We start from the raw sequence: 127,124 nt of genomic DNA on the forward strand, positions 1-127,124 counted from the left end.
GTTTTTGGTACCGGGAATTGAACTCAGGTGTTCTTGATCACTGAGACACATCCACAGCTATATATATATATTTAGAGAGAGAGAGAGAGAGAGAGAGAGAGAGAGAGAGAGAGAGAGAGAATTTTAATATTTACTTTTTAGTTTTCGGCAGACACAACACCACAGCTATATTTTTATATTTTATTTAGAGACAGGGTCTCACTGAGTTGCTTAGCACCTCACCATTGCTGAGGCTGGCTTTGAACTCATGAACCTCCTGTCTTGGTCTCCCAAGACACTGGGATTACAGGTGTTCACCACCGTGCCTGGCTATGTTTTTGTTTCTTAAAGGAAAAATCATTAGCTTTAAAGTTACATTTAATTTCCTGGTTATATATTTAAAAAAAGGCCAATTAAAACTTTGAAAATACAAAGAATTTTAAGTGAACTATATTATCTACATGCTTGCTGAATATGAAGGACATACTGGGTGGCAATATAACTATTTACCCAAATCTATGCTCTTCTAAGATGATAAATCATGTTTATAAATTTCTTAATAATTTTGGACATGAAATAAATCATTGTATAGATGTATATTTTGGGAAAAAGTGAGCTATTGTATCCTAGTTTGCACTGATGTAGTTAAAATAACTTTTCCTATATCAATATAGTATCCATAAATCCAAGTTTGTCCCCCAAAATTTGTGATGGAGAGCATAATAGCAAATGACAATGCATTTCATATTTATTTGAGGTCTATAATTAAAAAAATCATGTGTTACTATACAATATAAAGTTCTTTCAGAACTGTGTTAATTAGACACATGTGGGATTAGAGATGGCGTTTAATCCAATTCAGTGCTTTGTGTGCAAAAACACCACTCCTGTTCCTCCAAATTTTAGGGTCAAATTGCCAAATGATTCTGTGTGTTCTCTTTCTCTACATCCAATCTGGGTAAATCTTAGTATATAATCCACAACTCTTAGTAACGACTCTAGCCCTCAGAGGTTTCACTTCTTTAGCTATTTCTAGAGCCTTTGAAAAGTTCGCATGTTTATAGGAGAATTATACAATAAGGCTTGATTCATGTATCCAAAGGAAGATAAGGCTGTGATGATTGGTCAGATATGTTTTCCTCTGTTGTCCATGTTTGGTTCTCTCAGCCTCATTTCTGCATTCACAGGCTGGATCTTTCCTCCTTCCATAGCTAAGTAGGGATGTTTCCATGTCTTCTCATTTCCAGTCTGTTCAGACACAACCCTAAACTAAAACTGATATAGATTTAAATGAAGATTCTGAGAGAAGAGAGAGGGTGGTCCTTGTAACACACCATTAACCCTTTCCCACATTAAATATTTCTGTTTACTCCAAACTCTCACCTTATCATTCTTCCAGTGCTGTTCTTCCTCACCCTCCTTCTGTGCCCCTCATGCTGATTCTTTTGTGTTGTCATCCAGACTTTTCTCTCCGGAACCTCAAATCCTCTACCCTTTCTTACACAAACCAACTCCCTCAAGGCCTTCGGTGAGGCAGATAATTATTTTCAGCGTAAGTTGTTTATTATTTTGGTATAGGAACCTTCTCTGAAAAGAATTTTGTTTCATTTTTCTATTTTGTTACAGTTTATCCCATTCCATTACATAATTCTGCAGTTGTGGATAGTTCTAAATACTAATTCAAGAAACAGGACCTGGACCCCATTTCATCAAGCCCATTTATGTTATTATACTGGAACTAACGCTCAAGAATTTTAAGACATGTACTTGTGTGGGGCCACCAATGGCAGTAAAACATTGGGATATCGTATCTAGACTTACCTCATTATTTGGTAAACTAAGAATAAAGGCTAAAAATAAAGACTAGTGTAGAGTCTGCTGAACATAACTTCTAACATGATATCATTTTCACCACCACTATTCTCTTGAAAAAGGAGGAAGGAAATAATGAATTGGCAAGTTGTTTTTTTTTTTTTTTTGTCTGAGACTAATTGCCTTACAGAGGAAATTGACTTAAAACCTGGGGCATGATGTGTTAAAATGCAGGCAGCCTCAAAGATCATCAACTGTAAGAAACAGGAAGAGACTTTGAAGTAAGACAACTTCTCATGCTTTTAAACATATTCCCTTGTGGAATCTTAGTTTTTGTATTATGCTTTTCCAAGCTGTCCTCCAGATGTTACATACTAGACTTTTTCCTCAGGGAAATATGATAGCTTAGACATCTTGTATACAGACATCAAGATCAAAACACAGAGGCATCAGCTCAATTTCACAAAAATGTTTCATAGAATCTTGTTGCAGAAAGTTGGATTCATTCAAGCAGCTGCTTATATCTAGTTTCCACACTGTTGAATATCCTCCTTGAAATCTTATGTAACTTTCAGTCTAATGCCCATGTTAAGAGGAATAGACAAGTAGATAAACACTTTTTCAATCATGTTTCTGGATTTGGGGGCTATCAAGTATTAGTTAATGAAAGAATCAATAGCACAATTGTTTTTTCACAGTTGTCTGTATAATGAATTATACATAGAGAAAACTTTTTCAAAAATAAATAAGATATAGAGTTGTTTGGTACACAGTCTGTGGAAGAAGATTGTTAATAATACAGTGGAAAGTAGAGCCATACCTTGGGTTTCCGAGGATTTTCCATGGAACATGGGTTTCAAATCATTCAAGACAGAGACCTGAGCAAAGGCATGGAAAATTGGGAGGAAAATAAATAGACCAATTTGACTAAGGAAGATGTTATATTAGTAGATATTGTAATGTTAGTGAAAATACAAGGTTAGTGCATGTCACCCAGGAAGAAATGATGAAAAATTAATCTCCTTCCTCTCTTACTTGAATTTTATGGTTAAATAGTACATTCATCGTAATATAGAGGTAACATGTAACCAGCTTATATTAGATTAGTTACATTAATTAAATCTATCACAAAAAATCTGAAAAAAAAATTAAAAGGAGCCAAAACACTGACTTTCAACTTAAATCTTATGTAGTTAAAATATTTTAGCAGGAGAATTTGGAGATGAGAATGAGTTGTGTTTAAATGGAGAGGAAAGGAGGAAGAGACAGAGTCCATTCTTGGAGGACTGCTTGGTACCAGGCATTGTACCAGTTACCATTTCCACATTAATTCACTGTCTCATTCAGAAGCAGTATTAACAGAAATGAATAAGTACTTACTCCCAGTACTTTTGTCTTGCTACAGCATGACTGGCAAGGGTCCTGGGAAGCCTCTTAGAAGATAATGAGGACATCTGACACGCTATTTAAACAGGAAAAGTCTAGAATATAACTGTTGTTTAATAGTATGCGCTTTTAATCAGTGCCTTTTGGTATAGAGATGATGGTTCCAGAAGTATTTATGTGCTGATTCTGAGGAATTTTTAATTAATGCTCTATAAAATTTTCAGTTTCTCATTTGCATAGGCAGATGGGTAGACTTTTAGATGTACATTGGCTCTTAAAAGCTTTCTTTGTCTCTGAAAAAGGGTGAACAGGAAGAAGCTTTTGGTAGGGTGGAGTTTTTGTTCTGTCAGGAGCAACAAAGAAACATATGCATCTGTGAATGGATTGATTATTTTTTCGATGAAGTAAGAGCTCAGGACTACTTAATTAGTAGCTGATGAGAGACAGAGAGAGAGACATGAGAAGAGAGAATGAGAGAGAGTGGTGGGGGAATCTCTTGGTGAAATTTTTATAGTTAAATTAAAATAGGCCTGTTGTGGTTTAGCTATGAGGTGTTCCCTGAACATGTGTGAGACCATGCACAAAAGTGAAATGATTGGGATATGAGAATCTTAATTTAATCAGTGCATTAATTTCCTGAAGGGGATCAACTGGATGGTAACTGTAGGCACATAGAGTGTGGCTGGAGGAGGTGGGTCTTTGGGGACCTGCTTTTGGGGTATATATTTTGTCTGTGGTGAGGGGAGTCTCCCTGCTTCCTGGTGCCATGTCCTGAGCCACTGTCCTCCGCCACACTCTTCCGCCATGATGTTCTGCTCACCAATGGACTAAGACCTCTGAAACTGTGAGTGCCCCAATAAACTTATTCTCTCTAATTGTGCTGGTCATAGCAAGTGAAATAACTGACTAAAACAACACCTATGGGTGATGGGGCATAAAGAAAGTATATGCATGGTATTTACTTGGTTGAAAAAAAAAACACCTTTTAGAGAAAAAGCAATCTGATATCTCTGAAAACATTTCAATTAGTTGAGTTTAGGCTGATCATTATACCATGTACAAAATACGTCTTCACCCGTATGATTCTTATAATTTTAGCCATAATTGGGTAGGGATTCTGTATAAGAAACAAACAACTGTTTGTGGGCTCCAGGTTTCCCAGTATTGGTTCATTGGTTAATAAATTAATGAATGTTATTGAGCATCTCCTCATGCCGGGCACTGATGAAGGTAATGAGAGCAGTAGGACAGAATGAACAAGACACAGGAGGCCTTATGGAACTTATATTTTCCTGGAAGATATTTTCATTTTTGCTAAAAAAAAAAAAAAATCTCCCAAATATGTTAAAATAGTTTTAATCTGCATTTTGCATTTCTTTCCATAATTCTCTCTTTTGTCAATTTTAATACAATTTGTAAATATTTCAAAAAGAGAGGAAGAGGATTTTTTGAGTTAAGTACTAATATTTAGGACCTTTGGCTTTTTGTGCTGAAGAGGTCATTGTCTCTTTTCTAGGGAAGAAGCGCTGCATTCCTGTGGTCCTGGCTCACTCACTGCTGAAGCGCTCTCACACACTGAGCAGCACCCACTGTTGTTCATGCTCCTTCTTTGGTCTGCATCCCTTATCTCCCTGGACCATCCGGTGCTGCTGCATTTGCCTCCTTAAATAGGCTGCTGGCTGGAGGCTCTATTTCCAGCCTGGAATTCCCCCTTCCATTGCCGTCAAGTCATTCTAAATCTTTTTTCTTTCCCCCCAAACAATGGAGAAATTCCAAGATGGAGGGGAATGGATGTTGACTCAGATTGAATCAGCTGTTTTACAATTAAATGTATGAGTCTAATGTCTACCATTTTTGTTTATTGTATTCACACTGGTTTTCCATCATAGTTTATGTTTTTACCTTTGTAATGAGATAGTGCCACTCAAATCATGGGGAGGAAAATGATCAAAATAAGTTGAATGCTGCACAAGCCAGGGATGTGTTGTAAATTAGATGCAGTATAGTACAATGGTTAAGACCGTGCTCACGGCACCATATTGTCTCAGTTTAAATCCCAACAGATTTTTGGACATAGTTTGCTTATTTATCAGTGCTAATAATGACACCCAGTATTTCACAGGACTATTGTGAAGGTCAAGTTGGTTGTTGCATGTGAAGCACTAGGATCATTGCTTGACATATAGAAAACTCTTTTTATTAATAAGATTATTATTTTCATTATTAATAGTGGATATGATGATAGTCTCAGGGAAGAACATTTTATTCCTAAGTTAAAAAAAATAAGAAGTTTAAATCTTTAAATTCATTAAAGTTTGGAGTGGACTTATAGGATACCTGTACTTTGAAAAAAGATTTACTATAATACCAAATAGAAAACTAATTTAATAATGTAATCTCATGAAACCATATGGACCTTGAATGTCCAATTTAAACTAGGAATAACATAATTGACAACGTGTGTTTCCTCTTCTTAATTGTCTGCTCATATCCTTTGGCAGGTTTCTTTGTGTGTTATCTTTTTCTCATTGGTGTATTGGATTTCCCCCGCCTCCCAGCTTCCTTCCTTCCTGCCTGCCTGCCTGACTTAGAGGTTGAACCCAGTGGGGCTCTTAACCACTGAAACACATCCCCAGCACTTTTTATTTTTTATTTTGAGACAGTGTTTCACTAATTTGCTTTGGGACTCTCTAAATTGCTGAAGCTGGCCTTGAACTTCCAATCCTGCCACAGCCTCCTGAGTTCCTGGGATTACAGGTGTGCACCAACACACTGGGCCAGGAATTCTTTTGTAGTTAGTGTATTAGGGAAAGACTTCACTTCTTTGGTTTCATTTTTCCATGCAATGAATTATCCTCAGAGTTGACACTCCTAGTCTCTGCCACCCCTTATTACCTCATTTGAAAAAAATTATTTCATTGTTGAGATTAGCAGTATTTAATGTTGGTGCTACTCTTTCTGGACCACTCTTTACTTGGAAACAGGATAGTGTAAGACACATGCATGGCTCTATTCTGAGAACTAGGTCTTTCAAATAGAAAATATTTGTTAGGCATCTGTTAACATTTTCCTTTGAATTTTTCCAACGACTGCAAATAATGGGGTATAGACCAAAGAGTGGGATAGCTGGGTCAAATGGTGGTTCCATTCCTAGTTTTCCAAGGATTCTCCATAATGCTTTCCATATTGGCTTCAGCAATTTGCAGTCCCATGAGCAATGTATGAGTGTGCCTTTTCCCTCACATCCTTGCCAACACTCATCGTTGTTTATATTATTAATAACTGTCATCTGACTGGAATGAGATGAAATCTTAGTGTAGTTTTGATTTGCATTTCTCTAATTGCTAGAGATGTTGAACATTTTGGCATATGTTTGTTGATTGATTATATATCCTCTTCTGAGAAGTGTCTGTTCAGTTCCTTGGCTCATTTATTGATTGGGTTATTAGTTTTTTTTTTGGTGTTAAGGTTTTTGAGTGCTTTATATGTCCTAGAGATTAGTGCTCTATCTGATGTGCTTGTGGTAATGATTTGCTCTCATTCTGTAGGCTCTCTATTCACTTCACTGATAGTTTCTTTTGCTGAAAAGAAGCTTTTTAGTTTGAAGTGTACTATATTTTTGATATGTTTTTGAATTTGATTTGCCAGAATTTTATTGATAATTTTTGCATATATGTTCATTAGAGATATTGTCTGAAGTTTTCTTTTCTTTTTTTTTTTTTTTTTGATGTGTCTTTGTTTGGTTTTGGAATCAGAGTGACATTGGCCTCATAGAATGAGTTTGGAAGTGTTCACTCTTTTTCTATTTCCTGAAATAAATTGAAGAGTATTGGTATGAATTCTTCTTTAAAGGTCTTGTAGAACTCGGCTGTGTATCCATCCGGTCCTGGGCTTTTTTTTGTTGTTGTTGTTGGTAAGCTTCTGATGGTATCTTCTATTTCCTCACTTGAAAATGATCTGTTTAAATTGTGTATATCATCCTGATTCAATTTGGGCAAATTATATGACTCTAGAAATTGGTTGATGCCTTTGATATTTTCTATTTTTTTGGAGTACAAGTTTTCAAAATAATTTCTTTTTTTTTTTTTTTTTTGTATTTCTGTAGTTGCTAAGAGCCAAGTATATGATGCATGGCATTTTTGGTTGAAAGGTGACACCAGCTAGCCATTGAGATGATATGATTATGTTAAGATTTGCATTCATATGGATATTGGACTCCTGCTGTTCACCTCAGCCTGCTACAGGACTCCTGGAGAGTTCCCATTGGTTGGGGAAGTACAGTAGGAGGGAGTTCCGGGGAACTCTCTCTGGCGGTTCCGGAGGAGGCCGTGTGGGTGGATTGGAAATCTTCCCTGGCGCGTACTGGACATTGGCGGCAGTTTCAAAAAATAAAGTTTGTTCCTGCTTGAGTGACTCGTGATTTTGTGCCCAGCCAGACTGCGGCATGTAGTGTCTACTGTGATATTTCCTTTTTCATCACTTATGTTAGTAATTTGAGTTTTCTCTCTCCTCTTCATTAGCATGGCTAAGGGTTTGTCAATTGTATTTATTCTTTCAAAGAGCCAACTTTTTGTTTTGTCCATTTTTTGAATTGTTTCTTTTGTTTCAATTTCATTGATTTTAGCTCTGATTTTAATTATTTCCTGTCTTCTACTGCTTTTGTTGTTAATATGTTCTTCTTTTCTAGGGCTTTGAGATGTAATGTTAAGTCATTTACTTGTTGACTTTTTTTCTTTTATGGAATGAACTCCATGCAATGAATTTTCCTTTTAGTACTGCTTTCATAGTGTCCCAGAGATTTTGATATGTTGTATCTGTGTTCTCATTCACCTCTAAATTTTTTAAATCTCCTCCTTGATGTCTTCTGCAACCCATTATTCATTTAGTAGCATACTATTTAGTCTCTAGGTGTTGGAATAGCTTTTATTTCTTATTTTATCATTGATTTTTAATTTCATTCCATTATGATCTGATAGAAGGCAGGGTAGTATCTCTACTTTTTTAATATTTGCTAAGAGTTGCTTTGTGGCATAACATATGGTCTATTTTAGAGAAGGATCATGTGCTACTGAGAAGAAAGTGTATCCGCTTGATGCAGGTTGAATTATTCTATATATGTCAGTTAAGTCTAAGTTATTGATTGTATTATTGAGTTTTATAGTTTCTTTGTTCATCTTTTGTTTGGAAGATATATCCAGTGGTGAAAGAGGTGTGTTAAAGTCACCCAAATTTTTGCATTGTGGTCTATTTGACTCTTGAACTTGAGAAGAGCTTGTTTGATGAACATAGATGCTCCATTGTTTGGGGCAAATATATTTATAATTGTTAAGTCTTGTTGGTGTATGATTCCCTTGTGCAGTATGTAGTGTCCTTCTTTTTCCCTTTTGATTGACTTTAGATTTAAGTCTACTTTATTTGATATGAGGATGGAAACCCCTGCTTGCTTCCTCAGTCCATGTGAGTGGTATGATTTTTCCCAACCTTTCACTTTCAGTCTGTGGATATCTTTTCTTATGAGATGAGTCTATTGAAGGCAGCATATTGTTGGGTATTATTATTATTATTATTATTAAATTTTCTATGGTAAGTTTAGGCCATTAACATTCAGGGTTATTATTGAGACATGATTTGTATTCCCAGCCATTTTTGTTTATTGTTGGTATTGAACTTGACTTGGTTTTTTTCCTCTGATTAGTTTTTCCTTTAATGTAATACTTCCCTCGGCTTATTTTCATCATTATGTTTCATTTCCTCTTCATGGAATATTTTGCTGAGGATGTTCTGTAGTGCAGGCTTTCTAGTTGTAAATTCTTTAACTTTTGTTTATCATGGGAAGTTTTTATTTCATCATCAAATCTACGCTTATTTTGCTAGATATAAGATTCTTGGTTGGCATCCATTTTCTTTCAAAGCTTGGTATATGTTGTTCCATCATCTCCTGGCTTTGAGGATCTGGGTTGAAAAATCTGCTGAGATATGAATTGGTCTCCCTCTATGTGTGATCTGATGCCTCTCTCTTGCAGCTTTTAAGATTCTATCCTTATTCTGAAAATGCTAAGCATTTTCATTATAATGTGCCTTGTTGTACATCTGTTGTAATTTTGTACATTTGGTGTCCTGTAAGCCTCTTATATTTGGTTTTCTGATTCATTCTTCATGCTCGTGAAGTTTTCTGATATCTCATTGAAGAGATTGTGCATTACTTTGATTTGAAACTCTGTGCCTTCCTCTGTCCCAATAACTTAGATTTGGTCTTTTATGCTGTTTTGTAATTCTTGGATGTTCTGTTCATGGTTTCTAACCTTCTTCACTGTGTGGTCAACTTTATTTTCCAGATTATACACTTTGTCTTCATTATCTGACATTTCCTTCTTTCAAGTAGTCTGGTCTGTTGGTTATGCTTTCTATTAAGTTTTTTCATTTGGTTTATTGTTTCCTTCATTTTAAGGATTTCTAATTTTTTTTTTTTTACAGAGTCTCTATCTTTTTCTTGAAGTAATCTTTTGCTACCTTTATTTGCTCTCTTATCTCTTAGTTGGAGTGATCAGTTTTTGCCTGTATTTTCTCATTTAGGTCATTCTTTAATTTACAGATCATTTTAATTATGAACCTTCTGACCTCCTTTTCCGACATTTCATCCACTTCACTGTCCATGAGTTCTGTCACTATAGTATCTTGGTTGGTTTGGGGAACTTTCCTCCCTTGTTTTTTCATGTTGTCTATGTGTCTTCCTTTCTTGCAGCGTAGATCTGAGATATTACAGTTCTACCTTATATTCTTGTAGTACCCGTGCAGATTGTTTGTCCCTCACCCTAATGGGCTTCCAGACCTTGCTGGTGTCCCACAATGTATGCTACTGCAACTAAAGGTAGTGGCAGCAATAGCCAAGATAATTATCTCAAGATAATAGTGGAGGTGCCCCAAAATGGATGCAATGTCTTACAGAGATGGGGTTGAAAGGGTGGGCCTTCTGCTATCTTTGAGATGCCTGCTCTGAGATGCAGCTGCTTCTAGGCCCTGTTTGTTGTCAAAAGGTAGGGGCTACTGAATGGGGAAGCTATGGTGATGTCTTCAGCGTCCTTCAGGTTAGACAGGCTCTCAGGTGTGTAGGGGGCGTGGCAGACTCAGATCTACCCGGGGCTTGGGTCCCTTACAGGTCAGTGTAGGCAAATCTGGGCCGGGCCTGGGCTCTAGTGGGTGTCTGCCAGTGTCAGGATGGACCCGGGCCTATTCTGAGCCTGGGTCCCCACACAGTTCTGTGTGGGCGGTTCTGGACCAGGACTGAGCTCCCATCCTATCTTTTTCCTTATAAGTCATCCAGTGTAACTTTAAAATCTCAAAGTGGAAGCTCAGCTCTTATTTTCCTGCCTTTCTTCTTTAGTAACATAACAGTTTCCCCAGCCTTATTGAGATATAATTGGAAAATTAAAATTGTATACATTTAAGATGAACAATATGATGTTTTCATATATATATATATATATATATATATATATATATATACACATCATGAAATGATTACCATAATCAAGTTTACTACCATATTCACCACCTCGTTTACTTACTTTCGTTTTGTGTGTTGGAGAACATTTAATAGCTACTGTCAGCAAATCACAAGTAAATATTCACTACAATATTAACTATAGTCACCATGCTATACATAAGATCTCTGGAATTTATGAGGCACATAAGAAATTAAAATCATAGTTTTCACTCTAATTATCTTTAACTACTTGGCAAGTATTGAGAGTTAGTGTTATCTTTATCAGTTATATGTTCACTATGATTTTTTTTGACCCATATGTCATTTTGAAGGGTAATTTATTTATTTATTTATTTTGTAGTTTTAGGGCTCAGTCCCATTATCTCACACATGCTAGGCAAGTGTTCTACTACAGAGCTACACTCCCATCCCTGAAGTACAATTGTTCTACATTTCCAAATTTATAGTTTTGTTTTTCTTTTTCATTTAAATCTAATTGGTTTGCCTACATTTATTAAACTTCTAATTTTGAGATAATTATGGATTTTCATGCAGGTGTAAGAAAAATAGAGAAATCCCAGTTTCCCCCCCCCCCCCAGTGGTAGCATTTTTGTGCAAACTATACAGTACAATTTCAAAATAACTATGTTGACATTGGATTCAAGATACCAAATACTTTCCTCACCACAGGGATCTCTCACGTTGTCCTTTTATAACCACATCCAATTTTTTCCTATCCCTTTCTCCCTGTCTACTCTATCTTTAAATCCTGGCAATTACTAACCTATTCTCCAAATCTATAATTTTGACCATTTAAGAAGGAGTCATATAGTATGTAATGAACTGCAATTTTCTACTTAACTCAGCATAATTCTTTGGAGATTTATTCAGGTTGCTGCATGTATCAACAGTTTGTTCCTTTTTATTGCTGAGTAGTATTCCATTCTTTAGGTATACCAAATCTGTTTAAACATTTTTTATTGAAGTACATTAGATTATTTCCAGTTTGTTATTATCATGATCAAAGTTGCCATATGAACCATCTATAAATGGGTGTTGTGTGTGAGTATATGTTTTTATTTCTCTAGAATAAGGATAATTTTTGGATAATTGTTGCACACTAAATTTTTTTAAGCAACTGCAAGTGTTTTTCCAGAACTTCTGTACTATTCTATGTTCCACTATTAATGGATGAGTATCCCAATTTTTCCTTAACTTTTCTAGCCTTTGATGTTTCTGTGTTTTTAATTTTTTCCCATTCTGATAAAGGTGAAATGATATCTCATTGTAGTTTCAATTTGCTTTTCTTTAAAGTTTTCTTTCTATGTGTTAGGTATTTAATAATTTATTATTTAATTGACATGTTAATCATGTACAATATGTTTTGAAATATGTGCACACTGAAAGGCTCAATTGAGGTAAATTATTTGAGCTTTATCTCATATGTTTGTCCATTTTTGTGGTAAGAAAACATAAAACCTACTCAGTAACTTTCAAGAACACAACTAATTATTATAAACTATATTCATCATGTTGTACAATAGCTCTCTTGAAGTTACCCCTCCTATCTAACTAAAAGTTTGTATTCTTTGACTGATATCTCCCCAACCATCATCCCTCCATCAACCCTTGTCCCTGGTGACTGCCATTCTGCTCTCTGATCATCTTTTTGATCATCTTTTTATTTGCTTGTCATTTATATGTCTTCTTGGATAAAGTGTCTCTTCATGTCTTTTCTTTATTTTCTAATTGTATTGTTTTTCACTTTTAAAAAAACATGATAAGATTTTAAAAAAGCAATTTTAAAATATACATTCATATAGTGTGAGCACTCAAATAGATGTTATCGCCTCTCTGTATTAGGATTCCTTGATTCATTGTTGATTAGCATGTTACAGAATTGTATCTAAAGCCAGAAACACATTTTTAAAAAATCAGCATTGATGGAAAATTCTCACCTTTTAAATATGGATTATACTTTGGAATTGGTAAAATTTCAATAAATCCCTTAAGAGAAAGCTTGATTTGGGGGTTCTGAAAGTATTATATTTCAGGTATCAGTCCTTGTCAAATATGTGTTTGAAAATATTTTTTCTTGGCCTTCAGTTTTTATTTTCATCCTCTTAACAGACCCTTTCTCAGAGCAAAAGCTTACAGTTTTAATGAAGATCAATTTGTCATTTTTTTCCTTTTATGGTCTATGCTTTTGTTTTTGAGACTAATATCTTTTATCCTAGTCCTACATCCTGAATATTATTTTGTCCATTTAAGATTTTCCCTTTAAGCATTGTTGTTTCACAATTAATTCCAAATGAAGTTAATTTTGTATTAAGTATGAGACATGTGTTAGGAATTGAGCCTCCTCTTTTTGCCCATGATTGTCCAATTACTCCTGTATGATTTATCAATAAGGCTATCATTTATGTATTAAATTGCTTTTGAATATTTGTCAAAAATGTTACCTAAATTTTTGTGGCTCTATTTGGGGGTTCTCTATTTTGCTCCCTTAACCTAGGTGTCAATTACTTCAATATCACAGATTCCTGATTACTAATAGCTTCAAATTATATAAATTGATACATCCAGCTCAATTTATTTTCAAAATTATTTGGGTATTATAGTTTCTATCCCTTTTCATATAAGTTTTAGAATGATCTTGTAGACACACACACACACCCACACGACACTTAAAAGATTTTGTGGGACTGTGGGAATTTTGATAAAGAATTTTGAAAAGAATATGTTAACTCTGAGTATCAATTTGGTGAGAGTTGACTTGTTGTTTCAACCTATGAACATGATATGTCTTTCCAAGTATTTATATCTTCATTGACCTCTTTCATTCTTATTGTTGTTTTCTGTATACAAGTTCTGCTATTGTTTTAATAATTGCTTTTTGAAAGTCATGCTGAAATTTAATAGTCATTGTGATTCCATTAGGAGATGGGGCTTTAAGAAGTGATTAGACTGGGCTGGGATTGTGGCTCAGTGTTTGAGCACTCTCAGCACCACATATAAACAAACAATGAATGATAAATGAACGAGTAAATAAATAAATATTTTTTTTAAAGAAATGATTAGGTCCTGAGGGATCTACCCTTAAGAATGGAATAAAGCCATTTCTTTTTTTTTTGGGAGTAGGCTAGTTATCACCATTGTGGTTTTTTGTAAAGTAGAACTGGCCCTTTGTGATTTCCTTTTCTTCCCCACTCTTTGCTCTTTGTTTCTGCCATAGGATGCAAGATGGCCCTCCAGATGCCTACAGATGCAGCACCATATTCTTGGACTTCAGGAGTAGTAGGAAAAAAACCATTTTCTTTAAAAAAAAAAATCACTCAGTCTTGGGTATTTTATTATAGCAGCAGAGGCTAAGGCAAGTAATACATAGAGATATATATGGTTAGATCAACATCATATTGTTTTATTTTGTATCTGAATTGTCCGTTTTGGCTTTCTATAGTGTAAGGAGAAATTGTACCCCTACTTCATATCATGCAGACACAGCTATTGCATCCAAGAGATGAAAGACGTTTTTCCCCCTCATGATTTAAATATTGTAACTGACATGCATCTCCAAAACATCTGAAAAGTGTTTGAATAATGTATCGTTGCCTTATTATTTATCATAGTGTTCCCTTTTCTCTTGTTATCTCTTAGGAAAGAAAGCCAAATTTAATGTTGCTTTTCTCTGCTGTCTCTTCCATTAACTTGATTTAGCTTGGAACAGAATAGAATTGTTGAACTGATATTATTTTCTTCATTTTTAAATATGTAAACAAATTATGATTTAAGAAATTCCTCTATGAATCATGCATTTTTCTAGAAAATTTTGATAACTGAGTTGCAAAATATCACCCACATCTTTGAGAGACAGAATGACTAACGGCAGCCTTTCCTATCTAGATGAGAGTCTGTCTACTGAATAAATTTTAACGTTCACAGTTTCAAGCATTTTTCACTCGTTAGCTAAAGAACATTTGAAAACTGCATAAAACAAACTTCCCAAAGGAATTCATTCCATAGAGATTACTGTTGGTCTTTTAAGAACAAAAATGCTATTCATGGTTATTCACTTTTTTCTCTTACTCCTTGGGGATGAAATAGTCAGACAATGAACACAAAAATTTCTGTTCACTGTGAATCTCATTCTCTGTCTCAAAGTTCAAATTGTCTTCCACCTAAAGTCAGTTAATACAGACAAAATTTGCAGTAACACATGAGTTTTCAGAATCAAATATCCAAAATGAAAAAATGAAAACCTGCTCTTTTCTGGAGCTCTGACTAAAGTAATAATTATAATAACAAATAATTTATATATAAAACACCTCTGTTTTTTCTAAGTATGTTTATAGATGAGGTATAATATCAAGTTTTTTTCTCTTGATTTTTTAGTAAAAACATTTATTTTAATAAAGACCTTGAAAATTTCTTTTAAAATGTTTTAGATTCCTTCTGATTCCTTAAAATTTGACAAATCAAAAATATCTTTTATATTTGAAATGACAGACTGATTTTGTAAAAACCCCAATATACAATTAATTCTTAAAAAGATTTTTTTATTTAGTGCAAGGTTAGTGTATCTAAACTTGAAAATGTTGATGTTAATGTCAGTGACGTCAGCCAATCTTGTTACAAAAATTTCTAGAACAATGATATTGCAAAAATTGTATGACTTATTTTTCTCACTGTAAACAAATGAACACAATTTATACTTGAGATATGCCAAAACAACCGATTTTGTGAGATTAATAAAAGGGTGGGGTGTACCAAATACATTTTTATTTTAAGCATAGGGCTTATAGAGCAACAAATCAGACATTTCTGGTTCTGAACTTTGGCTCTGTCCATTCATTGACTATGACATGGCACACCTCACAACTTTCCTATGTATAAAGTCCACTAATACTCACCAAAAGACTATTGAGGAGATAGCAGCAAAGATGGCTATATACATCTTTGTGCCCTGCATGTGACTGCTACAGGGAAGAACCAGGGTAACAAGAGAAAAGCTGATTTCAAGGAAAGTTATTAAAGGAGAAGCCTGGAAATCAGCAAGGAAATTATGGGAGTCCTAAATAGCAGAGAGACAGAAAGCCAATATGCAGAAGAGAATGAAGCAAATTGCAACTGCAACTTCAACCCTGCATCCACTTGTGGCTACGGGGGTTGCAGGAGTGTGGGCACATTGCCAAGGCAAAGGTAAGTGGACAAGGAAGAGCTGACAAGCCCAATCATAGTAGAAGACTGGCTAGGAGAATTTCACAGTAATCACAAGCTTTACATCCAAGTTGGGGAGCTGCTGGTCTAAGAATGACTGCTCTGTTCCAAAGAAGGTACTCACTATGGGCCTCCATCATCCTTCAGAACTGAAGTTGTTACAGTAACAACTATGAGCTGCCATCAGGTAAGGGCAGGCTACTTAACTCTCATGCTGCCAGAAGCCTTGGGCTTGCATATGCCTCACCAGATAGAAGACTGCATCTTCAGCCTGCTTTAGCTTCAGGACCAGTAGCTTCCCTGAAGGAACTGGGAGGTGACCCTTTCCAGCTTATACCTTTGTGACTACAGCTACTGGTGCAAAATCTGTGTCTATCCTCTGAGAACTGGGAAAGGTCCTAGTCACATCCTACCTGCAGCACCAGGATCCCCAATCTCGGGCACCATGTGTGCTCAGCTGGTGGGAAAGAGCAAAGGTATGTTTACCAGTCCACATAGTTGTGACGGAAGAGGAAGGTGGAAAAGGCCCTGGCATCATCCAGGCCTGTCCCTGTGTTTTACAGGGAGGTCCCATGCATGTCTTACAGTTCGAGAACCATGGCCATCAATGCCATAAAAGTTTTCTATACTAGAGCTTGACCTACATGACCTGGGGACTTTCCATGTCCTTCAGTATTAGGACTGCAGATACCAAAGCCACAAACCCCAGCAACACCTGTACTACACCCTCAGGACAAAGGGAAGATCTCTTTTATGTTGTACACCTCTATAAATTTAGAAAAAGTGCCACAAGCCTAATGCTACCTTCAGGTACCCCAGGGGACCTAGGGAACGTGTCCATAGCCTACAGACTTAGAACCATGGCTGCTAGTTCCCAAACCATGATAGCACTTGAGCTTATTTATCCCTTGGGACCAGGAGAAATTATTATCTGGATTCCAGAGCTATATAAAAATGGCTTAAAGAGATACAAATACTAGCAGCAACCAGAATCACCCTACAGGATCTAGGAAAGGTCTTTTTTGTGTCCACAACTTGAAGTCTGTGTCACCTGTACTCATCACATAGGACCTGGGAAAGGTTCTATTCCATTCTATGACTCCAAAAATATGACTTCTGTGCCACAGGCCCAGGCATATCCTGTATTCATCCTAATAGTCCTGGAAAAAGTCACTTTTAGATCCTGTGAATCAGGGACTGTGAGTGCTGGTGCCACAACATTGGTATCATCTATCCTTGTCTCATTGTAACTGCAGAAAGTCCTCCCCACAACCCACACCACTAAGACTATGTCAACTGCCATCAAAAGCCCTAGTGTCTTCTGTGCTTCACTCTGTGGAGCAAGAGGACATGTGCATCTGTAAACCTATGTCCATTGCAAATTCTTATAATTATATTCATGAACTACTATGGTCTGGACTAAGTAGCCACTCCTATACACTGCTGATATCAATCAAAGATGAAGATATCACAAAGAAGACTATACTGTTGAACTTTCCTAAAATCAGAGTCAAAGCTCATATCCAACAGAAGTCCTATATCCTATCTAAATCATATAAAAAGTTATCTTACAAAACATAGTCCATAAAATTAGAGGAGGTGATCATTATACCAGACATAACATAGAGAAAAACAAGGAAGAAAACATGGCATTTCCAAAGGACAATGATAATTCTCAGCAGAAAGATTATAGGCCATAAAAGAATGGAATAATATATACCATGTACTGAAAGAAAATAAAAAGCAAAAATTGCTCACCAAGTATTCCATACTCTGCAAAATTATCCCTCAAAAACAAAAAAAAGTTTCCAGAAGTCTTAGTTAACTTTTTATCACTGTGACCAAAATACCTGTCAAGAAGATCTCAGAGGAGGAAAAGTATATTTTGGGTTTACGATTTCAGAGGTCTCAGTCCATGATCTGCCAACTCCATTGCTCTGGGTCTGAGTGAATCCCAACATTATGGAGGAAAAGTGTGATAGAGAAAAGCTGCTCAGCTCATGGCAACCAGGAACCACAGAAAGATGGAGGAAGGTGCTAGGGACAGATATAGTCCAAGGCCATGTCCCCAGTGACTACTTCCTCCAGCTATGCCTCACCTACCGTTGCCACCCAATAGTCATTCAGCTATGAACAGATTATCAATCCATGGATGAGGTGAGGGGCCTAATTAGTGCTTGAAACCTGACCTTTGAATCATTAGGGTTCATATTTCAAAATATGAGATTTCCAAGGGACATTCCAGATCCAAACCATAACACCAGATAAGCAAAACCCGCGGGAATTCATCAACACCAGACCCATCCTACTAGAAATAATGACAGGATGTCCCAAACTATAAAGGAAAGGATGATAAGCACATGAGTATACAAAACCACTAGAGGAACAGATACACAAAAGAGAAAAAGAAGAGACTCAAAATTCAGCATGATGAAACTACTAAGTCACAAAAATAGATAAGAAGGGCATAAAGGAACAAAAATAAATGAAACAGGCAGAAAATAATTTTTAAAACAACAGAAGGAAGTTTCATATATATCAACAATAAACTTGAATGGAAATGAGTTAAATTTACAATCAGAAGAAATAAACTGGTATTACAAATTGGAAATATGGTGTCCCACAAAAGCTTATGTGTGAGACAGTGAAAGAATCCTGAGAGGTGAAATGATCAAATCATGAGAGTTGTGACCTAATCAGTGAATCAATCTGCTTGAATGGATTAATGGGAGGTCACTCTAGGTAGGATGTGGCTATAAGAATTAGGTCACTGGGATAGTGCCACTGGAGTTTATATTTGTTTCTGCTCTCTCTCTCTCTCTCTCTCTCTCTCTCTCTCTCTCTCTCTCTCTCTCTCCCCCACCCTTTCCTCCCTCTTTCTTACTGTGCTTCCTGGTCGCCATGTTCTCAGTTGCTTTCCTCTGCCATGCCCTTCTGACATGATGTTCTGACTCACCTTAGGCCAGAGCTATGAAGTCAGCTGACCATGGACTGAACCTCTGTAACCATGAGCCAAAATAAACTTTTCCTTCTCTAAGTTTTTCTTGTTGGGTACATTGGTCACGGTGATATAGATCTAACTAAAGTAATGGGCTTAGTGGATAAAAAGAATAAGTCCTAACTACATGCTGCTTACTTTACTGGAAAATATATACATAAACTAAAAATAAAGGTTGGAAAAAATTATATCGTGGAAATGGAAAACAAAAGCAAGCAGGAGTGACTATACTCATATCAGGTAAAACAAACTTTAGGTCAAAGACTACAAAAAAGAAACAAAAGGATGAATTATATATTGATAAAAGATCAATTCAGCAAGAAGATATAACAATTGTAATGTATATGTACCTAACATGGGAACACCCACATATCTGAAGCAAATATTATTCGGTCTAAACAAATAGATGGACTCCAATAACTAATAGTTGGGGACTTCAAGATTCCTGTTTTCTCAGTGGATAAATTATCCAGACCAAAAAAATAAACATCTAAGTTGAACTATACTAGGGACCTGTCAGACATTTACAGAACATTTCATCCAACAGCAACAGAATATACTTATTCTTCTTATTACATATGGAACATTATCCAGGATACATCATATGTTAAACCATCGTCAAGTCTGAATGATTTAAAAAAAATAATTGAAATCATATCATGCATCTTTTCATACCACAACAGAATAAAACTACAAAATCAGCAAGACTAACAGAAAGTATAAAATACATGAAAATTTAATAATATGCTTCTAAATGACCAATGGGTAATTGAAGAAATCAAAAGGTAAATAAAAAATCTTTGAGTAGGACACATAATGTTTCACAAGTAAACAATATTAAAAGAAAAGTTTATAGAAATAAATGCATACATAATAAAGAAACTCAAAGAGAAAACCTAACATTGTACCTCAAAGACTTAGATTAAAAAGAACAAACCAAACTCATAGCTAGTAAAAAGAAGGAAATAATTAAAAGTAACTACCAAATTCTTTTATGACTTCTGCATTACCCTGATACCAAAGCCAAAGATATAATAATAAAAAAAGAAAGCTATACATCCATAAACCTAATGAACACAAAGAAAAGAATTGTCAATATTGGCAAACCAAACTATTAGCACATTGAAAAGACCATACATCATGATTCACTCAAGGAAGCAAGTATGCTTCAACATATGCAAATTAACAAACATCACCCAAAACGTCAACCAAATAAAAGTAAACAACCATGATTATTTTAATACATAATAGAAAAAATATTGAATAAGATTCAATATACTCAAGATAAAAGCACTCATTAAATTAGATATAGAAAGAAAATACCTCATAATATGAAAAATATTTGAAAAATCTATAACCAATACCATAAGGAATGGGGAAAAGTTGAGTTTCATCTAAGATAAGAAATAGGGCAAGGAAGTTCACTTTCTTTAATCCTATTTAATACAGTATAGGAAGTCTTAGAAGAACAATTAGGCAAGAGAAAGAAATAAAGCACATCCAGATTAGAAAATAAGAAGTTAAATTACTTATGTTTGCAGATAACATGATTTTATACATAGAAAAACATAACATCTTCATTAAAAAGCTGTATGGGGCTGGGAATATAGCTCAGTTGGTAGCGTGCTTGCCTTGCATACACAAGGCCCTAGGTTTGATTCCCAGCACCACAAAAAAGAAAAAAAAAGCCGTTAGAATTGACAAATTCAATAAAGTTGCAGGATAAAGGTCAACATGTAAAACAGTATCATTTTTGTACAGAAATAATAATGAACCCACTGAAAAATAAGTTAAGAAAGCAATCTCATCCCAATACCTACAAGAAGTTAGGAATAAATTTAACCAAAGAAGTGAAAAATCTTTACAATGAAATTTATAAGAATTGATGAAAAAAATTACAAAGGACACACAAAAAATGTACAAGTATCCCATGTTCATGTGTCAAAAGAATTTATATAATTAAAGTGAACACACTAAACAAAATGGCCTATAGATTAAACACAATTTCCATCAAAATGCCAATGACTTTCTCCACAGATAGGAAAATTAAAAAAATATATAAAAAGTTTATGAAATTCATTTGGAACCACAAAATACACAGAACAGCCAAATTGATCCTGAGGAAAACAGAAACAAAGTATCCCCCCCCCCCACCAAAAAAAAAAAAAAAAAAAAACCCAAACTGGAAACATAGTAGTACAAATACCTGACCTCAAAATACGCTACAAAGTTATAGCAACAAAAATAGCACAGTTCCATCCATAAAAAAAAGATATGTAGACCAATGGAACATAAGAGAAAACCCTGAAATTAATTCGTTACCCTATAGCCAACAGGTTTTTGACAAAGGTGCCAAATCATAAGTGGAGAAAAGAGTCTCTTCAATAAATGTTGTTAGAATAGTGGATGTGGATATGCAGTAGAATGCAAATTGATTCCTTCTTTTATTATACACAAATCAACTCAAAATGGAGAAAAGATCTAAATGTGAAACCTGAAACTTTTATGAACTTATTATAAGAAAACAGGAAAAACATTTCAAAAGATTGGTATAAAGAGTAATATTTTTACATAGGAAAAAAAAAAGGTCTAAGCAACTACAGTAAAAACAGATAGGTAAAATTACATTAAACTAAGAAACTTCTGCACAGTAGAAAAATAATGACCAAAATTCAGAGACAACCTATAGAATGAGAGAAAAATATTTGCAAACAATAATTTGAGAAAGGATTAATGTCCAGAATACATAAGAAACTAAAAAAAGCGGAATACCTAAAATATAATACAATTTAAAACTAGCTAAAGAACTAAATATACATGTCTCCAAAGAGGACACACAAGTGGTCAACAAGTATATGACAAAATGCTCAGTCTCACTAATCATCAGTGAAATGCAAATCAAAACCACAGTGAGATATCATTTCACTCCAGTTAGAATAACTATCATCAAAAGACAAAAAAAATTACAAATACAACCAAGGATGTAGAGAAATGGGGAATTATTATACACTGTTGTTGGGACTGTTTATTAGTATAACTGTTATGATTCTCCATAACAGTATGGAGAATCCTCAAAAAACTAAGAATAGAACTACCAGCAATTCCACTCCTGGGTATACATATCTAAAGGGGATGAAATCATTATACCAAAAGATACTTGCATTCCCATGTTTATGACAGCACCACTCACAACAGTAAAATGTGGGATTCATCTGGCTGTCCATCAGATTAATCAGGAAAATGTGATACACACAGATATGTATACACAGAATGGAATATTATTCAGCCATAAAAGGAATGAAATAGTGTCACCTGCAACAACCTTGGAGGAACTGGGAGTCATTATATGAAGCAAAATAAGTCACATATTCTCAAAAGTTGATTTTATAGAAAAACATAAGAGAATAGTGAACACTATTTATGTTAGCTTTTTGCCACTGCTATGGTTTAAATACGAGGTGTCCCCTAGAAGCTCATGTGTGAGACAATGCAAGAAAATTTAGAGGTTATGAAAGTCTTAGTCTAATCAGTTCATTAATCCACTTGAATGGACTGATTGGGTGGTAATGGTAGGAAGGTAGGGTGTGGCTGGGAAAAGTAGGTCACTGGGGGTGTGCCTTTGGGGTTTATGTTAAATTGATGTGCCTGTGGCATTTTCATTCTTTCCTCCTAATTCAATTTAAGCTAATTTTTAATTTCAATGTATTTTAGTAAATTCCACCAGAAAGTGAGATTTATATTTTTAATTAATTTTGTGATGAGCAAGTGGACCTGAGAAGGATTATCCAGATTTCAGGACATGAGTCCTTATGCTGCATCAGAAACATGAGTCCTTATGCTGCAACAGAAAATTTCTGGGGAGAAGTCTTGGAACTTGAAGAAAAAAAAATCTCTGATCACAGTAGATAAACTAGATTATGAATTTTTAGATAAATTCAGGATATGAGCCCCAGAGTGTTCTGTTTTTCACTCACTGGAAATAAAAGATAAGGAACAACTTCCTGCAACTGACATAAAATTTGGAGGAAGAAAGCAGTGGCTTAAGTAGGAATGGTGCTCCTGATACTCTTCCTTTTTGTTGAAATCTATGAACTTTTGATGACATTCCTCTGACTTGCCTGGAGGTATGTGCTACAAGTTCCTTTCTTGATTCTCAGTGTTCTGTCCTTCTTGGTTCAAATCAATATGGCTGCTGTATTCCTCCCAGTTCTGTTCCCTTCTGCTCCTTTTCTCAATTCTGTACTGAGGCTCTTACACTTATTCTATTATCCTCAGAATAATTAGGACGTCTCCAACCATGGAATAATTGCATTTCCAGAAAGTGCTGGTGGGAAGAGTCAGAAGGGTAAACTATCAGGCTCTTTATGCTCAGTATGGTATGCTGATCCTTTCTGAACTTTTGAGTGTTCAGTGATACCTGTGTAGCTCTCTGACATCTCCAAGTATTAGCTGTTGCTCATTTGCAATTTAAGAGATATAGAAGGAAGAGAAGATGTGGTCTTGTTCACCGTGTTATTAAAGACTTTGTGTGAATAGCTTACACTGACCAAAAAGTTGGGAAATTTCAAATTAAGACTGAATTTCAGTATATGAGTGCTGAATCTACAAACCAACGCAAGAGCAGCCTGCAATGAGGAAGTGAGAAGATATGCTCAGTGGCACACGATTATGAGAGCGTGTTCACCACACAGTTACAATTAATCTACATAAACTCAGGAACATAAATGATAGCAAGAGGTAGTAAGATAATTAGAAACTGATGAGTTTAAATTGTGTATTACCTTTGTTTTTAACATAAATTGTTGAACAATAAGTTTATATAATTATTTTTTTATTAATGTCATCTCTGAAAATCCAATTCGATGAATGACTTTCCTGATCTTCCAAAAGTCAGTTCCAGCATGCCTCTGTTTCCTGTTGATTTTCCTGTCTTTACTAATTGTACAATAATAACTGAGTATCTATCCTTTGTTTAATATGTTCAGAATGGATTATGTTAACAAAATTTTCATACTACATAACTTGAATGCTCATGTGAGAGAAATACTGGAGCCTGATTACATCAGGAATATAATATTTTTCAATAACAGGGGAAAAAATCTCTGTATAAATAAATTATAACAAATTAGTTATGATTGGATCCATAAAACAGAACATTCTTAATGCTTTAGGAACAACAAATGCAAACATTCTGTCATGTCAAACAGTTTTAAATAAATTTTGGCTAACATGTCTTTTTCATTCATTTATTAAAAAATATGTACAGTATCTCAAACACTCTGTTGGTCAAAAGCTTAGGATAATTTTTTTTTAGCTCAGCAATTTGTTTTTCACTATGTTTTTGGTTATTATTTCTGGTTCAAATGTTCTACTTTGCTGTAGGTTCTATTTTGAAATCTTTGTCTTATTTGTTATTAATTCTATGCAACTGCCCCAATTGGCCTGCTCGTTTGAAATGTTTACCAATTTATCTCTTCTTTGCCATGTATTTTCTTTTAAGTTGTACAAATTAGTTCAATTCAACCTGTTCACAATTGTTAAATGACTCTAGTTTAAAAGGATCCCTGGATATTTAAGAAAATGGATACTACACATCTAAAAAAAAATATTCTTAATGAAAATATCAGAACACTGTTGACTGACTTTTCACACAAACCCAATACCCTGGCAGCCTCCTTTCCTTTTTTTGGATGCAGACAAATTGTTAAACCAAGCACCTTTCTGTGGTGAGCCGTGTTTCTAGACCGTTGCCTCCATTAGAAGATGGCGCCGGTTTCCGTTGTGGATCTTGGTAAACAACTCCTTATTAGGAAGTATTGGCGCGCTGTCCCTCAATACCCTATGAGAAAACCCCACGTGGCAGCTTTGGATTGGACTTGAGTAAGCTTTATTAGGCTGTGTGTGGGTGCGCGGAACCGAGAGCGCTTGAGAGAAGACTAGAGTTAAGGCCTGAATAAACCGCTGAAAGAAGAATCCTGTGTCGTGTCTTCCTTGCTGGCGAGGGGGTCGCGGCAATTGGTGGCCCGTACGGGGAACCGAATACCTCTCAATCCCAGGATCCAGAACTTTTGGCGGTCAGGGTGGTGCACCGGTAAGTTCCCAGGTAAGTGGGAATCCGCGGAAAAATTAGCGGGTCGCTCCTCTGTAAGAAGAGAGAGCGGGGATTTTTTGGACTTTCGCTTTATTTCTTTGCTTTCGCTTTCTGCATTAACGCCATGGGCGCCTCTGCTTCTAGCCCTATTCTGTTAGCCCTGGATGGACTGCTACGATCTAAAGGTTTCAAAGTTAAACAGAGTACTTTGCAGATGTTCTTAAAACAAGTAGACCTAGCGGCCCCGTGGTTTGCTTACTCGGGCAGTCTCACGACCCCCAGCTGGGAAAAACTAGGTAAGGATTTAGATTTTGCACCCGAACAAGGGACCCTCGAAGGTGGGGTGATTCCCTTATGGAAGTTAGTAAGGGGTTGTTTATCTGACAGTAGATGTCAGGATGCCCTAACCAAAGGACAGGAGGTTCTTGAACAATTGCATGAGGAGAGGTCTGAGGGAGCTGAGAGTATTAAGAGTGGGGGGAGTGATAGAGATGATAAACGTTCAAGCCAGCCAAAGACTAGACTTTATCCAGATTTGACTGAATTGAAAGCCTTTGAGGAAGACAGTAGTTCAGACAATGAGGAAGTATTGGAATTGCTATCACGGCAGGCTAGAGAGAAAAAGGGAAAAGGTGAAACTAAAGGGCGAGGTGATCCCCGTAAGGTTGTCTACACAGAACATAAGTACTCAAAGACAGATGTGGGATATGAGGAAGAGAGGGAGGATGCTTTGGAGATTCCTCCTGACCCTCCACCCTATCCTAATCCAGGACTCAATAGGACGTTTCATGCACAAACATGGAGAAAGGTTCATTCGGACATGGGTCTAGCATTCCCTGTGTTTCAAGATGCCAATCGGGGGCGATATCATGAACCCCTTGACTTTAAAATTGTCAAGACATTGGCTGTATCAGTCCGAACCTATGGTGTGGATGCTGCATTTACACTTACCCAGGTGGAGGGCCTTTCTCGCTTTTGTATGACTCCGTCTGATTGGGCGAGCCTAGTGCGCACCTGTGTTTCTCCAGGAAAATATCTGAATTGGAGAGCATTTATGTTAGAGGGGGCAGTAGAGCAGGCGGCCCAAAACCATGCGGCGGGACGCCCTGCCTGGGATAAAGATATGCTTTTGGGGCAAGGCAGATTTGCCAATCAACAAACGGGATATCCTCCTGAAGTATATGAACAGATTAATAACATTTGTATCCGTGCATGGAAATCGCTCCCAAATAGAGGAGAAGTGTCTGGCAATCTGACTAAAATAATACAGGGCCCTACAGAACCTTTCTCAGACTTTGTTGCTAGGATGGTGGATGCTGCGGGGAAAATCTTTGGTGATCCCGATAGAGCTATGCCTTTGATCAAAGAACTTGTTTTTGAACAATGTACTAAGGAATGCAAAGCAGCTATAACCCCATATAAAAATAAAGGAATAGAGGCATGGATGAAAGTATGTAGGGAAATAGGTGGGCCCCTTACTAATGCAGGGTTGGCTGCTGCCGTTCTCCAGCTAACCCGAAAACCACCCCCTCATACAGGAAAGTGCTTTAAATGTGGCCAGGAGGGACATTTTAAGCGTGATTGTCCCCGAACATGTCAGTTACAGGACAAAAAAGGGTCATCCTCAATTGTTCGACAGCCAGGACTATGTCCTCGTTGCAGGAAGGGTAAACATTGGGCTAATGAATGCAGATCAGTCAAGGACATCCATGGACAGCCAATATCAGATAGACAGGTGCCAAAAAACGGCCGGAGGGGCCCTCGACCTCAGGGCCTGCAAATATATGGGGCAATGGAGAATGGGACCTTGGAGAGCGAAACATGGCCATCTCTACGACATCCCAAAGATCGCAGAGAACCACTACAGGTGCCGCGGGACTGGACATCTGTTCCACCTCCAGACTCGTATTAACACCCAAAATGGGAGTCCAATTGGTGGAAACTGATTTTAAAGGACCTTTGCCACCTGGTACTGTAGGGTTGTTAGTTGGGCGTGCTTCTTCCACTTTACAAGGCCTTTACATCTTCCCTGGAATTATTAATCCGGATACAATAGGAACAGTAAAGGTTATGGTAGAAGCTCCAAAAGGTATTGTGTCCATCTCCCCAGGAGACCGGATTGCTCAATTGTTAATTCTACCCAGTCTACATACCCGTTTTCCTGCTGGCTCCCATTTGAGATTAAACGATAAGATTGGAACAAAGGGGGGAAATTGTGTATTTTTGTCCTTAGAAATGGATGACCGTCCCACATTAAAATTAACTATAGAAGGCAAATCAATTTTAGGATTACTGGATACTGGAGCAGATCGTAGCATAATAGCAATGAAGGACTGGTCAAAGGGGTGGCCGGTGCAGCTCTCGGATCAATCGCTGAGGGGTTTAGGATATGCTCAAGCTCCGCAAGTCAGCTGTAGACATCTATCATGGAAAGATTCTGAAGGACATTCTGGCATTTTTCAACCATATATACTTGATCTTCCAATCTCCCTATGGGGACGTGATCTTATGAAGGACATGGGGTTTCAACTTAGTAATGAATACTCAACAGTTGCCCAAAAGATGATGCAAGACATGGGATATAGACCAGGTCTTGGATTAGGTAAAAATTTACAGGGACGTAGACGTCCCGTACAATCAATACCAAAACTTAACAGACATGGGTTGGGTTTTTCTTAGGGGCCGCTGAGGATCAGGTGCCCATTACCTGGAAGTCAGGGGAGCCAGTATGGGTGCCTCAGTGGCCACTCTCCTCTGAGAAACTGGCTGCAGCACATGTTTTAATTCAAGAACAGTTAAAGTTAGGACATATAAGGCCATCCACTTCTCCTTGGAATACACCCATATTTGTTATTAAAAAGAAGACTGGAAAATGGCGGTTGCTGCACGATCTACGGGCTATTAATGCTCAAATGCAACTCATGGGATCTATTCAGAGAGGGTTGCCTTTACTTTCTACTATCCCTAAAAATTGGCCAGTGATATGTATCGACATTAAAGATTGTTTCTTTTCCATCCCATTGCATCCTCTAGATTCAGAACGTTTTGCTTTCACCTTGCCTTCGTGTAATCATGAGGAGCCTGATCAAAGGTTTGAGTGGGTGGTTCTGCCGCAGGGCATGGCAAATAGTCCTACTATGTGTCAAATGTTTGTAGGTGCGACTATTGCTCCACTCAGACAAAAATATCCATCATTAAGGTGTGTACATTATATGGATGATATTTTGTTAGCAGCAAAGACCCAGGGTATGTTGGAGGCCGCTTATACTGATTTAGTACATTTGCTACAGTTGAAAGGCTTGCTTATTTCACCTGATAAGGTACAGATGGGGGACTCTATTAATTATCTTGGTGCTACTATCTCTTGTAAAGCTATCACACCCCAAAAGATAACTCTGAGGACTGATAAATTACAGACGCTAAATGATTTCCAAAAATTATTGGGTGATATAAATTGGATTAGAAGCTACCTACATATTCCCAATGTTGAATTAAAACCTTTGTATGAAATTCTTAAAGGTGATTCAGATCTTACTTCCCCTCGACATCTTACTGAGGAAGCCAGGTCAGTGTTGCTTAAAGTGGAAGAGGCTATACAACATGCTAGCCTTTGTAGATTTCAAGAGGATAAACCTCTCCAACTATGTGTGCTCGCCACTGTGCGACAACCTACTGGAGTTTTATGGCAAGATGGTCCTTTACTGTGGATACATCCACGTATGTCCCCTGGAAAATCCCTTGAGTATTATCCTGATGCAGTTGCTTCCTTAGCTATGTTCGGGATACGACAAAGTGTACAATTTTTTGGTTTCTCTCCAATGTCTGTGATTGTTGCTTATACATGTCAACAAATTCTGGTCTTATGTGCTAACTTGGATAATTGGGCTATATTAAGATGCTCTTTTCTAGGAGAGATAGATAATCACTATCCATCACATCCTCTTATTACATTTGTTAAGGAACATCCTATCATTTTCCCTAAGATCACTTCTTCTACGCCTATCCCAGGAGCTGCAAATATCTTTACAGATGGATCTAAGACTGGTATTGGAGCCTATGTGGTAAATGATCAGCCTCCTATCCAACATCAGTTTGCTCCTGGTAATCCACAATGGGTGGAGCTGCAAATTGTCATAAAAGTTTTTGAGCAATGTCCATTTCCTTTTAATTTAATCTCAGATTCTGTCTATGTAGTTCAAGCTTTAAAGGTGTTGGAAGCAGAGGGTCCCATACACACATCAGGAGTAATGTCTTCCCTTTTTCTTCATCTTCAAACATTGATTTGGAATCGTTCCGCCTGTTTTTACCCCTTGCATATTCGAGCCCACACAGGTTTACCGGGTGCTCTTTCTGCGGGTAATGCCCAGGCAGATCTTGCTACTCATCCTTCTTGGGTGTTCCCTATTTCCTCCTTAGATCAAGCTAAAAACTTTCATAGTAAGTTTCATATTAATGCACGAGCACTTCAGAAACGCTTTACCATCTCCCGTGCTGATGCTCGACAGATTGTGTTGGATTGCCCTAATTGTGTGATTTTACATCATCCTCCTTCTATAGGCGTAAATCCTCGTGGTTTAAGGCCTTTAACTATATGGCAAATGGATGTTACTCATGTTCCTGACTTTGGTAAACTTAAATATGTCCATGTATCTGTAGATACTTGTTCTGGCATTATCTATGCTTCCGCTTTGTCTGGGGAAAAAGCTGGAAATGTTATCACACATTGCTTGGAAGCTTGGGCAGCCTGGGGATTACCACAGTCCATTAAGACGGACAATGGTCCAGCATATACTGGGCGACAATTTTCTTCCTTTTGCAGCCAGATGGGTATCCAACTTGTCCATGGTTTACCTTACAATCCACAAGGCCAGGGTATTGTAGAGCGCGCTCATAAGACTCTAAAAGAAATGTTACTAAAACAAAAAGGGGGAATTGGCTTAGGCCACTCCCCGAAAGAGCGCCTCTCCCTGGCTCTATTTACTATCAATTTTTTAAATCTGGACATCCAAGGGCGCTCTGCTGCAGATAGGCATTGTTCGCCCTCTGCCCCGAATTTTGGGTATGTTAAGTGGAAAGATGTCCTTTCCGGACAATGGTATGGGCCTGATCCCGTGCTGGCATGGGCACGAGGTTCTGTCTGTGTTTTCCCACAGGACCGAGTGGAGCCGGTGTGGATCCCTGAACGACTAATGAGAAAAGTCTCGAAGACAACTGACCAACAACGGGGGACCCTACAAGAGTCCAACGATGAGACCCTTCATTCTGCTGAGTATCCTGGCCCTATCACAGACGATAATGGTCCAGATGTTACCGATGCAGTGGTGGGCAGTAGCTCGGATATGGCCGATGCCGATGCCAGTCCATAAAAATTCTAGTGTCCTCCCCACTCTTTTTTCTACTTCATGTGAGATGTCTGCCCCTTGTGTCTCCCCTAGAGGAGACGGGGAACAGGTTTTCAACCTTTCTCGTGTTAATATCACGGGAACTTTCTGCTTCAGTTTCTTGAGAACCCGTTGTATTCGCTTACAGCGTAACAATTTGACCAATTGGGAGGACCCCTTACAGAACAGTAGGGTCTCACTGGGAACCTTGGCTGCGGTGCTTAGCCAAGTGAGTAAGGGGGCACAGGAGGGCTCAGGAGAGACTACAAATTCGACCGAAATGAATATCACCACTTTGGCTATAACTTCCCAGGTGTCACTCCCGGTGGCTCTTTCTAACGCTAGTAATGCCACTTATTTTAAGGCCTCTCCTTATTGTACCCCGGACTATTCTTTCCCCCCGACATTCACGCCTTGTCAGGATCATTCTTGGGAGAGGCGCCAAGTTGCTGTGGGTTTCTCTCTTTCCCCTTCTCTTAAAAGATATTTGTATAATTCTTCCAAGGCTAATTCCACTACAGGTACAGGCTGGTCTTGGTTTCAATGGTTGATTTCCAATGAAAAGGGGGCCATAGCTGATGTCTCTGCTCTGGCCCAATTGAAAGGAGTCCAGAGCTGGCTGGTTAATGTGTCTGGCTCTGTACAGGACACTGTTAATGGTAGGAGGCTTAAAAACATTTCATACAATTCTCAGGTGTCCAATGCTACACTGCCCTCTGCAGCAGTCTGCCTTCATTCTCCGTTTCTGTTCCTTTTGACCAATGATACCAATACTACAGGATCAGAAGTGATTGACTGTTCTAATTGTACATGTGTCTTGTCTGAGTGTTGGAATGGATCCTGGAGCACGGCAGTTGTTATGAAGGTCCCGACCTTCGTCCCAATTCCGGTTACTGCGGATCTGGACTCCTTCCCCATTATTGAGGTGCTCAGGAGCCGTAGGGATTTTGGAATCATGGCAGCTATTGTGACAGTGGTTGCAGTGTCTGCTGCTGCAGCGGTCACTGCTGGAGTGGCCATGGCTAGTCAAGTGCAGACTGCGGCCACGGTTAATCAGGTCATCCAACAAACTTCCAGTATTTTAGAGTCTCAAAGTAAAATCAATCAACATATTTTATCAGGAATTTTGGCCGTTAATCAAAGGGTGGATCTCCTCCAAGCTCAGATTGAGGAATTGTCAGACCTAGTACATTTGGGTTGTGTTGATCATCGTGCACATCTATGTATAACATCTCTCAGATTTAATGATTCCAGGAATACCTCTCAAATTATTGGACAGTACCTGGCCAGAAACTGGTCCATGGAAGCAGAGAAGTTGATCCAGACCCAACTGACACAAATTGCCATGTTGAACAACACTCGTGTGGACTCTGTGACATTGGGCCAATTTACGAATTGGCTGTCTTCTGCTTTTTCTTTCTTTAAGGAATGGGTGGGAGTAGGCATTTTTGGAGCGATGTGTTGTTTTGGGGTTGTCCTTTGTCTGTGGCTTTTCTGTCGCCTAAGAGCTCGCCATAGCCAAGAAAAGGCTATGATCGTCCAGGCTTTTGCAGCCCTAGAAAATGGTATCTCTCCACAAGTTTGGCTTGCGCAACTTAAGCAATAATTTCCTGGGTTTTGGCCATTGCACCCCAAGTTATCTTTGACATTGCACTGGGATTGGCATGCCCTCCTCTTCCTGCTTTCCCAGTTATGGAAGGCCCATGCACTCTGCAGGCCTTGTTGCCATTGCACGCAGGTGGTCTTCCATGCTGGTGCTGCACTTTATGCTTTGGACCCTTCGTTTTCTCAGGGGCTGAGAGACGGTGTTGCCACTTCCAACCTCATAGTCACTGACCGGCTACTTGTAAAATCCCCCTTCCTTTTCGCCGTCAGCACGATGCAGGATGCGAGGCAAGGCACTGCACTTGAGTGATCCGGTCTCCGGACCTCAAGGGAAGCATGTCCTATTGCATACGGGTTTGACGTCCACGCCCCCGTCCCACGAAAAAAGGCGTCGGCTGATATGGTGTCAGATCTAGGGAAGGCGCCTCCTTGGGACTGAGCCATACTTTGCAGCCATGTTTGCACAGTGGGATAGGACCTCTACTTTCGCCTGCATTGTTTTTTAAGAAATAAGGGGGAACTGTGGTGAGCCGTGTTTCTAGACCGTTGCCGCCATTAGAAGATGGCGCCGGTTTCCGTTGTGGATCTTGGTAAACAACTCCTTATTAGGAAGTATTGGCGCGCTGTCCCTCAATACCCTATGAGAAAACCCCACGTGGCAGCTTTGGATTGGACTTGAGTAAGCTTTATTAGGCTGTGTGTGGGTGTGCGGAAGCAAGAGTGCTTGAGAGAAGACTAGAGTTAAGGCCTGAATAAACCGCTGAAAGAAGAATCCTGTGTCGTGTCTTCCATGCTGGCGAGGGGGTCGAGGCACCTTCCCCAATTAAAAGCACATAATGCCATTCATATAAGTCAGTTTACATAATGTACTGGAAAGTAGGTTTGGCTTTCTCACACTTGGTAAAATCTATCACGTAGAGATGTAGGAAAATACCTTGTAATTTGAAAATGCATTAGAAATGCAGTTTATTTGGATTCAGACTCAATTTTGAGACTGTGGTATGTCAATTTATTCCTAGCTCTTTTAAAAGGAACAGCATGAACTGGAATCCTGACCATTTAACAGTTGTTACAGTGAAGCATAAAATAATTTCATTTTGATCAAATATTGTGATTCAGTGGAAAGAAATTTTTGACCATAATCTTATATTTTAAAAAGTTGGCTAAGATAATTAAAATTCTTTTATTAAGTACATTTCAATCTTCCTTCATCATATCCAAGGCACATCTATTTCTTCACCTTTTATAGCTTCCTCCCTTCCCATTTTAGATTACTGGATGTTTTCCCCTGAAAGCATTACCAATTTTGACTGTCTCTGGAGTTAATGAGCATGGATCTTGTTGAGGAAGTACTATCCCACACATCTCTTCCAGGCTGAAGTCCTACGGCTGATCATTTCACCTTCACCCACTCTTCTCTCAGGATCCCTCTCCTGTAGTTGTTGACATGTGACCCAGGGATATGTGAACTGAGTAAAGGTGTAGGGTCAATCTACATTATAACTATTAGCAAATCTAATTTACTCTTGTTTCCTTTGAAAAAACAACAGATAGTACTACACATATCAGGGTGTCTCTTTCCAGTTTTGTGACTTTTACTTTGAAAAACAATTTTGAAATTTGAAAAATACTACAAAAATATTGCTAAGTCATTAGGCATTTTAAAAAATGCAAATATGCCTGCAAACACCACAAGACCCAGAGCAGATGGTTACTGAATCTTCAGTATCCCTCAAAAGAAATGTTCAGGGGCTTTACCATTAATGTATATTTTAAAGCACAGGTATTTCATGTATAAAATTATACTTCAATGTTTAATATTCTTTTTCAAATTCATTCACATTCCCCCTGTGATTCTGATTGCACTTAATTCAAGAATATTGCCAACATACTCCCTGCTTTGAGACTCTTTTTTTAGCATAGTGATTCTTAGTGGGACTTAATGTTTACCTTGAAGAGGATGTTGGGCAATGTCTGGGGAAAGAGATTGACATCTTCGAATAGACCAGGGATGCTGATAACATCTTACAGTGCACAGGACAGCTCCCATTTAGATAAAGAATTATCTAGCCCCCAAAGTTAAAAGAATGAAAGTTGAGAAACTCTTCTAATAGGATATTCACTGGTTTTTCCATTCACAGAAAGGCAGAGACATGGCAAGGTATCCATAAGAGAGGATTAAGCATCTTCCCAAGAGATGAGGATGCTGATACAATGACTTAGACCAGCACCTCAACAAGTTTAATATGCATACAAATCACCTAGGAATTTTGTTAAAATGCAGAATTCAATTTAACGTATCTGAAATAAATCCTGACAATCTGCATTTCCAACAAGCTTTCAAATGATGCTGATGCTTCTGGTCTGCGGGTCCACATTTTCAGGAGACAGGAGTAGACAATTCTGCATATACATCATTAGGAAGGAACTTAAGAAAAGGGACTAATGAGAGAGGAATAATTCCATTATGTCTCAAGTTAGATCTGGAACTATCATATAAACTTTAAACTTTATATTTAACTTATCTAAATACAACTTGTATTATCAAATTTATATACAAAGTTTTAAAAGGGCAAATAGACTTTCCATGAGAAATAATGGTCTGTTGACTTCACTTCCAATTCCTGCTCTACAGTGGAAACTAGTTTCAAGTTGTCCAATGATTCTTTTGTATTTAAATCTATATTACTAAATAATATTTCAAGTCTCTAATTTGCTGAATTTTTTGAGACACTTAATGACTTCCAATAACAGAAAATAAAAATTAAGCCCTTCTATCTCACTTGTTTTTCTTCATACACACACACAAGCATACACATAAAATTTTCTTTATTCAATTCTCTTAAGAAGTTTCATCCTATTTGTTACTGGATTGCTATTCATAATATTTATGAATATATGGCTGTAATTCAGAGATTAAACTATTGATCATAATTGCATTTCTTGAACAAATTTTTTTTAAAAATGCTTTTATTAGTGCATTATGATTACACATAATAGTGGGGTTCATTTTGAGATGTTCATACATGAGAACAGGTTATAATTTGCTCCATTTTAGTCCCATTTAACACAATATTATCTTCCATGAAATTATTGTTTTTTTCTTATAGTATTTCCTGTATACAATATATATGCACATTCTTTGGTAGAAATATGATTCTTCTTCCCTCATTTAAGTACATGAGGACATTAATCTATTCTAATTTTTCTAAGAAATGCTATCTGGAGCTCTCATCGTCTATTCCAATCTGAACAAGATGTTATTCTTCAGATTCACCAAATAGCTATAGTTTTAACCTTCTTTTACTATTACCTGGTTTGTCCTTTACCTATGTATTTCTTGTTATTTTTAAATTCCATGTATTTTTCTTTCTTGGCTGGTTTCCTTGTATGATGTCACATCATCAAGTGAATTCCTGAAAAAGGGTACATGAGCGGTAACATTTTGCACCGTTATACATCCTCAGATGACATTCTTTTCCCCCTGGAAATTGATGAAGATTAGACAAAGTATATCTTTTTATTTTGAAAATTTTGGAGCTGCTCATTGTAAAAACACTGATCTATTTGTCTTCTAGATCCTAATACTTCTTTTGTGAATGTCACATCTGTACTCTCATTGTCTAATGAGAGTGGATGACAGTTGACTTGCTTCTAGGCTTTCCTGGTTTATGGAATTTGGCATAATTAATTCCAATTGTATATATAACTATAATGTACCAATTCAAAAAATAAACAAATAGACGAAAACAATATATTAGAGAAATGGGATTGGGGAGGGAGAAATGGGGGGAAAGAGGAAGTATGTGGAATTGAAATGAAGCAAACTATGTCATATGTATTTATGACTACATAAAAATGAACCCCACTATTATGTATAATTATAATGCATTAAAAACAAAAACAACAAAAAAGAATGGGCAGAAATTAGATACAGATGCCTTTCCTGAAAGATTAGAATTTAAGAACCTCAGTAAAAGCACAATATAATATCTAGAACATGAAGACAAAGTCTTCATTCTGCTCTGTCTACTCATGACTTGGGTTTTCTCATAATTAGTACATTATAGTTATACATAGTAGTTGGGTTCATCCCAACAAACTCATGCATGCATGACGGCTTGTTTTTCTGACCGATACAATAGGGATTTTGTACCTTTATTCATTTGTTTTCTAGCTTACTGAAAGCTTTCTAACTCCAGGTAATTTTTTGCCCTCAGTGTCATATTTCAGTTCTGTGGACTTCTTGAACTGGTATAGAATCTTTTTAAGAAAAATCCTTAATATATTCACTTATCCTTCACTACAACAATAATTTTCTGTGGCACCAGTAATGAGGTTAGGGAATGTGTCCTTTGGATAACATGTTATTACTTTACCTCCTCCTTCAAAACACTGGATATGGACCTGAATTCCCACTAACAGGCATCACCCATGAAAGTATTGCTTCTTGGGGGAAACTTTTATGAAGCTGGAAAACAAATTTCACAAAATGTAGATCATTAGAAGATCAAGGCAGCAAAATCCCCACATCCTCAATTCCTAGTAAAGAAAATACTTGAGGAATAAAGTAACAAAACTTCTTTATGTGGGTAAGTTTGGGGAAACTGCCTTCATTCCATATAGTACTCACCAATGAGAAGAGACACCAATAAACACTGTATTGCTGACCATGGACTGTCATCAGACATGCATGGTCATCTGTTAAACCTGTGGCTGGACAAGATGTTTTCTTGTTGTGTGAAATATTTCAGGATTCATGACAAATTTGTGATTCCCTGTTTGTTAGGTTTCAAATTTTGTCCTGCAATTTGCAGAGACTCTATAAGCAGCAGAAACTATACAGAAAAAGTTTGAACTAAAAAAAAATCACCAGTAAATATTTAAAATGTATCAATTAGCATTGTTTTATTTTCTTCTTTTCTGATATTTTAAGCAAAAAAATTAAATTACCCTAAGTTCTGGAATGATAGATTTCTGGCTTATACCATTAATGTATTGATTACTTGTTCAAGTATATTTCAACTTTTCTTCCTTTACTTTGGCATTTTTGCTATGAGTTAGTGTGGAGAATCAATTTCGATTTCCACTGGATCTAAAGATCTGTTTGTCCTGTGTCTGTATTTGTGGTTGTATGTGTGTGTGTGTGTGTGTGTGTGATAAAAATAAATAAACATATAAAATTGTAACCTCAAACAAGGAAGGAGAAAAGTTCCTATAATCTGCAGGAAGCCATCTGTGAAATGTGTGAAGACCTTTTTCAGCATAGTAGCCAGTGGGGGGGGAAGATCTGGCATTAGGAAATTCCCGTGGCAATCCCACCAGGATAGATGGCCCAAATGCCAGTGAACTCCCCCTCAGCTCTGCTAAGAGGTTCCACACAGCATTGAAGATGAGGTGAACTTCTGCAGCCACACAACCTCTTAGAGATAGGTTGACCTGCCCAATGCCAATCAACCTGCTGACTGTAAGACATCAAGAAGCAAGACTCCACCCTGGAAACCTTATCTCTGCCTTTGATGTACCCCCTTAAATAAACCATGAGAGCCATTTTTTAATTGTCCAGCCCCAGCTCCTATGTGGGCTGGATCTATCAGCTCTATTTTAAACCTATTTTTCTGACTCTGTGTCTTTTGTTATTCACTAATTTTTCTGACTTATTTTCTCTGGTGGCTTATACCCTCCTGGTCAGGAAGAAGGACCCCCTGGTGAGGTGCTGGCAGCAGCCTCCCCATAATAACCTTTTTTCCAGAAAAAAAATTACTGGAAATATTTGTGGGATATTTTTAAAAAACTTCCCCAAAACATAACTAATTCATGCATACATGGAGAAAATTTAAATATGATTTATCCAAACTGCATGTGACATACTATTGCCACCTTGACTATTGTATTTTAAGATGGTGACTGTGTCAGAAAATATGGAGACTACAAATTACATATTAAAATAGGAACTTCTTAATATTTTAGACTCAAGTTACAAAAGCAATTGGTCATTTAACAATTCCTCCTAGGCTACTCAACTGACTAGTGAAAATGTAAGTATCTATTCTCCTCTTGCCTTATGTTCCAGTGTGAGTGACAATGGACACCTTGGGAAGTTTAGAACCTCCTGGAATTTTCTACTCTAAATTAGGGTTGATTATTAAGATGCTGAACTTTGACAAAGGGAATGAGAGTAGGAGACTGAGTAGGTAAGTAGTTGGAGAGCTTTGGGCCTCAAGAAGAATCTTCATGCTAACCAACAATATCAGTAAGCATATCCATTTCAGAATTTGTATAAAGGTCAGGCATCAGCAGGATTGAAAAAGAGGATCCACATCTCTTCTATTTTTTTAAATTATTTAGAGCACCTAGCTCTGAAAACCTATGAACCATTTGGGCAGAACCAGAAATTTCGAGGTCAACTTATACTGTGATATAAACCAGGAATGAAATGGACTTCAACTTTCCAAGTATGAACATAATTGCTTCTCATGATAACACCATAGTGTTGGTTGCAAAGGTTCAGTTATGATACCAGGGACAACAGCTTAATCACTCAACTTTGATAAGTCTATACTTTCATTGGTTTGGTACAGTATACTTGATGTCTAATGTGGAGATCCCTGATAGTTCCAGATGGCTTTCAGCCATTAACTCAGCCACTATTCTTTTACTTTTTATTGCATGCACAATATCATCTTTGGGAGGAGTTCTCATTTTTTAGAAATTGTTTTGCAGTTTTAAATTAATTGTGGTAACAACTTTGACCATCTGTTATGAGTAGAACTACAGTGATATGCTGCTTATTATAATTCATGCTCACACTCTTGATCTTATTAGCTCCATTAGCATTGCCAATTGAATTCTGAGCCATGTTGAAAGACAATGGAATTTGAATAGCTTTATTAATTAAAAAAATTTATGATTACATTTTTCCCTCAATTGACTTTCATGACATGAGAAGTTGAACACAAGTGTCCAGGATATTGATGTTTGCCACATTTTTAATAATTCTCCTTGACATGTGAATCTGTCACACCAGCCAAATGTACTTTGAAAACATTTTTCATTCATTCTGAGAACAAGGCTGGATTCATATTTTGAAAGGCCTACAGTTTTATAATACTTGGATCCTTCTTTATGGGGGAAAAAAAAGAGAAAAGGACCTTGGAAGATGTATCTGCACAAATGAGAAACTCTAAAGCTTAAATTTCATTATCTTTCTAGTAAATCTGCATCTTTTAGGCACTTTCTCCTGCTATTTGCAATCAAAATGAAATAAAGATCCTAATGTATGGGCATTTTCCATGCTTAGAATCTTAAAGAATTTGTTTGCTTTGCAATAACATATTGGTTATGGCTATTCTTTGTACGGACACTTGCTTCATTAATATCAAATTTATTCCCAATTCTAAGAACAAAATAACATAAATGTAGTATTTTGAAGATATTTTAAATGTGTTTATATGAAACACATAGCACCAAAAAAACACACACCTCAAATGAGTAGATATCAGCACGTTTGCACTTATGAGACCTGAGGCAGTGACAGTGTCTTCCTAAGGGCTGCCTAGGTAACAATGATTTTAAGCTACTATGGTTATAAGAACCTTCTGATTTTGGAAATGTGAAAATATTGTGTAGCTTGGAATTGATAGAATATGATAATTCTCTGGGTTGGGGCACTGATTGACTTTTCTATTGAAATGTTAAAAATTTAATGACTTTTAGAACTTTATTGAGGTAAGCATTAGCATTCACAAAGTTCACATATTTAAGTGTCTGATTTATTGGATTTCAGTACATTTATGTACCTGTGAGACCATTAGCATAAGCTAATTTTAGAACATTTTTATCATCCACTAAAAGAACCTTACACCCATTAGCAGTTGCCCTACCTTCTCTTAACGCTCCCGCCCTAAATATATAATGACTATTTCTATTTAAATAATTTAAGTTATATAATTTATATACCTACCCCTTTGCTTTATTCTGGCCTATTTTTCTTTCCTATTCTGTTTCTTAAGCTGCTATTTTATATATATATATATATATATATATATATATATATATATATATATAATTATTCTCAAAAAATTATATATATATATATATATATATATATATATATATTATTCTGGCTAGGTTCCACATAAAATGTTTACCTTATCTTTAGTTTTCAACTATCCAAAACTATTACCTAAAATCAAAAACAAAACTTAAAAAAATAAGACATGATTCTCAAACATATCAACAACATAGCAGATCTAAAACATTTTATATATATATATATATATATATATATATATATATATATATATAATTTTTTGAGAAAAATAAGTTTCCTCATTGCTGATTATGTTGACTTTCTTAGCATTAGTTTTCAAATATCTTTTGGGATTTGACTATTTGTAGCACTACTTCATATCTAAGTAACCCTAACTCTAACCCTAACCCTAACCCCGACACTGAACCAGTTTGTAAGTTGGTTCTGGACACAAGATCACCTCTGCTTTCTTTAGTTTAAATATTTAGGTTTATTTATGCCCTGGACTTAGGAATAATCTGGCTACTTTATTTAGCTCCTTTGTATGAAGAAGAAAGCTTTGCTCCAGACCCTGGTATCAACCACTGGGCCCAATTCTCACTGCAATTTTAGTTCCATTATTCCATAGCAAATGAATTCTGGCAGCTTCTCTTACTTTCAAACCTAAAATTGAGCTCCGTGGCTTTAGCTGCAGCCCCACCTACCATCTTAGATTTCCATTCTTTTTCTGCTTATGATATTTATCTTGTACTTGTTTATATTTCATTAATTTTGAAAATTTTATCTGTTAATGTGATGTGTTCTCTCTCCCCCCCCCCCGTGTGTGTGTGTGTGCATACATAGGGGATTGTCAAAGAAAGGCATCAAAGCATCATTTTAACATAAAATCTGCAGAGTTTTCAAGCTATCATATGATCCTTGAGCTACAGGCTCTTCTCTGATTACCTCTGGAATGTTTTAGATCTGCTATGTTGTTGATATGTTTGAGAATCATGTCTTTTTTTTTAAGTTTTGTTTTTGATTTTAGGTAATAGTTTTGGATAATTGAAAACTAAAGATAAGGCAAACATTTTATGTGGAACCTGGCCAGAATAATTTTGTTGTTTTAAAAATGAATGTATCAGCAGTATGCAGGACACATTGAAGAGAAAGAAAACAAGAGTCTGAAGATTTGCCAAGATATTGTTCCAGAATATGAATTAATAAAGATCTGGGAAAACATAGTAATCATGAAATGAAGCAGCTGAATTTCAGCAGAAATGAATGAGTGATCAGCTATCTTAGGCTGAAAAGGATGGTGGTAATTGTCCACTAATTGTTGTGTAATTCTCAGTGGCTTTACTATTTTGTTCATCTCTCCTATTCTGTAAGAATCGAAATTCATTTAGAAAGAAAAAAAAAGAAAAGGAGAAACAAAAAAATAAAGAAACAAAGACTCAAACCATAGAAGATGATCAAGATTAGACAAACTGAGATCATGGGATCTCACGGGATCCAGGACTGAAACCAGGAAATCAGGTTTTAATGTCCAATTTAAGTCAGTATTCCATGAACATTTTAAGAAATTACTTTAAAAATATTTTTAGTTGTAGATAGAGACAATACCTTTATTTTTTTATTTATTGTTATGTGGTGCTGAGGATCAAACCCAGTTCCTCACACATGCAAGGCAAGAGCTTTACCTCTGAGTTACAACCCCAGCCCACAACTAACTTTTCAATACGACTTCTATTCATCAACCTATAAAGCATTCCGCATTCTGTCACATTATTCTGTTACATATGAGCTATGACCATGACCCTTACCAAGTTAGTCTGACTTTACATGATTTTCCACTTTGGGACATTTATGTCAGTCCCCATGGGTATAAGAGCCCAAACACAGAGATGTTAGAACATTTCACACCTGAATGTTTCCACTTCTTACAGAGGTGTAAGTCAACCTGGCCCTGGAGATTGGTTTTAGAATGCTTTGTGGAATTCCCCCCCCCCCCCAGGAAAGCAGTGTCCAGCATCTAGTGCCAAAGATACTAAGCTTTGCTTATAACTAAACCAAAGGTGAAATTAAAGTTTCACCACACAAACTTTCTACAGGCTTTCCTCTTTAGTTATGATGTTCCACATGGGGAATTTCTTTGTTCTGTCCTAAACTTTCATCCTGTTAGTGGCAGCCCAAATAAATCTTTCTCATTCTTGTCGATTCTGAGGTTGTTCTTGAATATTTTGGCATTTAATTATGAACTTTCTCATATTCTTTAGTACACTTGCACATTTTTCTTGTTTCCCCCAGACTGCAAAACATATTAACATTTTAGATATAAATGCATGCATTAAAATGTGCCATTATAGTGTAAAATTTGATTTCTTTGGGCAAATGTATATACTTCAATCAAAATAATGAATAGTTTCTTCATCCTGTGAACCCATCCCCTCTCACAGTCATGTACTAATCTGTTTTTTGTCACTATAGTTTCTATTTTCTAGAAATAAAGTTAGACTATATTTAAAAATCTGGCTTCTTTCACTCAGCAGGTTTTGAGACCTATTTATAGACTTGCATGTATTCCTTGTATTACTGAGTGCTATTCCCTTGTATGGATGTACCACATTTTGCTTATCCAATAACTTGCCGATGGACATTAGATTGTTTTGATTATTATAAATCAGGTAACTATGAACTTTATGTTCAGATTTTGTGTGAACATCTATTTTAATCCTCTTGGGACTTAAATACCTAATTGTGAAATGTCTGGCTGGTCTGGTAGGTGTATTTTTAACTTTTTAAGAAACTGCCAAACAACTTTCAAAAGTCATTTTATTGCTTCACATTCCCACTAGCAGGATATGAGAATTCCTTTTGATCCACACCCATACATTTGATGTTAACGTTTTTTATTTAAGCCATTCTCATGGTGAGTAGTCCTGCTTGTTTTAATTTGCATTTTCTTTCTGGATAATGATGCTAAACATTTCCTTATAGGCTTATGGGGGTGTTTATATATCTTCTCAAGTCCAGGGACTGTTTAAATCATTTGTCTTTGTGTTTATTGGATCATTTGTTTTGCTTTTGAATTTGAGATTTTATGTCTTAATGACAAGTCCTTTCTCACATATAACGTTTTGAAAATATTTCTTGTGGTTGTTTCTTTTCAAACTCTTTTAAAAATAAGTTTTCTGAGTCTGGCTTATTTTACTTAGTATAATTTTCTGTTTCCATCTATTTATCAGCAAATGCCATAATTTCATTCTTGATGGCTAAGTGAATCTCCATCGTGTATATATACTGCATTTTAGTGATCCCTTTAGTGACAGGTATTTAGGTAGATTTCATAATTTGGTTAGTGTGAATTGTGCTTCTGTAACAAGGGTTGATAATTTTTCTCATATGTGTGAGGTAGGGTAAAATAAGGGAAAGAAGATGGTGAGGAAGTGATCAGGTATCATAAGTACACAGGGAAGATTAGTGGGGTAGAAGAACAAGAGGGAAGAGAAAGGAAGGGCAAAGTGAAGAAACATGGAATGAATTTAACAAAATCATGTTATATGCATCATGTAAATGTACCGAAGGGAATTTCACCTTTATGTGTATGTGGAAAGTGTCAATCAAAAATAAATAAATAAAGGCGCGAAAGAAAGATCAGAAGACTACAAGAAAGAGAATAGGAGGAGGGGAGGAAAAGAGAGGGATAAGGATTGAAATAAACTTTCTTACATGCATGATTTTGTCACGATGAACCCAAATACTATGTAAAATTATAATTATCCAATAAAAAACCCTAAGAAATAACTTTTTAATTTCAATGAAGTCCAGCTTACTGTTGTTTTTATTTTTGTATGAATCTTGCTTTTGGTGTTGTGGATGTATCATAATGGTTCCTTATTTTCTTCTAGCTGTGGTTCCAGTTTTATTTGTAGACAAGATTATCCTTTTGTCTATTGAATGAACTTTGCACATTTGTATTTGTGCTATTAAGTGAATGCTAACTCATGCCTGATACATCTTCTTGATGATTATCAAATCATCTTTGTCCTATCATTATTAAATCTCTGCTAATGATTTTTATTCTAGTATCTTCTTTACTTGGTGTTAGTATAACCACTGTAACTTTCTTATTGTGAATGTTTACAGTATTGTGACTGATTATATTCCTGTATTTTAATCTAGCTCTCTGTGTGAGTGTGTGTGACTGCTGGATACTCATGCACAGAGTTTGTATTATAGTTATAGAGACAGGAAATACTTGGGCCTTGCTTTTAAAACCTGACAGGAGCTGACAATTTTCATGATGGATTTATCACTGTTTATCTCCACAGGAGAGCCTTCTACGCCCATCCAACTGTGTTTTGGAAGATGTTATCAAACCTCCTTCTATTTTCCTCCCTCTCCCAGCCTCCAGTAATCACCATTCTATATTGCTATTGACGTTTTAAAAACCCATATGTGAGATAGAAATGGGGTATTTGTCTTCCTGTTGACTCAGGTCACTGAACATAATGTCCTCCAGTTTCATTCATTTCGATAAAAACGATAGGATATCAGGATTTTTTTAGTGGTTGAATAGTAGTCCATTGTGTATATGTACCACCTTTTCTTTATCAGTTTATCCAAAACACAGTTAGATGGAAGTAATAATTTCTAGTGTTATTCGCAAGGTGTGTGACTATGGTTCACAATAACCTATCATATATTTTGTAAATAACTAGAAGAGAAGAGCTTACAGGCTCCAAACACAAAGTGATGATAAGGAGATAGAAATATTGAAATATCATACTATACTCCATAAATATATATAATTATTACATGATAATCAAGCATTTTTAAAAAGTAAGAATGCTGACTACTTCAATTTAATCATTATGCATTGTTATAAATGTGTTGAATTATCAGACTGTACTTGATAATATGTACAATTAAAATAACAATAATAGTAATAAATTCTATTGCTTCACATATATGAATATTAAATAGTATACTTTTCTTTCTCCTTCCTATACCTTTGTGCTATTGTTATCATATATCTTACTTTCTCATGCTCTGAAAATGACGTAATAATATTCTGTTTTTCTTTAAATACTTAATGATATTTTAAAGAATTTAAAGAGTGAGAAAATAAGTGTGTCATATGTACCATTTCCGGAAATGTAGATCCATGTTTCTATCAGAAGCCATTTTCCTTTTTTCTGTAGAATTGCTTTTAAGATTTATTGTACAGTAAATCCTCTGGCAACAAACTAAAATTTCATTTGTTTGGAAAAGTCTATTTTGCTTTCAGTTTTAAAGGATATCATTTTTGATTATCTACACAATTCTAGTTTTATTTTTTTCAAGCTTACATAATTCCTCATGAGGATTTTACAGTAATTCTTCTCACTATTTACTTGAAATAATGTGATTTTTCTCAGTCTGACTAATGTAAGGACGTTTTCATTAACAATGATTTCAGCAATTTGATTGTGATGTGCCCCCAGGTACATATTTTGTATTTATTCTACTTGACGGTTCATTGAGCTTATTTGACCTGTGCGTTCTGGTTTTAAAATATTTAGAAAATTACTGTTATTATTATCAATTCAAATGTTTTTTGTTTGCCTTCCTACTAGTGACACACACACACACACAGATTTTAGATTCTAGTCACAAACATGTTAGATTGCTTTTTTTTTTCTTTAACTTATAAATTGTTTATATGTACATTTTTCACTTTTCAAATATTTGGGAAATATCAGGTATATTTCTGTTATGATTTCATATTTACCTCATTATAGAGAGTGTACTATATAAAATTGATCCTTTTTAAAATTAATTAAAATTCATTTAATGGCTCAAAATATGGTCTATTTGATTAATGGTCAGGCTGGTTGTTTTTCAAATCATTTTATTTATTTTTTTAATTATCTGTTCCTTTTAGATATACATGACAGTAGAGTATATTTTGACATTATACATATATGGAGTATAACTTCCCATTCTTGAGGTTGTACATGATGTGGAGTTATACTAGTCATGTATTCATATATGAACATAGGAAAGTTATGTCCAGTCATTCTATTGTCTTTCATATTCCCATCCCCCCACTCTCTTTCCTTTATTCCTCTTTGTCTAATCTGATGAATTTCTATTCTTCCATTCCCACCTTTTGGGGAGGATTGGCCTATTTCACTTAGCAGGATAGTCTCCAATTCCATCCATTTATCAGCAAATGCCATAATTTCATTCTTTTTTATAGCTGAGTAATATTCCATTGTGTATATACACCACATATTCTTTATCCATTTTTTCCCACTGATCACTGATGATTTGCCCATTTCTTTTTCTATACTGTTTCCTCCTTGTTTCAATTTCGTTAATTTCTTTTGTTATGTCTTCAAATTGACAGATCCTGTCTTCTGCATTGCCGAGCTGTTTCTCCCAACCAGGATTTTCCAGTGGTGATGCTTGCTTTTGAGTCTTTTATTTTTAAATACCTTGCATTTTCTCATGATATTTGTTTTCCTTCAAATCATCCAACATACTATGCTAATCTTTCTTCATTTTAACTTTGCGGTCTGGTTCTATTGGCTTATTATTTTCCTGCTGCCAAATCACCTGCTTCTTGGTACGTCTAGCAGGTTTTGTTGTGGTACACTCTATTGTGAATGTTACTGTCCATGTTTTTATCTTTTTCTTTTTTTCCTGAAATTTTGGACTTTGTTCTGGCAGGAAAATTACTTGTAGCTAAGTTTTATCTTTTTGAGTCTTAATTTTAAGCTTTTATATGGCAGGTCTATATTGCCTCATTTTAGGCATAATTAAAACTTATGATTATGGTTCAATGCTTTTGGGATTTTAGCAAGTACCTGGGTGATCAATGAAACCTCTCACTCTGGTTAGTTGCAGGACAAATGTTCCTTTGCCCTCTGTTACCTCTGGAATTTTCGTTAGCATATGACTCATCAGTCATAATTGTTCTGGTTTTGTGGAGTTTACTCTAATACCTAGCTTTCAACACAGGCTGAAAGAGATACCATACTAATTTCTGAAATTTGTCTTCTGTGTAGCTCCTTTCTTTCTGGAACTCTGACTTATTCATAACTCAGTTCTAATTTTGAAATTATTTTATGATCATGATAATGTTTTAAATTTATTTTTTGACAAATTAAAACCACATACATTTGTCATGAATAACATGTGCAATGACTTGAGGGAATTAACATATACCTTGGTTCTATTTTTATCATGTATTTTACTTATAATACCAAATCATCAACATATTGTTAGTATTTTTGTTTTAAAAATCAGTTGAGCGCTGGGGTTGTAGCTTAGTGGTAGAGTGCTTGCCTAGCACGTGTAAGGCTTTGGGTTTGATTCTCAGCACCACATATAAATAAAATAAAGGTACACTGACAACTAAAAAATATTTTTAAAACATCAATTGAGGTTTAAGAATTTAAGAAAAGAATTTAAAATATTCTTTTGCATTTGTTCACACATTTAGCATTCTCAGAGCAGCTTATTCTTACCTGTAGGTCTGAGTAGCTCTATTTCTCTTCATCATAAGAACAACTTCTAGTATTATTTGCATAGTAAATATACAGGTAACAAATTCCTTAGCTTTTGTTTATCCAAAAAAAATGTCCTTCTTTTCAACTTCAGTTTTGAAAGATACTTTATATTATACATTTAACCCTATTCATTCACAGATCGAACCAATCTTGGATTGAAAATATCTGGAAAATATATTCGGTTTCTATTGAACATATATAGACTTTTCCCTTTTGTCATTATTCTCTGAATATGACTATGTATAACAACTGTATAACAACTGTTTGCATAGCGTTTATATTGTATTAGGTTTATAAGTTACCTAAACATGGCTTAAAGCATTCAGGATGATAGTCCATCATTTTGAATTAGAGACTTGAGCATCCTTGATTTTGCTGTCTGTGGGGTTTTCTGGAATCATCTTATGCTCTCTAAGACCAAAGGATGACTCTATAGAATACTAGTTGACAAGTTTTTATTTTCTTATAACATTTAAAAACATTGGTTAGTTGTATCCCCAGCCTGTATATTTGTTCAGAAGTCAGATGTCATTTCATATTTCTATGAAATATGCATTAGGTTTTGTCTGCTTTTATGATTTTGTTCTTTAGTTTTTGCAATGTTTGTCTAATTGTTGTTTTCTTTATAGATATTTTGCTAAAGTTAGATGAACTTTTGTGGCCTTACATGCTGCTCCTGTATCAAGTGTGGAAAATTTTTAGTGAACTTTTCTTCTAATACTTTTGTCCAGGTTTTCTTTTCCTTTCCTCTGGAAGGTCATAGGTGATTAAGGCTTTATTATTTTCTTTTTTTCCAATCCATTTTCTCCTTGTGACTTCAAATACTTTGTCTTCGTAATTACTAATCCTTTCATTTGTTGTATTCAGTCTCTTATAATCTCATCTGACAAATTTTTGATTGTGGACATTTTATTGCTGAGTTATAAAATTTCCATTTGATTCTCTTTGTTTGTCTTTGTAGCTACCTTTCAGTTATCTCTTTACAGGTCTAGTGTTTCCAAATCATTTGAAGGAGCACATAGTTACCCTAAGACAGCATATTTAGGCTGTGTTTGTATCATGTCATATGGTTTGGGTTTGAAGGAGGCCAATTAATCCTGCCCCCTCTTTAGATTCAACAAATCGAACAATAGACATGAAATAAAGCTGAAAATTCAGCTTTAATAATGGTGAAGCATGACGGGAGAGTGTGGCTTGAACTAGTAATGAAAATGTGCTTCAGGGTATGATCTATCCTGACATGGGCAGGACAACTGGAGAGTTCCTGGTGCCATTGGGAGCTAATCAAATTCAGGGGGGATGCACAAGGAGAAGGTAGAGTGCTCCTTGAAGAACCAAGGGCTTTGGTTGGACACTAATAGCACCCATTTCCCCACTGCTTTTAAAATTGATTCATTGATTGACTGCCATGCTGGAAATGGAATTTTATTTCATACTTTTCTTCTGGGAAAAGAATGAGTGTGTGATAGAGATAGGGATAAAAGATTCTTTCTGCCAGGCATGCTGGTGTGTGCCTTAATCCCAGTGGCTTGGCAGGCTGAGGCAGGAGGATTGCAAGTTCAAAGCCAGCCTCAGAAGAAAGCAAGGTGCTGAGCAACTCAATGAGACCCTGTCTCTAAATAAAATACAAAATAGGGCTGGGGATGTGGTTTAGTGGTTGAGTGTCCCTGAGTTCAATCCCTGGTACAGAAAAAAAAAACAACTAAACTTCTTTGGAAGAACTTTAACAAGATGGTGGAAGACTGAGGAGAGACAGAAGGGAATAGAAATAGGGAAGTCTTTCCCATATGATGCTTATCTTGTTGCAAACAAGTTATTAACTGTCAACCACCATGTGTGTCATTGTGTTATATGAAGAAAAATTATTAGCTTTTAAAAGTGTAGTGAAATTGTTCTAAAATTTAAGTTAGTAATTTTGCTTTTGATATTTAAATAAATTTTTCTAATGCCTTAGGTTTTATTTATTCATTTTAAATAAACTATCAGAATAATTGCTCAGCTATTTACTGTGTTTCTCTATATTGTAAAAGTGAATATAATGGATTTCTTTCTATAGTGCTTATAGCCAAAATTATTAATTTTGTGAATTTTATATTTTATTAGTTATATTTAATTATATATTAATATTTAGTGTAAATTTAATTTATGTTTAGCTATGTAACTGTAATGTTTATTTATTATTGACCAATAATTATGCATTCTGTTTATATTATATTATTAAGTTTATTATTGGCCAAAGGGAGAAGAAATAAATATTATGAATCAAAAAGTACCTAAAATAAAATTCAAATATTTATATACTATACAGATATTTACATGAAATTGAGCTCAAGATGAAGCCCATTTTAAAAACAATTAAAAGACAATGATTTAGAGATTGATGTCAACATTGCAGAAGAGATAATACGAAAAATTTGGAGTTAAGAAAAAAATAGACCCAAATCTTTAAAAACAATATTGAAATTAATTTTTTAAATTACAAAAATAAAGAAAAAGAGTTATAATTACAATAAAGATCCCAAATCACAACCAGATATTCCTTTCACATCTCTCTGGAGATGTATAAAGAAGTATGCACATTTGTCCCCTAAACTTTAGTTTAAAAGATTCTAAATTGCCACACAGCACAGAATCCTGCCTCAGTGTGTAAGCTTATCTAAATACCTCTTTTAAAAACAAATGTTTCCCACCAGAGCAACTAATTAAAGGCTTTCAGGGCTGTGACATGTGCCAATGAAGTTACTACTTTATATTGAAACCATGAATCACATATATGGCTAATGAAAGAGAGAAGTATGTAGTATTAATGAGAGTTTTGCCATTTACTGATTATAATTACAGTGTAAGTATTATTAAAATTATGATTTTTTCTGTTCTTTCAGTATACACCTTATCTATAGAATTAATTTTCTCCAATTATTCCCAACCTCCATAAACTTTTCTTGATTGTTTTATCATAGCAGTACATAAACATTTTTTATATTGTTTTGCTCTAGATATTCTTAAAGCAGGAAAATCATATCTATGTGCCTTTGGTTGTCAAATTAGATAATACTTGAGAACAGAGGCTACTCTTTTTCTCCCTATTTTCAATCATAAAGGTGTAGACCATGTGTCCAAACTGGCAAGCAACAAATTGATTGACTTGTTGCACTGAGTTTCATTGATGAGAGCTCTTCAGTCATATCCAAGTACTAAATAATATCAAGTGCTCTTGTCAGGTACATGTCACACATTGTATAAAAAGCCAGGATTTGCAAACCATTGTGTTAGGAACTAGGGAGTGGTACATTAAGATTAATACTAAAATGCTGTTTCTGCCTTCAAGGGGAGTTTCATTGAAAGAGCACAAGGGGTGAGTAAGGCATATGGACTGAATAAAAAAGTGGTAAGCAGGCAGTTTAACTTTCCAAAAGAAACATCAGTGGTGACCTGTGTAAACTGCTACCTCCCATGATATTAAAAGAAAATATTGTAATGTATTTGGAATTATGACTTTAGGTTTGAATTGACTTCATACAAAATTCAAGTATAGGGAAAAAGTTATTATCTTTCTCTTAGTATCACATTATGATAGAGAAGATACTGAAAATTTCTTAAAGGGTGAGTTATTTATTCATTAGTTCATTAGTGCATTTGCTCATCGAATTATCCATCCATTCATTATAACAGAACTTATACATATGTATATTATATATTTACACATATGTAAATAGAAAATTTTGGAAATATATACAGTAAAAATGTGTGTTAGCCTTGAACTTTTGGATAAAAGTATGGTTGATATTTTTAAAATTTCTTCAAATTTTTGGAGCATATATTACTACTATAATTTTTTTTCTATTTAAATGTTTTAACTGAAGTATAAGAGAAAAATACAATAATCATTAGATGTATAGGTTATTCGATTTTTATGACTGGAATATATAAAAGTACTCAAAACCAAAATAAAAATCAGACATTATCAATAACCCAGAAGCAATCTTCTCCAAAGTTGTTGTCATTCACCACTCAGCAATTATTTTATTAATGTTTTAATATCAGGGACTGAGGTTGTGGCTCAGCGGTAGAGTGTTTGCCTAGCATGTTTGAGGTCCTGGGTTTGATCTTCAGCATCAAATAAAACTAAATAAAATAAAGGTATTGTGTTCAACTACGTCCAAAAAATAAATAAAAGAACATGTTATAATATCAGTCATGGTTAGAGGTCTTATGTGAACACATGGGTATAATATTAACATACAAATCACTAAATTCCCTTTGTGGTTATTCTCATACATATGAAGTATTCAAATTCCAAATATTTAATTATTTGTAGGTGCACTTTGTAAGCTTAAAATATATTGTGAAATGCAAATTCTATTAATTATTATTTTAAAATATTTAACCTAAGCAAAGACCATAATTGTCTGTGGCTTATGATTTGTTTATTTATGTACTTACTTCCTCTCTCTTTTTCTTCCATTTCCTCTTTTTTTTTAATTAAGTAACATATATTTCACAAAATCCCACATAATCTAACTGTTGGTGCAGCTCACAGACTCTAATAGAATGTGAGTCAAATCTCCTCATATGATGTGTTTTTCCCTATTTAAAACCCAGTGACTGGATTTGGCCATTTTTGTCCAAGTCACTGACTGGCTTGGAAGGATATAGTTTAGTTTGGATGCTCTTTATTAAAGAATCTGTGCTTGTCAGCTTTTCAAACTGGTCAAGTCAGAGACCAAATCCTCATGAGACTGTGCACACATGCGAATGATATTTGTAAAGGCTCTCAGAGTTAATGAATGTGAAATCCAACAACCTCACAGCTGGGGAACCAGCCTTCAGAATGGAATAGATTTCAGTTGTAACACAGTAATCACTTCTCCGGGTTTCTCCCAATCCCTCCAAAAGCAGAGTCTTTTCAAAAGTGGAAGGCAGCCATACATTATTTGAAATCATGATTTTCAAACTTTAGATTAATAAAGGACAACTAAAGATAATTATGACAATTTTTAAAATATATTAAATGATAACATGATAAATTAGAAAAAAGTCAATTGTGGGACTACTTAAGATACTGATCAATAGCTAAATTTCCTTCTCTAATAAAAGTTGGTTCCAATAGACAAGTTGGATATGGATATATATTTTGTGCCAAAAAAGAGAGCCTCTATAGGATGGAAGAAGCTTTAAAATGAAGTATCACATATACTAATATGAAAGATCACTTTCCTACTATTAAAAAAAGATTGGCATAGGAAATTATTTTAATGTTACCATTGTTATATGGAATGGATAGATAGGTTCATATATACCTAGTATGTGTGTATATATTTATTTTCTTTTTAATTGAAGGGAGGAAGAGAGAAATGGAGGAAGGCAGGCTATCACAAGTAAAATATAGTTAATTACTTTGCTCACTGGGTGAGAATTTTATATTTGCAGAGACATAACTAATAATGGCAGACCAATATTTCTATTAAAACAAGAAGAAATTGGATAAATTATTCCAGTCCTATCGCACAGACAGCTTTAGAAGGAATGAGCATGAGCTGAACTAATATTTCAGAGAATGGAGAATCTTGTGTTCCAGTAATTTCCGAGTAACCAACGGTTCCCAGTACCCAGGGACATTTGCTGATTCCGTGGGCATGCTAATAATTGAGCTTTCCTAACAGAAAGTGCCTATGGGGGCAAAGTAAGCTAAAGTAACAATTTTAGTGGTTGTATCAGTCTAGAATGACAACTTGGAATTGTGAGGCTGTTATCCAAGGGCGTGTGCTGGCTCTGGACCACAGGGTTGGAACTAGCCTTCTAAAGAGGCAGAGTGCAACTTGAACAATTTTAGGGGGCCAATCTTGTGGAGGTCAAGGGAAGGATAGCCTGAATCTCACTGCCTGTCTCCTTCTTAAGACAAATCTAAACTCAAGCACAAAGTGTAAAATCCTTAAAATGCATTGAACAGAGCAAAATTATTAGACGTGTTGGAATAGTGTAACATATACTTAATTTAAGTGTCAGAAAAAAAGAGAAAGAATAAGACAATAGATAATATGAAAGAGTTAATAGCCAAAATGTTTCAAAACTGTTGAAAGGTATCAATCTACATATGCAAAAAGCTTAATAAATCCAGAGTTGGCTAAATAAAAAGATAACTACATCTAGATATTGAGTAAACAAATTTCTGAAAACCCAAACCAGAGGAAAATCTTAAAAGCAATCAGAAAAGAGAAAAAAAAAACTATACTATCATCAAAGGAACAAAACTGCTAACTTTTCAAATAAATGTTGGAAATCAGAAGACAATATAATGAACTCTTTAGTTGCTGAAAGAAAATAATTACTAAATTAGAATTCTGTACACTGTCAAGAGAACTTCCAAAAATGAAAATGAAGTAAAGCACTTCAGACAGACACAAATTAAGAGAATATATATCATCATCCAGCCTGAATCAAAGGAATTAACTAAGAAGATTCTTTTTTTTTTTTCAGGCAGACAGGACAAAAGTTAAATACATGGAAAAGCAGGGAAGAATAAAAAACAAAATGAAGTAAATATGTTGGTAAACACAAATGAATATTGACTCTATGAAACAATTACTGTTGTGACTAAATTATGTGTAGAATTACAATGCCTGATGGCTGTAAGGACAAGTGAATGCAGGGGAAAGCAGTTTAAAGGTTCTAAGAGAAAGAATAAGACAATAGGTAATATGAAAGAGTTAATAGCCAAGAGGTTTAGCAGTATTGAGGAACTGGAATCCTCCTTTGCTATTATCCCTGTGATTCTTCTAAACTTTTACTGTTTTCTTTACTTCACACATGCCAATAGATGAACTTGCTCTATTTATAATATATATTCTGTCTTTTTCATCTTGGCATTTACTGTAAAATTGTAGACTATGACAAGAGTATTTGTTTTTCTTTAGGGATGGAATACAGATGAGATGCATTCTTTATAGTGAAGTGATTGATGATGTGTCCTTGTATTGTAAACTCAGGGTAAGTACTGTTTCTTTATGTATTGTGCTAAAGCCAGAAATGACCCCAATGATGTTGATTTTCTTGATGTGGTCTCTAGACTTTGCACTTTTTGTTTGTTTTCCTTACCTATGTATTACACAAACCTTGATGGCTGTTGATATAGTCTTTCACATGTTCTCAGTGTTTGACTTGAAGATTTTACTCTATAGCTTCTGAAACTTGAAAGTGGTTCATATATAATAACTCTGCACAGATGGTTTCGAGTAATGGTAATGTTTAGATTGTCTTTATCCCCCAAAGAACTTCTCAGACTTTTCTGATAATGGCTTGTGAAATTTTATGGCTGCTCAAAAGTAATATGATTATTTTTTTAGAGAACTAAAAAGCAGATCCAAACCAAAAGATTTGATGTTTCCCCTATGCATGGAAAGAAATCAGTTTACAAACACTTAACAGAGCTTATAACAGCAATGGGTCATACGGAGATCAAAATACTACTCTTTTCTGCATTTTACTGTGCTTCCCCTGTCAGTCTTTCCTCTTGCACTTTTTTTTAACCTTTTATTTTTTTTTAATTTTTATGTGATGCTGAGGATCGAACCCAGTGCCTTGCACCTGCTAGGTGAGCGCTCTGTCACTGAGCCATAACCCCAGCCCCCCTCTTGCACTTTTAATAGAAGTGAATTTAGTCTTGACATTTAAACATAATTACTCCAGTTATCCATTTTACTATATTACATTAAATATCACAGATACAGATTTAGTATAAGTTTTATCAAAAAACAATAGTTTGGGTTTTTTTTTCTAAATCAGATGTTTGGATAACTTAGTTTAAATTTTGTTTGTTTGAGTTATCCAAATGAGAATCTTGTCTGCTTTAAAATATTCTGACAATAAATAAAGTGATATTAAATATAATATCAAGTTGGGCACAGTGGTGAATGCCTGTGATTCCAGAGGCGTGGGAGGCTGAGGCAGGAAGATAGCAAATTCAAAGCCAGCCTCATCAAAAGCGAGCTGCTAAGCAACTCAGTAAGACCCTATCTCTAAATAAAACACAGCATAGGGCTGGGGATGTGGCTCACTGGTCGAGTGTCCCTGAGCTCAATCCCTGGTACCCAGCACCCCGCAAAAAAAAAAATCAAGCATGTAAATGAAGAAAGAAAAGAATATCACACATCTAAAAATTTTAAAAGAGCATTTATGATCAGAGGAAATTATTTGGGGAAAATTATTTTATGAATTTAATTTTAATAATTATTCATTTCTCTTCATTTCCTTCCAGTAATAATAAACTACTGTCAATGTGTTTACCATTTTTCTATGCATGCAAATTACACTCTAGGAGGAAGCGTTCATTTGTTGCTGTTTATAAAATAATGAAATCTCATGGTAGTGACAGTTGAGATTTCTGCATCGTGGATGTGACCAATATGACAGGACTGTTTTGAGAAGAATCAGGCGTTAGGTCCACAGTTCATTTCTCTCTGCTCTGAGCCTGGTTTAAGAAAAGGGTGAGAACTGAGTAGGTGATATGAGCATGGGTGAGATGCAGGAGAGTTTCGCTATCTTAAAGGGAGAGGGACACAGCACGGGTTTGAGCAAAAAAATGAAGTGGCCTCAAGGGGAGCAGAGGATTACAATAAATTTATCCAGACATTTCATAAGTAGGAAAACAGGAGAAATAAAAATTAGTTAGTTTCATTTCCAAAATTGTAGCTGTAGAATTATATTGTGTGCGAGTCTCTTCAAGTTTTCCTTTAGCAAGATGGTGTGTCCTCTCAGAAACTAACCTTTCCGTAAACATATAAATTGAAAATAATTCAGAAAATGACAAGTTCTATAAATTTGAGAACTATAAACCAATCAAAAGATTAACCGAATGAGAGATGGATGATAGTCTTCTTTTCCCTTTCCCCTACATGGCAATCTGAGTTTGAAGAATGAAGTCTGTTTATTTGTGGTGGATAGATGGTTCTGTTATCTGTTATTTATTTGAAGAGAGAACAGTAGATGTTATAATTAGAAAATGTGAGTAGGAAAACACTTTGCCTAGCAGAGAGGAATAGAATGCAACCTTTTAAAGCTTAATTCATTTTGAAAATACCTGTATAAGACTGTGCCAAAAATTTTTTGTTGTTATTTTGCTGTCTTCTTTGATAAGCAAAGCCTTCAGACTTTTTCCTTGTAGTTTTAATACTCAGATTAAAAAATTTACATCAAAACTTGCAGTGTTTATTTCACTTGGATGAGCAGACCATATGGAGTAACAGTTTTCTTCAAAAAATGTGCAGCTTATTTTGAAGAAAATATGGTTATCATTAATGTTACTTTTTATTTTTCTCCAATCTTCTATCTGGTTCAAGTACTGAATTTAAAATTTTTGTTTGGTAAGTGTATTGCAAATGTGCCAAAATCTGACATCTGCAATTCTTAGTATATGCTATGTTAATAAAAACAAAGTGTTCTTTTAATTAGGTATGATTTCAGACCCATAATCAAAATAATGAAATTTTTTTCCTTTTGCTCCCCAGGAATGGACATTCACTCTAACAAGTAGTTCTCAAATAGGTTGGTATAGTAGGACTTATATTTACTTGGAGAATTTCCACAATTTCGGCATCCTTCCTTTCTCTCTCCAATAGGCTTCCTTCCAGATATTTTTCTATCTTTTATGTTCAGAAGGATTTCTAGGTGTTAACTTATGCTCCATGAAGTATCCTTTCATGTGGGGACCTTCTAATTTCACTCTCACAGGAAAATCAGTGCATTTTATTATATGATGCATTAAATGAGTGCTATTATTGGCAAATGTATTTGGTGGAATCATAATTTAAAATACACTGATGAGTTAAGGAAAACATTCTGGAGTAGATAACATTTGAGTTGAGTATTGAAGGGTGGCTAGATGTTAAGTTGATGTGAAAAGAGATTTTTATATAGAAGAGTGTGTATTTAAGAGTGTGGTTTGAGTTTGGGGATTATTGCAGAGATAATTCTAAGCAAATATGGTTTCTGAGCACATGCAGAAAAATGAAGTAGAATATATTGAATATACTATTATACTTTAGGAAGATGGAGCATTATGAGTAAATTGGGGACAAGATATTGTGAATGCAGAACTGATTATGAAGAACATTTTGGCTTTTATCTTGAAAGCTACATGAAAACTTTAAGCTTTGAACAGAGATGACCATACTTGTGATTTTAAGATTTGCTGATAATGGGGAAGAAAGGCTACTGGTAGGACAAGGCTAATATAATAATCCAGATGATAAATTATGGTAGGAAAAATTGAGGTATATAATGAAGAAATGGGAACAAAGTATTGTATCCATATTTATATAAAGTAGATATACAGGGGATTTTAATAAGATCTTTGAGATAAACTTTGAATCTTTCACAAAATTTTGATCAACAAATTGTAATATGAAGTATGTTGCTTCATGTAATACTTATAATTTATATCGATTCCTCATTATTGAATCATTCCATATCCTCATTATTGAATTTAGTCACATCTTAATTCTCTTACTTTTTCTTTACTTGTCAATCTGCTCTTGTCTTCTATTCTCAATATCATCTTCACCATGGCCCACAGTGACATCTGTATTGGACGAGTCAGTGAATGTGGTTCTACAAGAATCTTGTTCAGCACATGTGAGCACTCTGTTCTTGACGCATTTGCATCCCTTGAAACTATGACCTTGATTTGTTTCCCATTTCTCTTGCTGCTGTTTCTTCCTCCTTCTTCCTCCTCCCTTAGCTAATCTCCACAACTGGAGTTCTTCAGGCTGCATATTTCTTCTTCCTTTTCTCTAACTATCTAATGTACTTTTGTCATTTTAAAATATATTCCTGGGGCAGTACATGCATAAATCAAAGTTTCTATTCTAGTCAGAGTCTCTTTAAATTCTAAATTCCTAGGTCCAAAAATGTAATTTATATCTACACTTTGATGGTTGTAGAGATCCCAAGATTTTATAAGGGCAATGGTTCCATTCTTAAGGAATCTCCCTCATGACCTAAGCATCTCCCCAGAGCTCCACCTCCTACCATCAAACCATTAGTATTAGGTTTCAACATATGAATTTCTGAGGGGGCACAAACCGATGAGAAAAATAAATTGATAAAAAGTGATTTTTAAACATCACCTAGGCGTAGAAAAGGATACTTAGGTAAAAAATGACTAAATGAGGCTTTGATGATTTTTCATAATTAATGCATATCTTTATATATTTCTTATATTTCTAGGAGTGATTTGTGTTCTAAGAGATTGTTTTGCTTTACAAAATATATAAATAAAAAATTAGAATAAAAGTTCTCATAACTCTCATTGAGTGATCCTACTTGGACTAAGAAAATGTGTTTAGAAAAAAAATATATAGGAAGATTCAAGAGACATGACATAAAGACACAGAAAGAACAACATCCGTAATGACAGATGGGAGGCAGTTGTAGGAACCTCTAACACATTTCATCTCTCATTTTGAGTGGAACTAGGAACTGCTACTACTCCATTGTGTATCTAGGAACTTAATTTTACCTAACCATGAATATTGAAATAATATCACACTATTGAGCTCTCATCTTGTTCATTCAAACTGACTATCTCCGTGAAGCATGGGTTTTCCTGATTATTCTCCTATGTTAGTTACTGTGCTTCTTCTCTGCTGAAGGCAGCAGAGGAGTCCTCAATACATTATAATTTGTTGTGCATAATGATTGCTGTTTTGTGGGAGGGATCTGAGTCTTGATAGAAAGTATATGCAATCTTATCACCACAGTCTCCTGCCCACAGTGACTGGTCCAAAGGGTGAATATTTAACTCACAGACAACCAATTGACCTCCCACATTGGTAATGAAATATAAAGCCTTCCTTTCTTCTTGGGTTTCTGGAATAAGATTATCCGTAGCCATGTTCCACACTATGGAAATACATAGAAACAATAACAATAGCCTCTCCCCAAAAAACAAAAACAAAAAATTTTCAAAATATAAAACCAAAGCAATTAGAAAAATCAACAGAGATAGAGCTTTTTTTGCATTGAGTCTCCAGTCCCAATTCCTACTTTTGTGGTCCATAGCTTGCTCTTGAAATTCGTGAGTTATTAAATACATTTATTAGTATATAAATAGAAAATTGGTGTTTTGCTCAATTTATTGTTGGATTTTGTGGGTTTTTTGCAAGATAATGAATCTTAACTAACAAATATATGAGAATATACAGCTGACAAATGTAGGCAAAATAATGTCATATTCAATTGTTGTGAGAGTTAAATTAAACCCTTTTTCTACCTATTTGTAATGACTCATGAAATTGAGAGAAATGGCATACCACATTAAATTTAGTATCATTTTGCATTCTGTGCCCATTCATTTGCATGTACTCTGCACAGACCTGGCAAATATTTATTAACATGCTTAAGAGTAAATAACAGTTGCAGAATTCAAAGAATAAAATTTAACAGGTTTATGAATTATCAGTAGCTCGTATTTGCAACTGAATCTTCATTAGTGGGATCAATTTTATAGTAGGGCCATCATTTGGCCAAATGCAATTGCTCATTAACAACACACTATAAAGAGTTTATAATCCCTCAGAATCACAAGATGGAAAACAAACTGTAGTAATTCAAAGAAATATTTCTGTCTGAAGGAAAGAAAGAAGGACATCTGGAGTTCTCGGAATTGTATTCAATCTGATATTGATTATGGGCTTTCTTACATTACCAATATGAAAAACAAGCAGGAAGAGTCAGAGCAGGAAGCAATGTTTTCTCATGGAAAGGCTAGTGTAGTCAGTATCTCATAATGGTTGGCCAACATGAAGCAACTTTGAAGGAGAATTTAAATAAAACGTGTAAACTCTTAGATATTTTTCTGTGACTAATAACCACCAACAGATGTGCACAGATGAGCAACAGCTTGAGAATATTTTGAGGCTATTTTTTCCCTCCCAATGTGTTGTTTACAGCTTTATTGTTTAGAAATGACTGTTAAAGATGGAAAACAATTGTGTTGACTCACAACTGGAAGCAGTACAACTTTGATTCAAGATAATTAGTTGAAAAGCATTCAAAATATTTTTGAACAAATGAATGAATTTATTTCAATCATCATTCATTAAATATAATCTGAATGAAATGTCTTCAAAGATGAAAAAAATGTAGCACTTTAAAGCTTGAAATTTTCTAGAAAAAATGGTATGAATATGCAGCTTTATGTTTGCTGAATGAACTAATTCAGGAGGAATGAAGGATTTTCTATAATATGTGACAAAGGAGGGTTTCCACCTTAGCAGCATGTGAGATCAGAAGACAAGGGAATCATTGGCTGGGCAGATCAAGATGGCAACATAGACAGTGTGGGATCTGAGCTGAGACCTCAGTGTGATGATGAAAGAAATGTGGTCAATATTGCCCCACATGTCTGGGAAATTAGGAGTAGAACAATTCAGGATTGTGTATACAGTGTCCATGAGATCACGTTAATGTCAATTTTCAAAGGGCATTTTGTATGCCTGAATAGAAGTTTAGACTTCCTTCTACAGTTGGGCATTCAAAGTCACTGAGCAACAGAGTGGCATTACCAGAACTGGGTTTTAGGAGTAAAAGAATGCTTTCAATTTTTACAAATGAAATGACAAAGAGAAAGTAGGAAGCTTAGTAGGGAAACAGTATAGACCCAAAAATAAGTTAGAAGAATCCAAAGGATAATAATGAGTGTGACAGAAAGGCTCAGAGAAAATTGAGGAAAGAGATTCAGTGAGTGGAAAGACAGGGCTAGAAATTCAACTGAATACGAAGACAGCCCGAAAGGCTTGACCCTGTGTTAATACTCTCAGATTTTTCAGCCACTGTTTTATCAGATTTTTTTTTATTATTGTGACCAAAAGCCCTGACAAGAATAATATAGAGGAGTAAAAGATTATTTTGGCTCATGATTTTGGAGGTCTCAGTCCAAAGATAGCCAGCTCCATAGCTCAGGGCCCAAGGTGAGGCAGAACAACATGGCAGAAGGGTTAGAGAAGGAAAGCAGCTCAGGGCATAGCAGCTAGGAAGTAGAGAAAGAGCTCTGCTCACCAGGGACAAAATATAAACCCCAAAGGCACACCCCCAGTGATCTATCTCCTCTAGCCACACCCTAACCTGCCTATAGTTAACACCCAGTTAACCCCCCATTAGTGGTTAAGACTCTGACTAGGTTAATCTACTGACTAGGTTAAGGCTTTCATCACACAATTATTCTACCTCTAAACTTTGTTGCATTGTCTCAAAAATGAGCTCTTGGGGGACACCTCATATGTAAACCATAACAGTCATGTTTCTACTAAAAAGTAACACAGGGAAGGCAGTAGTTTTAATACAAAAAATACAGTATCCGTGAAAACCAACATTTATATACTAAAGTAAGGCTAAGTGGAGATACATTTCCATTCTTTGATGCCAGTAGTTTTCCCATTGTATATCAAAGTGTGTCATAAGGAACCTGAAGGTAAAGCTTGAACTCTTCAGGAAAAAAGACAACATACAGGGAATCATGAAATCACCAATGAAGATATTCACTTTAATATGTTATTCACAGCCCCTTTCTCTGCAGAATCACCATGGTGGCTGAAAACAGGAGGGCCTTCAAGGACCTCATCTCTGCTCAGTACACTGGGGTTCATGTCCAAGTGCTCTCCACACTACTGCATTTCCAGTTTGGCCAAACCAACCACATCCCTGAGTTTCTCCATAAATTTTCTGCTGGCAAGGCTCCAGCATTCAAGGGTGATGATGGGTTCTCTGTGTTGGAGAGCAACGCCATTGTCCACTATGTGTGCAATAAGTAGCTGTGGGAAAGTGCTCCAGAGGCAGCAGCCCAGGTGGTGCAGTGGATGATAGTGAAAGTGAGCTTTGCTGATACTGACATAGTGCCCCCAGCCTTTATCTGGGTGTCCCCTACCTTGGGCATCATACACCACAACGAACAGGCCACTGAAAATGCAATGGAGGAGGTAAGGCAAATTCTGGGGCTTCTGGATGCTCAGCTGAAGACAAGAACTTTTCTGGTGGATGAAAGAATGACACTGGCTGACATCACAGTTGTGTGCACCCTGTTGTGGCTCTATAAACAGGTCTTCTAAGAAAGAAGGGCCTTCTTTCTGCCAGGCCTTTCCCATTACCAACTGCTGGTTCCTTACCTGCATTAATAAGCCCCATTTCTGGGCCGTCTTGGGGGAGGTGAAACTGTGTGAGAAGATGCCTTAGTTTGATGCTAAGAAGTTTGCAGAGAGCCAGCCTAAAAAGGACACCCTCATAAAAAGAGAGGGCTCATGGGAAGAGAAGCAGAAGTCCCAGGTGGAGTAGAAAGAGGAGATAAAGGCAGCTGCCCCAGCCCCAGAGGAGGGGATGGATAGATGCCAGCAGGTCTGGCTGCTGAGCCCAAGGTCTAGGACCCCTTTGCTCACTGCCTAAGAGTTCCTTTGTATTGGATGAATTTAAATACAAGTACGCCAACGAGGACATGCTGTCTGTGGCTCTGCCATATTTTGGGGAGCACTTTGAAAAGAATGGCTGGTCTTTGTGGTACACTGAGTACTACTTTCCTGAAGAGTGCATCCAGACCTTCCTGAATTGCAGCTTCATCCCTGGATTGTTTCAGTGATTGGACCAGTTGAGGAAGAATGCCTTTGCCAGTGTCATCCTCTTTGGAACCAACAATAGCAGCTCCATTTCTGGAGTGTGGGTCTCCTGTGGCCAGGAGCTTGCCTTTCCAGATTGGCAGGTGGACTAGGAGTCATATACATGGTAGAAGCCGAATCCTGGCAGTGAGGATACCCAGACGCTAGTTCCCGAGTTCTTTTCTTGGGAGGAGGACTTCCAGCATATGGGCAAAGCTTTCAATGAGGCTTTCAAATTCTCTTGCCATCGCCTAGCTTCCTGCACTTGACCTTCAGGAAGATGAAGGTCATTAAAAGAAACAGAACATTGAAAAAAAATATTATTTACATAGGATTAAAAAGCACAGGTATACTTGATGTCATGAAACTCCTGAAGATTATGTGCTCTTGGTTTTATTTTCCCTTAAGCAGATGTTGAACAATCTTAACACATTAAGGAGCTTATCTTATTGAATCAAAATACTTAAAACCTTCAGTGTTTCTGAAGGAGTTGCCTTTCCCCAGATTCCCTGAGACTGCTTCTCATTAGACGCCATACATTAGTATGTGATCTTTATAGTGAGATTTTATAAAAATGCATACTGTTATGTTTGATGCCATCAGTATTATAGCAGTCTCTGACTTCTAACAATTTGTGCATTAAATAAAAATAAAACTCATATATATCTGAAGGAAAAATAAATTCTTATCAAATTTTTATCTGTATATTTACCTTGTGATATCATTCTGAAAGTAAGGTCTTCTAAGTAAAAGTAGGCAAAGTCCAGTAAAGTGTCTTCCCCTTAGAGTCAGTGTCCATCCTCTTATCACATAAGCAGTGACATCCCCTGATGCCTGAGAACTCTCCTCTCACCCCTGAGATAATTTCTGTTCCTTTTGCTCAAAGCATTAATTTTTTTGTAATCTTGCATATGATTAAGAGTTCAGATTCTGCAGCTCTACTATGTGAATTCAAATCCTGTTTCTTCCCCTCACTATTCTGGACAAACTCTCTGTGACAGTTTCCTAGTCTCTAAAAATTTAGATAAAAATACATATCCGCCTCACAGAATTGTCACAGGGATTCACACAAGGTGCTCATCAGGTTTTGTCATATAACAAGTACCCAATAAATGTTGTCTATCCATTTGAACATTCTTCTTATGGCTGTGATGTCTGGTTCCACTGGAAATGACTTACGGTGGGTGGAGATTGATTGCAAATGTGAAAAGTATAGTGACAGGGAGGATGTCCTAGTATGAGTTCATTGAGAAAAATCAAACAAACAAACAAGACCAAACAAACAAACAAAAACAAGAAAACGAACCTTAAGTGATATACAGGAAGTTTGGAAACACATTAAATCAAATAAGCAGGATGGTTATATAAAAGGGGAGGACACAGTGAAGAAATGCCCAAGGACACCAGAGGAGAAAACAAAGGATGTGCTTAGGGCAGACCATGCAGGGCATGTTAGGAAACTAATTCTGAGGAGTAGAGGGAGGCGCTGAATTTCCCCTTCCTGAAGTTTGTCTTTGGGGCTAAGGCATGGATGGCTGCCTTCTTCAGAGTGAATTGCACATGTTCCTAGTTAAAAGAAATGTCACACTCAGATTTTTACTCCTAATGCATGCTTTATTTTGTAATTGTATTTTTTATTCCAGACACCATGTAGTCAATGGGTGAAAAAAACATATATTCCTGTCTTGATGAGGCGATAAGAAGCCAGTGTTCTATGGAAGGAAGGCCCTCTGTGGGATATGTGAGACAGGGAAAAGGTATGGACTCCGGTAGATGGCTGGCTGGGGAGTGTGGAAGAGGGAAGATGGGAGAAGGAGAAGAGAGCCTGGTATTGAAAGGAAGAAGTGAACTTCAGATGGACACATCAGCAGAGGTGTTTTAAATCTAACAGATGTGAGAAGGTGAGGAAAAAAGAGAGAATAACTGAAATCATTGTGGCTCGAATTAATGATGGATAAATTAGGCCGTTTGGAAGTCCCTTGTAGTCTGAAAAGGACCTGGAGGCTGTTATATGTAAGGATTTACAGATTCCCTGCCATTTACATATTTTTTGCATTAACAATAGTTTTTGTTTTTGTTTTTTGATGGTGCTGGGGATTGAACAGGGCCCTATGCATGTGGGGCAAGCACTCTACCAACTGAGCTATATCCCCAGCCCCTAACAATATCTTTTTAATAATACATGCACAAATATTAATTTCAAAAATATTTTTTCTGATTGTAAATATTAATGTTAAGAATTTATAAGGCACATGAAATTATATTATTATGAAACACCTGTAAATGACTCTTACCAATATTTTGGATAATAACCCTCTATAAATTTTATTCTCATTTATATATATTTTTTGTATATTTTTTCACAAATACAATACTGAGAATTAGTATGTGAAAAAAATTTAGCTGTAGACATTGGAGATATAGCCATGAACAGAAAACTGAAGACCATGGACCTCAAGCAATTTGTGAAAGGAAATATTGAGGAAAAATAAAAGATACTTACCAAATATTATCAATAAATAAATTTGGTACTATGTTCGATGATGATAAGGCTATGCAAAGAAGCAAATATATAGGAAAAGGAATTCTGAATATCAAGAGAGAGCCAATTTGCAATTTTAGGAAAAGCAGTTAGGAGAGCATCATTGAGAGATATTTGGACAATTTCTTGAAGAAATTGAGTAATATTCTATTGTGTATATTATAAATTATTATGTTGTGTATTATACATATCATAAAATGTTTTGTAGAAATGGGTTTATATACTATAAAAAGTTGTAAATACAAATTTTTCTGTCTTTAAACCATTTTTTACAACAAAACTGTCAAATTTAATTTGAATACTCAGATTCAGTCTCTTTAAAAACATATTTTTATGGTTATATAATATGTTAATATCAGGGGACATAATTAATTAATTTATTTATTTATTTATTTTGGTGCTGGTAATCAAAGCAGGGCCTTTCACATGTAGGAGGAAAAACTGGATGAGGAATAAACAGGAACTCTCTGCACTGTCTTTGAAACTTTTCTGCATCTCAGGTCATTTTAAAATTAATTCATTTAAAATGTTTTTGTTATTGTGTGTGACAATCATTCATACCCCTAAATTTTTGAACACAAACAACATTACAGTGTGTTAATTGGTCAGTGTATACCTAATTTTAAGCAGTTGATGAAAATTCCAAGAGATGTACAAACAGCATTCTGAAATACTTCTTTTCATGTACCCAAATTGAGTAATAATGATTTTTAGAATTTGCCCAAATTACATACTAAATTTTGAATATTTGGCCTTTGGGGATGATTGTGGGTTTTTGTTGTGATATCGTTGTTTGTGTGTGTGTGTGTGTGTGTGTGTGTTTGTGAGAGTGTGTGTTTAGAATGTGCTGAGCTTCCTGCAGCCACAGAGAGCTGTGGACATGAATATATATCTCTTGCCAAGGGTGACCCAGTAGATATTACAGCAGAAGTGACATGGGCCACATGGCCGAGATGAGGTGGGGATGTGGGTACCTCAGGGCACACCAACGTGGGACTGATGACAGCCGCACAGCACAAATGTCCAGTTAGATCAAAACAGCAGCTGACTACAACTTCCCTATATACACAAATCCATTCCTTCTCTTTCCTACATCCATTAAAATTAAAATTACTGCACATGCCAGCTGGAATTTAAAAACTCTGGAAAGCTCTTTCCCATTTTTTTCTATAGGTAAAGCATATGGATACTATCAATAAAGGGCTACCATTTTGTTGTGGCAAAAGGCAAAAGTGAAACAAATTGTTGTCCAAATTCTCGAAGCTCAAGTATTTACCAATACTTGAACTTAAAGAAAATTTGCATTCTGTTAGAGCAGAATAAATTAATAACTTTGATTTTTAAAATCAAATTGTGTATCATTTTGATATACGAAGGAAAAAAAATCTGAATTAATTTTTATAGTAAAAATTAACCTAATGAAGTTTCTAAAGTTTAGATAAGTGGGGATTACTTTTCAGGAATCAGTAATTTAGGAAGCGCTTCCCGCTTCCCACTGAGCTGTATCCTTCATTTACATATTATCCATAGATCCTACATCTTTTTCTGTATTTATTTTTAATTTCATTGATTTTTTTTCTTATAATTTCAAGCCTTTTGTCATTGATGTCAACCACCAGGCACTTGAAAGATGTAAATATGGAATTGTTTGATTTATCTTTCATGAAATTTTTAAATTAGATCCTTCAGATGTTTGTTTTTGTGACTCTTTGGGAAGCATCATCAAAGTTTAGGAAGCGAAGTAGTTAATTGCTTTATTGCTAAACATAAAAGCCAGCTAGCAGCCTTTTCCACATATGGTCTAGTTTTCTAAGGGTTGTTTTTGGAACCTAGGTTGGCTAGAAAATCACTAGTCTTTTCTCATCATATTGTAGAAATCATACCAATGAATATTTATCACTGGTTATGTAAGACCTTACACAGACCTCACAGAAGTGAAGGCAAGCAACCTTATTTCTAAGAAAAGTGAATAAGTACTTAAAATTTCAAGAAATCTGTTCCCAATACTTATAAATGAAATCACTGCTCAGTTGGTTATAAAAAGAAATCTCAATAAGTTAAATTCAGATTTTATTTTCCTATGGATAATTTTTTATTGATATAGGTGTGACTGGGTGTGTACATTGTGTAGATATGATATCAGCTATATCACAACCTAAATTCCTTCTTTTGTGGTTATTTATGATAGATCCTTGTGTATCCCATCAACATTTTCCCATCTGGTTCATCTTATGGTTATTCTAAGGCACAATTCTTGACTGTAGTTAATACAACTAAATTATATGGCAGAGGATCTAGAACACATGGGAAAAATATAATAGCAAGAAACATAAGATTACAACAAAATAACAATATAGACAAATGTCCTTCATGAGCTTACACATCTAGATTTTTAACAAAACTTTTACAAATTGAATACTTCATGACCAAGAAGAATTCATCCCAGAATGAATGGAATACAGGGTTTAAAATACATAATTGAATCCATCATATTATATAGTCTGGATATGAGAGGTTGTCTTAAAGTTCCTGGGTTAATTCAGAAATGTTCACAGGTACAATAAGATTGTGAGAGTTGTAACCTAATCAATCCACTCTAGTTTTAATGGATTTAATGGGCGGTAATTGTTGGCAGATGAGGCATGGCTAGAGGAGAAAGTGGGTCACTGGGAGAATGCCCTGGAAGGGTTCCTCTTCCCTGTGGCACCTCACCACACTCTCTCTGCTTCTTGAGTGCCACAAGAAGAGCATTACTCCTCCACCAAGTCTTTGTGCCATGATGTTCTGCCTCACCATGGGCCAGAGTATGGAGTCAGCTGACCATAGACTCAACCTCTGAAAGCCTGAGCCCAAATAAACTTTTTCTAAGTTGTTCTTAAAAGGTATTTTGACCACAGAAATAAAAATCTAACCAAGACATGGGGTTGTGACTGTGACTAACCTAACTATGTCATTCAGAAGCTTTTGAAGTTGATTTTTAGGAGGAGTCTAGAAAAGTTTGCACATGCAGGCTAGAGAAGCTTTAGAATGTTGTTAGTGGAGGACCATAATGCGGATAGGAATGGGAATAGTGAAAACTGTGCTCAGGTTGTTTCAGAAGGGAATGAGAACTCTTTGGGAAGTCAACTAGAGGCCATGCATATTACGTCCTGACAAAAAACTTGTCTACATTTTGTTCATGTTCTCAGACATTGTATTAGATTAAATTCACAAGTGATAAACTAATTAATCTGGTGGAATAAATTTCAAGGCAGCACAGCATTCAAGAAGTGGCAAGGATTGTGCTGGCAATTTTTATCCAAGTTTATTCTGTGAATCAGTGGCAGAAAGCAGAGGTGAAGGATTTTAAAACTTGCCACCTGGCCAGGAAAAATGTGTGTAAGTCTAGGGCCATGGAAGATGTAGTCAATAAAGATATTACTGCTGCTAAACAGAAATTAAGTGCTTTGCTCAGAAATAATAGAAAATTGCCTTGAGAGCATCTCAGGAATTTGCAATATCACAACCATTGTAGGCTCAGGAAATCAAAGGGAAAACCCTTTAGGAAGAGATCCTTGGGGGATGCTGTTTGCAAAGGAGGGGCTAGGAAGGCTTTTCATCATAGTCTACCACCTACTCAAAGAAGTCACAGAAAGCATGGTCCCAAGGGTCCCAGTTACTGTTGAACTGGTATTGGACCTAGGAATCATCTATGTGCTACTGGTTCTGCAGGATGAGGAGTTAGGGGTACATGAAGGTTTCTACCAAGTTTTCAGAGGAAAGCGATGGAGGTCAGAAAAAGTGTAACAGAGTCATAATTCCTGCAGGCTGTCCCCAAGAGGGTGAAGTGTGAAGCTGTGAGGGTGAAGCTGAAGCTGGAATGGAGACCACAGGACTTAAGAGATACTGGTAACCTGGACCATCTGCCAAGGAAAGCTGTTGTCTCTGGAGAAAGTCAGTCTAAGCAATAGGTCATCAGCACTGAAACTGGCAAGGCCAAAGAGGGGGTGCTGCACAAGTCCTTAAGAGAACACATCTCTCTACCATTTGCCCCAGATGCTAGATGTGGTACGGTAGGACTTGTTTGTCCAGGTGGGTTTCATTCTTGCTTTGGTCCCATCCTTTCTTTCAGTGCTCCTATTCCTCTCTTTTGAAATGGGAATGTTTACTGTGTGCCATTGTATTTTGAATATACATAACTTGCTTTGAATCTTTACAGGGGCTCACAGCGAAGAGTTGGTCTTGAGTCTCAGAGAAGACTTCACACTTGGGATTTTGGGCGGTGCTGAAACAGTTAAGAATATGGGGCTGGGGATATAGACCAGTTGGTAGAGTGCTTACCTCACATGCACAAGGCCCTGGGTTCAATCCCCAGCAACACAACTATAAAATTGGGCTGGGGTTTTAGCTCAATTGGTAGAACATTTGCCTTGCATGTGTGAGGCACTAGGTTGGATCCTCAGCACCACATAAAAACAAATAAATAAAATAAAGGTATTGTGTTTAAAAAAATATGGAGTCTTTTTGAGCTGAACTAAATAATTTTGTCTTGTGAGATGGACACTAACTTGGTGGCTAGAGGAAGAATGTTATGGTTTAGATACAAAGTGTCCCCTAAATGCAGAAATGTTCAGAGCTGTAACCTAATCAGTTCATCCTAGTTTGAATGGACTAACTGGATCATAATTGTGGCAGGTTGGGCATGGCTAGAGGAGGTAATTCACTGGAAGGGTGCACTAAAAGAGCTTATCTTTAAAAGACTGCTACCCTTTCCCCTCTCTTTGCTCTCTGCCTGCTGTGAATGGAGCAGCATTTATCTACCATGCCCTTCTGACATGACATTCTGCCTCCCCTTGTACCCAGAGCAATGGAGTCAGGTGATCATGGACTGAATCTCTGAAATCAAGCACCCAAAACAAAGTTTTTCTTCACTAAGTAGTTCTTGTAAAATATTTTGTTCACTGTAATGAAAATCTAGTGCTTCACACATGCAAGGTAAATATTCTACCAATTGAGCTACAACCTCAACCCAATTTTATTTACTAACATACCATATTCACAAGCTGAAAAAGAAAAGCCAAGTTAAAATCATAATAACTGCAGGGGAAAAATAGTAAAATTCAATATTCTTTCCTGATAAAAACTCTTAACAAACTTGGAATAGAAGGCACTTTTCTCAACTTGATAAAGGACATCCATGAAAAGTTAGTGATGTTGACACCAAACTAAGCATCATACTTAATGCTTACAAACTGAATGATCTTTTTTCACCACTCTCAGCACTTCTATTCAATAGTGTACTTAGTATTCTACATCAACCCATGAAATAAGACAAGGAAATATAAACATCCAGATTGTAAAAAAGGAGTAAAATGTCCTTATTTGCAGACAGCATAATTGTCCTTGGAAGGAAATATCAGGAGGTTACAAAATAGTTTCTTAAACTAACTAGTGAATTTTTCAAGGTGGCAGAATACAATGGAATAAACAGAAAATAATCAGCAATGGAAATACAACAATGCCATTCATAACATATGAGTATTTTGGAGTAATAATATTAACTACTTATGGGAGAATATGACAAATATGTTCAGGACCTGTGTACTTAAAACTAGAAAACATTGGTGAAGAAAATAAGAAAGTACTACCTAAACTGAGACCTATATTTTGTTCATGGATTAGCAACTCATATTATTAAGATTTCCATTATACACAGTTGAACCTATAGATTCAACGCAGATTTGATCATAAACACAGCAAGTATTTTTATTTTTTGTTGAAATCACCAAGCTCATATAAAAATTCATGTGGAAATGCAAATAACTGAAAGTAGCCCAAAGAATCAGCAAAACTAGAAGACCTACTCCACCTGATTTAAGATTTACTTTAAAGCTATAGCAAACAAGTAAGTATGTAGTTTTAAAGTAGAAAATAGATCAATAATAGGACAGAAAAAAAAAGAAGGTACAAAAGTAAACCAACAAATATATGCCTTGTCTCTTTTTTACAAAGATACACAGACAAATTCTTGGAGAAAAGATTTTTTTTTCCAAAAAATGGTACTGGAAATGGTTAATTATTCGTTAGTTATAGGCAAAAACTGGTTGATTCATGTATTTTTTTTAGTGACCAACAATTTTATCTTTATTTTTCATAATAAAATTAATCACCAAAGTATACCCTAATGTTCTACTTGTTCTGGCAATCTGTTTTTAGTTTATAAAATTACAGGTTTCAGCTTTCTGCTGTTGCCATTGAAAAAGCCTCTGGTTGACTTGATAAATTAGACAAAAAGATAACATGAAGCAAATTGGGCTAAGCTAAGAAAAAATGAACAAGGAAAATTAAATCTTTCTTAAAAGTTTATTTTCATGAACAACAGCAAGAAAATCCCACAGTTGTTGCAGATCATCAGTTTGGGATCCTCCTCTTTTAGTAGCTGAGGTATAGACATTTATTTTGAAAATAAATTTGTGGTCAAATTTATTTTATTTATTTTTATTGTTTTTTCCTAGTTATACATGACAGTAGAATCCATTTTGGTAAAATTATATAAGCATGGAATATATCTTATTTTAAGTAGAACCCCATTCTTGTGGGTGGGCATGATGGTGGGATTTACTTAGGTATTTTCATATGTGTACTTAAGAAAATTATGTTAGATTTATTCTACTGTATTTTGAAAAATACAATTATATTTAGAAAACAGGGCGGGGGTTATAGCTCAGTGGCAGAATGCTTGTCTTGTACATGTGAGGCACTGGCTTTGATCCTCAGAATTACTTAAAAATAAATAAATAAAATAAAGATATTGTGTCCATCTATAACTAAAAAAAAAGACAAAGAAACTTTAGGAAACAAAAACTTAAAAACTAGTGTTTAAAGAATCACAGGGGAAGTTTGCTCAAAATACTCTTTCTTTTTTTTTTTAGTTGTCAATGAACCTTTATTTTTTTTTTTATTTTTTTATTGTTGGTTGTTCAAAACATTACATAGTTCTTGATATATCATATTTCACACTTTGATTCAAGTGGGTTATGAACTCCCATTTTTACTCTTTCTAAAATTAATTTTTAATTGTGTAAAAAATATAAAAAATTATGTATTGATGGAGCATATGTGGTGTTTCAACATGTAACACATCGTGTAATGTTTAAATCAAGTTAAACACATCTATTGCCACAAGAATTATTATTTTTTTATGATGAAAACTTTCAAATTCCCTTTTTAAGCTTTTTGAGATATCCAAAAAATTATGATTATCTATAGTTATCTTACTGTGCAATTGCACATCAGAACTTCTTACAGTTAGGAAGTAACTGTAACTTGGCATCCACTGATCAAACTGTCCCCTTCCTTCATACCCTCTACTCTTTGCTTCTATGAGATGAAGATTTTTATGTCCCACATACAAGTGAAATCAAGCAGTACTTTCTTCTTGTGCCACATTATATTATCACATTATATTATGTGATTTCACATCACACAATGATCTCTAGTTCCATGTGTGTTTTTTGTACATTTTCTTTATATGTATTCACCAGTTGTTTCCATGGAAAGACTCTATCTAAATCTTAGATGACTTTCCAAATCTTCATTTCAACATAAGACTTTCTAGTAAATCCTGATGCAGAATATCACAACATTTCTAACCTTGAGAAATAATACTTTATATAGATTTCTGTAAAAATCATAGTCATATGTTTAACATGCCTGATCCAAAAGTTTGTAGGCCACTTGTGCAGAGAAAAAGCCAAAATCAGTGTTTTAGTTATCTTTGCACATTGCTGTGACCAAAAGACCTGACAAGAAAAATATAGAACAGGAAAAGTTTATTTGGGCTCATGGTTTCAGAGGTTCAGTGTATAGTTGGACGACTCAATAGCTCTGGGCCCAAAGTGAGGCAGAACATCATGGCAGAAGGTTGTGGCAGAGAAAAGAAGCTCAGGACATGACCACCAGGAAGCAGAGAGTGAGGTCCACTACATAGGGACAAAATGTAAACCTCAAAGTCAACCCACAGTGACCTACTTCCTCAAATCACATCCTACCTTTCTATAGTTAAACATATCAGTGGATTTTTTAAATTTTTTAAACTCCTTATTTTAAGTTTCTAAATTATTGTTCTTTTAAAGATTTTTAGTTCCTTTTTGTTCATATTATTACTAATTTAATTCATGTTATTAATAACTCCTCTTTAAATTTTATGGCAAATTTATTTACATATATCACTTGAAAGACTCTTTTACCATAATGGTATGCTAGACGTGTGCATGTATATGAGCTGACACTGGTTTCTTTTTTCTTCTATAGTTAAAAAACAGTGTCTTTAAGCCAAGTTCTACATCCTTCTTTTTGTCCTGGACTACAATGTTTGAAGTCCACTTTGTAAGATCTGGCTCATTTTCAAACAAAAATACTAAAGGGGGTTAAAGTAGGAAACCTATTTGTTGCTTATTCTGTGCAGTTAGTTGATGATCTTCTGGAGCATCGTGAGCAACATGCCAGCTGTTTGGAGCAACCATTCACATTGGTGACATTTTAATCCATTCTACCAATACCACTGTGTATAACTACCTCTTTTGAATCATTTTGGAAAGATGGCAGCCACAATCCTTCTCACTGAGATCTGTACTTGAGGACTGAGAAGGTAGAGTATTTTCTTTTCTGGCAGGGTCATAGATCTCATCACTCTCCTAGACTAGAAAGAATTGTGGAAAACCAAAGCTACTGAGCATTTCTTCAGTCAATAGCACTCTCAGAATTTTTATCACGATACATCAAACCAATCACTCCTCAAAGCCTCTTGACCTAAGGAGCTTCCTAGGTCCTTTCTTAATACATCAGTGCTGAGCCCAGCTTTCTCTGATCTAAGCTAAACATCTTGGATCACATCCTACATCTTCAGTCTGACTTTGCTCAGTTTTACAGTCTCTCAGTTACTACTCTCCAAGGGATGGTATAATTCTGTTACACCATTACTACTCAGTCGCTTATCAGTAAGGATTCCATTCTCTAAGTGAGGTTTTGTTTTTTTTTTTTTTATTTCAACTAGTCAAAGATAAGGATGACATTCACTGAGAATCAAGCCAATGTCCTTATCATTCTCAGAAAACAATTTTTTTTCTTCCTTTCCTTTGTTACACAATACACTCTTCTGTTACTTTAACTCAGTTAAGGGCATATCTTTACTCCTGCCAGGCCTAGCCCAGGAATAAATAATTGACAATCTCCTGCTTGTGTAGTTCTATTCGTTCTTCAGTTAGAGCCTATGATGCATTATGAATAATTTGTTCTTTATCTTTTGAGTTGCAAAATTCATCTTGTGAATCTTACAACTTAATACAGTCTTGGGAGCTCTGGTGCTCAAATGCTCTGTTTATACTTATTGATTGTTTCATTCTCTAACAATTCTTTATGTAATGTAATAAGCTTAAGAAATTCAAGAAACACTCATTTCATTCAATTTCCTTTATTGAGTAATTGTTAACAATAAAAGAGGTATAAAGTTTTGTTCCCAAGTCCAAACTGATTTTTAACTTATACCTTGAGTTTTCTGAATTACCCAAACTGAAGTAATTCTCTTTATACCTGAAAAAAATTGTTTTATTGAAATGTTTGAGATAAAAAAATATGTATTGCAAGAAGCATATGACATTTCAAGAGTACAAAATTAGTTGTAAAAATAACATAATTTACCAGTAAACCTACATTATTAGAAATGTGTAAAGCCTTTGGAAGTAAAAGTATTTTCGTTTGTTTGTTTGTGATATCTAAGCACCCATTTTTATAACTTAGCTTCCCATGGAGAGGTAACTGTTTGCATGCTTTTGATTTAACCATTACGTACATTCAATGATCAATCTTCTCAATGAGATAACAGCTCACCACTCTTAGATTTGAGTCACAATGAATCTAGTGACAAGGATTTTCTTTGATGGATTCCCACTTTAGTCAGAACTCTTAATTTCAGGATAAAAAAGCCTATAAGGTACTATATTCCTTCAGTTCCTATCCCACAGGAGGCTAATCCCACCATTTTTCTCAAGTTTTTCATTTAGAAAACAAAACAATAAAAGAATTCAATGTGTGTTCAGAATTGTTCCATGATTTGTCTTGTGCTGATGTTTTAGTTCCCGAAGTTAAATTGGCTCTCATAGTCTTCCTTTTAAGGTCAGGTTGTTGACTTAGGGTTCTATATGTGTTGATTAGCTTTTAGATTTTCATTGAGAACGATCTTCTCTTGATCGTCTTCTAGACACTGATTAGGAGGAAGAGGAACACACAGATGTAAAGATGATGAAACTTCACAGAAAAATAAAATCAATAAAAATAAATAAATAAATAAACAAACAAATAAATAGAACATGAAAAAATTTAAAAAAAGAATGATATTCTGTGCATAACATATCTAGTTAAGGCACTCTTTCTCATTGTACCAAATTTCACTTACATTATTTTCTTTTAATAATATCCTCAGTTTATAGGGATGGAACCAAGACTGTATTTTGATCAAAGATGTAAGGAAATAATAATCTGAAACTTGATTCTTCTAATTCTTTAGAAAATTTGGATGATTTGGGGTGTTTCAAAGAAATTTCTTATAAATATTCCTTTAAAAAACATTTGTGCAATCAACCCCTTAATTCCAAAACTTTAAACATTGGGAAGGCTTAAAATTGTATTAGCATAACATTTTAACTAGTGTAACTTGTTTTGATTATTAGTAAGTAATTATCTCGGGAATTCTAAACTTGTAATTGCAAGCTTGTCATTTAAGTTCCACAAGGGAAATCTTTGCTATTTCAATGTATTGTGATGTAAGATAACCTAAGAGGAGGAATTAAAATATGCACATAAATGTAGAATTGAAAGTTATAGTGCTATGATATATTCAGATACATAAATAATTTATACATTTATATCAAAAATTTTTAAATAGTTACATTAACAGTTTTCTATTTTAATTTACTTATGTCTCAAACCATAGCTTTGTCTTAGATGATATTTTTTAACAGCTTAGGTCTACCTGCACTTGGCTCTGGTATTCAAACATTTCCTCTTTACTTAACTCTACTTGAGTTTACCTCAAAGGTTCAATGTCTAAACAGTTTATGTGAATATAGTTGCCTTTCTTTTAATACTTGATATACTTAGATTCTATTAATAGTGCAGGACTTGAGCAGTTCATTTCCTTATACTTATCATATAAATACTTGGGATCAAAACTTTCTAACTTTTCCCCATAACAGAAAACAAAGTTCAATGATGTACATAAACAATCCTTTGATATCTCTCATTCAAAACATGCCATATACACACATTACAATAGTTAATACACTGACCTTGAACTCTTTTGTTGGCTTGTAACTTTCTCACAGGTGTATCTAAAATTAAAGATTTGTATTTAGAAATAATTTGCAATTATGGGATAAATCAGACAGGAGACCATGGTTAACCAGAAAAGTATAAAGTTTTAAATGAATATCACTTAAATACATAGATATTTTTGGAGTAGTAAATTTTAATGATCCTTAGAATTTCACATTAAAAACGAACAAGGAGTCATTAGCTTTCCATGCATCGTAATGAGTATTCACTAACTGCAAAACAAATTGTTTCATTTTATGCCTTTTGGAGCCCACATAATGTACCTTTTTTTTGCCTAGAGTAAATTACTTGCATAAATGTTTCAACCATTTGTAAAAAGAATTACACAATGATGAAATAATATATAAAGTTTAGTACAACTCTCTTCCCAATGATTGCCATCTTTCTTTAAAGTCATTCCTATGTATAACAAATGTCTTTGAAAAATTCTTTTTATAGATCAACTTATGAATTAATTATTGTGAATGACCTCAGCAAAACAACATTGACCTGATCACTCTAGACATATAATAATAAACAATTCAGGAAGAGTATGCTAACATCCTCCCTTCCTCAATGCAATGTCAATCCACAGAACTGTAGGTATATAATCATAGAGACTCTAAAAAAATTAACTAGTTGAAAATAATAAAAGCTTTCATATTAAATAATGGCAATTTATAATAATTGCAGCTATGAAATTAATAATAATAATTTGTTGTTATTATTATTATTATTTACATAGTTACATTGCTGTGACTTTGGAAATTTAAAGTAAGGTGAAAAAATATTATCTTATTGATCATGTAATTGTTCATGGACATTAATTTTGAAAGTAACATTTTCTGGAGTTTACAAAACTATGTGCTGTTATTCCAAGAGCTTTCATATTCACTCATTTAAATGTAGGTAACATTACTATACTCATTTATAAAGAAAGAAAACAAAAAAATATTTACAAAAACTTTGTAAATAAAGAAAGCAGAAAAGAGTCATTTAATTTAGGTTTGAATTGTAGCTCAGATTGAAGCCAGCCCCACAACATGATTCTCTACAAATGTCATAAATATTTACACATTACGTTGACAGATTTGCATTTCTCCATAGTCTGATATTCTCCTTTCATTGCTTGAGTGTTCTCAATATACAGACTTCTACGAAAATTAAGCATCAAAAATTTTATGCCTTTTTGCGAGAATATTTTTTAGTTCAAGACTTTGACATATTTAAGTGACAAATCACACTGTGAGTACCAAAAGTATCACTTAGCCGTGTTAACAGTTATGACTTAACTGATTTGCAAGTTCATTTAATTCATCAGTATATATGATATGTTCCAAAATGTTCACAGAATGAAAAAGTCACATAGAAAACTCCAAGTTTTAAAATGAGACCATGGTTGGGATATGGATCAATTAGCTAGACTCTGAAAAAGAAAAGCCAATCTTGCATGATGCCATCTGCATTCCTACCAATGTTTTGTAAATCTGTGCCTCTTAGAATCTAATCACAGGGGCAGTTGTGACTCAATAATGACCTGATGGTTAGAAAAGAAAACTAGCATATCCCATTAATGTCCACATACTATAGTAACTATACTGCATATACTCTTTCTATGGGAAGACAAACCTTAGAAATATTTTGATAAGAGTTATTATGTGGCATTATGGAAACATGTGTTACTGATATATGGATAGTTTGTATACTGAGAACTGAAAGAATCAACTTCTGGGGTAAATAGAAACAGAAATAAGAAAAAAATCCATTAATTAAAAATAAAATATCACTTTTTTTTTTTACTTGTAGCAGTTATCTCTCCTGGATGGATCAACACTTTATAACATATTTATAATATACTTGTTTTTAATGAACTTAATAAGAAAGCCTTATTAAAGGGGGAAAATCATACTTACCTACAGTTTAACCTAAATAAATAAAAGCAATATAAACAAGGCAGCTACTAATGAATTCATTCTCTAAAAAGCACTGCCATTCTACAAAGCTGTTAACTATGTCATGAATAATAAAAAAAAGAATTCAATTTAGTCTTTATAATTTGTTTACCTTTTTCTTCAAATCATTGTATGTTTTCATAATAGAGAGTTGTGTGTTTAGGAATAGATCGCTGAATTTCATCTTATAGGAAACTTTGGTTTAATTAGGATATAACATAACACTCCCTGTGTTAAGAAAGGAGATCTTGTTTTTTCAGACACATATATTTCTATTAAGGGGAGATCCAATCATTGGTTGCATAAATATTTATTTTTACTACCACAAATCTGGAAGCAGGTTTCAAAAGATATGATCTATGTTAAAGTGTAAAATATAGAAAAAATAACGGCCAAAAATATATGGGATCACAAGAGAATTTATATTATTCTGGCCATAGTGACATAATTTTTAAAATTATAAGCAAAAAATTAAAATAACCAGCCATCTAGATACATTTTGGATAAATATCAAACTTCAGTTACATTTCAAAATTCATAGACTATTACAAATATTATCTTTCTTTTTTTTCTGACTAGTTTAATTACTTATTTCTCTAAAACAATTTTTGGTCTAATATTTTTTTTACTGTTAGTAATTGAACTATAAATTACTTTATTCAAATACTAATGATCCAGATTATATTTTGTTAACATTTACTACTTGCTTGAATAATTACTATTTAGAGTTTCTGTGATATTTTGAATTCTTTTTTTTCTTTTTCTTTTGAAAGTAAGTCCATTTAATATCATAGATGGAAAACATTCCATACTCTAAGGATTAATTTCACAGGCAAAATAATTCACATTTCCAAGGTAAAGATTATCACTCAAATGTTAGAAGAAACAGATATTCATTCACAAGAATGTAGTTTTGGAAAAGATAGTTGCTAAATGAGCTCATTTTTTTGCTATATCTATGCATTTAAAAATTAATATATAACATGCCTTTTATTTATTTTATGTTATGGGGGCAGTGAATACATTTTTTTGAAAATATAAAAGTCAAATTTTTGAGTAAGAGCTAGAATTTAATAACTCTTCCTCTTTCGCACACTCAGAATATCCTCACAATTATCTGCATTCAATTAAAAAAATATTCATTGCTCCCCAAGCTTAATACCACAGAACTTTTTAAAGACTGTATAAACTGTAATTATTTCTTTACGATGATTACTTCAGCAAAACACTTGATTTGTTGGACAACAGCTGATGTTGTCTCTTTTACCTAATTAAAAGAAAACCCAGCATGCTCAGTCTTTAAAAAGCTGAAGAACTCAAACCAGAACCTGTTACAGGGGTTAGTTGTTGTCCTTTTACTAACCTCCCTGAAGCAGTCTTTTAATTTCTTCATCTTCAAATAAATGACCATCACCACCTTCAATGAATTTGGTGACCTTGGTGACCTCTGAGAGGATACATGTTTATAGCAGAAATTGGTTTATATAATGAAAAAAAAAATAGGAGGTTTGCTATGATAAATACTGGCATCAACTCAATAAAGAATTCCAGACCAACACCTGGTTCCTTCTCAGTTTTTAGTGCTGATTTTTGGGATGCAAATTATTTTATAAAGCTGTTAAACAATAGGTAACAATCAATAAGATTACTATTTATGCTTCCTTTCATATTTCTGGACGTTTTCCTTATGTTGGTATGGAAGTTGAACAACAGAATGAGGTAGAGTTGAAAACATGTACAAGGTCTTAAAGACTATTTTAGATGCGGAACAGACAGCTGAGCACAACATCCTTATTTTTTAGCTATAACTCACCTTCTTGCAACAATTTATTCAGAGCTCCCACTGTTTCTTCACCTCCAGTAGAAATCCTAGTGTATTTTATTTCAGGACCTAAAGAAAAGACAATAAAACAGGGTAGAAAAACTTCTGTAAAGAACTGGAAAGGAAGTATCTTAGAGTCTGTGGGCCATATGGTCTGTGTTGTAATTGTTCTGTTCTGTCATTATAGTGTGAAAAAGACATAAACATTATATAAAGAAACCTTATTTACAAAAACAGCAGATAATCCTTACTTGCTGCTTACTTGTCTAAATAAATACTAATAGAATATCTGAATTTAGAATTTTAGGTTAATTTATAAGTGGGAGGCTGATACAAAGGTTTACTATTGTTATCAATCCAATTTTTATATAAAATTGCATAGATTTTGGCATTAGATGTATAGATCTTAAGATTAATGGAAACTCAAAGAGGAAAGTTTTTGATTCTAATATTCGATACCTCATTAACAAACAGAAAAACAGAGATAATATGCCATATAACATATGTGCAATGCACATCATAGCACATCTTATACACTTGTCCACAAATTACCAATTCAGAGTAATACATGTATCATACATTTAGAATAATGTTATTTTTCCTAAAAGTGAAATGAAGTACTTCAGTAGTTATCAGGAAAGTTGACTTAGTCACTTTGTTTTTATAATGATTCTTGTGGAGATTTTAGGATTAACTATCATTTTGATCTTTATAATACCAGCATAGTTCTATGTATGCAATTTAAAATTACCTGTAATTATTCTTTCTTCACGGGTCTGTTTTTCAGTTATTTCCACAGGCACTCCATCAATTATTTTGGTGTACGTTTTAATAACTGGCTCTGAACATACAGGGAAAATACATTTCATTTATCTTCATATGGTGTCTATACTTTCATAAGGTTGACATTTTAATAATGTAATGTATTTCTCTAAAAATTACCACTTAAGTTTTAATCCTAGTCATTGTTAGAGCATCTAGATAGTAAATTAAAATCAATGTAAGTCTAAAAGGCAATAATTGTCCTGAGTCTTGGATTAGGTGGAGGACCAACTGGCAAGCAACTTTGCCATCACGGAAATGGAAACCCTATGATAATCCTAGTAATGGTTTATTAGCAGAGTCTCAAACGATGACCATTTTCTTCCATTTCTAAGTCCAACATGTCTTTTTGAATTGACACTATTGTAGTCATTGGATCTCATTACATTTCATAATCATCACTTACAAATGCAGAAGTAATAATAGTTTTCAGTGGGCCTAGTGACTTAATAGTTGAATTAATTTCAATAGGATCCATTCAAAGGTAAACTGTTGACTAAATTGTAGCTTTGAAAATGGTTCCCCCAATTTATATAAAATAAAAACTAAAAAGAAAATTTTATGGGTTCAAAGTTTCTAAACCAACACTATTTCCAAATAAACACAAGGATGCTACCCACACACTAGGAAAAACACATAGTAACACACCTCCATGGATGACTTCAGTTATGGTTTCACCTTCTTTAAGCACTCTGAATTCAGGTTCACCTTCAACGTGGATCTTTGTCATTGCAGGTCCTGAGACATCATTTTAGGAGACAAATTATTATGTTAAAACAGTCCTTTAGATTTCCCAGAACAGGAAAAGTATTCCAACATTTGGTGTTAATCAGACATCAAAGTGTTTCAGGCTTTGTGAAATCAGTTCTAAACATTTCCCATTATCTTCAGATCAGACAATATTTATGAAGACAGATGGAACATTCTATGGGTGTGCTACTACAATTACTTTCATCTGCTTTAGTATTTAAAGTGATGTATAAATCTGATTCAATTATAGTTGTAAAGTATATATGTGTCTATATTTTGTGAATCATACAGAATGAACAAATTTTGAATATCTGTAATGATGACTAGTTTAGATCTGACATTACCATACTGACATTATCTTTACTTACTAAAATATTTTATTTAAGTCTTTATCACTGAAGACCTTAATTTTTTGATCTTTTGAGCATAGGACTGAGCATAAGAAAATTTCCTATACTTACCTTTAAAGTAGTGAGTTTCAGGCTTTATGGGAAAATGGATCTGAGTACTCAATTTGTATATTAGACTAATGAAAAATTAACTAATTAATAATTAATAATTAAATAGTCCTTCAAATGCAAAAGTTAAAGTGTTGCATTTGACTTGCAAAATGATTTTGCTCCCAGAGAAAATCATTTTGAATGTTAGAAAGCTTATTACTATATTAGTTAATCAAGATTATTTAAAAGGCATAAGAAAACTCAAGTTCAGTACATTTAACTCATACTGTAACACCCTTCAATAGTCAGATGAGGCTATATTTGCATATCTTTGAGTGGATTTGCTTGTCTGGAAATTGTCAATGTATACCATTACCCAGAATTAAACAGAATAATCTAAAATAATGAAAACAGAAGTACAGGTCTTTCAACAGTAAATATTCAAGCCATGATATTTTGTCTGTGAGGGCAATGAATATTACATTTAACACATAAGATCAGATTTTGAAGGTGTAGTAACTTCAAAAAGAAAGTATGCCTAAGAAGTTTAAGAAAAACAAATGAGTTAATAAAATATCTAAATTGATTTTTTTTTAGAAAATACAAAGTGAAATTTCAGGAATATCCTCTATTGTTAAGCTCCATGATGGCAGAAATTTGACCAAAAATTTTTTTAAGTTATTCATAGCATCTAGGAGAATACCCAGTACACTGGGTATTTAATAACTGTCTGTTGAATTGAATTTCAGTTGACTTATTCTTAATTCTAAAATTTGGCTTGTTACTTTAAAAAAAAATCTTGAAATTTTGTCCTGAGTCTAATGTATTTAATAAGAACTCAAAATTCATCAGTGAATCAATAAAAGATAGGAAACAAATGACAGTAGCACTCTTAGAAACTGGACAATTAGAAATGGCAGCTAAGATGAATGTTCCCTTCATTATGCTATGTAAGGAGTACAACTGCCAAATCTTTGAATTGAAGAGTTATTAATGAATAGGTTACATGACCCTCTTTCATCCATATCCTCTTTAAAGGAAGAACCCTGGTAGAATTGACACGTCTCTCTATCTCTAGCTGGAGAAAGAATAATGGGATAGAATACAGAGAACAAAGAATGGGAGGGTAAATGGGTTGAATGAAGAAGCCTGAAAGAACACAAACGAATCCTTGAAATAAGAACAATGGCACATGTGATCCATTTCAGTTACAGAAGCTGTATGTAAAGTTCTAAAAAAAGTTTAGGGGTTCTAATTTTTAAAAACAGTGGTATTATCTAGGATCATTTGGTCATCTTCCATTTAAATGACCAAGAAATATTTTTCCTCAAAATTCCTGTGACTTAATTTCTTGTTAAAACTTTAAATCTTTATCAACATACAAAAACAATAAAACAACGATAAGCATAATATTTAAAAGAAAAATATCAGCACAGATTTCAAAGCATGAGTCAACTTTGAGTCTCAAGAATGAATACTAATGTAGATAACTAATTGGCTGAGAAATCAGTCTTTACATATCTTCTCAATGGCTAGGTTTTCAGTCATGGTTCACTTTGAAAGGAACAGGCAAATGCATTCTCAAAGTCACCATCTCAATCCACAGAATGAAAAGAAATACCAAAATCAAAGATAACTAAAATAAAAATTTTCCTGATACTCAAAGATATAATTGGTTCCTTTATTGAAGACTGTATCTTTCTTACAGAAAAGAAGATAGCCAGGTCTCTTCTTTGTGGCAAGTAACCATATTAAGATGTAAAAGCAGGGGAATAAATTCTTTAAATTTGATCCTTGGAGATAATTAAAATATATGAAATGAAGGTAATCTCCAAGATGTTGAAGTTCACTTACATAGACAGTAAGGATAAAAAGAAAAGTGACTGTTTTTTTTTTTTTTAAGCCTAAAACATAAGAGTAGAGGATCTATCTATCTGTCTATCAGTATTTTTAAGTTCAAGACTGGAATTTAGGATTCTAAGATTTGACTCAGTCAATATGCTCCTCATCTGTTTCAGGTGTGATGCACTTCGAAAATACCTGCCTGGTTGAAACTTTAAAGAGCTTTCATTAATGCACACCTTTATGTTCAGGTTGCTGAATGAAAGTACTATAAGTTTTTGGACAAGCTTCCTGTAATGGTACAAAAAAGATCATGTGGAAAGATTGGAAAAAGAACTTCAAAAAGAGTTCATCTCTGAAAGAGTCTACCTACAGATTAAAACGCTCAGGATTTATTTGTTTATAGTAAGTTTCTGGGTACTCGTGCTAATGCAACACCAATTAAATTAAAACTAAATCAAATACAAGCAAATGTACTGAAAGTTTTAGGAATGCGCCATCTACTTTGCTAATTAATTTGCACTCCACATTCTGCAATTACATGAGCATGCCATTGGTATAGAAATATTTAGCATGTTAGTTTCAAAAAAAAAGAATGTAGATACATTCATAGAAATCAGTATATTATGATTTTTTTTGAAATAAAAGGAACCACATATAGCATTTATTTTTACCTTCAGTTCTGATAATAGGCTGAAGACTGCCTTGAATCACTTTAATTTTTGGTTCCACAACTTTGGTTATAATTTTAGTTGCTGAAAGTATAGAAAGTGGAATATGAATGATGTTTACATAAAAACAACCTGAATTAAGTTGTTCTTTTCCATATGGGGTAATAAGTTTATATGGTAATAATTAGGTATGATAATGTGTTCAGGCAGTCAGATACAGGTAATATTCATGGTTCATAATTAATATCTTCTCATGTCCAGATGTTGAACTCTGAAGTCCAGTGACTTGGATGTGTTCCAGTGAAATAAATGCTCACTAAATGAGGAACTCTATCTAGAAATCTATAATTTTGAACTGCACCACTAATACTCTTTACCTTCTTTTGTACTTCTTGAAAATATTGGCTGCATAGCAACAGAAGACAAATAAACATGATTAATTTCATGCAACTCATAATACCTTAAATTGCATTGTTGGATTTTTTTCTCAATAAACAGAAGAAAATTGAGAGGAGAAGTCTCTTAAAGTGTTTTTCATGCATTTGATAACAGCAACATTTAAAGAAAAATACAAAAAAATAGTTTAGAATATTTAAGATAAGAATACATTTCAGTCAGCCAGACAGGAGCTCTATGCAACAAATATGATATGGTCAGCATGAAGTTAGAGGAGAAAATGCCTTTAATTTTTTATTTCATCATAACCAATTTTTTAAATTTAAAGGTATACATTTAAAATATATATTATCTACCCAAGTGAGATAAGAATGTGTAAAGTTAATTTAAAATCTCAGTCAATAATTTGGTTGACTTTGGCTATTCAGGTCAACTGGAAATGTGTCTCTGGAGTTATATAACCAGAGCTATTGGCCTTTTTCATTTTTACTTAGAAGGCTTAAAAGATGATTGCATAGGATAATGGACTGTGCTAATGGTAACAATCACAACATGGTGTTGACATATTAGAGTGGAGATGTTAGCAAAATTTCAGTTTCTATTACAATCTCAGCCGCTATTTCTGAAAATTTTTTTGTGTCAACATTTTAAATCAATGTAAGCCGTCTCAATAGGAACAATGTATGTTTAATCATATTCTGTCTTGACATACCAAATTATAAGCTCCAAAGTATATCAAATTTGTGCTCAATTACTGATTCCACAAGTTGTCCTGCTATAGAGGAACCTTTCCATGAAGGCCAAATATGCAGAGATTTCTGCTGCTACTATCAAAGTGCATTAATTACTTTTACCTTAAATCTTTAATATCATAGTAGGGAGTTTGAGGTTTAGTTTGAAGATTTTGTTCATATTTTTGTTTCAATTTTGCTTTTTTAAGACTTAAATAGTTTTGACAGATTTGGCTAAGGATTTACTGATTTTTGTCTTCTCCACTTCAAATGTTCTATATTTGGCAACTTATAACAAATAACATTTCCCCCATACAATTAAAAATGTACTATATTCTGGAGGCAAGAATAGTAAACAGGAAGGAAATTAAAGAAATTTCAGAGACAAGTCAACAGATGAACATAAAAGTAAGATCTTTGGTTTAATTAGTTTTACTTCTATTTGAAAATGCTTCTTAATAACAAGATACCTATCCTGGGAAGAGCAAAAATCCAATATTGGAAGGTAAATCTCAGCTTTTTCAAGCCTTCTAAGTAGACTGTCAAGAGTCATTAAATTTGTTTAATTTTGTAATATGTGGTTTATACTCTATGAGTGAGAACACAATGCAGTAGCTAGTAATTTTGGTTCATTATAAACAAAATATTGCTCTGACATATGGAAAGTGGTGGAACAGACATGGACAAAGTAGGAGAGATACAGGACCATCGTACAGGTACATGTCTTTGGTGGAGAAAGAAAACATGTCTGATGAATAGAGCTCATAAGGATTCTTGTTTGTTATAAAATATGTTTTTAATAAAATTGTAGACTTCCAGTATGGAATTTCTACCATGCTGAATGATGACTGTGCTAATTAAATCCTTAAGACAGTGCTGAGCTGGTCTGATGCTGGGATTGCATGTTATCATCACAGAATTTAAACCAGTAAGAGCAGCAGACATTTTGTTTTGCTCCTTACTTTGGCTTTGTGATTACGTTACTGTACATCTGAAGAGAAAAGTACTTCTTTAAATAAATGGATGTTCATGATATGAAACAGATGTTCTAGCCAGAATAAATGTGGGAATTGAAATAAAGTTTTAACTATGTTTATACTTTTGAGTATTCAGTGGTAGAGCCAAAACAAAATGAAAAGAGTCTCTGCTTTGAAAGCTATAAGGAAAGAAAGAAAAAAGACAAAGGAAGAAAAAGTTACAAGAAGTAAATATTCAATGGGCACCATTTATGAAATTGAAATATCCTTTGCCATTTTTAAGTAGTAGAGGCTTAATTTTGATAATCTGGTAGTGTCAGGGATAAATGAACCTGGAATCTCGAAACCTGAGATTCAGATTTTGTGTACCTTTGCCCAGTTTTGGATGGGGAGAGATTTTGAACCATCATCTCATGAGCTTTAGGATTCCTTGGCATGCTTCCACTCTGTCTGTAGGTAGCTCAGGGCTGAAGGGTGGAATGAGCATGTCCTTTGGCAATCCTGTTTCTCTGTTCACACAGCTGAATTTTCAAATAGCACTAAAACACTTACTGGCTATCTTTTTCTTTTGAATATCTTTCTTTTCTTTTCTTTCTTTCTTTTTTTTTTTTAAGAAATTCGGTCTCTGCCATGCTAGTATTTTATTTTACAGTCTTTCTCATCTCCTATCACTCCTGTTTTCCCCATAAATGGGAAAGTGCTTCATTGACATTAAAAAGGTAAGCCTGAGAGGCCTCTCCCAGACTTCAAGCCCTGTTTCAAGTAGAATGAGAGTTGTCATTGTTTAGAATTAAAAATACCAGATTATCAATAGTCTTTGTAAATACAAAGAGACAATTTTTTTTTTTCATCTCGGAACTTATATTCAGTCAATACTCATCACATACTTACTATAGACAGTCATGGGGATTTCTTTGAAGGTGCTTCCACGAACAAACTGGAAATAAATGATTTTATTCAGTAACGTAAAATATGGTAGTTGCATTAACAAAACAAGGCACCACTTTAATTCTTGCTCAAGAAAAATAGTGAAGCTGTCCCTACATTTAATAGAAAGGAAATCCTTTCCTAGTTCCTTGCTGTCATGTCAGAGACATAAAAAATAATTGGGTTTGTCACTCAGAGTTTTAAAATTATAGAATAATTAGTTTAAAGTTAAATATGTTTATTAAATATTATTAGATGCTTTCTGCTACTTTAAGCCCAGAAAAACAAAGGGGCAAAATACTCTTTTGCCTTTGATCTGTGATTACTGACAATGTTTTATAAGTAATTTTTTTATCTTTTCATTATATTTAGTAGCAAGAATATTTGATATATAAACATTTCATTTATATATATATATATATATATATATATATATATATATATATATATGTCTTATCTTCCCAATTAGACTGTAAACTTTTTGAATAAACAGCATCTGATTCAACTTAGTATTTTCCAGGATATTTAATACACTAATTTTTCCCCAAATAGCTTTGAATAGATATTTATTGATCCAAACTATGAAGAGACTGTTGCTTTTTTATAGGATGGCTTGTGGTACATAAGCAACAAAGAGCAATCCAAGACCAGTGTATGCTTACTTATTAATGCCTACATTTCTAGTCTCTCATGCTCAACCTGCAATATCTGTTCAACATATGAGAAATAAATACAATAGGATTTCTGTACCTTAATTTGTATGTATTTGATCAGTTTATTAAGGATTTCCAGAAGCTGATCATTTCCAACAGGTGTGTCTGTGAAAGGTAACATTAAATGAATGTCGGTATGTAAAATAAAAAATGTGAAAAAAGTCCATCAATGAGTTCAATAACTACCAACCTGCTGGGTAGAGGAGTTTATCTACAACATGAATGACACCATTTGTTGTCATGATGTCAGATTCTTTGGATTTCAGTTCATTCACCAGAAGGGTATCATTTACCTATCAAAACAAGGAGGTAAGGTCAATGAGAAATTTAACAAAGAATGGACATCAAGATAATTTAATAACAGATGGACACTTTCACAAATTCATTCTGGACAACTTACTCCTTTCACATAGATTTTGCTTCCTTGTGTGGTCTTCAGAATGTTAGTAACGCCAGGTTCAAATCCCTTTCCAATGAAAACTCCTGGGGTCAAGTGGTAAAGGATGATGTTTTGAAGAGCATTTTTGTCCCCTACGGGTAAAGGTATATATATTTGCTCAATAATATGTCATATTTTCTGACATTTCAATAGTACTGAGAAAGAGAAACAAAACAGTTGTCTTTCTGTTTCCTGTGTTTTTTTTTTCTCATTATGTCATTGTTCTCTCAAAATAGTATCAATGCTATGTCAAAATGTTCAGTCATTTCATTCACTTCAACCCAAATATTACCCAAATGAATGGAGGAATCAAAATCAAATTAGTCCTGAAATTAGAACTATTTTCTTCTCTGCCATGTATTTGTGTGTCCTTTAATAGCAACACAAAAGTAAGAAGTTTAAGAACATTAATGAATGATCCTCTGTATTTCCCATGCTGAATTAGAGAAAACTAAAGCTTGCCATTAATACTAAAGAAGAACCATCTTCTTTAGTAAGGAAGAAACGCTTGAAGAACAACTGAGATCCAGAAATGAAAGGATAAATATCTGGCATCGACTTCTACTCACTGATCAGAATTTCCTTTTCTTCATTGGTCATTCCTTTGAAGGCTTCGTTGGTTGGAGCAAATAAGGTCCAATCTCCAGGTTGTGTCAGGAGATCTCTCAAGTCTGCAGCTTCAAGTAGGCTGAGGAAGATGCTACGCAGGAAGCAAGTATATTTGTTAAGCTAGACTTAGCTTTAGGTAGGTTCATCCACAATACAAAGACTAGAATTTAATTCATATTGTATAAAGAAAGAGAAACATCTTACATTTTCAAGTTTCAAAGACAATTTAGCTGTGAAGAAAGCTTTATCACGGAGAAATGATTAAAATGTACAACATTAGTTTTGAATTTCCTCAACTGTTTTTATCTTATAAAACTTGTCAACATCACGTTTTATAATGAAATAGAATTTTTTCATTTAATATTCTATAAAATTCTATTTGCTAGTGTATACTTTCATTTTGTGTGTGTGTGTATGTGTATGTGTGTGTGTGTGCACGCGCACTGTTGGGGATTGAACCCAGAGTTTTATACACGTGAGGTGTGAGGCAAGAGCTCTGCCACTAAGCCCTATACTATTATTTTTAATAAACTTAATCATAAGAAAATTTCCAAGGAGTTGTTTGGTATACTTGATTTTTTTCATTCATCAATCATATAGTGTACCATATTAAATAGCATTTAAAATATTGGCCAAATTATACTGTTAAATTGTGTGCATGTACAAATATATAACAACAAGTCCCATGAATATGTACAACTATATTGTACAAATATAAATGTGGAAAAACATTAATTTTGAAAATATTTATATGGACTTGTTATTTTAAATTATATTCTTAGAAATACAGGAAACTGACTGCTTTTGGAGATTGTCAAATAAAAATATGCAGGTAGCTCTCATTCTTTTGTGGAGGTACCACTAATAAGCTTACCTAAAGCGTTTATCTTGCTTTAGTTTTTCATGGAGGGATTTCTCTGCAGGTTGGATGATCTCTCGGAATATGTGAATGGCACCATTTCTTCCTTGCTTGCTTCCTCTCACCATGCATGAATTTTCAATGCAAACAGACTAACAGAGCAAAGAAAGATACATGATGTCCTTTCCATTGCTTGAAATTTTCCATTTGATATAGCTATGTGCTTATATTTTTGGACTGGCCCTTCTGAGAGGTCCCTTGACCCATGAAGCCAGAGAAAAATGTTTCTCTCCTCTGTTTTCAATGTCTTTCAATTCATTACTTCTAATGCTATGAAGTGTTTTATACTAGTCAAATTATCCTAAACATCAGGCAGACAGTTTTGTCAGTGAATTGCAAAAATTCCATACAATTTCACTCCTACTTTCCAAGTTCTATTTCCCTAGACCCTCTTTAGGTCAATAATAACCATACAGGTTTTTTTTTTATTTTAATGCCTCTTGTTATCTTCACAGATATTTACTAAAAATTCTTGACTGTAAGACTCAATGAATTACAAGTCAAATCATTGATTCATTTATAGTTTCTTGAATAAATGGGATTTGTGTATATGTGTCATTCAAAGTGAAGGGTGTTTACTGTGTGATTTAAAAAGTGTGCCTCGAAATTATGGATCTAAGGTAAGCAGCTGCTGTGTCTAACTCAGTTCTAGGCAATGCTTGATTTCCTTTGAGACCTTTTTGTTGTAACTGCAAATATTCCCTGGTTGGAAAGAGAACAGTTCCACTGGTTGCACTGAAACTTTAATAAGAATTATTTCTAGAAATTTTCCTGTTGATAAATGCATTTTAGAATCATTTTATAGAGTCCAGAAAATTCTATGTATCTATAAAAATTTATCTTGACAGTTGTTAAAAAACGATTTAATTCTTGAATGATATTTACTATAAAACATTATTCCATATTTTTTTATTCTATATACAAAGATCTTTGTAAATTACAAAGTACTCTACATACCAAACACTTACTTAAGGGTGACTTTTAGTGCTTTCTTAGTATTTAAAATAATTTGATTTTTAGAACATAAAGTCATTTATTTAATGAAACAAATGGAAATTATCAGAGTTATTAATACATAGGTCTTTTGGTATATTTTCATCACAATTTTTTTTTTACCCATGCTACCTAGATCCCATTTCCTGATTTTCCTATGAATATTTACTATTAAAATTGAATTCATAAAAATTCTGGAAAACATTTGTTATAACTACATTCTTTTGACCACATGCAAGTCATTTGATGTTTAGGCCAATGTAGATTTTGATCTTGTTCTGATTCACTTACTGTGCGATACACAAAGACTCTGAGTTGTTTGCCTCCAATGGTCTCGAGTATCTGTCCATTGTAAAGCTCATTAAGGCCAACTTTTACTTTCAATATGTGATTCTGCAGAATTAATTTAAGAAGGCGCTGATCCATGCTCAGAGTGTCATCTATAAATAAATTCATTAAGAAAAATCATTATTTTATATGGAAAACCTTTATATTTCTCCTGATAAGAGAAAAACGTGAAAATGAATAACTTCTGATACTATTAATGTGAATCCTATAGTCATTATTTGAGTTGACTAAATGTGCAAGGCAAGCAATTCAGTTACCAAGTAGAGACTCTATGGCCTACTGCATCAAAAGATTATTAATGTGATTCTAAGCAGTTCGGGACAATGAACTTCATCGCTGCAAAGGCTGCATACGTTTATGGTGGTCATTGTACAAAGCTAAACCCTTATAGTGGCCAAAGTTTTTCTGACAATTAGATATCCATTATTCATATGAATGACTATTAATGAATTATTTGTGAATCCATTGTTTTAAAAAATTATTTTGTACTAGGTATCGAACTCAGGGCAGTTTACCACTGAACTAAATTACCAATCCGTTTTTTAACTTTGAGACAGGGTTGTTAAGTTACTGAAGCTAGCCTTGAACTTGTCATACTTCTGCCTCAGCCTCCTGAGTGGCTGGGATTATAGGAATGCACCACTGCACCTGATTGTAAATTGATATTTATATTGGGAAGAAAAATAACAGAACATAAACTCTTTTAAAAATGTGTCAATGTCAAAACATATGGGCATCATTATTACAAAGGAAGTGGAAAAGTAATATATCTAGGAATTATATTTTTTTCTAATTAATAATTTTCTACATTATAATTTACTAGTTGAAAATAATATCAAAAGTGCAACTTCTAAATTACTAAATTTTACCTAACAATTTAAATATTTCTTCATGAAATCATTTTTCTGAAAAAAGTGGCCATTTCCATTAATCTAAACATTGTTGTTAAATAACAACCACTAGGTGAAAAACGTATAATATTTTACACCATGATATAGAAGTGCATAATAGTCTCTTATTTGTGTTTATTCATAATCTGACAGCCATGCTTTCCAAATTCTGGGATGCAAAAGACATCAATTTTATCTCTAGATATTTTTATGTTGGTGTCAAATAAACAAATAATGTGTAGTTTTCTTTAATCTATTAATGCATCCTTATGTGTACTGGGAATGTTATTAGATTCACAGATTAACTGAATACTTTATATCAAAGCTTCCATTCCCTGCATGCTGTTATCTATCATAATGAAATGTTTTGAAGTGAAGAATTTTTTACTTTAGACAGTGTAGAGCTAACATGTTGTATATATAACCAATACAAAAACTAATCAGCATCTCGTAAAGCATGTATTATTTGTTATTGCAAATCATGGTGAAGCAGTAGAAAGGTCTATGGGGGAGGGTGAAGAGCAAGAACATTAGTGTCCAGTACATACCAGAAAAGGCATTGTTCACAGGTGCCAACAAAGTGTACTCTCCATCTGGCTTCAGAGAGGATGCCAAGCCTAATTGGGCCACAAGGTCTGTGAAAGTGGTTTGCTGTTTTCCAGCCAGCTCAATAACTTGTTTGGCTGTAAAATAAACCATCAGCGTCCCAACAATGTCATCATTGTTATTATCGTTGTAAGGAGATTAGTAAATCAATCCTTGGCTCTTTTCTAATATTGCAAGCTATTTACTGCAATGTCAATCTAGTAAGACATCCAGCCCTTTCCTAGTAAGAAGGTTCTAGTTTCCATTTTGGGAGTTGATAACCACAAAGAATTTCAGAAGTGAATTTTCTTCCTGACTTCCTACAACAGTTTCTTTAATTCTCTATTGCTCAACGCTCATCTTGTTCTCCACTTGAAAGTCCAACAGTTTTTCTCTTTATCCAAAGCTGACCATTTAGTTATACCTTTCCTTTTGTTTCAAAGAAAAACCTGGCTCAGTGAGAACCCTTACAAATATTGGATGTCAGACACCCTGGAATGGCAAAGTCATATTCATGGAATGCCCATGACTACTCATCTACTTACTTGGTACTTGGCTAGCTCACTCTTCATTTTGTTTGTGCTTCTTATGCCATTCTTTATGCTGCATGTTTATTTTTCATGAACTTACTCTTACTTTTTTTTTTGTGTGTGTGTACCATGGATTGAACCCAGAGGCACTCAACCACTGAGCCACCTCCCTATTTCCTATTTCGTATTTTATTTAGAGACAGGGTCTCACTGAGTTGCTTAGCACCTTGCTTTTGCTGAGGCTGGCTTTGAACTTGTGATCCTCCTATCTAGCTTCCCAAGCTGCTGGTCTTACTCATTTTTCTTGAGGAATAATACTAAGTAAAAAAAAAAAATCATGAAACCGATGCTTACCAGAATCAGGAATGAGGACCTCATCGATCAAATGAATCACACCATTATTTGTTACAATATCTTTTTTGTTCACCATTTTGACTCCATTTATTGTTATGCTGTCTCCTTCACATCCTATCTCAATTGTATTTCCTTCCATGGTCTCAAACACAGCTCCTCCCGTAATAGCCTCAGAACATTGGAGGGTATTCAAAATGTGGTACTTCATGAGAGCTGGGGGGCAAAATAAAAAAGCAAGCGCTCGTATCAAAGGAAATAGCATTTGACCCTTAAAATATGTGCTTCAGAGTGGAATTAAATATGCCTAAGAAATAGAACACAAATGTAAGCCCTAAGGATTGACTGCAGATTTTAAAATCCTAACTGTTTATGTTTTTAGGAACATAAACATACACAGTAGGAAGAAGAGAAAATCAGCTTCAGAAATGATTTTTGTGGTACTAGAAAGTGTGGTAGATTTAGTTCCAACTGTCATAAGAAAGTAATTCTTGATGTGAAGGCGAGAAAAAAAAATCAGCCCTTTTGGAAGACTTGTGAAGTTATTTGTTAGTGATATCTTTGCTGAAATACCCAGGCAGCATCTGGTATGAGCTGCTCCCAGTAGAATGTCTTTCCTTAATTTGTTATGAGGTTGATGGGGGCTGAGGAGAAGACAAATAATTCCCTAAAGACAACATCCAGGGAGTTCCAAAATAAAAATGATTTCCTGAAGGATATCTAGAGCAATCTATACTTCAACTATGTTGACCTCAAAATTCCTCATCTTACATCCATTAAATGTATTTTGGGATAAGTTGGGTGTATGGAATATGCTAGCATAATGTATACTCTTTTTGATCACAGAAAGGACAACTGGAAAGAAACCAGATTCTTCTGGGTGTCAATAAGTAGTGAACCAGTAATTTTCTCAGCTCAAATATACCTTTTAGCATACATTTAGAATCAAAAGCACAACATAATGTGTGTGTGTGTGTGTGTGTGTGTATAAATGAAAGTTGATGATCTAATATTTCTTTTCAACACTGGCCAAACTTTCTTTTTGTCTGCTACTTATTTACTTGAAAGCAGCACAAGAGGCTATAACCTTCTTGAAAGCAGCACAAGAGGATGTAACCTTAAAGACACTTTTTATTATTTAAGAATTTTATTCTGCCTATGCTTTCAGGAACTTTTTAAAAAATGTTATATAGTGCACCTCAGAATAAAATGTTTCTTCGTCTTTTCTTATCAAACTTTATATTACTGGCAAGAACAATTTTTTTTTTACTTTTTATTTTGTTGCCTTCCCAAAGTTCTGGGGGACTTTTCAGAGAGGAATATGGTACCTTCAAAAGCCACTTTGTCTCCCATGATCCTTTCTAGGACGCCTCGTGGGAGTTTCTCAAAAGCCTCATTGGTAGGAGCAAAGAGGGTGAAGTGACCATCTCTTCCAAGGGCCTCCAGTAAGTCAGATGTAATGGCAGCTGCCTGAAACATAAATGTGTTTTTCGGAGGATTACACATTGCAAAGGTCTACCAGAGGAAAATTACAACACACTTAGACTAGGCTGACATGAGGGAGTTGATTTCTTCCCTTAAGAAGTTTGTTCTTGCTAGACCTTTAAAACATTACTTTTGGCACAACCAGTTATATCTTTTCCAACTTTCTTCAAACAGTGTCTGCCAGAATGGAATTCTGCCAGTGTTTGTGTGACTATAGCAATATCCAGAAGTACATACAATAACTGAGATGGACACAGTCTAAATGCACTTAATACAATACAGTCACAGAACTAATCATTCTTTATCAATCATGTCCACATTAATATTACTTCATATGAAATGATTTCTCCTGCATAAAATGAAAACAGTTTAATTTCATGAAATATAGTTACATTTCTGCCAGGTTTGTTTAATAGCTTTTTTACTGTTGTTGAATTTTGACAGGGAAAGAGGAGGGATTTCAATGATCCAAAAGAATCTGCTCTTGTACTTACTCTAAAAGATGAAAGGTCATCTTCCGCTTCAATGAAGTCTTGAATTGAAGTACCAATTTGTGTAAGGACACGGTCAATGACGTGTACAACACCATTTGTGGCAATCTGGTTCCCATGGATGATTCGAGCACAGTTAACAGTGACAACCTATAATTATAGGGAATATCAGAAAACTGAAATCAGAGTCATCCACTGACCACTGAGACCACAAGCCCATTATAGGTTTCATTTATTCTATTATATGGAAGATGAAGGGGCCTATACTTGAATGTAAATGCTGTGGAAGAACAAAATATTTAAAAATCAAACTGAAAGAGAAAATAGAACCAGTTCAGAACCCGGGTTAGTTACACATCTTGTATCTGGAAACATAAGGCAAAGCAAAGCATTTTTTAAAATTTGAATTATTGCTTATTTTCTCTTTAATACATATAGCTAAATTATTTCTAATGGAGGTCAATGAATTATATAAAGAAATCTAATTAGTCTTAAAATAAGTTCTGAGAAAATGAAACAAATCATTATTGCAAAAATATAGCCATTTCTATTATAATGACTACCTAAGTTTTGTTTATCACCAACTCATTTTGTCCCTGGGAATGTAACCATAGGAAAATTATATAGCCCTGTTGGCAGCTTCCCATAAAATCTATCCAAACACACAAGGATCTCAATGGCATCATAGCCAGAGAGTAATAAAAAAACACCCATTCTCTGTATCCTTTTTGCTATCTATAAAAAATATTTTAAACATATCAACTACTAAACTCTCCTATTTTATGAAATCTAAGTTGACTGGTTAATGAACTGCCAATGTATTTTATGTTTCATTATCATTAGTAGAAAATAGTAACCGGATTGAAAATTTACATGCCATAGATCTGAGGAAAGTTATGATGCATGCATTTATATTATTCTCACTAACATTTTACTATTTCTTTTAATATTATATAAAATGTACAGACAAGATTAAGAGAGACATGGCCCAGAAATGCACTTTATTTATAAATGAAACTTACCCCATTAGGGTAATGGTTAATGAAAAGCCCCAAATTGTTGTACATTGAAGGGATAACCATGCCATTTTTTAAGTCCTTGGTCAACATCCTCTTATTAACCATGTGGCTATGCAAAGCATTCAACAATTCAACATTTACATTGTTCTCCAAACCTCTACGGATATCCTAGGAAAGATTGAAATGACAGAAATTTATTTTATTGTGGTTCATTATTGAAATTCTTATGATCACTTTTTACTCTCATTACTTTCTTATTGCATTATCAATTGGTTACACAAAAGTGAAATAAGTAACTTAACATTACAATCTTATTAAGAAATTTTATAGGTACGAATATTCAGTTAACGATCCTGAATCTGATAGAGTGCTTGTGTATTTTTAGAGACAAAACACAAATTTTAAGTGAATATGCTAATGAAGAAACAATCATGATAAAAATTGAAGACTTAATGGGAATTATCAGATATTTAAAATACTTTAGGTGGGTAAAACTCAAGATGACATTATATCTGTATTCAATACTTGATTTTTAATAAGGATTTTATTTATTATATAACAAATTCAAGAATTTGATCCTCCTCTACCATTTAATCTATTGCATTGTAATTGATGTTAAAGGAAATACAATAAAGCAAAATCTCAACCTTAATGGGACTTATATTACAATAGGTAAAGATAATTATAGCTATATTTAGTATATAAGGAAAAAAATGTTTTCAGGGGTCCAGTGAAAAATGCCACTGTTCTTAAAGTGATTTGGAGAGAGACATGGAAGAAAAGATGAGACTTGTTGGTCATTCTGAGTTCAGCAGCTAACAGAAGGTGAATATTGAGAGCAAGGACGGGTTTCATTAACATACTTTTATGTTTCCCAGATAATATTAAGACATTTAGAAATGCATGTGGTATGATAATAAAAAGGATTTTAATGTCTGAATAAGGACATTAAAGGGATAACCATGCCATTTTTTAAACTGGCAATGCAGAACTACTGAAAAATTTTGACTTTGGAATTAGAACTAGGCTTTAGGAAGGTCAATCTAGAGGGAAGGCACAGCAGAAATTAGAGTATTAGTTATGAGGATTACTTCAGATGGAAAATAAATGTGGTTGATTGATAGTAGAATTGGAAGGAGGAGAGGTAAAGATGACTTATGATTTTCAAGTCTGAACCTTGAGATTGGTACTGTCAATTATGGGGAATAGGCAGCCAGAAAGCAATTATTTATGATAGAGAGGAAAAAATGGCATATAGTTTGGATATTTTCTGTTTAAATGTGCAGATGGTATAACCAAGAAAAAATATTAAGAGTAATATTAGAAATACTCTAGTGGTGTTCCAAGGAGAAATTAACACTGGAAACACAAATTTCTTGGCTATGATCTATAGTGAGTTGGAGTCATCAGAAGTTCAGATAAAGGGCAGAGTTCAGTTCCTAGAAAAGGTTTTTATAAGTTCCATTCTTAAGGCAAGGAAGAAAAGGAATCGTCAACAGGAAATAAAGAGGTGGTTGAGACGTGGAGAAGGACCACAAGAGAGCCTTCTATAATCCAAACAGTCTCAGCTCTTGTAGCAAGACAACAGCTATGAGTACATACCTCCATTTTAGTTAAGTATATTTGACTACAGTAGGAATTATCAACTCGTTTTCCTATCAAGTAGAAGGTAAGGGTATACTTCTATTCCAATTTTACAAATTTAAAAATGGAATCATAACCCAAAAGTTGTAAATTAGACTGTGTACAAAGTCTGAAAATTAAATGTATTTTTATAATACTTCATTTAAATATCCATATGCATTTTTACAAATTTCACAATCTCTGAATAGCTATGTATATTTGAATATAATTAAACATACATAATAAAATATAGCTATGTAATATAGCTTAGAACAGATTTTAAATTTCACTTGGCTTAACTTACCTTTCTATTGACTACATAATCTAAAATTACATGTGTTTTTCCACAGCCAAAATGGTAAGAGGAAAGGAGTAAAATAGAACAATAATAAGTGCCCTCTCAGTTCATTCTTGTTTTCTCTTTGTATGGATCAATCTGTAAGTCTGCTGGGGAATCAATTCCATTTATTGATGTATGAAAATAAATACCTTCTTTCAGTGACTCAATATTTTCTATATCCTCATAAATGTCCAATAGAAAATATATATTTTATTAATATTCAAGCTAGTTAGTTAAAATGAAATAATAACAGCAAAAAAATTTAAAAAATGAATTACAGGATCCAAGTTGTCCCAAGCCTCATTACTCGGTGCGAAGTAAGTGAATGATCCTTTTCCTTCAATCTCTTCTCTTAGTTTTGAGACATCAGAATAATGCTGGGTGGTGGTGGCTCCTACTATGCCCAGTGTGCCATAAACATGGTCAATAGGCATAACTGAAATAGTCAAGAAATGAGTAAGTACTCAGGTTAATATTTCCAGAACACTGTTTCACAATCAATTAATCTTTTCACTAAGTTCCCCAATGTATTTAATGAATAATTTTAGAAATAAGTTCCATGAATTCTCAATTTTACATGAATACTATCTTTTGAATGCTAAATAAGAAAATATTATTTGAAAGTATTATTTCATGTATCCATTGTGTTGATGGAAAATGGTTTTTAAACTATTATCTTGGATTAACATTTAGTCTATTTGGGTTTCGTTCTTACTATCCTATATCAGTAATAGCTCAATCATAATTATCAGAACATATCTGATGATTTTATTGAAAAAAGAAGCTCTTCACTTTCTACTAAGAATGGAAAAGATAATAATTTCTATAATGTTGTTTTGAAGCCCTAAGCAGTATGATATTGTTATTTAAATCTACAATTTTTATAGTTTAGGGCCACTAAAAGACCTACTTGTCTTCATGATAATTTCAGTTAGGGGACAGAACAAAGTAACTAATGCTTTCCTAAATTTCAGAAGAAAGATTCATGTATGAACATAAACCCAACAATATTTATCTAGTAATATGTAGTCAACTTACTTTTCTGACACTATGTGATTTGAAAATTATTATAATTTAGATGTTATCATAGAAAAACGGTTATTACATTTGTGAAGATCCCATGAAGTGGTGACAAAATTAATAAAGTATAAAACCAGGATCTAAAAAGATCTCAAGCAAAGTGGAAGAACTGAGTCAAAATGAATAAAGTTATATTTAACAGGGTTCTATGTTAGTCCTATGCCTAAACTGAAAAAATAAACCCTAAGGAGACTTGTCTTGATGATACTCATGTAAAATAACCTGGAATTATTCTTAATTGATCACATATTCAGTATGTGCTAATCATATGATATGAGTCACCCATGACTTGAGCTGACATGCAGGGTCTTGGAAGATGAGGTGCTTGTCTTGGTATTCTCCCCACATGGAGATCCACCTGGACTGAATGCAGTTCCAAAGCAGTATCCTGCAGTCCATGGGTCCCAGTTCTTTAACGTAACTGAAACTTTGGACCTCTCACTCTCATGTGTATCAACCTATAGACAATCTACAGTGCAGAGTTTATGCACATTAAAGGATGAGTATTATTAACTCAGAGAAGAGAACATTTTTTTTTGAGAAAGAGAGGACTGCTAGAGAAATAATGTGATGATTATAAGTAAATATCTGACTGTCAGACATTTCAAAAAAATAGATGAACTATGTTTACTCTAGTTGGCAGTTATTAGAAACTAATTTTCCCTTTAAAGAACGTTATGAAGTCAAAGCTTTTCAACTACAGAAGATGTTGCCTTGCTAAGCAATGAGTGTCATGTTTCTAAACAAGTTCCAAAAGGCGATTTTTGTACTTCAGGGGACGTTTAATTAATTTAAATTAATGACTAGCTTCTATTATATTGTCCAGTATCCAGTCCATGAGAAGAATATTCTACTATTATATTTCTATGATAAATTCATCATTAGCACAAAGATATGGATAACATATGTTGGTTTAACAATGGTGCTAAGAAAACACACACATCATCTCTCTCTCTCTCTCTCTCTCTCTCTCTCTCTCTCTCTCTCTCTTTGTTTCTTTCTTTTTTTGTTTTTATGGTGCTAGATTTGAATCCAGGACTTTGGGGATGTGAGGCATGTAGTTTTCCAACTGAGCTATATCTCCAGCCCAATGTACCACTTCTCCAAAAGCTTTCTCAAATGTTTCTTTCTTGCAGAAGACAGATTCCTCATTTAATTCATTACAATTAACTTAGAATTTACCTGCTGGGCAGCCTTTCATTCCTTCCATTCTCATGTAACCAGGGCAACATTCATATAACACTGTCCTGTGCATTGGAAGAAAATTAATATTAAAATAGAGAACTGCATAGGATATATTGTGATGTAATCTTGGCAAAATGTGTCACTGTCACAATTTATTGAGTCTAGAAACCACAACCCCTGCATCAATATATGTATATTAGTTTGACTGTTTTCTACAGTCTCACAGCACTGTGGAAAGTCTGCAATCTTGATTCAAAAGAACAAAATTTGTGACCCGGTTTTACTACTTGGTAGATATATGACCTCAGGCAAATCATTTGATAAACTAGCACTGTAGATTCCCCAGATATTTAACATGGACATGGAGGCAACAATACTTACTCACAAGGTAGTTGTGAATCTCAAATAAAAGTGATTTTGGAATAATTTTGTATACTACAACTAACTAAAAATGTTCATTAGTATAAGGTTCATAGAAACAATAGAAAAACTATATATTAACCCATTCTGATCCATAAAAGTCCACCTCATTTCTAACTAGAATAAATAATGCTATTGTTTGGTTTGAATTGTCAGTAGAGTTATTAATCTGATCATGGCAAACATAATCTTTAAAATCTTCTATTTATTTTTATTTTTGTCAAATTTGAAAACACAATATAAATATTTCTTTTAAGTTGCTAGAATACAATATTCATGAAAATGTTTCCCTGTTCAAAGTTTACAAAGTATGCTACTTTCTACAGCAATAATTAAGGCAAAATCCAGAAATTTCAACCAAAAATATACCCCAAATAACTTTATCTAATTTTCTATACTTTGAGATAAAATAATAAACTAAAGTTATCTAATTATTTTCATTATTTTCACTTTGTTAATGATTAATCCTGATTTTCATCTTATTTAGGGCATTTTTTGGACTTTTTCATGTTAGCCAAGATGACAGTATTTTTTAATTAAAATTTTACCTAATGTATTATATTTTCTTCTAGTAGCAATGTAAAGAGGAATGTATCAAAGAGCAAATGAAAATAGATTATGACAAGTAAAGGGGAAATAAATACCATTTTATAATTTTAATTGGAAATTATTTATCATATGGATTAAGAAAATTATTTGGAGATTATTTTGCAGCCTAGTGATTAAATATAAATTAGCTAATTCAGACACTAATTATTTATTTTCATCTAGTATGAAAATTGTACTAAATAAGTAAAAAGGACTGATAGAATTTGGACATATATAGTAGAAATTTTGGCAACTGTAAGAATAAAAAATTTAGTATGATAAAAATCATGAAAGAAAATTTTCATGAAGTCAACTTTTAATAACAGAAGAGACCATCTTATACAACTGAAAAAATATAAACATATAAATTGAAGATAAGTTCACTAATTAATTACCCATGATTTGTATTATTTGTGAACTTGGGTTCCTATTTCTCTATTTTGTTAATTAAAAGTTTCTAAGGGGTTGGGGATATAGCTCAGATGGCAGAGTGCTTGCTTCGCATGCACAAGGTCCTTGGTCCAAACCCCAGCACCACCAAAGGGAAAAAAAAAATTTCTAGTATAGAATATTGACTTGACGAAAACTAATAGATAAGAAGATGAAAAAATAAAATGGAAAATGCTTATTTCAAATTACTAATTTTAATATTATTTCAAGAATAAGTGGTATGGGGAAAACATGTGAACTGTGTGGTAATCTTATGAAAATCTTAATATGGTCTATGAAAATGATTTATTTACATGGGTCTCTGTATAAATAAATGTAAATATTGGGATGTCAAGGGGTTGATTAAATTTGCTTATACTTTATATTTAACTCATATTGCATAGAGTAAAATAATGAGATACAGATGTGCTTAGTCTAGAGACTTGAAGTAAATAGTGAATAGAAAAGAAAATTAACATAACAAAAATTTCAACAACACATGCTAATAAAACCCAAAGATCTGCCCTAGTGTAGAAAATTAATGAACCAGATGGGAAAATTTTTCAAAAACAGTTGAATTTAATTTTAGTTGATAGTTTAACAACATGATTATCTGAGTAGATATTTTTAAAACAAAAAGGTGGGTTTTTTTCCCCCAAAGAATATTTATACTACATAAAACTCAATGTTCCCATATGGTCAGTGGGACAAGGGAGGAGAAAAGAAAATATTACTATGCACAACTTGGAACACAGGAAATTTATCTTCATGTACTGAATAGTATTTAAAATGTCATGGAATGCCAACTTAAAATGTCACTGACATTCTTTAAAGAGTGTCTAGAGAATAATTTATTACAGAACCAATATATACTGTGGCCAGTATCTTAAACCCAGGAAGTTTATGCTCTTCATTAGACTTGTCAGTTAACTCCCCCCAAATTCCCCAAACAACTGTTCAATCAGAAGGTAAACATTTTTCTCAAATGATACATTAAGTCTTAAAGATGTCTCTGGAAATTGGAGCCAAACAAGCAGATGGCAAACCAGTCATTCTTCTTGTCAATCTTATTGATTTCTTAGGTTATAGGAAGCTAGCATTTGCATTTATTTCAGTGCACAGATGTAAATGTGTTTGTGCAAATGAAGTTTCTTGAGGGAAATTAGCTAATGTATTTGGACAAAGGAGACACTGTTACATTTCTGGTGAAAGGTCAGGCTTCAAAGCAAGATTTGTCTCTCTCAATGGAAAGCAAGAAAGAGTCTTGGCTTTTGTTCTTTATAGATTTTGGCTTCTTTAATATATTTACATGATTAAAGTAAGGCTATAGTACACTTCCTCAACCTCCAGGAAGGATGTAATAAAGATTTTCCTTAAATATGCAGATTTTCCTTTCTTTCCTAGTTAGTGTGCATTCTAAATATGTCTTATGATGTCCAAGAACACAAAAAACAAAGAAAATTCAGAGCTTTAGAGTTCCCAAGGAGGGTCTGGCTTGCAGCCTGGGGTAGGAAGATCATTGTAAACACTAACTTCCATTATAATTGTGTGAATGACTCACACATCTAACAGATGTCTCCAACCTAAGAGCAATAATGTCTAGGTCAAAAAATAACATCCAGTTGAGACTCTATTAAGACAATGAACAGGAAACTAGCAGCCAAATCCTGTGGTGTTCTAGACTTGATCACCATGGGGAGATGATATAGTACAGTTAAGGTCATATCCTTGTGTAAAGGAATTTTGCTTGGCCTTAAAGATAACCCTTCCCATTTCAAGTGGACAACTGGTCACAACTGTTTTTCCCATCCACACGCACACATTTATTTAAGGTAGTTTAAGTTTAAGAACAACTTACATTAGGAGTTATTGTTACACATTTCATCATCTTATCATCTCAGAAACTCTATAATAAAGTTAGAAACCAATGTTCCACAAGAACAAGATTCAGAAATTAAGTGATTCCATATTAATATTTGAACCAATAGTGTTGGGTTAGAAATAAGTTTTAACCAAATTTTCCACTCTATTTAGGGCAACTGAATTTTAACATGATGTGCTAAGCAGGTTCTTTAGGTTTTTTGGTTCTCAAGGCATCCCACACTGAAGGTGGGTTCTACATTTATAGGAAGCACAGAAGAGCTATTTCCAGTATTTTCTTGACTAAGGACAGCATCAAAGCCCTTTTTTTTTTTTACTTAGTAATTTATCCTACCCATTAACCTGCTTCTTAATTGTAAAATGATGACTTGGGACCACACAAGTAGTTCTTAAACTTTATACATCAAGAATTTTCTTCTTATCACTATTTATGATATAATAAACCAAGAAGCATGTCTACTAAGCAATAAATAATGTTTTTTAAATTAACTTAATCAGTGAAATATCTACATAAGAGAGTAATCTTTTACTGTTGAAGGATTAAATGTAGTAATGCACTTCCCTCACAGCTTTGTAGACCTTGAGGATCTGGCAGCTTGAGCTAGGAATCCATAGATTAAATGAAGAAATGAGACATTAAGTCCTTTCCAACTTTAAGCCTTCATGAAAACTCAGGTAAACTGGAGTTCTTTAGATAATTTATAAATAACTGGAGGCATACATTAATTTTTACTTCAAAACTCTTTATGATTTCAATCACTTTGTTCTTGTATTTTATTTATTGATTTATTTTACAGTAATGGGGATTGAACCCAGGGGTGCTCTACCACTGAGATACATACCAAATGGTTCTAATCTTTTTTTTTTCATTTTTTATTTTGAGACAAGGTCTCTCCTGGTTGCAGAGACTGACCTTGAGATGGTATTCTCCTGCCTCAGCCTCCTGAGGGATTACAAGTATGCACTGTCACACCTGGCTATGATCTACTTACTTTGATAAGATATGGAAACTGAGGCATGGAGACTAACTTACTTGCCTAAGATAAAAGAGGTCAAAATAACAAAGAGAATTAAAAAGGAGTAGAAACAATGGTTAGTTTCTCATGCTGATTTCTATAACAAATGACATTGCTGTGCTTTTCTCCTCCTCTTGGCCTCTAGGACTCGTGAATTCAGGGAGAAATCTAGTTCCATGTGTAATGGTGGAGATGCAGAAAAAGTTTCTTTATATATATATATCTTGCCATGTCTTTAAAAAACTCAAAATTTGGATAGTTATTTTCAAGAATGGTGTGCATACCCAAGAGAAGGTATGTTCACTGCCATGTTGTCTTTGAAAGGAGCAAATGATGAAAAAGAAGAGACTCACGTTTTCTTTCCACAGATGGCACCTTGATACCAGTTCTTACAAGAGCTGAAGTATTTCTTTTTAGTGCCTAAAATCTGTTGAAGGGCGCAGACATTTGGGCTAGAAGATAGAGAAAAGGAAAAAGAGTTTAATGGTATTTCATAGTTACATGTAGGTCAGATGGTTTAAAAAAAAAAAAAAGGTCAAGACATGGATTTGATAGTCAAAGATATGACTTAAGCCTTGTCCCAGTCCAACTCCTGATCCAGTTCTGCCAAATCACTGGAAAAACTGAAGCCAGTAGGGGGGCGGGGGAAGAGAGAGAGAGAGGGAGAGAGAGACATTTCAGAGTCTCAGAGTAAAACACCACTATTTAAAAAAAGTCAACCTAATAGGAATACTCAAACAGAATTAAGCGTAACATAATTCTGTTATTATGTGTCTTATTATTTTCAACAACGGATAATCCACTGACAGCTTTAGACCCAAAGTGTTGATTTGGGGGATGAGGGTATGTTTAAGACTCTCTGGGACAATGAGAGATCAGAGAATAAAAGGGGCAAAGTTTTCCTTTGTACAAAGACATTTTACTCTGTAATTTTCTAGGTAATTACAGAAGTAAATTAGTACTAAAAATAACTTTTAAACAATGTGGTTGAGTAAAGGAAAATGTATTTATTTTGTGTGGAAGTAATAGATTTAAATCTTCTCAGCCACAATTTTATTTTACTTTTTAACCTCTAATAGAAATGTAATTTTTATTTCCACTATAAGGCTAGGAAGTTTGGAACATTATGAAAAAAAAAGTCCCTGTGATGCACAGGAAGCAGGACCAAGATCCACATTAAAATAAGAAAAAAAAAAGATAAACAGTTAAGTTACTAAATTATGTCTACTATTATGTTTAACAAGTTAATAAGTTTTAAAATGCTATTTTATAGTTGCTTCCATCCTATCAAATAAAAAATACTTCAAGGAGTTCAGAGAACTAGTTACATTACTCAGTACTTAATTTTCATACATAATTTAAATGAAATTTGCTCTAACATCGCATGCGATATTTCAAAGCTCTTCACATAATGGTAGCCTCTACAAATAGAGACTTTAACTTTGAAAGGAAATAAAAACACAAATGAAATACTAAAGGAATGTCCTGTTAAACTTTGTTCATTAGACTCAAATTACATAATGTCTCTTAAGAAGTAATTACACTCTTATTTTGACAGTAATTCTTTTAAAAGTTTAGAATGCATACATAAATCACAGAATACTCAAATTTCCCTTTTCTTATCACTTTATAAATAGAAAGAAAACACCCCAAAGTTTATACATATATGCACATTTTATGTATACTTGCACATATAACAAGCTAAAGGAAAAAAAAAAAGTTCATAAAACCAAACCACTGACTTACCCCTGATCCCGGCCCCTGATTCGGCTGTGAGCCAAAACTTTGTCATAATAACCGTTGGTGTCTGCAGGGTTAACAACAAAGAGCAGGAAGAGAGAAAATATGGGTAAGGAAAGAATCATTTTTAGTCTCTCCATTGCAGTTAGTCCACGAAGAGAACTGGCAGTGGGCTTTGGAGAGCTCAGAGTTTATATACATGTCAGGGTTGTGGGAGGGAGCAGTGTATCAACCTGAGAATCTGAACTCTCTCCAAGAAGCATCAGCAACTTCAAGTTGCCAGCAAAAATAATCTGTTTGGGTTAGTTATATTTACTGAGTACAGTGAACTCCTTTATCTTCTCATAATAAGGAAGATATTTACTTTAATTACATGAAGAACTGACTCATTGAATGTTCATATTTCAGTTTTGTTCTTTTGTACTTTAGAGGGATTTTTATTGAAAATGATTTTGTCTGTCGTTTTAAGGACTACTCTGCCATCTATCCCATTCAGAGCATATGTCCATGTACTCAATGAAGTGATTATTTGATCTTATCACAGTTGTCACCTTTAGTCCACATCAGAACTGTAAGGTTATTAGTTTTCACCAGAAAAACGATAGTAATTTTGATCATTGCCAAGGGGTAATGGGCGTGGAATTAAAAACAAATTCTGGATAGATTTATGACTTACATAAAATATGAAATCAGAATTCTAACTTGCTGACAAAGCATGTGGGGAGAAGTCACATTTTCTTTGCAGTCTTACTAACCAAGGGAGGTGATTCCCATTTCCTTTCTTTTTTTCAAATATCAAAGAATATATAGAATTAACATAAATCTACTTTCGGCAAGTTTCCCTAAACTTTTTGAAATGAACAGAAAGGGTGGAGAAACATTTGCACTGTATGGCTTTTTCATTATATGCCTCACATGATGTTGAAGATCTCCAGGCAGCACATCTTCTGATAATTACTGGACAAAAGCTTCCCCTCTTGGAAACAAGTATTACTAATCCAAAAGTAATGGAATAATTAAATACGTATTACGAAATAGGGCCACTGCCAAGATTATTTTTCCTCTGATTTTAACAAGAGTCACTAAAGTCTCTTAACATTACACTATGTGATTCTCAGCCAAGGTAACGTGCATTTTTATGGCTGCACACATGATATGGCAAATCTTCAGATTGCTCTGGATAAAGGAGATATGAATATCAAAGGTCAACATTAGGCTGAAAATGACCATTTCAAACAAGATACATACATCCTAGAATAAAAGAATAATTTCTATACATTTTGTTAGTAAATGCTCCCTCTATAATAGCACATTGATTGACTCCCCACCTCTCTCTCTCTCTCTCTCTCTCTCTCTCTCTCTCACACACACACACACACACACTCACACATGCGAGATAGAGAAATTTTGCCTGGACTCTTGTTATTGTCCAAAACTTAGAAAAGTTTTTAGGGAGGCTGGAGTGGGCCAGAAAGGTTTCCAAATAGCAGAAGAGTTAAGCTTTCTATGAGATTTTGCCTTTGAGGATTAAAGTAGTACTGCAATATGCTGCAAGTTTATTAATGAAAGCATGCATGAACCAAATTCTGAAATATATTTCAGAGGTCTCTTTTTCAATTTGAAAATCATGTTATAAAAGTATAGAAAGTGAAGGAGCACTTCACAAGGGCAACTGGAGAGACGTAAGAGTAGAAGTTACATTATATTCTTTCCCTAGCCTATTGTAGAAAAAATAATATTAATCTATCATTTATATTTCTTTGAATGGAGTTATTCAAACTTTATCTGTAATTCTCTGGTTTGCTTCATAGAATAGTTTTCCATTATTCTTATGTTGTACAAATGATAGGTGGCCAGTAACTGATTATTGAGTAGGACAGAAGAACTGTTTTACGAAAATAATTTCTACTGACTATCAGTAAGTCAACTATTGTGAAATTCTTGATAATATAGCTATGTAAAAGATTACTGTTCTTTTCTGACAGGTTTACATTTTTTTGTGTAAAAAGCATGACGTGCTCATCCAACAAAAAGAGGCTTTTCAATTTTTCTTTTCAGAGTTTCAAACAATAAAGATCTTCAATCTATCCATTCTGAGCATTTTGTTCGGAACTTGTAAAAGTCTCATGGAAGTCAACAAATGCTAGGACTCAAATATTTACAGTTAGGATTAGTAATGACTTCAAAGAGGACTTGAAAATGAGAGCCAGATTGCGCACATACACTCACAAATTTAGAGCAATTTAGGGCTGAAGAAAGATCCAAGAGAAGGAGAATTTTAAGGTAAATATGAATTTATTATAGTACTAAACTTAAAAAGCCGAGGCCAATCCAGAAGTGAGCTATTATATGCCAAATAGCAAGGAAAGTCCAAAGCTAATGATTAAATCCTAATCCACAGCTGACAGTTTGAGGAGGGTGAGGGATGGAAACAGTTTCAGGAAATGGGAAGAGAAGACAGTCCAAGTTTCAGCAAAGACATTGAAAAATCTAGGGAAGGACACAATTCTGCCCTTTCAAAGTACCCATCACAACTCAACTGTCTCTTTCTGTCTTTGTTTCTCTCTACACAGGACTCTTTCTCTTCTGCTTCATGAAAGGATCCTGACCCTGGATTGGCCACACAATTTTTCCTAGCAGTTGGGAGGAAGATTGAAATAATGACAATTAAGTCTGACTTTCCAGGGTTGCATAGTCTGACCCAGAAATATAAGGCATTAACAAAAAAGAAATGACTTATTATGTAACTGAAGAATAATAATGTGTCTGAAAGACAGAGCCATTTGTCTCTGGATACCAGGATGCTAATTTCCTGGCAATTGGCCAATTATCTACTGGAATTTTGAAACATATCTTGTGGCCTCTGGAGCCTATAAAGTCATTGTAACATTGTGCTTACTGTTCCCAGCACATAACCAACCTTAAACTTGCCCAGAACTGTCTAGGATTAGACGTGAACAATGGATTCAACCAACCTGTAAACTCAAAAACCAAGAGCAGAATGTTTTTAAACCAGTACTTCTTTGGTTTTGAATGATCCAGAGTAGTTATTTGCACCATATTCTTAAGAACCCCTGCTTCTTAATAAGATCTATGGGATCTTGACAGCATGTCTTGAGTATCACTTTCATTCTAATTGCCTAATGTGTAAGTTACACATAATAGAATTTGCTTATAAAATACAATAAAGCCTTGATGTTGTTGCTACACCTTCTTGTGGGGAGCATTCTTATTTTCAAGCTCCTTGGACATTGAGGGTCCCAATCTTCCCCAGTACCTGGGTTAGAAGCTGTAAACTAAAATTCTGGAAAAGATCCAATGATATTTGTTCTTCTGTGAAGGAAGGAAAATATTTTCTTAAAAGTTTTAGCCTGATGTCCCTTGTGACAGTAAAATAAAGGCCATTCCAACAACAACAACAACAAAACGTTTTAGGTTGAAGGAATTCAAAAGTTGAACAGAATTCAAATTAAGTAAATTTTATTTCATTTTTTAATATGCACACAACTAAAATAAAATTGAACATGAATGACCAAATTAAAGAGGTCAAAAGGCAATGTGTAAGTTTGGATATTTGTGCTGACGCCTTGTAAGATCAAGAAGTGAGATGTCCCAGGCCATTTTCCAGTATGATATTTGCAATGGATTTCCTCTGTCTACTCTCATTAATCTTCCAAGCCTAATATATCTAAGGTAGTGAAATCATATTAATTAGAGAAAGAGATGATTAACTTTATCCCAATATAAACATTAAGTGATGTTTCTTGAACGTTAATTCATTTAGAAGCAGGAGAGCATTTTGGGTATGCCATCCTCTCTGTGTATCTTTAGACTCTCATTTCATTTAAAAGCCTATGAAGTGACAGACTGCCATATTAAATAATAAATTGTTAGAGCTACTTGACCCTGAGTGAGGTACTTTTGCAATTTTAAAACCTGGAGCTTATTAGCAGTATTTTCTATTAGCCATATTTACTTGCATTTCTCTGGGGACATCTAGTGGAGAAAGCACAGTTTACAATGTTTCTTGAAGCACAGCACCTATTACATCTTGATTAAAATCATAATTTGGAATTGCAAAAATTTTAAATATTTTACTAATTTGATAATGCTGAACATTAATAGCATTCTTTTTTATGATCTCTCTCTCTCTCTCTCTCTCTCTCTCTCTCTCTCTCTCTCTCTCTCTGTTTCTGGTCCTGAGAATTGAATCTGGGGGCACTCTACCACTGAGCTATACCCCAAGCTCCCTCCTCCCCCAGCTCCCTCCCCCCAGCTCCCTCTCCCCCCAGCTCGCCCCCTACCCCCAGCCCCACATCTTTCTTTTAAAGTCAAGATCCCTACTAGGATGCCTAGACCAACCTTTGACCTGCAGTTCTTCAGCCTCACTCTCCTGAGTCGCTGCGATTACAGGCATGCCCCATGGACCCGGCTCTTACATGAAATCTTTTAATGCTGATGCAGATTGCCCACAGTAAGTAATGTCGAATCTGAATAACAGTTGAAAAGACAATTCCTGTTTAAGCATGTATGTGGCCAAAAAATGAACTGCTTCACTTTTTAACCTGATATATATATATATATATATATATATATATATATATATATATATATATATATATTTTTTTTTTTTTTTTTTTTCTTCCTACATTGTCATGGAGTAGTGACACATGAATAAGAAACTATAACTGATTTTTTTAAAAACTTCTAATTCACAATTGGACATAATCACTTCCACAGCCTTATTTCAGGCGTTGGTTTCCTCTCACATTTATACATGCCGCTTCTCACCTCTCTCACTCTGGATACTGTTGACATTATGCCTTTCATCTTCTCTTTTTCTTGGATCTAGATAACTTTGTTTCAGAGACGATTAAGACCCTCGTCATCATCTGTCTCCCGTCCACAAATAACTTCTAATATTTCTTCAGATCAGACTGAAAGATGAAGGGATGGATAATTGCTGCAATTAAGGAAATCTGTAGTTATCCATCTCTCTCGTATAGTACTATAATTTCAAAGTCCCATCTGGCACATTTGGTCTGCTGAAAATAGAATTATTCTATAATTTGCAATCATCAATTTATCATTTTCCCCAAACTCTTTCCCTTTGAAATAGGAATACTCTCAGGCCCATGCTTAGACCTCTACCTCTTTGCTGATGTTTTCTTTTAACTGATCTGTTCATGTCCAACACTATCCTCAGAAATCTCTCCATCCATTTTTAGAGGTGTGGTACATGGTCTATATGCTTTCTTTCAGCATTGGAGAATTTTTTTAATGCTTCATTATAAGAAAAGAGACCGCCAATGTTGAGTTATTTTTCACTTATCAGTCATAATATGTCTGTTGTCCTAAAAATAATTTTTGAATGTATTCTTTTCTAAATAAACTATGTTTCCCTACTATTCCAGATGCAGATCTTCAGTGATGAATTTCCAAATCAGAGATGAGGCATCCCCAGTCAAGATTCCTCTTTCTTGTTTTTATATCAGGAGGGTTCTATTTCTTCACTTAAGCTTACTCAAAAAATGTTACTTTTTCTCCAAGATGTATTGCCCTGATTAAAGGTTTTATTCACTACTATTATCTTATAGGCAAACCAATCTTGGGGTATTGTGATAATACTGTGGGTGGGAAGGACTTGCTCTTCTTTTTAGGAGAACAAATGTGCAACATTGTATTTTCATTCCTCCTCTCAGAGACACAGGGCTTGTAGAAAAAGTGGAATTAGATCATTTACAGGACCTCAGGCCTTATTTGTATCTATGACCTCACAGAGGATTAGATGTTTAGCTTCCTCCTAGACAATGTACATCAAAAAAGAAGATGACCTCAGAAAACAAAGTTCAGGGTGGAGAGAAAACTCTTTAAGTGGACATAGAGAATATTCTAGTGGTTCTTACTGAAAGAAAAGGCCTGGAGTAGTAACTTTGACATTTTAAATGAGAAAGAAGATCATTAACATTCTGTTTTTAAGTTCCATAGAAATACATGTAGAGAGTTGTATATTTTTGACTTTAGTAAATCATTTTCACTTCAAGTAAGATAAGCTAAGTGTGTAGAGATTGGTGAAAACACTAACAACAATAAACTATTTATAGTAGCTTAAATATACGTTATTATTCCCTGGAATTCTTACACAAAGTAAAATATGGTTGAAATGTTTATTTTGGATGAGAGTTGATGGTAGTGCTGGTAAAATATAAAACTGACATCCATAGCCAAGCTATATAGAACCATTAAGGTTGTAAATTAATCATTCCTCAGCACTAGACATTATTTTGGAACTTCAGTTTTGAAGTGGATCTTGTCAGTTTTTTCTATTGCATTTTAACATTTATCAGGACATATTTTTACCCTGTGGCAGATTTGTCCACATCTTTCCCCCATCTTTCATGGTGGATAACCAAATAGAATGTACAAGTACACTGAAATCTGCCAACTGCGACACATCTTATTATTTTTACTTTATTTTTACAAAGTTATCAGAAAATCACCCTGCTGATGGTGCTCCTACTTTCTCTATTCCTGGATTACTATTCTCTTTGGAATATTAAAGTTTGAATTAAATACAGTGTAAAAACAAACAAACAAAAGCTATCCACTGAGGCAAGATTCTTTGAAAGGAAGAGTAATTGTAATAATGAAAGAAAATTTAAAAAAGATTTTGAAAATTGGGAGACAGAATTGTAAATTGCATGATTTGGGGAATTTGAGAATCAAATTGCAGATTTAAATGTCTGACCTCTAGTGGTTGCAAATAATTTTTGCAACTCTAAATTAATATATTCTTTTCAGAGGTGCTTGTTTAGGAAATAGTTTATGCTATTTGATGCTATCACAAATGGCAAATTTTAAATTTAATTTTCAATTTTAAATGCAAACATAAAGCAATAAAATCAATGTTGTATGTTTATCTTGTATTGTGCAGCTTTAGGTATCTTCTATCAACCTTATTGTTATTGGTTCCTACCTAATTACATTTTGGTCATAGAACATACTGTATAAGACTGAAGTCCTTTGTTATTATTGTGACTTTTAAATTTTGCTTTTTATGGTCCTATGTGTTATCTGTGTGTGTTAAAGAATGTGTATTCTGCCTTTTTTGGGTCAAATGTGTATAAATATCACTAAAGTTGTATTGGTGGATAGCTTTATTTAAATACTCAATATCCTTATCAATTATGTGATTAATTATTTGAAAAATTATTTCTTAAAAGAGGAGTGTTGAAATCTGTTCTGATCAGCCCACACAGAGGCAGGTATAATTGTCTAATCAGGAATTTATTGTGACTGTGCATCATTGGATCTTGATAATCATTGCTTCCTTTTTTATAAGCTCAAACATTATTTAAAAAATCATGAGCTTTAGAGTTGCATCAATGTCAATAGCAAGTTATAGAAACTACTTTCTTTTCAAGATATGAATTTTATGTGTCTGTGTGCCATGGCTCAGCCTGTCTCTCACTCACCATTTCAGATCAATACTGTTCATCCACTTTAGTAATAAGATATAGAAGTCATCCTGGTGAATGGCTGTACACTTTTTTAAAGCAATTAAGTACTCTCTTAATTTTCTGGTGCTCAGTTTATATGCTCATCTTTTTAAATAAATGTAGTTTGTTTCCTTATAGGGAGAGTAAAGGTAATTCTTTTCACCACAGTAAATGGAAAAAAAGCTGCTGAGAAGATATTTAACTATGGGAACCTTCAGTCACTAGGGACAGATCTTTTCCTTTCCCAATTTTCTTCTTTCAGTGACAGAGAAAGCCTTCTTTGGCTATATAGGCAATTTCCCACCATCCTTGATTCACCTTGGATTTTGGCCTTCTTTATACCTTCTAATTTTTTTCATAATTGCATTCTCTAAATCAAGAACTGTCTAGGAAATATCCTAGTTGCTTTATGGTTTTTTTCCTTTTTGCTTTACTGAAATATTATATAATTTACCATTGAAATTATATGTTAAGAGTTCTTTACTTGAACTGTGTTCCTTCAAAGTCATTGGTCAAGGAAAAATATTGACTTTTATTCGGAAATTTACTAAATATAGGTTAAAGTATTTTGCATTATTGTCTGACTGTTTTTACAGGGATGAAAGAATTTAAGATAAAAATGTCACTTTCTCCAAGGCTTCTCAAAACTTCAATCTGCCAGATCATTTTCATGCCAGAATGTGATGATTGATCTTGACTGTCAACTTGATTAGATTGAGGAATAACTAGGAAATTGGTAAAACACACTTACATGTGTGTCTGTGAGGAGATGTTTATGGAGATGATTGGTATGTGGGTCAGCAAACTGAAGGGGGGTGACCTTCCCTGAATGAGGGTGTCACTCTCTAGTAGGCTGGGGGTCAGAATGGAACGAAATCAGAAGGATGCCTGGCAGCATTTGAAAGCTTGATTTTTCTTCAGCAGGTGCATCCTTTGCTGCTGTAATTGTTCATGGACCTCAAACCACAGCTTTTTGAGTTTTTCAATGAAGACTCCCACCAAAAATTCTCCAGGGAGCTTCCAGAACTTCAATCTTCAACTTTCAACTGGGGCTGTGTCATTGGTTCCTCTTGTTCCAAGACTTCAGCTTCTTGGACTGAACAGCTATTTGTTTCTCTGACCATTGTGAGATTATCCAGCCTATGATACAAATGAGATCTTGGACTGCATAATATATATTTATGCCATGTAGAAAGCCAATATTTTCTGAACATTACAATCCTAATTTATTGACCTTTTATTGACTTCCTACTAGTGATAAGGAATATATTCAGAACTTTTATATTTTATTTTATATGTGACTAGTGCAAAAATCTGCCAAATTAAAGAATAATAATTAGTTTTTCATTTGCTTTTAACAACATTTGATTTTTTTTTTTGAGAGTCTTGCTAAGATGTCAAGGCTGGCCTTGAACTTGTGATCTTCCTGCCTCAGCTTCCTGATTTGCTGGGATTATAGTCTTTGTGTCACTAAGCCCAGCCATTTGATGTTCTTGACTTTTATTCTTCCAAATTATTATCTTCATTTGATAATTCTTCATTAATGTAAGTCTTGATAAAACCAAATCAAAATAATCGATTTGCTTTTCTTTTCAAAGCTTGAAGAAGATATGCTTCCTTCAGATAAAATTCAGATGTGGCTAACCTAATTCCTTTGAGATGTTTTTTATTGACAAAATAAAAAATACAGGATATAGCATATAAAAATAGTTTTGAAAAAAAAAAGTTTTAGTGATTAAAGCCCTAAAAGTTGACTTTCCTCTTTAGAAACAGTGTTAAGCCTTAAAATGTATGAGAACTTTATAATTATTGTTATGGTCTGTATATGTTACCCCAAATTTCCTGTTAAGGCAGGTTTGTTCAGAGGTAAAATGATTAAATTATTAGAATGGAAATCTAATCAGTCCATTTTTTTAGTTTGAATGGATTCACTGGATAATAACTGTAGGAAGTTAGGGTTTTCTTGCAGATCACTCACCTGGAGTGTGCCCTGGGAGGGTTCATCTTCTCTACAGCCCTATATTCCCATCCTCTCTGCTTCTGGCCACTATGATCTTAGCAGCTTTCCTCTGTGAGGCTCTTCCTCCATGATGTCCTGACTCACCTTGGGCTCAGAGCAATGGAGTCAGCTGACCATGGACTGAGACCTCTGAAACTGTGAGCCCAAATAAACTGTCCCTCTTGTAAGTTGTTCTTACTGGGTATTTGAGTCAAAGTGATAAAAAGCTGAATAAAACACTTAGGTGGGGAAGAAGACATTTTTATCATCATCCAAATAATTTGGGTTTTAACACAGTGCTATACAACTATCTAAATCAGTGATTGTCAAACTTAGCTTTACATTAGAATAAAATGAACAGCTTCTAAAAATACAGGTAGCCAGGCCACCACCCAAACAAACAAAGAAATCAGTACTTTTCCAGGACACAATAACAAGTGACCAGGATTCAGAACCACTGGTTTATACAAAACTGACAAAAAGCATGTCTGTTGAATTCTGTTGTTTTTTCCTTATCATTTATTTATTTAGCTTGTAAAAAAAATCTGTTGAATAGAAGCGATATTTGAAATTCAGGATAAAGATTGTGTCTTTACAGTTAGTTTTAAAAAAAGCAATTAGATTAGATTAGCCTTAAGATTGCTTTTGATATGTACAGTGCTATATAACTTAATCGGTTGAAAGGTCTGAAGGTGAGACAGACTGTGTATGGGATCAGCCTATAGAATGATAAGGAACCAAATCATCTGTCTCAAACCACAGAAAACAGTCAAAGGCTGGGTAGGAAACTTCTTACTTTTCCTTCTTCATTCAAATCTCATCCTTCTAATATCATCCAACTTTTTGATGGCTTAAATTCTACTATATGGGAGTAATTTTTTTTCTTAAATAATTTCATCTAAGGCACACTACTTTAGATTAGAATGTCCCCTAATGGCCCATGTTTTAAAGGCTTGGCCTCAGGGTGGTGCTATTGGGATGCGGTGGAACCTTCAAGAGGTAAGGCCTAGTATGAGGTCCTTAGGTGATTGGGTGGGCACCCTCAAAGGGGACTATGGAACTCCAGCCCCTTCCTCTTCCCCTTTTGTTCCCTGGCCATCCAATGAGAAGATTGCTTCACTATGTGCTCCCTACCCTTGCTATCTAGAGCCCACCAGAATCCTAAAAGTAATTCATTTGACTGATCATGGGCTGAAACTTCTAAAGCCATGAGCCAAAATAAACATTTTCTCTTTATATCTCAAGTGTTTTGTTATAGTGATGAAAAGCTGACTAATACACACACCTTCTCTGAGAAGCAGGAATAACACTTTAATCTGTGTCATCTGTTTCTGCTCTTTCCTTTTTTTTTTTTCCTCTTCTAATAGCTTCTAAAAATATAGATAGCTGGGGGTTGAACCCAGGGCCTCATTTAATTTTAAAGGCTAAAATGAATTCATGATATTTTTGTTTGAGATCAGATTCTGCTAGGAAAAGTTAAGCAAACCTGTCAGATTGGCACCACATCCATCCTTTAGCAAAGATCAGTGTCTCAACATTTCTCTTCTTTCATTCCCTCTATAATCTTGTGTCAGATGATTCACAACAAGTTACACATTTCTATTAAAATTTAAAGGGCTATTTGAATATTAATAAAAGAATAAAGATAGAATAAATAAACTAAAATGAAAAACTTAAGACCAAGAGTGATGGCACTATATATTTTGAAAAGGCTGCTACTTTGGAGGTCAGATGGCCTGGGCTGAACCCTCTGATTTCCAACTATCAGCTGTGAGATCATTGGAAAATAGCTTAACATCCCTGTGCCTCAATTTTTTTAGCTGAAGAATCAGCTAATAATATCTGTCCTTTCCACTCCTTGGAGATATTTTAAGAGTTATTTCTGAAGTTGGAGAGAAATTTAAGTAAATTTCCAAATGTAATAAATCCCATATCTTGTTGAAGTTGACAGAAGTGAAAATCACTCTCAAAATCTCCAACTCTGTATTAATGTCTGGTGAGCCCTTCAGCAGTCATTAAATAATATCATTATTTCATCCCTGACAGGCACAGTGGTTGACCCTAATAAGCTTTCATGTAAAGGCACCAAAAATAACAGTGAAAGCATCCAGAGTTATTTTTTATTGAGACAAAGTAGGCTGTGTATAAAATAAAGGAAAAATTGGATTTATTATATTAAGACACCTCAGAGAGGAAGAAAGCACATAGAGGTATCTGCTCAAACTATATGAGAAATCAGCTCTGGGAGATAGTAAGAGCCAGTTGTAGAGGAGAAAGGGCAGGTGAATGGAAAAGAAGAAATATTTGCTGAATGATTTTACTGCAAGTGTAGTACGGTTAGGTCATTGCTGACAAGAACCTTCAAAATGGAACACATCTAAAGTAAAAGGAAAAAGACATACACACATATAAAATGTTATTCAAATGTCTCAAGATGGTATACAAGGGACTGATGTTGAGACATGTGTGAGGCACTGGGTTCGATTCTCAGCACCCATGAATAGATATGAATAAAATAAAAGTCTGTCAACAACAACAACAACAAGATATTTATTTAAATAAAAGAAGGCATACAATAAATTTCCATATTTATTTGTAAATAAATGTAAATTGACTTTTGAAAATATATATTCAGTATTTTCTATGCAAGGTACAAGATATTTGGTTATTGCGCTCAATTCCATTTTGATGTTTTGTGTTTGGCTGCAAAGAGACGTAGACATTTGCCTCTGGTTTAAAAGAAAGAGCACCTGACAGTTTCTTGTCTGATGGTGTTCTCTGAAAAAAGAAATTATACTCTGTATCTTTATTAAGATATCAAATGAACAGTTCAAATCGGAGTTTTTGATGATTTTGCATGGTGGCTTTAAGGGTAAAGCTTTGCATAACCTCATTATGAGTTTGCATCAAATTGTAACTTTGGTGTTGTGCTTAAGGTCTTTGCAGGTCTTATCTATATGCCACTGAGGCTTATCAGGAGAAAACTAATACCATGAGTATGTCAAGATCAGTGTTGCTATTTCTGTTGGGGATCATGTTACCATAGTAATACATCCCCTGTGGCTCAGAAAAGACTTATTTTGCTTAAGAGCTATTTTTATTTTATATGAAATGAAGTAGAGATAAAAACATTTTTTTTTCTGTTGCCTCAGATGTAACAGCAATATCAGGTAGAAAGATAAAGGAAATCCATGTACACATTTCTTTTCAGCAACTTTTCTTTAGTATGTGCTGGCTCTTCAGGACAGCCATGAGGCTAGAATCACCATGAGCATGGAAAGGAGCGCCCGAGTGTATTTTATTTTCCGTTTTGATTTGTTGTTATTTTTAAAGGAGGGTTCAGGATAAACTCCACTACTCAGTAGTTGATCTGAATGTCAAAAGTGCTGAGACCTCATGTACATGGAGAAGGTATAGAAGTGTATCACTTATATGATAAGGTTTTCTATGGAGAGCAGGATGAAATCCCAGGGAGGTTCAAAGTCGCTTGAGAGATCAGGAAGAGGGGGACTGACTTTAGTATTTATTGGAATGACTTAGAGTTCTGGACCATATGTGTTGTCTCACACAGGGCCTAGGTTTTGCTTGGTGTGTTAGTCAGCTTTTCATCATAGTAACAAAAATACTTGACAAGAACAACTTCAAGGAGGAAGGATTTATCTTGGCTCATAGTTTTAGAGGATGCAGGCCATGGTTGGTTGGCTTCATTTCTGTGGACGTAAGATGAAGCAGAACAGCCTGGCAGAAGGGCATGACAGAGGACAGCTATTCAGCTCATGGCAGCAGGAAAGGAGAGAGAGAGGAAGGGGGGATGTGGAGGGGAAGGGGACTGGAGCAAGATACATTCCCCAAGGCCATGCCCCAGTGGCATACTTCCTTAAACTGTGTGACACCTGTCTATAGTTTTCATCACCTCTAGGAATCCATTCAACCATAACACTGGGTTTCAGGTCTTGTGGAATTTCTTGTTGGCGTGTCTAGTTATCAGACCAGAGGGGATACAAGAGAGCCAGAGCTTAGGGCTTAAAACCTGTTAGCAGTCAAACATCAAAAACAGAGCCAGACTATTCACCTTCTCTATTACAACTTTACCATCCAAGCAGACTATAAATATGTGTATGCAAATGAATTGTGTAACATATTTATATGTGTGTTTGGTGGAAATTATGTATGTGTGTGTTTGTACATATGAATACCAACATCAATAAATTAAAATGACAATTTTTTACCCCCTGGAGATGACTGTATTATTGGGATGGCTGCTGTGGAATTGACTTCATTGAAGACAGGTGAAGCATAACCTATTTTCAGCAGTCTTTCCTCCTTTCCTACTCATCTCATTTCCCTATTCCTCTTACTTTCTCTTCATGGGATTTGTGGATTGGTGGTAACAATATTTCTTGTTTACGGAACAACCAGCACAGGAAATTTTAAGGCTCTCCCCTTGTTCTATTTTATTATGACTTTACCTTTTTAAAACCCAATCTACATGGCTTTTATCTTTTTCCTGTAAAAACATGATTCATTGCAAATATATGTATGTGGTAGAAAAATGTAGAATATTTTATTTCTTATGCATGCACAGTATGAATTACATGAATAGAATTTATGTGTATACATATACTTACGTGTGTGTGTGTGTTTAACTCTATACCATGTTTTCAAATCTCTCCATGCAACTCTATGTAGATTTAGTTTATTACTTTTGAGTGGTACATAATATTCAATCATATGCTTATAGAACTTTGTAAATATCCATTCCCTTAGTATAGAATACTAGAAATTTCTTCTTGTGTCTTCTTTTATGTCCTAGACTACTGTTATGTTTCCAAACTATCATTGAAAGTAAACATATTTTCTCTAAGGTGTGTGTGTGTGTGTGTGTGTGTGTGTGCGCATGTGTATGCATGTAGGCATGTGCCTCTGCAAGTTGAACACAGGAAAGACAGCCAATAACTCCTGTTTGTTTACTGCACTTTTTGCATCATGGTAGTTTCAAACACTTGATTTTAGTTGATTCTCATAAATCAGTAAGTTGAGAACTGTGATCACCTTCCCTTTATTGCTAAGGCAACTAAAATCTTGCTAAGGGTAAGTTAGAATAAATTCCAAGTAATGGATTCTGGAATAATCCTAAAATCTTATGAATGTTATACTGCTTTAGATTATTAAGAACAGGACTCTATCAAAAAATTATTACAAGTGGGTCCAAGATTGTGATATACTTTTCCATGTACTCACTGGTGCTTACTAGTAGCCTGAACAAGTTCTATTAGGAGATGGAGAACTATAAGTTATTATACTGAGTCCTGAATTTGAGTTGGTATGAATATCATGTCTATCATACTAGACCACAGTCTCAATGTATCATTTAGCTACAGCTATCAGGTGTTTCCCTACCACAGAATTATACAAATTCTGAGCAACTTCAATCAGATTTTATACAGTATGATGTGCTCATATAGAAAGCTCTAAAATTTAATGTTTAATCAGTGTTAGGTACCAGTCAGTGAGATATGTGATGCTGGCTTAGGAATCTAGAAACTTCAACCCACTGCTGCTTCCATCTCTAATTGTTGTGTAATCTTATACTTTTACATTGCTGAATTAGTTGAAAATATAGTATTATATTAGATGATTTTGAAGATTCCTTCCAACATGAAATTCTATAGCTACATTAAACTGGTAATTTAAATGAGATAACAATTCTCAAATCTTCCTCTGAGCAAGGTATGAAAAAAAATCTCTATTTTTATTCATGTTCATGAAAGATGGAAGACTATAGATACCAATAATTCCCTGTTGTTTCAACAAACCATTTTTATACATAGGTATGCCATTTAAATGTATATCAATTAAATCATTACTGCCACAAAATATATTAGGGGAGACACTGAATTATGATAACAATCGTTTAGAGGTGATAGATTACAACTATATGAACTTAAGAGACAATTTCTGTTGTTGAGAGAATAGTACCCAAATTACAAGTCCAAGGAATGTCTTACAATAATAGAAACAAACAGAAAATTAATAGCTATACTTTGTTTTCAGATGTTTCCATATTGGAGTAGAAAAAAGGAGGCTGATATTGATTTGATATCTGTTAGGCGAGATTCTTGATATATTTTTGGTATCTATTAAGTGAGGTTTCCATCAAATTTATGGGAGAAGAAGGATCACCCGCTTTCTCATAGATTCCTGAGATCTCTTTCACTAGCAGCATTCAAATGCACACCCTAGTTTTCCATTGGCCAGTATAGACAGAAGAGATGAGCACCGGAAAATAGCTTGCAATGAGCTGAAGAAAAACAACACTGCTTGTTTTTAGTAGTATGTGATGTTCTCCTCAATCCTCAGACATCTGCCATGTGAAACAAAGAATTCAAATCCAGCACGGTAATGTCATGTGATATTAACAACATTTTAACCTTTAGTAATCTCAGTGTCATTATCTGTCTGATGGGAGCAGTAACATGTATTGTTTTTAAAAATATATAGCCCATATATGTAAAAGATCTACAGTGATGAAATCATATTTTATGGGTTTTATCATTATATTTAGTATTAAATAGCACCCATAGGGAATTTCATGGCCTTAGTAAACAGGAACAAGGGGAATCTCTTAGTTCCACTATGGTGTGCTTATATCATCATCTGAGTTCATTGTCATCCTCCACTGGGAAGAACTGCTACCGATAGTTTCCCCTGAACTTTGAACTGGTTGTGGTTACTCTCTGCCAATGGCATGGACGCACATGAACCAGTGAACAAACTCATGTGCAGAAGTATTTTCAAAGGTCATCCTTGTGCTATTGCTGCTGCCTGAGGTTCACAGTTCTCTTTCCTATACTTACTAGCAAAGGACCTGGGACTTAGACTTCACATTTTCTCAAAGCTTCTGATCTCATCAGTAGAACAATTCCCTCACAGATGTCACCTGCCTCTCAATAGAGGTTGAAAGGTTGTAGACAAAGAAATTGCTATTGCAGCAGCTTCTGCCGGAAGAGTTAGAATTGTGACAGTTGCCACCGTTTTTTTGGCTTTTTTTTTTGTTTGTTTGTTTTTTGAGACAGTTCAAAAGAGCATTCTGATATGAGGAAAAAGTCATATCTGCTCCTGGGAACTAGTGACCCAAGTAGATAAGAAGATTAAGGACAATAGCAGAGAAGAATAGTCAAAAAGCTTGTATGCCCTTATTTGTTCCTATTCCTATCTGCCAATAGCCAGTTCTGTTCAATATCTGAAATTGTTCTCCCCAGGATGTGGCAAGAGTATAATACTCATCATATTTTTAGAGTCAGGCAAAAAGACTGTGCAGCAAAAATTTCATAACAGAAATCTTTTAAAATGCAGTACATAAAAAACTGAAAAGCACCATTTAAGTTAGTTTTCAGCTTAAATTTATGCAATTAACCTTTGTAAATTATCATGATCATAGAATCTGCCTTCACTCTACATGGCTGCAATTTTTTCTCTCCTTCCTCCCTTCTTTATTTTATTCTGCACACAAAACTAATTTTGCCTTCCGTACCTTTAGCTTTTCATTTGTTGCAATTATATGCATCACTGACCTAATAATCAAATGATAGAAACCTTTGTCAGAGTCTACAATGATTATTGTTGGCAGTGACATGAATTAGGGGAACACAGCATGGAGGCTCAGGCAAGAGAACAGATGGGAAAAGTTCGTACAGCCTGTTAAAATTGTTCTGCCTTTATTAAATGAAAATGCAACAATTTAAACACATCTTTAATCAAAAATGCACTTGGTGGCATTTCATACTCCATTCTTCATTGCATAGATCACTCCTGGGGCTACTTTCGGATTTCATTTGAGTGTCAAGGTGACTCCATGTGAAAATGTTCTGCAGAGGCAGAAAGCAATGGGAGGAAAAAGAACTTTTTGGTTTTGTATGTGTTTACAGAATTGTTCTGTGACAGGTTCTAAAATGGGAGAGGAAACAATTATCCATGATTGTAATGATATGTTTTAGGGATAATAATTCAGTATTCATAATTTCTTCATAATTTTATTTTAGTACATTAATATATAAATGAAAATAAGGTAACTCTGGCTAGCTGAAACATGGGGACTTGTATAAAAGGAGAAAAAGATGACACATTTTATCCCTCAGTGGACCATGACTATAAGAATCGGTCAAAATATAATGTTTGAAAATCAGCTTGGGTTCTACATGGATCCAAATATATTTTGAGTTTTTTGTTTCCTCTCTTCTTCTGTCAAAGACTGATATAATCAGAACAACAACTTTAAAATTAAAAGTGCAAATCCTGCTCCATAATCTGTTATATGTGGATTACTCGCAAAAATCATAAACATTCTATGACTGTTAATATTGTCACATTTAGTTCTGTGAAAATTATGAGGCGAGTATTTATTTATCCTAAGAAGTACTAATTTTCTTCTGCCTTCTTCCTACCCCGTCCCTTCTTCTGACTTTCCTGTTCTCTCCCCTCCTTCTTCCTCTTCTTTCCTCCTCCTCTTGTTCTTTCTCCTCCTCCTCCTTTCTCTTTGAAGTGAGACACATATGTTGAAACCCTTCTAAGGCTACAACATGCCATTTGACATTGTGCAAAGTTAAAGTTTTCTCAATCTCTTTTCCCCTCACTGACAAAACTGATCTTTTAACAACATTTATGGGTTACATTAAATAAAATATGTGTGAAAATCTGCTGGAAAAAAACAAATGTTCAAAAGTAGACTTCCTTTTTCTTCCCTTTCCTGTTAAATTTTCTATAAAATTGTGATTTTTTTTTAGGAGGCTGTTGAGTTTATACACATCTTACTCTATGTCTTTGATTTGTTGATAGAGGAAATTTGATTGGCAAGTGAATTGGTAGAATGAAGGAACATTTAAAACACTTTATTCACAAATGTTTGTCAGACCTCAATTGACAGAGCAAGCACTGGAAATATAACAGTGAACAAGATAAAATAAGGTCCTTACCCTTTTGGAATAGTATTTTAGAGAGGATGATGCAGAGAATATACAGAGAAAACAAATAACCAAATATCTGGCAAGGGAAAGTTTTATAATCTATTGATTATTTTGAAAATTATCACAGGAATTAAGAGCTATTGTTTAACCTCCTATAAAAATTGACTGAATCCATTATTTCACCTCCTCTCCCCCTTTCATTTCTTTGTCTTTTTCTTTTATTTTAGCTTTGCTGGGGATTGAACCCAGGACTTAATGCATGCAAGAGGCAAGTGCTGTACCCCTAAACTGAATTCTCAGACCTGTTATCCCGTTTTGAATAAACTTATGTCATTATCTTTACAAATTTGTATTTTCTTTCCTGATCTTAAGCAATAATTCTCAAGATATGACTTGATAATTCTTCAGTTGCTGTTTTCATTCAGCAAAAGAATAAATTTACTGCTATTTAGGATTTGTGGTTAGAATCAAAAATGCTAATGAAACCCATTTCATGCCTGCTCACCTGGGCCAGTATTCCCTCAAAAACAATTAATCAAGAATGGGGCTGTTTTTAGTTTTTACCCCAGGAAGCACAGTGATATATATTAAGCTTCCACTCCCTC

The 127,124-nt window shown here is 34.6% G+C and overlaps 1 protein-coding gene, 1 long non-coding RNA gene and 1 pseudogene across 5 annotated transcripts; 2 read left to right on the forward strand and 1 right to left on the reverse strand.

The window, feature by feature from the left end:
* Window positions 1–42,809: 42,809 nt before the first annotated feature.
* On the forward strand, window positions 42,810–111,226 carry LOC131424529 (uncharacterized). Its single transcript, XR_009227743.1, has 3 exons — window positions 42,810–42,895; window positions 54,440–54,512; window positions 110,632–111,226. It is a non-coding gene; the product is annotated as an uncharacterized LOC131424529 (long non-coding RNA).
* Window positions 62,187–63,045, forward strand: LOC124099003 (elongation factor 1-gamma-like; annotated as a pseudogene).
* Postn (periostin) lies at window positions 75,141–108,244 on the reverse strand. Of its 4 annotated transcripts, XM_046454258.2 has the most exons (23): window positions 108,065–108,244; window positions 106,672–106,770; window positions 101,982–102,046; window positions 99,998–100,155; window positions 97,760–97,924; window positions 96,741–96,887; window positions 96,090–96,231; window positions 94,765–94,977; window positions 93,844–93,978; window positions 92,349–92,497; window positions 91,020–91,156; window positions 90,106–90,236; window positions 89,498–89,628; window positions 89,288–89,390; window positions 89,135–89,202; window positions 88,349–88,394; window positions 85,357–85,437; window positions 82,299–82,388; window positions 81,580–81,669; window positions 80,820–80,897; window positions 80,370–80,453; window positions 77,030–77,071; window positions 75,141–75,945 (listed from the first exon to the last, which is right to left on the reverse strand). In XM_046454258.2, exons 1-23 carry the CDS (start codon window positions 108,196–108,198, stop codon window positions 75,908–75,910), a joined length of 2,526 nt encoding a protein of 841 aa, XP_046310214.1. In that variant the 5' UTR covers window positions 108,199–108,244; the 3' UTR covers window positions 75,141–75,907. The 4 variants fall into 4 exon arrangements, with proteins under 4 accessions (XP_046310214.1, XP_046310215.1, XP_046310216.1 ...); XM_046454259.2 differs by lacking the exon at window positions 85,357–85,437; XM_046454260.2 differs by lacking the exon at window positions 80,370–80,453 and having other exon boundaries at window positions 108,065–108,243.
* Window positions 111,227–127,124: the final 15,898 nt, after the last annotated feature.

Source organism: Marmota monax, unplaced genomic scaffold (assembly GCF_021218885.2).
Source record: "Marmota monax isolate L192 unplaced genomic scaffold, Marmota_monax_Labrador192_F-V1.1 WCK01_AAM20220418_F8-fsc00011, whole genome shotgun sequence".
NCBI lineage: Eukaryota > Metazoa > Chordata > Mammalia > Rodentia > Sciuridae > Marmota > Marmota monax.

Excerpts from the sequence above, each read along its gene's own strand:
- Postn (XM_046454258.2), bottom strand. The coding sequence starts at position 108,198 with ATGGAGAGACTAAAAATGATTCTTTCCTTACCCATATTTTCTCTCTTC. Across the intron at positions 93,979-94,764 it reads GGTCCTCATTCCTGATTCTG|CCAAACAAGTTATTGAGCTG; the intron begins GTAAGCATCGGT and ends TTTATTTTACAG. Across the intron at positions 88,395-89,134 it reads TCAAATACATACAAATTAAG|TTTGTTCGTGGAAGCACCTT; the intron begins GTACAGAAATCC and ends ATTTATTTCCAG.